This window comes from Hemitrygon akajei, chromosome 20 (assembly GCF_048418815.1).
Source record: "Hemitrygon akajei chromosome 20, sHemAka1.3, whole genome shotgun sequence".
In the NCBI taxonomy this organism is placed as follows: Eukaryota; Metazoa; Chordata; class Chondrichthyes; order Myliobatiformes; family Dasyatidae; genus Hemitrygon; species Hemitrygon akajei.
In genome coordinates, this window is record NC_133143.1 from 48,367,783 (window position 1) to 48,511,961 (window position 144,179).

Sequence of the window (144,179 nt, forward strand, 5' to 3'; positions counted from 1 at the left end):
TAGAAATGGAGTTACTTTTTAAAAATAAGGACTTATCCATTCAATGCAAGATAAGGTGTATTATATTTCTGCTGGAGAGTCTTGCGTCTTTAGAATAACAGGAACAGAATCCTTGAATAGTTTTTAAAAGTAGAGGCAGGTAGATTTTCAATAAGCAAGGAAATGAAATTGAGATGTAGCTAATTATTCTAACATGTACACTGAAAAGGCTTGATTTGCATCCTGTTCAGACAGACCAGTCATTGCACAGAGAATTGAGGTAGTTCAAGTTAAAACAATAACAATTGCAGAATAAAGTGTGATAGCTAAAGAGAAAGTGCAGTGCAGGTAGATAACAAGGTGCAAAGGTACATCAAGATAGTTAACCTTGTAAGGTCAAGACTGTATATTTTTGAACAGGAGCACCATTCAATAGACGTATAACAGTGGCACTTTCAGGCTTTTGTATCTTCTGCTTGATGTAAGAAGAGAGAATGTCCAGGTTGGGTGAGTTCTTAGATTATGCTGGCTACTTTGCTGAGGCAACAAGAAGCTTGCACAGAGTCCATGCAGGGAGGTTTGGCTTCTGAGGCGTGTTGAGTAACGTCCACAAGTCTCAGCAGTTGCTTGCAGTCACAGGCAGAGCAGAATGTAGATCTGCACAAACCATTCTCAAATTCAACTTTATAAAATCCACGTCTAACCCACTGATGATGGCGCGATAAACAACCCAGAGTTAGAATTATAACAAAGGAGCTAGGCTAAAAAGCCGTCAACTGGACTGCTGTACTTAATTCTGGATTTCCCACTCTCACTTAACCACATTATCGCATACAAAACCTCTAGGCAGTTAACTTGTTCTCTTCATGGGGTCAGCCTAACCTTCATACATTCTCTACTTTTATTTCAAGTTTCTTGCATCTGCAAGATTTTGAACTGCATCAGGAAAGGAAGGCACACAGAGCCACGGGCAAGAGAATGTGATGACAGAGCATCTTTCCGCAGAATGAAGGCACCACATCTGATCTTTGAAGTTCAAAAGAAAAAGATAGCTGAAACATTATCTCAATATGCCTAGGCATAACCACATTATGAATTTCCTCTAATGTAAAATGCACCTTCCTTTGCATAGCAAAGGAAGGTAGAACTCTTCTGAGAGATTGCTTACAAAATCCCGTGGCTGCTGTCACCAGTGGCCATTAAAAGCAGTGTTCCTGCAGGATCACAGGAGCCGACAGGTAGTTTTTAAGTTTCCAGACATTTGTCAGCATGAGCTTCTGGATAAGTGACAGCACATGCATTTCAAAGCATTATGGCCTCATAAACCAACAAAGAAGACAAAAACTGCTTTGGATTTGCAATGCAGAATTGTTAGCAGTCAGAAGAAATGCAAGCAGATCATCAGGAGTAGAATGGAGGAACATTGCAATTCTGCATACTTACTCTGCATTTATAAATGGTATAATTAAGAACCAAGGATCAACTTATTTGCCATATAATATTAAGTGTAGTTAGGTATTTGCTGTGGCGTGTTGGCACAATATACAATTTAAAAAAAACATTCTGTGATTACAAAGAATAAAGAATTACTTAAAAAATAAAGTTAGAGTTTAAAGTGTGGATATGGAATAAAATGTGCCTAAGTACATAAATAGCAGCATTTACAATGTAAACAGCATTATAAAATGTGTTTAAAATGCCTGTAGAGCAGTGCAATGATTAAGGTAGGTACAGGGGGTGAGGTGGTGTCTTATTAGAATGGTTGATCAGAATAACACAATGAGTTAAAATTTACCTTACCACATTAGTTTTCTATTCTGAGCCCTCACTTACAGTGCACAGAATGAATACAATGCATATCAATTTTGCCGTCAGTATTTTTTTCATTTCTTTTCAATCACCTAATAGTTTGCAAACATGAAAGACGTGAGAACATTTGCTATGAAGGGGAAATGCAGGCAGAAAATGCTGATAACAGTTGGTCTGTGGGGAGAACATAGACTTGTTTCAGGTTGGTGATAGTCCTCTTGAACATTATTTGCACCTGATGTATGCTACTAAAAGCTGGTGATTTATAGGGAGCATAATGACTGCAGCTTCTCCTATATTGTTTTTTTTTTCTCCCCAGAAGAAACTTTTTGGATGATTAAGATGCTTTTTGGCACATTGTTTGAAAGCATGACATCAGTTTCTACATGTATTCTGATAATACAAATATCACACTACTATCTCATTCTGATTCTTCTATTATGTCTAAGTTATCAGATTCCTTGTCTGTCATTCTGCATTGGATGGCTGGGAATTTCCTTCAAATACGTGTCAGTAAGAATTAGGAAATTGGTTTCTGTCACCATCATAAATTCTGTTTCCCGATCCCTGAATCTGTTCTCTCTCCCTGGCAACCATCTGATGTTTCACAGTGGTGTCATTTTTGAACCTGAGAGGTTTTGGCGACATAATTATTTTATTACAGAGAACATCTATTCCTAGCACTTCAAATCATCTAAGCCCTACTCGTGCTCAGCCTATCTGCGGTCAAAACTGCTTTGTTAACTAGATTTGACCATTCCAATTTAATCTTGTATGGCTTCACTTATTCTAGCCATCATTAACAAGACATTAAAACTCTGCTGTCCTCTGCTAATTCACACCAGTGTTCACTCAGCAGTTGCCTGCATTTGACTGACCTGGACTGGCTCCTAGCTGAACAGCTTTGTTCAATAATGTTCCTTAGAATATTGTCATACTAATGTGGTCAATATACAGAACTGTTGAAAGGTCTTACGCACATATTTATAGCTAGGCTGCCTAAGACTTCTGCACAGTGCTGTATTTGTCAATGCAGAGTGGAGAGTAAGTTTGCAAATCTGGTAGGAGCAAAGGATGCTGGGAATGGCAAAGATGTAGTGCCACAGGAGGAGTGTGGGACAGGTGGCAAAGAAGGAGTGCCAAGGGTGGGGGTGGAGTGGCATGAGTGCAGACTCACCCATGGTCACTTGATTCCAAACACGTGGTTTATTGGTGATGCACTATCAATTACTCCAAAAGACTGGAAGTAGAGTAAATACTGAAAGGCTTTTATTAACAGTAAAATGGATCCACGTCCATGCTGTATGTCTGTCCTGGACAGTGGGAGGAGCAGTGACACAATCGCCTTTATTCAGGGGTCTGTGGGAGGAGCCACAGGAGCAGTCAGCAGAGGGGCGTGTCCAGGCACGTCCAGACAGATAACCCAGTTACAACCTATATACATGGTTTACCACATTCACCCCTCCTTTTTAAAAAAGAGAGTCCCGCGGGGTGAAGTGACTGACAATATTTAAAACAAGTATATTTACAGGTCAAGTCTATCAGGTGGTTGAGTCCGTCACTGTGATCTATGGTGATTGCACCAGCGACGGTGGTTGTGCTGGCTCTGTCGTGGTTACTAGAAATGACCAGGAGACGCAGACAATTCTTCGAGAAGTTTAAACCTTTATTTGCAAACAAAGGCTGAGGCAATCAATGAACTTGTCACCGAAAGCCCACCGAGCTCCGGTGTACAGCATTCTTTATTGTAATTTTTATCTCAGTTACATTTCGGTTTCATCGCCATACCCAATCAATTTTTAGTTGCATATCATCTATACATTAACTAATCAAATGCTCTTGCCTAGCTCTCGGTGCGCCACCAGTATTTCTCTCGAGTTCGCATTGGGGCCCCATTCCTGGCCAAGGTTATTTTTTCAGACAACCTCCCTCACATTACATTTCCTGCTCGTACCATCCTGTCCGCCACCGTTATCTCTTACTAAACAAAGGCTGAGTATAATACATGGAGTACGTTTCAGCTAATTAGTGCTGCTAGCTAAACAGGTGTTCTTTAACTGCCACAGTACGTAGCTAAGAGAATACAAGGTATCTAGTAAAACAATACATAGCAAAAGGTGTCTAGTAAAGTAATATTCAGTACATAGGAGTGATTGCATAGTGTAGTAAATAGCTAGTACATAGTGGTTATATTTCAGGTATATATAGTGATTATGTCAGGTATATTTCTCAATAGCTCCAGCCTGACTTGAGATGCCAGCACATTAGGTGTCAGTAATCCCTCGTGTGTGCGTCGCGCCCGGAATGGGAGTGTCGTGAGGTGTCTGTGTAGGGCTTGGAGTGCTCGGTGTCTCGTGGATATATATATCGGTGGGTATGGGGTTAATAGTCACCGTGGAGTGTTCAGGGTAGGGGCCAAGTGCTACTGCAGGTGCCAGGTCACGGACGGAGACCGTGTCCTCCCGCCCATCAGGTAAAACCACGTAGGCATGCTGGGGGTTCGCATGAAGTAGGTGAACCCTCTCGACAATTGGGGAGTATTTACTGCTCCTCGCATGTTTCCGGAGCTGCACTGGCCCCAGGGACTTCAGCCAAGTTGGTAGGGTGGTCCCGGTGGTCGACTTCCTGGGAAAAGGGTCGCTCATGAGGGGTGGCATTGGTGAACGTGCATAACAGACAGCGGATGGAGTGGAGTGCCTCGGGGAGGACCTCCTGCCAGCGAGACACCGGCAGTCCCTTTGACCTAAGGGCTAAGAGTGTGGCTTTCCACACCGTGGCATTCTCCTTCTCCACCTGTCCATTCCACCGGGGATTATTGCTCGTGGTCCAACTAGTTGCAATACCCCTAGCCAGCAGGTATTGGCGCAGCTCGTCACTCATAAACGAGGACCCTCTATCACTGTGGATATAGCATGGGTATCCAAACAGAGTGAAGAGCTTTTGCAGGGCTTTCATAACGGACATGGCAGTGGTGTCAGAGCAGGGGATGGTGAAGGGAACCGTGAGTACTTGTCGATTACATTAAGAAAGTACACATTGCGGTCAGTGGAGGGAAAGCTGCACTTAAAGTCGACACTCAGTTGCTCAAAGGGGCGGGTGGCCTTGATTAGTTGTGCCTTTTCAGGTCGGTAGAAGTGCGGTTTGCACTCTACGCAGACTTGACAGTCCCTGGTTATCATCCTGATCTCCTCAAGGGAGTAAGGCAGGTTCCAGGCTTTCACAAAGTGGAAAAGCCGGGTGAACCTAGGGTGGCAAAGTTCTGTGTGTAGGGCATATAGCCAGTCAATCTGCGCGCTGGCACACGTTCCCCGGGATAGGGCATTGGAGGGCTCATTGAGCTTCCAGGCCTGTACATAATGTCATAGTTGTAGGTGGAAAGTTCGATTCTCCACCTCAAAATTTTATCATTTTTGATTTTGTCCCACTGTTGGTTGCTAAACATGAATGTGACTGAGTGCTGATCAGTCAGCAGTGTGAACCTTTTGCCGGTGAGATAGTGCCTCCGGTGCCTAATAGCTTCCACTATGGCCTGGGCTTCTTTCTCCACTGTGGAGTGCCGAGTTTCAGGGCCTTGAAGGGTACGAGAGAAGAATGCTACAGGTCTTCCCACCTGGTTGCGGGTAGCAGCCAGCGCGAAGTTAGAGGCGTCACTCTCTACTTGAAAGGGAATAGCCTCGTCCACCGCATGCATCGTTGCTTTGGCAATGTCCCCTTTAATGTGGCTGAAGGCCGCTCGGGCCTCGGCTGTGACGGGAAATGTGGTGGACTTGACCAGGGGATGGGCGTTATCTGCGTAGTTAGGGACCCATTGGGTGTAATAAGAAAAGAAGCCCAGGCACCGTTTGAGGGCTCTGAGGGTGGTGGGAAGAGGGAGTTCCAACAGGGGCGCATTCGGTCGGGGTCAGGGCCAATGACTCTGTTCTCCACGACATACCCAAGGATAACAAGTCGGATGGTTCTGAACACACACTTGTCCTTGTTATAGGTAAGACTGAAAGCTTTGGCCGCTTGGAAAAATTTTCGGAGGTTGTTGTCGTGATCCTGCCAGTCATGACCGCAGATGGTGATGTTATCCAGATATGGGAACGTGGCCTTCAGTTGGCACTGGTCCACCAGTGTTTCCCTCTGGAAGACAGATACACTATTTGTGACACCGAAGGGGACGCGCAGGAAGTGATAAAGCCTGCCGTCCGTCTCGAAGGCAGTGTAGGGGCGGTCCTCCTGGCAGATGGGGAGCTGATGGTAAGTGGATTTCAGGTCTATGGTCGAGTACACCTTGTACTGAGCTATCTGATTGACCATATCCGCGATGTGGGGTAAAGGGTACGCGTCAAGCTGCGTGAACCTATTGATGGTCTGGCTATAGTCCACGACCATCCTATTTTTCTCCCCGTTCTGAACAATGACCACCTGGGCCCTCCAAGGACTTGTGCTTGCCTCAATGATCCCCTCCCTGAGCAGCCGCTGCACCTCTGACTGAATGAAGGCCCTGTCCCCCAAGCTGTACCTCCTGTTTTTAGTTGCCACAGGTTTACAGTCGGGGGTCAGGTTGGCGAACAGCGGTGGGGGAGGGATCTTGAGGATGGAGAGGCCATGAGTGGTGTCCATAGCGCGGCTGTTGGCATGGTGTTGGGTGGGATGTGCGGGTCGGTGTGTGTGTGTGGTCAGTAGCAGGGAATGTGATGTATTCCTACAGAACTGAGGATTTCCAACAGTGATTGGTGGGAGGGGCCCGTCATACTCCATTGTCACACTTTTCAGGTGGCTTTGGAAGTCGAGCCCCAATAGCACACAGTTGAGGCATGACCAGTAATGTAAAGTCCCGATATTCTGTGCCCTGCACCACTAGCGTCGCTACACAATCCCCGCTGGATGTCTGTTATATGCGACTCGGAAGCCATGGTGACTCTCTGGCTTACTGGCCGTGTCATGAGTCCGCAATGCTGCACCGTGTCCAGGTGGATAATATTCTCCATGCTGCCTGTGTCAAACAGGCAGCTTGTCCTGCGCCCCTCCACCAGGATGTCCATCACTGACCTTGTGAGCTGGTAAGGAGCGTTTTGGTCGAGGGTCACAGAAGCCAGAGTTGAATCGCTGTTTTGGTCCGGCACGGTAGGGTGCCTGGTTAGTACCCATGGGTCGTAGGCGGTGCAAGGTGGCGCCGACCAAGATGGCCGACCCCATGTCTTGTATATGGTGGCGGCGTGCAGGGAAGATGGCGACGGCCAAGATGGTGACCCCCATGTTTCGGACGTGGTGCTGCTCGATCCTGCTCACAGTTTGGACTTACAGGCCTTGGCAAAGTGGCCCTCCTTTTTGCAGCTGGAGCAGGTAGCTTCTCAGGCTGGGCAGCGTTTCCGTGGGTGCTTCTCGAGCCACAGAAGTAACACTTCGCGAACTCACAACTGGCAGCAGCTCGTGGTCGATTCGCTGGCAGGTTGCGGGGTCTGCAGCGTCCACGAGGTCGTCGGGAGTTCGCGTGCCTGGAGAGCGTCAGAGTTGTGCAGAGCAGCCTCCAGCATATCGGCAGCTCAATCGCCGAACATAATGTAAGATCGGCATGTTTCAGCAACCGCTGGCGCACATACATTGACCTGGTCCCCGTGACGAAGGCATCTCTTACTAGGAGCTCCGCATGCTGTTTGGCCGTCAGCCCCCTGCAATCACAGACCCGCATGAGTGTCTGTAGGGCCTGGACAAACTCAGCACTTGACTCTCCGGGCCGCTGCTGCTGTATCACCAAGCAATGTCGTGCACAGACGGTGTTTACCGGCCACAGGTATTGTCTTCTGCGGGCGCTCATTGCGCCGTTGTAGCTCGGCTGGTCTCTAATCATTGAGTAGACCTGTGGACTGACCCTGGAGAGGAGAACTCTGCACTTTGCGGCGGACTCAGTCACTTCAATCTCCTCCAGTTATGATTCGAAGCAGGCTAGCCAGAGTTCGAAAGCGTTTCTGGCCTCAGGTGTTTGCGGGTCGAGGTCTAACTTGTCGGGTCTCAGGACGTGTTCCATGCCTTAAAATTTCTGTTAATAAAATTGATGCTCTATCAATTACTCCAAAAGACTGGAAGTAGAGTAAATACTGAAAGGCTTTTATTAACAGTAAAATGGATCCACGTCCATGCTGTATGTCTGTTCTGGACAGTGGGAGGAGCAGTGACACAATCACCGTTATTCAGGGGTCTGTGGGAGGAGCCACAGGAGCAGTCAGCAGAGGGGCGTGTCCAGGCACGTCCAGACAGATAACCCAGTTACAACCTATATACATGGTTTACTACAATTGGTCATTGAAGAATGTCTCTCTGGTGCTTCCTGCTTACCCCCCCCCCACCCTTCTCCTTTCCCATTCTCAGTCCACAATAGAGATCCATATCAGGATCAGGTTCATCAGCACTCACATATGTCATGAAATTTGTTTCTTTTGCAGCAGCAGTAGTACAGTGCATTACATAAACTTACTGCAGTACTCTGCAAAAGTCTCAGATACCCTAGCTATATATATATATGTGCCTGAGACTTTTTTTATTATAACATTCCTGGAGCATCCTTTTTTAAAATTCCATTGATATATGGCTTCTAATTGCAATATAATTAAGGATAATAATACTTTGTGAAGGTAAAAATGCAACAGGCAGGATGGGACTGGATCTGCTGACCCTCACCTCTATACCCAGCAGCACTCACACAAGGGCCACAGAATAACAGCCTCAAGGGTAACATGATCAGAAGCCGCAATACTATGGAGATTTCTGTCACTGTAAAATGATTGGCATGTCTCCCAGCATATAGTATGGAAAAGCAAATGACAACTATTTGCATATGCAGTACTTGAAGCTAAGAACCGAAGGCCTTCATTACTTACCCAGGGCCTAATCTTCGAAGTTAATGCTCTGTGTCATTCTTTGACGAGAGGAGGTTGTGTAATCAGATTGACCTCTGTGTTATTGCAACCACAGGCTCCATGTACTAGGTGAATTGTCTTTGGAACAGAGAGGCTTTTCTCAATCCTTAATTATCCTGGCCTAGTCTATGATGTGGCCTTTGCAGTAGGCCTGGCTTTTGCTCTGACTGTCTACCGTGAGTCAAATATTAAATTTCTTCAGACACGTCGAACTCATGCACAGATATTCACTTTCTGTCAATCACCTAAAGAAACAGCATCACTTAAGTTAAAATCTTCCTTCAATTCCTAATTATTAGAAGATCAGACTCACAATTTATGCAACCTTATTGCAGTGAAGATTGAATTATTCAGTGACTACTTCAGAATTTAACTTTAAAGAGAAATCAGAGAAAATTGCTCAGATTTCTAATCAAATGAAAAATGAAGCTTTGAAATTACTTGTTTGTACAGTACACTGTGGGTGCAATCCATCATGATTCAGGCAATAGCTCTCCACATAATTGAACAGTAATATTGGATGCTCAGCTTTTACACTTTGGCTACAAATGATTGATTCTATGCTAAATAAAAAAACAAACCAATCATAACCCAGCTATCTCTAACAAGGAAAGAGGAAAAACGTACACAAAGTGCATGGATATATGATGTTACTTCATTCATAAACCTGATCTTCTTTTCTCTACTGACAAGTTGTTCCAGCCATTCTGATGATGGAGTTAGAATGAATCACTAGGACCAGAATGATTAACTTTAAATTAGTTTCATGAGATTATAATGGTTTCTGCTTAAAATGCACTGTTGTAGTATACTGTAGGTGCATTAAATGACAATAAGGACAAAATCAGTGGAATTACAGCAACAGGGAGTAAAGAAACAAGGCTAAAGAGAAACCTTTCCTTCCAAAGCTTTGTTAAAAAAAACAGTAAATCATAGAGATCAGGCTCAATTTTGAACATGAAGATGCACAATTCTTTTATCGACTGACTCGCTCTATTTCTAAAGAGGTGTAACCGGGTGACTATCGAATGCTATTCAGTATCGTTAAAAGTGTACTTAGGCATTCATCCAGGCAACGCTAGAATTGGTGTCTGTGCCTTTAAGTGGAGATGGTGATGTCATTACGCACACGCGGGATAGTGGGGAGACCATCTTGTTTTCTGCTGCTGAAGCCGTTGGAGCGTTGGAATCAAGTTCCCCCAGAGGTGTTAGGCATGGTGAGGAAAGGTGAGCATTAATTTACAATATCCATGTGAATTTGTTTATGCTTGTTTAGGCAAATTGGGAATATCGGTAACTTGAAATGTTTTACATGTGGATGCTTTAGATTTTCACGAGTAAAGAACTCGACACTGGATAGCGTGGCTTGTGCAAAGTTCCTCACCGGCCAAGCAGGTCAGTCTTCCTGTAATTTAACTACCAGGCAATACCTTGTAAAAGTTGTGCCAAAGTGTACCTTTTGTCTAACTGTATTGTATCATGACTGATTGTGCATGTAACCGCGTAACGTGAATGTTTAGTCTCCGTTCGAGGGTTCAGCATGTGTGTACTAAAAGTAGAAGACATTTTAGATGAGATGTATTTGCTTACATTTTTCGCTGCTATGTATAAGATACAGGGTTGGGGGGATTCTAATGTTGTTTGTATTGTGTTCTTTAAGAATTGCCACTACTGTATTAGTTCTGTATTTGTTCTGTATTAATACTGTATTAGTTTTGTGCGATTTTCTTTGTATTTTTATACTGCGTATGCAATTGGTCGATACACAAGTGTGTGGACCAAAGGTTAAATGGAAATTGTAAAGGCGGGACCTGATTGTAAAGTCGTTTGTTTTGTTTTAAGACCCTCTTCTGGCACTTAAACATCTAAAACAGATAAAGGAATTAAAACCCAAAAAAGTAGTTGTTGTCCTGAGTGTGTACTTTTCCCCGGGCTACAACAGAGGTTTCAGTTCTCTTTGTAGTCATTTTGCAACCATGAATTTACCCTGACTGCCAGTCTGTCAAATAATTATCAAAATACTAAACTGGTACAAGATGGCACTGGTGACACATGACAAAGTTTGTGAGCAACTCACCAAACTATTAACTATTCTACTAAATATATTCCTAAACTATGATGACTGCAAACTACAACCTGTAATTTTCCTTTGGGCCCTCTGAACGATCCAGCATTTTTGCGGTCAGAAAACTGCACTCTTGAGGAAGCATGCACGGCCACGACTAGGGCAGTCGTCGGCCTGATTAAATCACTTGGGCCCTGTACCAAGGGCGAGAGATGAACCAATATTTAGCCAACTTAAGTGCCAAGACAGATTAAAAGATAGTTGTGACTGGTGTGCTCCTGAAGTGACTTCACTCACCTCAAAGCTGAACGGAGTCCTGCAGCCATTGTGGTGGCCCTTCACTCTCCTCATCACTGACCTGGCTCTGTGACTGTGGACACACTTTTAGGGACTCTGCGGTTCATAATCCGAGTGTTACATGTTTGTTCTTTTTTATTTGCACGTGGGATGTTGTCGATCTTTGTTTTGTGGGGATTTTTGTGGATTTTATTCTGTTGCTTTCTTTTGAGGCTGCCTGCAAGAAGATGAATCTCAAGATTGTATATGGTATACAGGCTTTGATAATATTTATTTTGAGCTTCAAAATTTGAAACTTGGTATCAAGTTGTAAGTTTTACTATTGTCACGTCTAATAATGCAAGATAATAGGTACCTTGCAGCATAGAATATTCCAGAACACTCCTCAAAGATATTTTATTTAAACATTGCAATGCTTGCCACGTAGTCCTCCATGTTATCTTTAACCATAAAGAGTTTAGAAGCTGGAATTGAGCTGCATGCAGTTCTATGTTTAGATCTAGCTCAACAAATAGTACTGATGGCTTGAGTCTAAACATCATAACTCAACCACAGGGCTGCAAAAGTCTACACTGATACTTCAGCCGAACTCCTAGGGACTATCTCTTGGATCTCTTAGAGATGTTAAATTGATGTTCTTTGTTATCCTTCAAGTAGATACAAAAAAAACTAAAACATTACTTCAAGAGGAGATGTGTACTGTTTATCCCTCAGTCAGCTTTGCTGTGACAATTTATGTATTTTTATCAGATGGAACTTGTTAGCAAATTGGCTGCTACCTTACCATTGTCACAATAAACAAAGTAGTGTTTTGGCTGTTAATTGTTTTGAAACATTCTGAAATGGTAAAAGGTGGTGAATAAATAAAACTTTTATTGAATTTGGAAGAAATTTACAGATAGTCCCACATTCTAAATAGCTGAGCAATTTTGCACTTTACAGTAAACGTTGTCAAAAGAATATCTATTAAAGTAAAGATTTCAATCAATCGATGAGATTTTGTTCCTCTTTGCTAATATGCTTTTGATTTTATCCTATTGTCTAATATCCAATTTTACAGCAGGGGATGCACATTGACAAAAATATGCTTTCCATATTAACAAAACGAGTATTGTCAGCTTCAATGGTTTTGATTCTTCAGTATAAATTTCAGTCATTAAAAACTGCAGATGATTTATAGAGTCATTTCAACAGGAAGGACAAAGGAAGTCATTTTATTTTACTGTTCAGTTGTGTGACTGATGAATGTCTTTGAGAACATACTAACTTTGTGAGATGCTATTCAATGTTATCCAAAATGCAATCACATTGATAGCATACCCAATAATTCTCCAAGCTGTCCAACAAATCTTACCATAGAAGAAAATGGAGATAATTAAATTTATCGGACTCAGTGCATGAACGAGTTATAGGCATAAACCCAAAAAAAAATTATGGACTAAGTAATCCAGAATTGAATTTATGGGGGGTTTTTTCAGAAAGTGGTACAATAGATTTTTGTAGGATAAGTTCATTGAGAAGATATTGGTACATATGATCTTTGCAAAATGCTTTTACAGTGCCAGCAACCCAGGATCAATTACAGTGGTACTAGAAGGTTTGTGAACCCTGTAGTATTTTCTCTACCTCTGCATAAATATGACCTTAAATGTGATCAGATCTTCATGTAAGTCCTAAAGCTAGATAAATAACACAAAACATTATACTTGTTCATTTATTTATTGAGAAAAATGATCTAATATTACATGTACTTGTTGGAAAAAAGTATAAGAACCTTTGCTTTCAGTAACTGGTTTGACCCTCTTGTATAGCAATAACTTCAACAAATATTTCCGCTAACTGTTGATCAGTCCTGCACATTGGCTTGGTGGAATTTTAGGCCATTCCTCCTTCACAAAACTGCTTCAGATCTGTGATGCTGGTGGGCTTCCTTGCATGAACTGTTTGCTTCATAACATAGGTCCTTCCATAACATTTCCATTGGATTAAGGTCAAGAGTTTGACTTTGTCATTCTAAAACACAAATTTTCTTCTTTTTAAACCATTCTGTTGTTGGTTTACTCTTGCCTTTCAGATCATTATTTTGTTGCATTATTCAACTTTTATTAAGCTTCAGGTGATGGACCACTACCCTGACATTCTCTTGTAAAATACCTTGATACATTTTTAAATTCATTGTTCCCTCGACAATTGCAATCTACCCAAGCCCTGAGGCAGAAAAGCAGTCCTAAACCATGATGCACCTTCCACCATGCTTCACAGATGGTATGAGGTTTTGGTGTTGGTGTGCAGTGCCCTTTTTCCTCCAAACATAGAAAAATATATTACTGCCAAAATGTTAAACTTTTGTCTCATATTTCCACAGAACATAGTCCCAGAAGTGTTGTAGAACATCCAGGTGGTCTTTTGCAAACTTGTGATGTGCAGTATTTTTTTTATGGAGAGCAGTGGTTTCCTCTATGGTGTCCTTACATGAACACTATTTTTGTTCAGTATTTTTCTTATAATGGACACATGAAGAGAGATCTTATCAGGTTCTAGAGAATTTTTTGCAGGTCTTTTGCTGTTACTCTTGTGTGCTTTTTCACCTCCTTCGTCTCCAATCTCAGCTCATTGATTGGAACATCTGACTCCATGTAGATTTTGTCGAAGACAATGCCCCAGAGGTTCACTTTTTCAAACAAATGCATGTAATATTGGATCGGTTTTTTCAATAAATAAATGAGCAAGTATAATGTTTTTTTTTGTGTTATTTAATTGGGTTTTCTTTATCTTGTTTTAGGACACATGAAGATCTGATCATGTTTTAGGTCATATTTATACAAAAATAGAGAAAATTCTGCAGGGTTCATAAACTTTCTAGCACGACTGTGTACCCTATTTGTACGTTCTCCCCATGACTGCATGGGCTACCACCAGGTAATCTGGATTCCTCCCACATTCCAAAGATGAAGGTAGGTTAATTAGTCAAATAGGTGTAACTGGTTAGTGTGTACTAATTGGTCCAGAGGGCCCATTACCAAAATGTATCTCTAAATAAATACATAACTGGTTCATATTGACCCCTTTCAGTTCTTTGTTTTTTTTTTCATGTTCTCCCCACTCTTTCTTGTTGCCGATCGGCAGGCTGCTGAGGTTGGGGGGCTTAGGTGATCTGTTAGTTTTTGTGCAAGCAAAGAGTTAGGGGTTTGGGGTTTGCAAAGTTCACTTTCTTTTTCTTTTCATACTGGGGGAGTTGATGCCATTCTTTCAGCTACTTCTATAGTTTTCTGTATTTTATGGCAACCTGGAGAAGATAAATCTTTGAGTTGTATTCTGCATACATACTTTGATAATAAAGTGAACCTTTGAAATAAATAATTAAGAAACTTTGTTGGATTAAAGAGGAATAAATCATTTTTGCTGCTTGGCAACAGAGAGCTTTGATTGAAATTTATCAACAAAACAATTCTCAGTGAGCAAATGTTGAGAATTTGTTTTTACCTAGCGTATTGTGATGATCTTGAAATCACACACTGAAAAGGGAAGCAGGTTCAACTTTGATTTTCCAAAGTTATTTACCTCAAAAGGGCTTGCTGATGCAAGAAGGGAATGTGAATGATTGAATAGTTTTCTTAAGAGCCGGTGCTGACAATTGGGTCTCATTGGTCTCATTCTGTACTGTGAGAAATGATTCCATATCCCACTCGTTAATGCCTTCACTTGGTTTATTGCAATGTTCTGCCACCTTAAATCACAGCTCAGTCTCACCTATGAGCAATAATGCAAGAAAATTAATTAATCAAAGACCCATAGCAAAGGACAAAAATCTCACACTGAACAAGTTTCTAATTTTGTGAAATAGGGCTTGTTTCTCTTATTAATCAACCTGCCAACAGCACTAAAAACTCCACACCCTTATTTCCAAATTGCAGTTGTGATTAAGAATGTCATGATATCAATTTCCTAGAGGATGACTATCACAGCACTAGAAAGCAGAGTTTACCAGTATACCATGGGGCTGTTAAAATCTCATTTAAGCAAAACCACCTGTGCTTATGAGAGAACAGGAGCAACAAAGTATGCTTGATGACACTCATTATTCTTATCTTTAGTTAATGCAACAACAGCATGGGGCTAATAAATCAACTTTGTAATCATCTGGCTTAACTACACCTGGAGTCTGACTTTAGTATTTTATGAAGTTCTGGTTTACTGCTGATTCCAAGACAGCTGAAAAAAAAAACAAATCAATAAATCTACAACAGACAATTATTTGCAATGATCACAATTCTGATAAATCTCATTGGTATCAAAACCAGAGGTCATCAAAATAATTATATGGCAACATCATAATCTCTGTAATTGTAGTTAACTGGAGCAGAACCATTCTTCTGAGCCATTTAACGAGCGCCTCAGGTTTGCTGTGTGGTGTATAACATTTTTATAGTTTTGATCTTATACATTGGCCTGAATTTTAAAATGTTATCATGAGGTATGCAATGTACCCCAAAGAGGCTAAATTCAGTGTATAAGGAGTTACTTTATTATCTTGCTCAATGTTAGGATGACACCATTAGGATTTATGGAAAACAGCAAATATTGATTTCAACCACAACCTGTCTTCAGACATGAATGTGGATTGTAGATTTAGTTTAAGATGTAGCTCAGAACAGTGGTGTTCTTGGAGCTGCGGAATGGGGTTGATGACAAACCAAGAAACACCCCATTAACCTGAGATGTCTGCATATGCATGAATCTAGCTCAGAGACAGTAGTGGTTAACATTCATTTTGGGTGTCTGGGATGTTAGTGTGAAGATCTAGGTTAAAATATATATAATTCAAAGGAAGCTTTGTGCATACATTGTAATTATAGAATTGTCCTGTTACCTTTGATATTTTGCATACAATATGCCAAAGACTTCTACATCACTAGCTTCAGTGTCTCTTTGCTGACCTCGATCATAACCACAGCAGCCAACAAGCACTTTGATAGTGCAGTTGTTACTCCAAAAAAAAGATGTGGATTTTCAGATACCCACATTCTCCAATCATCAAGTGGAAGACCACCCAAACATCCTCGATCTATCCAGCATGGCTGATGGGGCCATGGAGACAAATGCAAAACGCAACATCATGCAGAGGTCAATTATTAACCAAGTCTGAAATGTGGAAATCATTAACTAACCTTGTGAGGAACAAACTTACCAATTAAAGAGGTAAACCATATATATTATATGGTTATATATGGTTAAGTCAATAGCCAAGGAAAATGCAGGAGTAAGGAGGCTCAACAACAGCTTCTATCCTTCAATTTCCAGGCTCTTTGTTGCTAAAGGAATGGACTCTTGAATTTATAATCTGTCTCATTGTTACCTTTGCATTTTATTTGTCTACCTCCACTGAACTTTCTCTGTAAAACTACTCTCAGTGACCACTTTATAAGGTACACCTGCTCTTCAATGCAAATTTCTAATCAGTATGAAAAGCAAAAAAGAAAAATCCAGTGAATAGCATATCTGTGAGTGAAAACACGTTGTTAATGAGAGAGAACAGAGGAAAATGTCCAGACTGGTTCAAGTTGTCAGCAACTCAAATAATCATGCTTACAACACTGGTGTGCAGTAACGCATCAATGAATGCATAACATGTCGAACCTTGCAGTGGAGGTACCTAATAAAGTGGCCACCGAGTGAATATTCTGCATTCCGTGTATCCTTTAACCTGCCCTAATGTACTTACGAATGGATCGCACTCAAACATAAGCTTTTCACTTTTTCTTTCTGCATGTGATAATAGTAAACCAATACTAATTTTTGGATAAGAGAAAACATTCAAACAGAAGTAGAAAAACAAAACAACAGTGAAACATAAGCAGAAAAAAAAATCAATCCCAGACACCATCTGAAAGGAGAAATAATTATGCATTCTAAAAGGGGACATCAATAATGAAGCTATTGAGAAAATATCAGCTAAAGGAAGACAGGAATCATTGAATTGGATAGTCTGCTTCCCATCTATAGTCACTGGCCACAGTACCCACCTGCCTGATTACTTCTTTGCCAGAAAAAGGGGTCACCCTTGCTGACTCTCAACTCCTGGAAGTGTATTGATAAGACTGCAGTACTGAGTCACCCTCAAATGGCAGAATGTATTGAGTCTACTCCTTGAACACCACTGAAAGACTTGGATAAAGGGCAGTATTTGGAGCTGATTCTCACCTAGTTGTCAAAGGTTTGAGACTTTTAAATAAGTTTCTGAAATTCAAGGACATTTAAAATATAACAAAACGGCCATTCATTTTACGAAATTAAACCTTAATTTAGTTTAAATAAAAATAAATTTAGCTAACACTAATCACTATAAAATAATTAAAAGTACTGGGCTAAAGAAAATATTTTTAAAATATTCTGTCCTTCCCCTTTGCCTTTTAATTCCATGTGAAGTCCAGCAATCTGAACTATTGTTTCCTGTCTCAATACCTGTGTTTAAATCGGTTTGTAAATTTGCAACTTCCATGTTTAATACCACAAGTATGGCCTAAATATTTAGCTTAATTTATTGACGTACAGCATGGAGTAGGCCTTTCTGGCCCTTCGAGCCGTGCTACACAGCAAGCCATGACATAACTCTAGTCTAATCACAGGACCATTTACAATGACCAATGGCCTACCAACTGATACCCCTTTGGACTGTGGGTGGAAATCGCAGCACCCAGAGGAAACCCACGCAGCCATGGGGAGAATGTACAACATCCTTACAGACAGCGGCGGGAATTGAACCTGAGTCACTGGCACAGTAAAGCATTGTGCTCAACACTACGCTACCATGCTCCCCCAATATATCCTGCCAACATATACAACATGCCAGAGGTTTTGAATTTGCTAACATTTACCATTTAATTCTGGACCAACAATAACTGCTTAGGTTATTGTGAGTATTCCGACCTTGCCGAGCATTAATTATTCTGACTAACACAGATGTTTCTTTGTCACAGAAGAATGCAGCTTTTCAAATTCTGCTAACTTGTTCTTCTTTGCCAGATTTTACAGAGAAAGGAATTCTACGAATGCAGAAATAAATAAAGGAACTTTACAACTGGCATGACAATGCAATAAATTTCTATACAATCAGCTTTGAACTGATCTAACTAAATTGATTCTCCATGTTACCAATAGTTTTTTTTATTGAAGACTCAATTCATTTGTCCTGCTTTCAAGTTACTAAATAATTGCTGCAATTTAGCTCTGAAAGAAATAAATTTTGTTTTTGCCCCAATAACAAGGAGTTCTCTTTGTACCAGGTTTCCAATGAGACTTAAGATGCACCTTTGCAGCACTCAGGCAGAACCAAGGCAAAGATCAGTACTTTGTTTTAATCCCTCTCACTTACAGCAGTGGAGCTGCCTGTGAAACTGAAAACCACACAGTGTAATTGAAGTAAGTGTGTCCTGCCAGATAGTGGATTTGACCCTCAGGTGTCACTGATACAACAGAATCTACCCCATCGAAACAAAACCAATTCAGAAAGAGCTTTTTATTTTAAATGTAAGAAGTCGACTGGGAATTGGTAGGGGTCTGGAACCTTGCCAAACTTTAACAGCTGAGTAGTCTAAATAACTGTTTCCAAGGTGACAGGAAAAATTCAGTACTCCATTTTCAAGCAAAAATGTCAGATTGAATGTCTATTGTTGGTGTGAGCTAAACTACTTTTTTTCCACTTTTCTCATACATGGGAGAAAGATATGATTAAATCTTTTATTTCTTTTCAGTACAGCTTACCCTCACAATAAAATTGGAAGTATATTTGTTCTCCATTTTAACCTGATTTCATGCTTGTTTTGTCTAATGAGGTGCTGAGTGCATCTTATTGATAGGATGGGTCTATCTTTATGGACCATACCAATTCTGAATTAAAACAAGATAAACCAGTCAGTAAAACAAAGTTTTCCTCAATATTAGAAAAACAAAAGTGCTTGCCATTGACTTCCAGAAGTGGGGCGAGATACCTGGTGCTATTCGTATCAATAGCACAGAGGCTGAAAATGAGAAACATAGAAAACCTACAACATAATACAGGCTTTTCGGCCCACAAAGCTGTGCGGAACACGTCCTTACCTTAGAAATTACCCAGGGTTACACTTAGCCCTCTGTTTTTCTGAGCTCCATGTACCTGTCCAGGATTCTCTTAAAAGACCCTATTGTATCTGCCTCTACCACTGTCGCCGGCAGCCTATTCCATGCACTCACCACTCTCTGTGTAAAAAAATTTACCCCTGACATCTCCTCTCTACCTACTTCCAAGCAACTTAAAACTGTGCTCTCTTGTGCTAGCCATTCCAGCCCTGAGAAAAAACTTTGACTATTCACATGATCAATGTCTCTCATCATCTTATACATCTCTATCAGGTCACCTCTCATCCTCCGTCGCTCCAAGAAAAAAAGGCCGAGTTCACTAAACCTATTCTCATGAGGCATGCTCCCCAGTCCAGGCACATCCTTGTAAATCTCCTCTACACCCTTTCTATGGCTTCCACATCCTTCCTGTAATGAGGCGACCAGAACTGAGCACAGTACTCCAAGTGGGGTCTGACCACGGTCCTATATAGCTGCAGCATTACCTCTTGACTCCTAAATTCAATCCCACGATTGATGAAGGCCAATGCACCGTATGCTTTCTTAACCACAGAGTCAACCTGTGTAGCAGATTTGAGTGTCCTATAGACTCAGACCCCAAGATCCCTCTGATCCTCTAAACTGCCAAGAGTACTGTGCTCAGTTCTGAAATTGGGGAGATGTCAGGGGTAAGTATTTTACTCAGAGAGTGGTGAGTGTGTGGAATGGGCAGCCGGCGGCGGTGGTGGAGACGGAAACGATAGGGTCTTTTAATAGACTCCTGGATGGCTACATGGAGCTTAGAAAAATAGAGGGCTATGGGTAAAGCCTGGGTAGTTCTAAGGTAGGGACATGTTCGGCACAGCTTTGTGGGCTGAAGGGCCTGTATTCTGCTGTAGGTTTTCTATGTTCTATGTTTCTAAAGCATAATATGTGGCCATACAGTGCCTATAAAAAGTATTCAGCCCCATCCCCCCTTAGAAGTTTTCATCTTTTATTGTTTTACAACATTCAATCACAGTGGATTTAATTTGGCATTTTTGACACTGATCAACAAAACATACTCTTCCGTGTCAAAGTAAAAACAAATGTCTACAAATTGGTCTAAATTTATTACAATTATTAAACACAAAGTAATTGATTGCATAATTACTCACCATAATCGTCAGTATTTAGTAGATGCGCCTTTGGCAGCAAGTACAGCCTTGGGTCTGTATGGATAGGTCTCTATCAGCTTTGCACATCTGGACACTGCAATTCTCCCCCATCCTTCTTTACAAAACTGGTGAAGCTCTGTCAGATTGCATGAGAATTGTGAGTGAACAGTCCTTTTCAAGTCCAGCCACAAATTTTCAGCTTTACTGAAGTCTGGACTCTGACTTGGCTTCTCCAGGACATTAACTTTGTTGTTTTTAAGCCAATCCTGTGTAGCTTTTGCTTTGTGCTTAGGGTCATTGTCCTGCTGGAAAACAAATCTTCTCCCAAGTCGCAGTTCCCTTGCAGACTGTATCAGGTTTTCCTCCAGGATTTCCCTGTATTTTGCTGCATTCATTTTACCCTCTACCTTCACAATCCTTCCAGGGTCTGCTGCAGTGAAGCATCCCCACAGCATGATGCAGCCTCCACCATCATTCATAATAGGCATGTTGTGTTTAGATGATGTGCAATGTTTAACTTACACCAGGCATAGTGTTTAGTCTGATGGCCAAACTATTCTGTTTTGGTTTCATTAGACCATAGAACCCTCTTCTGATTAACTTCAGAGTCTCCCACATGCCCTCTGGCAAACTCTCGCCAAGATTTCATATGAGCTTTTTCAAAAGTGGCTTTTTTGTAATTACTTTTGATTACTTTGTAAAGACTTGTTTTTACTTTGACACAAGTCTTTTTCTGTTGATCGGTGTCAAAAAAGCCAAATTAAATTCACTGTGATTCAATGCTGTAAAACAATAAAACATGAAAACTTCCAAGGGGGTGTGAATACTTTTCATACACACTGTATCACAGTTTGGTATGGCAACTACTCAGCTCAAGGTATCAAGATATTGCAGAAAGTTGTGAACATAGCCAAGTGATAGAGTTATATCCTCAGTGCTCTACCATTCACTCTGTAAGACCTACTCTGGTTTTTTCTACTGAAGTGCAACACCTTGCACTTGTCTGCATTAAATTCCATCTACATTTTTCAGGCCATTCTTCCAGCTGATCCAGAGCCTTCTGCAAGCCACAGCAGCCTTCCTCACTGTCTACTAAACCCCCAATCCTGGTGCCATCAGCAGATTTGCTGATCCAGTTAACAAGTTTATCACCCAAATCAATGACGTAGATGGCAAACAGCAGTAGTCCAGTGGCACAGCACTAGTCACAGGCCTCCAGTCAGCGAAGTAACAATCTACTGCCACAATCTGGCTTCCCCCACAAAGCCAATTTACTACCTCATCTTGAATGCCAAGCGACTGAACCATCTTGACCAACCTCCCATGCAGAATCTTGTCAAATGCCTTGCAAAAGTCCATGTAGACAACATCCACTGTCTTGCCTTTATCTACTTCCCTGGTAATTTCCTTGAAAATCTCTGTAAGAATGGTTGAGACATAACCTACTATGCATAAAGCAATGCTGACTATCCTTGATCAATCTATCCAAATAATTATATGTCCGGTCCGTTAGAATACCTTCCAATAGCTTTCCCACAACTGATGCCAGACTCACTGGCTTATGATTTCCTGGTTTATGTTTAGAGCCTTTTTTGAACAGCAGAACTACATTGGCTTTCCTCCAATTATTTTGTACCTTTCCTGGAAGGACCTCAGCAATTTCTGCACTTACCTCCAATTGAGTCTGAGGGAACACCTTGATGGGCCCTGGAGATTTGCCTCAGGACATCAAACACCTCCTCCTCTGTAATCTGTACCAGGTGCATCAAATTGATGCTGCTTTGTCTCAGTCCTATAAACTCTGTGTTCTTCTCCTGAGTAAATGCAGATCCAAAGGAAATGCATTTATGATCTCCCCAATCTGTTTTAGCTTCACACATGGATTACCATACTAATCTTCCAGAAGACCAATTTTGCCCCTTGCAATCCTTTTGCTCTTAACATATCTGTAGAATCCCTTTGGATTCTCCTTCACCTTGTCTGCAAGAGCAACTTTATGCCTTCTTTTACCCTCCTTATTTATTTCTTAACTGTTCTCTTGCATTTCTTATACACTACAAAACATCTCATTTGTTCCTACCTGCCTATACCTGTTATGCACCCCCTGTTTTCTCTTAATCAGGGCCTCGATATCTCTTGAAAACCAAGTTTCCCTACATCTGTTGTCTTTACCTTTTTTTCCTGTCAGGCTATCATGAAAACCAGCCTCTCCTCCATTGACTGCCTACATTTCCTGCTGCTTCAGGAAAGTTGCCAGCATAATCAAAGGCAAACGCGAGGAAATCTGCAGATGCTGGAAATTCAAGCAACACACACAAAATGCTGATGGAACGCAGCAGGTCAGGCAGCATCTATAGGGAGAAGAGCTGTCAACGTTTCGGGCCGGGTCTCGGCCCGAACCTTCGACAGCGCTTCTCACTATAGATGCTACCTGACCTGCTGCATTCCACCAGCATTTTGTGTGTGTTTCTGTAACACAGTCAAAGGGGCCTTTCTACTTCTCCCTTCTCCCCTGGGGCAGTAGATACAAAAAGTTGAAAATATGTGCCACCAGACTTGAGGACAGCTTTGATCCTGCAGTTATAAGGTTTTTCAATCACATGATAAAGATGAACTCTTGATCTCTCAATCTACCTAGTCATGGCCCTTGCAATTTATTTGTCCACTTGCACTGCACTTTCTGTTTCTCTTTAATTACATTATTTATTATGTATCTGCTTTTCACTTCATTTTATATCAATGTACTTATGTTTGGACCTATCTTAGTAGATGGTGTGCAAAACAAAGCTTCTCTCTGCATTTTGGAATATGTGATAATAATAAAACAACACACTCAAGATGTTGGAAGAACTCAGCAGATCAGGCAGCATCTATGGAAATGAACATTTTGAGCCGAGACCCTTCTTCTGGACTGAAATGGAAGGGGGAAGATTGCAGAAGGGTCTGCATGAGTATCAATTTTTCTGTTAAGTAAAATATAACTTTCCCTCCTGCTCCCCTCTTCTCTTTCCCACTCTGGCCTTTTACCTCTTCTCACTTGGTTATCACCTCCCCCTGGGTCTCCTCTTCCTTCCATTTCTCCCTTGGTCTACTCTCCTCTCCTATACGATTCCTTCCTCCACAGCCTTTTATTTTACCCATTACCTGGCTTCAGCTATCACCTACAAGAGAAAATCTGCAGATGCTGCTTTGAAAATAGGTTTGTTATTACCATAAGATTCAGATTCAGTTTATTGTCATTTAGAAACCACAAATGCAATGTAGTTAAAAAATGAGATAACATTCTCCAGAATGATATCACAAAAAAGCACACGACAAAACAGACCACACAAGAAAAACCACATAACGTTTGGTAATCCCCAATCCAGAGTCCGGAGAGGCTGCTACATATCAATATCGCGCTGCCATCTTAGCACGTTCCCCAGAAAGGAACTCCAAACCCATCAGACAAAACAAGACTACCCAGGCACACCAAGTCAAGAGACCAGCACTACCACCCAACAAATCAAAAACCTACACAAAACCACATAGTTATAGTTAACGTTCAGTTGCAACAGCACAGACAATACCATAATTGATAAAAGACTGACAAAAACCACATAATTTAACATATAGTTCCAACATAAACATGAGAAATTCTTCAGATGCTGGGATTACAAAACAATACATACAAAATGCTGGAGAAACTCATCAGGTCAGGCAACATCTATAGAAAAGAGTAAACTGTCAGTGTTTCAGGCTGAGATTGACTGTTTACTCTTTTCCATATTTGTTTCCTTGCCTGCTAAGTTCCTCCAGCATTTTGTGTCTCCTGCTTCAACAATCACCTTCCAGCTGTCCTCTTTTTCCTCCACCCACTTTCTTATTCTGGCATCTTCCCCCTTCCTTTCCAGTACTGAAGAAGGGTCTCAGTTCAAAACATTGACTGTTTACACATCTCTGTAGATGCTGCCTGAACTGCTGAGTTTCTCCAGCATTTTGCGTGTGTTGCTTTGTAATCCCAGCATCTGAAGAATTTCTCATGTTTATGGTAATAATAAACCTATCTTCAAAGCAGACTTTCTATATTGTCATCAGCAAATAAGAAATAACAAGAAATTGGAGCTGAAGCAGTTCTCTTGACCCTGAGAGTACATTTAACCATTAAAATTATCCCTATTTTTACCCAAATTTCCTACCCATTGTCCATATAGAAACATAGAGAAAAGGAGCTGGATTAGGCACAGCCTGCTCCAACATTCAGCATGATCATTCATGATCATTTTCTTCATCGCCCTGTTTCCTGCTTTGTTTTCAAATTCCTTGATTCCTTTTGCATTAAGATACACATCTAATCCTTCTTGGGTATATTAAATGCTGGGCCTGCACTGTCTTGAAAGAAAATTCCATAGGTTGACCACTTTCTAAGTGAAAATATTTCTCCAGGTATTGTTTCAAAATGGCATATTGTGTATCCTGAGGCTGTCATTCCTGGTTTTGGAATGCCCAGCCACTAGAAATCTCCCCAAATGTGGTATTTTGCCATAATTTCAGATCTGTATTTCCTTACGATTGCATTTCCTCACAAAACACATTTATGAAGATAGAGCAAGAATATGGCCCACTCACCCACTGGCCGCTTTCCACAGGCCGCTCCGCTTGAGGTAACCCTCTATTTATTTGTTTGAGCTTTTCAAACTGCTTGGTCACCTGACCTCGATTGCCCAATCAGCTGCTTTCTGCTGAGTCTGAGCCATTCAAATCTTGATTGTCTAATCAACGGCTTTCTGCTGAGCTATTCAAATTTTGATTGACTTGATTGCACAGTCCAACTGCCAAAACTGCCAGAATCTCTCGAGTCAAAGCCTCAAATCTCCACTCCTTCACTGGCCCACTCACTCACTGGCCGCTTTCCACAGAATAAACCAGGGAAGGTAGTGCACCCGTGGCTGACAAGGGAAATTAGGGATAGTATCAAGTCCAAAGAAGAAACATATAAATTAGCAAAAAAAAGCAGCACACCTGAGGACTGGGAGAAATTCAGAGACCAGCAGTGGAGAACAAAGGGCTTAATTAGGAAAGGGAAAAAAGATTATGAGAGAAAGCTGGCAGGGAACATAAAAACTGACTGTAAAAGCTTTTTTAGATACGTGAAAAGAAAAAGATTGGTCAAGACAAATGTAGGTCCTTTACAGTCAGAAACAGGTGAATTGATCATAGAGATCAATTGAATAACTACTTTGGTTCTGTCCTCACATTTATCCACATTAAATTGCATCTGCCATGAATTTGCCCACTCACCTAACCTATCCAAGTCACCCTGCATCCTCTTAGCATCCTCCTCACAGCTAACACCGCCGCCCAGCTTTGTGTCATCCGCAAACTTGGAGATGCTCGTCTAAATCATTAATATATATTGTAAACAACTAGGGTCCCAGCACTGAGCCTTGCGGTACCCCACTAGTCACTGCCTACCATTCTGAAAAGGTCCCGTTTACTCCCACTCTTTGCTTCCTGTCTGCCAACCAATTCTCTATCCACATCAATACCATACCCCCAATACCGTGTGCTTTAAGTTTGCACACTAATCTCCTGTGTGGGACCTTGTCAAAAGCCTTTTGAAAATCTAAATATACCACATCCACTGGTTCTCCCCTATCCACTCTACTAGTTACATCTTCAAAAAATTCTATAAGATTCGTCAGACATGATTTTCCTTTCACAAATCCATGCTGACTTTGTCCGATGATTTCACCTCTTTCCAAATGTGGATTTTGGCTGCAAGAACAGGAAAACAGATTATTATCTGAACGGTGGCCGATTAGGAAAAGGGGAGATGCAACAAGACCTGGGTGTCATTGTACACCAGTCATTGAAAGTGGGCATGCAGGTACAGCAGGCGGTGAATAAGGCAAATGGTATGTTGACATTCATAGCAAAAGGATTTGGGTACAGGCGCAGGGAGGTTCTACTGCAGTTGTACAAGGCCTTGGTGAGACTGCACCTAGAATATTGTGTGCAGTTTTGGTCCCCTAATCTGAGGAAAGACATTCTTGCCATAGAGGGAGTACAGAGAAGTTTCACCAGATTGATTCCTGGGATGGCAGGACTTTCATATGAAGAAAGACTGGATCGACTAGGCTTATACTCACTGGAATTTAGAAGATTGAGGGGGGGATCTTATTGAAACGTATAAATTCTAAAGAGATTGGACAGGCTAGATGCAGGAAGATTGTTTCTGATGTTGGGGAAGTCCAGAATGAGGGGTCACAGTTTAAGGATAAAGGGGAAGCCTTTTAGTACCGAGATGAGGAAAAACTTCTTCACACAGAGAGTGCTGAATCTGTGGAATTCTCTGCTACAGGAAACAGTTGAGGCCAGTTCATTGGCTATATTTAAGAGGAAGTTAGATATGGCCCTTGTGGCTAAAGGGATCAGGGGGTATGGAGAGAAAGCAGGTACAGGGTTCTGAGTTGGATGATCAGCCATGATCATACTGAATGGCGGTGCAGGCTCGAAGGGCCGAATGGCCTACTCCTGCACCTATTTTCTATGTTTCTATGAGCAGTGAATGTAGGATATATGGATTTCAGTAAGGCATTTGATAAGGTTCCCCAAGCAATTCACATTCAATAAGTATTGAGGCATGGGATACAAGGAGACCTTGCTTTATGAATCCTGAATTGGCTTGCCCACACAAGGAAAAGAGTAGTTTTGGATGGTTTGTATTCTGCATGGAGGACAGTGACCAGCGGTATTCTGCAGGGATCTGTCCTGGGACCCCTTGTCTTTGTGTTTTTTATAAATGATCTGGCAGCAGAAGTAGAAAGATGGGTTAGTAAGTTTGCTAATGGCTGACACAGAAGTTGGGGATGTTGTGGATCGTCTGGAGGGTTGTCAGAGGTTAGAGTGTGACATCGATTGGATACAGAACAGGGCTAAGAAGTGGCAGATGGAGTTCAACCCAGATAAGTGTGAAATGGTTCATTTCAGTAGGTCAAATTCAAAGACAGAATGTAATATTACTGGGAAGACTCTTGGCAGTGTGGAGGATCAGCAAGACTTGGGATCTGTGTCAATAGGACACTCAAAGTTGCTGCACAGATTGACAGTGTTGTTAAGAAGGCATATGGCTGTTGGCCTTCATCATCCATGGGATTGAGTTCAAGGGCATGGAGGTAATATTACAGCTATATAAGACCTTAGTTAGACCCCACTTGGATACTGTGTTCAGTTATGGCAACCTCACTACAGGAAAAATACGGATACTATGGAGAGAGTGCAAAAGAAATTTACAAGTTTGTTGCCTGGATTGGAGAGCATGCCTTATGAGAGTAAGTTGAGTGAACTCGGCCTTTTCTCCTTGGAGCAAAGAGGATGAGAGATGACCTGATAGAGATGTATAAGATGATGAGAGGTATTGACCATGTGGATAGCCAGAGGATTTTTTTCCAGGGCTGAAATAGCTGACACAAGAAGGTATTGTTTTAAGGTGCTTGGAAGCAAGTACAAGGGGGATATCAGAGGTAAGTTTTTTACGCAAAAAGTAGTGGGTGGTTGGAAAGCACTGCCAGTGACGGTGGTAGAGGTGGATATATTAGGGTCTTTTAAGAGACTCTTAGTTAGGTACATGGAGCTCAGTAAAATAGATGGCTATTCAGTAGGGACGTTCTAGGTAGTTTCTACAGTAGGTTACATAGTTGGCACAACATTGTGGGCCAAAGAACCTGTAATATGCTGTAGATTTCTATGTCTCTATGTTTCTATGATGTAAAAGAAGGTAATTTCTTCCATGGAGTTTATCAATCCCATATATGCCCATTAATCCCTGTGTGGTACAGAAACTGAAGTCAGTGAACAGGCAGTCAATACAAAGGAAAGTTAAAACTGGCCCACACTTCATAATCACCAGTCTTCCTGCTATCAAAGGCATATATACAGAGAAATACACAAAAAGGCAAGCAATATCATGAAGGATCCCACCCACCTTGCAAATTGACTGTTTGTTCCACTCCCATTATGGAAGAGGCTACGCAACATCCATAGCAAAACCACCCGACTCTAAAACAGTTACTTTCCCCAAGCCTCCACCCAGTTATCCACCCAGCACCACTACTCTGTCATTTCCTGTCAGAGTCACCTTATGTTCAGTACCTCGCGTCACTTTATGTGCATACAATAACTCAATGTATATAAGCTAATCTTGTGTATTAAAATATTTTGTGTTTTGTAATTCTGTTCTTTAAGCTTATTGGTCTTTTTTATGAAGCATCGGATATCAGATCTAGAATAACAATCGTTTTCTTCTCCTTTACACCTGTGTACTGATGGATGAAAACAAACAATCTTGAATCTTGAATTAATTCCTGCTGCCATGATTCTCCTACAACTGTCCTACACTAAAATCAATTTACAGGGACAAATCAACAAAGCACCCATCACCCATTTGGTGGTGGGGGGGGGGGGGGGTGGGTGAGGAAGAATGAGAAGAAACCAGAGCATCCACAGGAAACCCGTGAGTTGCCTGGAGAACATGCGGGTTCCACAGAACCTGTGGTAAAACTTTAACATGGCTACTGGAGCTATGAGACAAGTGTTAAACCTGGAGCCACCTAAAAATCTCTGAGGATTGATAGAATTTAAATTCCACTGCTGCTACGGTGTTTTGGACTTGGATGTCTGGGTTTTTCATCCAGGTCTATAGGTTGCTATCCCAGTGATTTAACTACATACCACTACTATTCCCTTTAGTTTTCAATTACTGTAGCTATCAGTGTCAGACTTAAATATACTCAAAAACTGACAATCTGGAGCCTGGTGAACAGGCATATAGCAAAACTTCTAGCAAGAAGACCAATTGAAGAGTGAGCATGAGAGTACCTGAAATAAAGTTTGATTTTTCCACAGATAATCAGGCTGCTCACCGTGTGATGAAGGGCTGTTTGAGAGCCCTGACTCCCTTTTGCCAAAACCATGGTTGCAACATTTTTAACAAGCATTCTGAACCTAAGGATGTAATCAGATTTACAACTCAACCTGCTTACTTCCTACATATACACAAATGTGAAAAACTGAGCAGTGAATCGTAGACTCAAAACATGGACCTTTAGTTTGCTTCCACAAATGCTGTTAGACTTGTTGAGTTTGTTCTTATTTTTTAGCTCACGCATGACAAGTTGCTTTTTGATTTCAACCATTTGACTGGCTGGTTTTGCCTTTCATTAAATAGATAGGTAGATACTTTATTGATCTTAAAGGAAATTACAGTGCCATAGTAGCATTACAAGTGTACAGATATACAATATTAGAAGAGAAGTAGGAAGAATAAATAAAAAGTAAGTTACCTTAAACAGTCTGACAGGAGGGGTTATCACTTCTCCAGCTAAAGGTTGACACTTATAGACCTTATGGCTTGAATGTAAAAATTACATTGTTATAGAGCCATTCAAGCTGAAGGATTGATCATGGAGAGCCACAAGTATCTGAGATATGAAAATGAAGCTGATTTTCATCATGCTGCTATCTGGGTAATTATAGGTGCATCATCTGATTGTTTAGTCATCATACTTTATCCAAATTTGTTGGCAGTTGCTTAATTTGGTTATGTTCTGTTTTCGATCTTTGCCTACCCTTGGTTTATTTCAAGAAATATCCTGAACTTCCAGTGCTCTATTTTCTATTTGTCTGAATGGTAAAGAATAATCCTGAAGGTACCTAAATGCTCAGCATTTAGAAACATCTGAATTACCTGTTAACCATCAAAATTTTAATCAAATGAAGATAACAACTGGCTAGTTAGCTGACTATATTTGTTTACTTATTGTCTATCAAACATATATAAAATGGAACTGTGTTGAAAAACAATTTGCTAAGGCTGAGAATGTAACTTCTTCAGTTTATCTCAAAATTCTACTGGCTTTTGTCTCAGAACAATGCAGACAAACATAATAGGAGTGAAAGGGCCTTTTGGACAATGGACATATTTAACACAACAGTGACTCTAACTCAGCTGGTTATTGATTTGAACGCATTTCTAAATGTGCTCAACAATGGAAAATTCTTACCAATATTTTCATTGGGAGATTTGTGATGAGCAAGTGTAAGGTGCAAGATTTTCTTTTCAAATAGAAACATCAAGCACTATCTAAAGACTAAAGTTAAGAATATAGTGTCACACCATTCATGATTTTTTGACAGTGTCCCTTAGGCACATGTGCATAAGGAGTTTATTTCTCTTTTATGAAAGATAATGCTCTGCAATAGATTCCTTTCTTTACCATTTTATTGCAGGACATATTAAATAAATGAAATATGTCTCCATTAAAATGGAGGATAGAGGAGACTAACACGTTGGATATTCATACAATCGCAATCATATTGTCCTTCTGGCATTGAAATCTCAGCCAAATCAAATCAACTGTTTAAATTCATTCATGGGATCAACGTATTTCTGATTAGATCGGGTTTTATTCCTCATCTTATTTGGACCTGAGAGGGCAGGGAAAACTGTTTCCTTGAACTATGTATTCTACCTGCTCTTCCTTCAAATACCTTTGTGTTTTCATGTACAGCCCAGTTTAGGATTTGTGCATTTGCCTGATCAGAAATACTATTCTTTGTACTCAAATTCGCTCCATTCAGATTACTACTTTTGATAAATGCAGCCCAAATCCATCTAAGTGTCCTAAATGATTTATGTTAATCCAAATGTTTTAGTCTGGAGGAGAACAACCTTATTGTGTGGAGGGCCAGATTTACACTTGCAAGGACTACAAACAGTGACATATTTATTTTAACTGATCTTAACCAAATATTCACAAACAAGAGAAAATCTGCAGATGCTGGAAATCCAAGTAACACACACAAAGTGCTGGATGAACTCAGCTGGCCAAGCAGCATCTATGGAAAACAGTCGGTGTTTCAGGTTGAGATTATTCATAAGGACCAAATACTGTCTTCTAGTCATGTTTAATGATACAAATACCTTTGTTCCTATATCCCCAACCTCTCACTATACAGCCCCTCGTTGCTCCAGTCACCTCTGCAATGGTCATTCACTACTTGCCATTTGTTCCTCCATCCACTGACCCCACTGCCTTATTTACCGGTACTTAGTTATGACAGCATGAAGGAAGCCTATTTAGCCTTATACTGGGTCCTTGCTGCCTTCTGACAGAATGATCCGATTCGTTCCATTGCTTTAATTTTATTTTCCACAAGCCCTGAAACCTACTCCGTCTCACACATCCACATACTTGCCTTTTATTCACATATCATCAATGAAGGGTGAATGAAATTGGCAGTTTAACTTGTCAGCATGTCTTTGTGATGTAGGAGGAAAAGGGATTCTCTGATGGAAATATATGCAATCACTGGGAGAAGGTGCAGTCTCCACAGAGAGAGCACTCAAAGCCAGGGTCAAACTTAGGTTCCTGAGGCTGTGATGCTGCAGCTCTAACCCACTGAGTCTATACTACTTGATGAACTACCCCATTCCACGCTGTATTTTCCATGTATTCTACTCTGACCTAGCGTAAGACATGCTGATTTACCTTCATCTGCAGCTGAACCAGAGTGAGATGAGGAACTGCTGCATACTTGTTCTTGCTCTAATTGCTCCAATTTGCTAAACTAATAGCCACCAGAAATAGGTACCTGAGTATCATGTCAGATTTAGACATGGATCTAAATTCACGTGCTAAAGATCAACTGAGGCTGGAGGTGTTCCATGGATCCATGGGACCTTGGCCTCAGACTCATTCCAGTTCTTGGCACTGGACCCCTCACAGAATGAAGGCAAAGATGACAAACTAAGCGGGGCAGATTCCACACGATGGGCCAGATGCTGCAAAATGTGTGAAACTCTCTGGTTTTCTCAGCTGCGTAAGTTGAGGGAAGACAACCTTCAGCCTTGCCAAGCGTGTGAGATCGAGGCACGAGCCCATCACCAGACTTCCTATTTGTGTGGATGCTGTGTAATTCGCACCCCATTGAAAATTAATGCCACAAAATAGACTGTAGACTGCATATGATTAAAGGAATTATATTTATGAATCTTACAGGGTTAGTAAGGAATAACAAATAGAAAAGGACTCATTCTTATTAAACAGTCAAATGTGTACAAGTTGGAGCTCATCTTGAACTTCTCTGTCGGTCATGCATTGGGCCCTCAGTCAATGGGAAAGCACACAAATGTCGCTCGTAATCCATCTCAAACAAACAGGTCTCCCACTGGATTGTATGCTATGACTGGTTCTCCCCAGCATCTTCTCTCTTCATCTCCTCTCAAACAGAAACCCAAGACCGTCCTTATTGTCCTTCACCAAGAAAACCTCCCGCTAATTGGATGGCATGCAATCCTCATCATCCCTTATCTTCAGCAATAACCCAAACAGGCTTAAAGTAAAACAGCAGCTCTTATAGAGCTGCTAAACAGAATACCTACAGCATAGCAGTGAAGATGTGAACCAGGGCATTACATGTACATTTCAAAGTGATGGTCTAAATTGAGTTACCGCAGCTGATGCAGGTCAAATAAATCTCAGAAAAAAGTAATATATTATATAACAAAAAAAAAACTGAATTATGAAAGACCTATTTCTACAAAAGGTTATTGACCTGGATCATTGACTTTGCTTCCCTCCCACACAGGTAGTCTGACCTACCACATATTTCTAGTATTATCTGTTATTAAGTCAGTAAATTCTAACATAGTATTGACACCACTGAGTCTAGGGCATCTTGAGTTACAGATTTCAGCATATCTTTCACTCTTTTCTCTATTGCCACCATTCTGTCTGGAGCACTACCATCTCGGCTTGGTGTGGTATAAAGAATTCCCATTCATTTCAATATGAAATTTCTACTGGGATATTAAGGGAAGAAAAAGTTTTCATTTCTATTATTTCCCTCCAGGTCATGGCCCATTTTAAATTAGAATTTCACCAGCCCTGCATTTTCACAAGATCTATGATCTGGTAGCCCCTGCCCAATAGCACTCTGGGACCACCTTCGCTTACAGTAGTTCAAGAAAGCAATTTGAAGACAATTAAGGGTGAGCAATAAAGGTTGACCTAGTTGGTGATGCCCGCATCCTCAGAATATTATTAAAACCATTGAAGTTATGAATTATTTGTATCATTTCATGATGCTTTAATGGAAACATGAAAAACATAGTGTTTTAATGATTTTTTTCTTAAATTATTTAAGTCTTTTTCATTGTTTTTAAAATGTCTCCTGGCAGGTTGTTGTGGTCCTGATATTTCAGCAACATGCTATCTGAGTCCCACTCACATCTGATGTTCACCCACGTCTTGCTGAAAATCTCCCTGTCAGCAACATTTGCTTGGTGATTTGTGAGTCCTATTTTCAGACTTCCATAAGTAGCTGCTCTGGACTTGCATATTTCCACACAACATAGATGTTGGCCATTTAACCCATGGAGTCTATACTAACTAATGAACTATCCCATTCCACCATGCCGAGATTAAAACACTCTAGCTCTTTTAGAGCTTTGGACATTCCTGTTCATTGATAACCCATGTTTTGGGTGCTGAGAATTGAGTATTTAAGTAACACTGCAATAGGTTCAGTTGCTCAATCATAAGCCTACTAGTGACTTAGTCTTGCATTTGTTCTGTGCTCGGTTTCTCGATCCTGTTTGAGACCGTGTCTCAATCCCAGCCTCAGTGACGCCAGCATTTGGGTCCAAGTCATCCTCGTCAAGGACTCTCATCGCAGTATGATTGAACCCACATGGACTCTGTGAGGTATCAGAGTCTATCGTCTGCTGTGATCAGCTACAACGAAGATATTTCCAGATACCTTCAGATTCACGAACTCCAGGTAGCCATTGGTCAACTTTTGCAAGGAGGAAGCCACATTCACTTGGGAGAACCAGTTGGTCCCACTCCAGAACCAGTACATCTCCCAACGCTGGAGAGAGTTGACAGTAACCCAGTTCTTACTGCTGTTTCCTCATTCAGTGCTTGTTAGTATTTGTAGTTCAGCCAGCTTTTCCAGTTTTCTTCAGAGCACGGAAAAGTGGCATTCATTATCTCTTTCCTGACCAGAAAAGCCCTGGATTGGGCCATCGCGCATTGGAAACATAGGTCTCAGTCGTGCGCAAAATTGGGAGAGTTCATGGCCGCTATAAGGACAGTGTTCTATCACCCTGCTGGAGGCCAGCCAAGCTTCAGACAGGGAAGATTCTTGAAGACATGATTCAGACATGTTGAATCATGACATGTTGAAGATTCAACAGGGGGTGTGGAATAGTTCAGCAGCCAACTATGCGATCGAATTTCAGACCTTGGCCCAGGAGAGTGGTTAGAACAGGGAGACCTTGGCCACATTATATCACCACATACTCTGAGATGAACTAAAGGATTCCCTCACCTTGAGAGAGCCAGCAGAGAACTTAAGGCTTCTTATCGACAGTCCATCCATCTCAGTAATCATCTGGCAGAGTGAAAGGTAGACAACTTCAGGAGATCAGAGAGAGCTAGTCCAAGCCCAGTCCCTACGTATTGCAGTTCCTCTCCCCTAACCTAGGCCATTGCCAACCCATTGCCTGCTCAAGATCCATTCGAACTCATGCAGTTTGGTTGCACTAGGTTCTCCTCTGATCGGAGAGGTCTCGGCATCAGAGTCAAGGTTGCTGCTTTTACTGTGGGAAAACAGGTTACCTGCCAGCTAAATGTCTGAAGCTGCAGCCACATGGGGAACTGCTAAGACCGTAGGGAGGATTGTGATGATAGCAGCCGCTTCGCCTAATCTCATGGATTCTGGTTTCGTGCTGAAGGTGGAGTTCATGTGGGGTATGAGCTTGAGGCAGGTGAAGGCTTTTGTGGAGTCAGGGGCAGCGGGTAATTTTCTGGATTTAGAAACTGCCCATCAGTTCGACATACTGCTGCAAGAGTTGAGCCAGTCTTGAAGCCTATTGCCGAGGATGCAGAAACTCTTTGTAGCCCCTTGCTGCCATTGCCCGCAGATACAGATGGAGAGCTGGACTCTGATTTGGCCTCTATTCCCACAGATGAACGTTGTTAGCTCAGAGAGAAGAGACTGAAGCCCAACGAATTATCCTGGCATGAAGAAGTCTCTGGAGTCGTCCTCCAAGGAAGGTCCAGAGGAAAGAGCAACATCCAAACTGGTTGAAATCCTTTTTGTTGGTGAGGACTTAGAGGTCTTCAGCCTCAACTCTTCCACCGCATCAACGCTATGACTGCGACATAGATCTGCTGCCCGGTACTTGTGCTCCGTAGGTCATGTCTATGTCCTCTCATGCCCAGAGAGAAGCACCAAGGAGGAGTATATGAAGGAAGCTCTTGCTACCCCGCACTTTACCCACCAACTGAAGCAGAGGCTGTTTTTGCAGAGTTTAAACAGCAGTTTACTGCAGCTCCTATTTTTATTTTGATTTCTCCTGACCTTGACCTTCCCTTCATTGTGGAGGTGGATGTCTCAAACATCAGAGGTGGTGCCCTGTTGTCTCAATGATCACCTCTCTGCATTCTTCTTCAGGTGTCTAACCCCGTCAGAGAGGAACTATGATATTGGGCATCAGGAGATTCTCACAGTTAAGTTATCTTTGGAGGAATGGTGTCACTGGTTGGAGGGGCCCAAGAACTCTTTTATCATTTGAACTGACCATAAGAACCTGGCCTATATTCAGGAGGCCAAGAGGCTGAATTCCAGGCAGGTCAGATGGTTTTTATTTTTTAACCAGTTTAATTTCATCCTGACCTATCAATCTGCATCTAAGAATCAGAAGCCAGATGCCCTGTCCCACCAGTTTGACAAACCGGAATAAGAGGAGCAGCCTACCATCACTTTGCCTCTTGCAAGGCTGGTAGTGCCAAGTCTTTGGGGTATCAATACTCTAGCTGACAAGGCCCAAGCGCAAGGGGAAATTCCTGAGAATGGTCCTCCCAGTTGGCTGTTTATCCCAAGTTCTGTCTAGTCCCAGGTACTGCAATGGGGACATTTGTCAAGAATGAACATACACCCAAGGATTTCCAGGACCCTCTAGTACATCAAGAGGAGGTATTGGTGGCCCGGAATAGCAAAAGAAGTTTGGCAGTACATGCAAGAATGCGAGATGTGCACCTGGAACAGAGAGCCCGCTATGCAACCATAAGATGTAGGTACAGAATTGGGCCATTTGGCCCATCGAGTCTGCTCCACCATTCAATCATGGCTGATCCTTTTTTTTTCTCCTCCTCAACCTCAGTTCCTGGCCTCAAGGGATTCTGTACCCACTACCCGTTCCGAAAAGACCTTGGGCACACGTCTCCATGGACTTCTTCACGGGTGTCCCGCCATCCAAGTAGAAGACAGTCATCATGGTTTTTATTAATTGTTTTTCAAAAGCCTACAAGTTCATCTCCTTGGAGAAGCTACCTTCCATGGCATAGATGGCCAAGATTGTCCTGGAACAGATCTTCAGGGTCTATGGATTCCCAGTGGAAATTGTCTTGGATCATAGTTCATAATTCGCATCACATTTATGGAAGGTTTTCTGTAAACTGATAGGGGCAACAGCAAGTCTTTCCTTTGGGTTTCACCCACTGTCCAATGGTCTAATGGACCAAACAAGATTCGGAATGTACCCTGAGATGCCTGGCCTCAGAAAGTCCTGATGAGTGGTGTGACCATTTGATGTGGACAGAGAACCCCCACAACTTCTTACAGCACTCGATGCTTGGGATGTCACCATTTGCGTGACAGTTTGGTTATCCTCCGGCTCTCTTTTGGGAACAAGAAACGGAGCTTGTGGTCCCTGTGGCAGAAGATCTTGTCCAACACTGCAAGGAGAAATGGATGAGGGCAAGAAAGATTCTGTTGGCCTCTAACCCAAAAGTAGTGACCAAGGCAAACCGAAGGAGAAGTTTGCATCTCATGTTACAGCCTAGGCAACAGGTCTGGCTGTCCACTCACAATTTGCCTCTCTAAGTAGAATCTAAAAAGTTGGCACCCAACTTCATTGCTCCCTTTAAGATCCTGAAGAAAGCTGTGTTATGTACCCGATAACTGGGTTAACAAACCAGCAGAAATGGAATGATACGTTGGAGTCTGGTGGTACTGTAACTAAAGGTGTTTATTAGTAAACTAAGCAATACTGTATCAAAACTGCAAATATACATATAAAACAGGTTAGCAATGATAAATACAGAAGTGTAGGAGTAAGAATCAAAAACCAAGCTCTATCAAAGTCTAGGGGTAAATGAATTGTCATAGGAGAATATAGAGTTCAGTTCGTGTTGAGGTAGTTGTTGTTGTGTTGCAATGTTGGAGAGAGAGAGAGAAAGCGAGCGAGAGATGAGCAGCTGGAGCAGGCAAACCTTCCGTTGTCTTCTTGTTCCATTGTACCGTTGGAGTCACTGGTTATGACCCTTCCGTTCCAGGCTAGACCATTCTTCAGTTCTGGACTCGTCACCCAGGCAAGGGCGGACACACACACAAGTCCCCACCAGTCTGCCTTCATCTACCATGCTCCAGACCGATTCTCCTGAACCGATCCTCCAGGCCCCCACCTTCCTGTGGGTGCACAACACTCTTTCAGTGTCCACTGGTGTGTCTCAGGGTGTCTCCCCAGATCTGTCTTTTATCCGCACTGACGGGGTATCAGCCATCCATCAACTCAAGATGTCCATGTCCATCATACTAGTCCACTCCCTGCTGTTTCAGCAAAACTGTTAACGAGCAAACAAGTGTCCTTGCAGCAAAAGATTGTTTACCTTTTCCATCAGTGAAGAAGCCATAATACTAAATCATCCGACCCGCTCACTCTCTTTTATCTGTAGCAGGTGCCTCTCCCTCTGTTCTTCATCTCTCTCTCTCATTAGCAGCATAGTTCCTGGGGGGGGGGGGGGGGGGGGAACAGCTCTGGACCCCATTTCCATCTGGTTTGATCAGCACACATAACAGCTGTAAGACTTTAAAGATCAATCTCACCTTTCATATCTTTAAATTAAAACCTGTCTGTATCAGCCCCTTTGCCCCAACTCCATCAGCCCCACCACCACCCAAGTTTATCGAGTGGGAGCAAATCTTCACAGTGAAAAGACATTTGGACTTGCTTACTGTTGAAGTGTTCGGCAATACCTTGTGGAGTAGAAGAGATTCAAACTGGTGGAAAGATGCAGGGTGCCAGAAAGAGTCAACCTGGAACCAATTCTCATCCACAATTACCATCACGGCCTCTCTGATCAACCATAACTCTCAGGAGTCGGCTGGAGGGGAGTGGGGTCCTGTTACAAGATGCTCCCAAACACTTCTGAGTTTGAAACGCTCTAACTCTCTCAGGATCTTAATCAGAATCAGTATCAGCTTTGTTATCACCAGCATGTGTCGTGAAATTTGTTAACTTAGCAGCAGCAGTTCAATACAATACATAATATAGAAGAAGAAAAAACAAAATAATAATAAGAAGAATAATAAATAATATATATTCAGCAGATAACAAATCATGCAAAAAACAGAAATATTATATATTAAGAAAGTGATGTAGTGTTCAAGGGTTCAATGTCCATTTAGGAATCGGAAGGCAGAGGGGAAGAAGCTGTTCCTGAATCACTGACTGTGTGTATTCAGGCTTCTGTATCTCCTACCTGATGGTAACAGTGAGAAAAGGGCATGCCCTAGATGCTAGAGGTCCTTAATAATGGATGCTGCCTTTTGGAGACACCGCTCCCTAAAGACGTCCTGGGTACTTTGTAGGATAGTACCCAAGATAGAACCAACTAAATTTACAACCAGCTTCTTTACAACCAGCTAAATTTGCAGCTTCTTTCAGTCCTGTGCAGTAGTCCCCCCCCCCATACCAGACAGTGATGCAGCCCGTCAGAATGCTCTCCACATACATCTATAGAAGCTTTTGAGTGTATTTGCTGACTTACCACATCTCTTCAGAACCCTTATGAAGTATAGCACTGTCTTTATAACTGCATCGATATGTTGGGACCATATTAGATCCTCAGAGATCTTGACACCAAGGAACTTGAAACTGCTCACTCTCTCCACTTCTGATCACTCTATGAGGATTGGTATGTGTTCCTTCGTCTTACCCTTCCTGAAGTCCACAATCAGCTCTTTTGTCTTACTGGCATTGAGTTCCTGATTTTTGCTGTGACACCACTCCACAAGTTGGCGTATCTTACTCCTGTACGCTCCCTCGTCACCATCTGAGATTCTATCAACATTGGTTGCATCAACAGCAAATTTGTCGATGGTATTTGAGCTATGCCTAGCCATGCAATCATGAGTATATAGAAAGTAGAGCAGTGGGCTAAGCACACACCCCTAAGGTGCACCAGTGTTGATGGTCAGTGAGGAGGAGATGTTGTCACCAATCTGCACAGATTATGGTCTTCCAGTTAGGAAGTTGAGGATCCAATTGCAGAGGTAGGTACAGAGACTGAGGTTCTGTAACTTCTCAATCAGGATTGTGGGAATGATGGTATTAAATGTTGAGTTATGGTCGATGAACAGCATCCTGACATAGGTGTTTGTGTTGTCCAGGTGGTCTAATGCCGTGTGAAGAGGAATTGAGATTGCATTTGCCATTGAGCTACGTATTGTGGCTATAGGCAAATTGCAATGGGTCCAGGTCCTTGCTGAGGAAAGAGTTCAGTGCAGTCATGACCAACCTCTCTAAGTATTTCATCATTGTAGATGTGAGTGCTACCTGACGATAGTCATTAAGGCAGCTCACACTATTCTCCTTAGGCACTGGAATAATTGTCGCCTTTTTGAAACAAGTGGGAACTTCCATCACTGGAGTATCGATAGCCAGCACAGCCTCTTTAAGGATGTAGGATGTTCCTGTTGATTGATAAACATGGTTTGGGTGCCAAGAATTGAGTATTTAAGGAACACCCAAACATAGGTTCAGTGCTCAATTGTAGGCCTACCAGTGATTTTGCTTAGCATTTGTTTTGTTCTCAGTTTCTCAATCCCAATCGAGACTGTGTCTCGATCCCAGCCTTGGAGCCTCCAACATTTGGGTCCAAGTCATCCTCGTCAAGGACTCTTGTCACAATTTTCCACATACCTTACTTTTGACCCAGCATGAGACAAGCTGATTTACCTTTGTCTTCAGCTGAACCAGTAAGAAATGAGGAACTACTGGTTTTACTTGTTTTTGCAGAAACTTGGATCCAGGACACCATCCCATTCACCATCAATTTTCTGGCCAAGCCACTCTAGGACTTGTACTAATATTGTTATTGTGACTGTATGTGCTATTGTGCAGATGCATATATGCTGTGTTGTATGTGGAAGTATGTACTGTATTTTACAAGGTGGCCCCAGAACTGTTTTGCTTAGCTGTATACATGTGTATAGTTATATGACAAATGAACCTGAACTTCAACTATCCACATTCCAATAAGCTCCTTGCAGATTCAACCACTCACCTGCACACTAAGTGGTTTGTATGTAAATGCCAGATAACTTTCTAATCTGCATCTCATTGGGATTCAGAAGGCAAACATAGTGCCTGAAGGTAACCCATGCAGACACAGGAAGTAGAAGAAATGGAGGGTTATGTGCTTTGTAGGAGGGATGGGTTAGGTTGATTGTAGAGTAGGTTTAGATTGGTCTGCACAGCACAGTGGGTTAAAGGGTCCATGCTGTGCTGAGCTGTTCTATGTTGTTCTAACATGTAAACTCCACACAGACAACACCAGAGATCTTCTAATAAAGTGAAGATGATTAGCTAATCGTAGAAATATTAATTAAGAGATAGAGACTGACCATAACACCAGAGCTCATTTTCCTGCTTGTGAAGGGAATTGCTTGTATCCAACTGAAAGAGCATACAGGCTTAAAAGATGTCCAAAAGTACAGAGGCACGTTAGTCTCAAATTTTATCTCCAAATCCTTTGAGTGGGACTTGAACACATAATCACCAGGTTTAAAGGTGCGTGTGAAATGTCCTCTGAGCCAAAGGTGTAACAAATAAAAAGTACCAGTGCTTCAGACGAGCTCCAGCTGAAGAGATCCCAGTAATCCTTTGATGCACTTACAATGCAATAAGGCAGAAAATAGAAGCCTTGCTTTTGAAAGAAAACACAGAGAACAATTGCAGTTCATTTATGAGGAATATCTAAAATCACGGGAGAACATTTTGGAATCCTCAGGCTATTATCCCGTGTCTATACAGGGATGAATTCACTACAATTTATTGTGGAATATATGGCAACTCTATCAATGTTTACAGAATCTAATCACAAGGGATGGGGAGAGGAGTTTTTGGATTCCAATGTTCACCAGCTTTTCCTTCTTCTGGTTTCAAAAGCTGTCATCCTGAAGTTAACAAAGAGCCAGTAAATACTTGAGCCACAAGAGAATGTAGATGCTGGAGTATGGAGCAAAATAAAGTCAAGCTGTTAGAGGAACACAATGGGTCAGGCAACAACTGAGGAGGCCGAGGAATAAACAATCTTCTGAGGGAACTCAGCAAGTTGAGCAGCATCTCAGGCCCGAAAGGAATTGTCAACATTTTAGGTCAGCAAATGTTTTTCTTGTTATGTCATCAGGACTGCTACCTTTACAAAACTTTAGAGAAGCAGGACCCAACACCTTTGGTAACAGTTGGAGATAATGGATAAGGCGTATTTTTTCAGGCTTTGGGCAATCAGAGACCGTTTCGCAGCAATATATAAAGGCAAAAAAACTTGCAATGCCCCAAAATCTAATGAATTCCTGTAGCTGATACAGCAAAGTAAAACTTCCTGTTTTTGTTCCTTCAATTGTTTTAATAACAGCATTGTCTATTATAAATGTTTCTGGTGATATCAGTCTCATTGGTACAGCTGGGAATTTTATTACTTGGATGACTAGTGCTTATCGTAAAGGGCTAGAGTCACATACTAGCTAGGCTGTATAAGGATGGCAGGTCTTCCTCCCTTAAATTAGTGAATAAGATACCATTTTGAGGCATTATAATACAATCAATGCTTTGTCCACACTACCTAAAAATTAAGAGTCCTTTGAAATGAATTATTTTCCTTCTGTTGCATTGGTGGAACTTGAGTATCAACCAGCCGGGTATAAGGATTCAGCACTTTAAGTTGTCGACAAAACCCAGTTTAATTTTATTGTCATTGACACAAGTACATTTTTGCACTGATGCATTAAAAAGCTTGCAGCAACATCAGAGGCGTGAAGCATATATAAGCAGCATTCACAAAAAAATGGAAAAATTAAACATAAATTATACAAGAGAATTACAAGAAAAATACCACAATTAGACCAAAAATAATTAATGTTGGTGAAAAATGATCAGAGTGGTCATAGTGTTGCTAAACTGTTATGATTCGGGGTGTGCCTGTTGGTCCAAGAACCAAATGTTTGATAGGAGGTTGCTACTCTTGCAGTTTCAGACTCTTATCTTCTGCCCAATGGTAGCTGCAAATAGATGGTAGGGCTCAGATTGTGGATACTTTTTGGTGTTGGTTGTTACCTTCTTGAAGCAGTGGCTCCTGTAGATACCACCAATGCAGAGGAGGGATATGCTCATGATGTGTAGGGCTGAGTTCACTACTCCCTGCGGCTTCTTATATTCTTGCACATTCGAATTATTGTACTGGACCATGGTGCAAACAGTCAAGATATCTTCACCAATATGTCTGCAGAAGTTTGTGGTGATAAGCCGAATCTTCTTAACCTCTTAAGAAAATAAATGTAGTTGCATGTTTTCCCTAAGATTTCATCTAGATATGTTCTGGGCCTAGGTCAGGTCATCCGCTATGATGACACAGAGGAATTTAAAGCTGTTGGCTCTCTCTGCCTCCAATCCCCCAATGCAGGTTCTTGCATGTCCCTCCTCATTTCCCTTCCTGCAGTCAATAATCAGCTCCAAATTATTGCTGATGTTAAGCGAGAGGTTGTTGTTATAACACCACTCAACTAGGTGACCTATATCACTCCGGTAAGCTCACTCATTGACACCTGTGATTTGTCCAACAATGGTAATGGCTTCAGTGCATTTGAAGATAGCATTGAAACTGTGATTAGCCTTGTGTATATAGAAAGTAAGGCAGGGTCTCAGCATACAGGTTTAGAGTATAACTGTTTTGAAGATCAGCAAGGAGGAGATGTTGTTACCAGTCCTCACTGATTGAGGTCTGTGCTGAAGAAGTTGAGAGCTTCAGAAGGAGACATGGAGGCATAGAGGCCCAGGCCCTGAAACTTGATGATAAGGATGATAAATTTAAATGGGATGGTTATGTTGAGTGCCAAGCTGTAGTCAATGAACGGCAACCATTGACCATATAAAAAAGGAAAAGGTCATAGAAGATCATATATATTGCAGTTTGAACATTGCAGATTTTATCTTGCCTTTATAAGATTCAAAAAGCACACCACTTGTATAATAAAGAAGAACTCTTGACCTTACAATCGAAGTTGTTATGGCATTTGCACCTTATTGTTTGCTTGTACTACACTGTCGACTCCCAGTAGACATGAACATGTAGCTATATTCTGCTCTAACTCCTTCTCCAAGTTTGCAGATGATGCCACTGTCGTGAGCTGCATCTCAAATAATGATGAGTCAGAGTACAGGAAGGATTTAGAGAGCTTACTGTCATGAGATTATGACAACACTCTCTCCATCAATGACAACAAAAAAGCTAGGCATTGATTTCAGGAAAGGGACAGGTGTACCTGTTCCTGTCTACATCAATGGAGCTGACTGATAGTGTTGAGAGCTTCAAGTTCCTAAGTGTGAACATTCCCAACAGCCCGTGCTGGTCCAGCCACACTGGTGTCACAGCTGAGAAAGCTCTCTAATGCCTCTGTATCCCCAGGAGGCTGAAGAAATATGGCCTTTTCCCATTGGCAGGGAACCAGTTTTTATTGATGCACCATAGAAAGCATTCTGTCAGGATGCATGATGGCTTGGTATGGCAATTGCTCTGCATGTGACCACAAAAAAAATTGCAGAGAGTTGCGGGCACATTCCCGCACATCACAGGGATCAGTCTCCTTCTAAGAACTCTGTCTATAGTTCTCACTGTCTTAGTCAAGCAGCCAGCATGATCAAAGTCCCTACACACCACAGACTCCCTTGTTCCATCAGGCAGAAGGTATAAAAGCCTGAAAGTCCATTCCAAGGGCAGCATCTATCCCACTGTTATCAGTCTTCTATATCAATCTATTGTATGATAAGATAGACTCTTGGTCTCACAATCTACCTTATTATTGTCTTGCACTTAATCATTTACATGCACTGCACTTCTGAGTAAATTATGCACATTATTCTACATTGTTATTGTTTTACCTTATTCCAGCTCAGCGCACTGTGTAAATGATTTGATCTGTACAAACAGTACGCAAGACAAGCTTTCACTGTATCTTAGTGCATGTGACACTAATAAACCAGCTACTGATTATATACTCTAATTCTGAGAATTACAGTGCATATTGGGAGCATTGTAAGAACACTGAGGGATTCTGTTTTATGGTATTCCAATGTGTTCTTGTTCTGTGAATGACATAGCACAATAGTTCCGAACATAATCAATATTTCATAAATTGTATAGAACCTGTAATTATATTCATAATGTACCTTGGTTGCACATGGGAACTCTATAACAATGTATGTGGGCTTGTTATCCATTCACACACTCTAATAGATGAAAATACAAGCAATGATTTGTAATGCATCATTTATTATTCTTGGTGTGGGCCTATTTCCATAAATAATAATGGAAAATGCATTCCAGTATTGAAGATAATGTGTTTTTCTTCTGTGTTCCTGCATAAGCAGTCTTCTCTAATTACATTTTCCAGGAAATGCTTCAGGCTATAAGCTTTGGTGTTGGAATTAAACTCAGTGAATAATAAGGTATGAATGCTCAATACATTTGTTTGAAATTTATTTTTCTGTTATAATAATAGAGCTGATAACATAAACTTCTCTGAATTGAAAATAAGAGCAGCTTCCCTTTCAGGGTATCAGCTGTCATTTGAAGTACTCCTTTGTATTTCTTTACACATTGTAAAACATTAATATAGTCCCATGCAATAGTAAGTTGGGTTCTATTTCTTGATACATAATGGAAGCTCATGTTGAAAAGACGCATAGCAGAAGAGGAATTCTTTGAGGAATCATTGAATTTTGCAGCACTGAAAGTTGACATTCTGCCTGTTATGCTTCTGCCAGCTCTGTGGAAGAGTACTTTGATTAGGTCTGTGACAACCATGGATTCAGCAGTGCAGCAGATGCAGCAATTGCACTCATGAGTATGCACGTGTCAGTTACTGATTATTTCATTATGATAGTATTTAACTCCATTCGTTCCATTGCAGTGCTTGTCGAGATTTGGACACAGCACAGCAACGTTTCACTACCTGCTTACATTCAGCCTTGCCTGAGAAATTGGACTTGAGTCAACTGACTCTGAAGACTATTGAAATTCCTTTTATATTTAGTTATTCCTTTCAGCTGCAGTGTAGGCTTTGTTTTCAATTTGAGTTTTCGTTAACGACCCTGTTTAGCCCAGTGTTTATTGTTTTCTTTTCCCTCTAACTCTGTTCGCATTGAAGTCTGTGAACTATTGACCGACTTGAGTGTCTCTCACTCCATACTTGGGTCATATCCAAACCAAGTGACGAGGTCTCCTGAATAAAAGCTGTTGTGGATGCCTTGTTGGAGATGGGTTACTTGGTAGCCACACTCTCAGGCAATCGCTGGTCATAGAGTAGAGAAAGGAAAATAAAGAAGATTGGCACTACTATATCCAACAGCCTGGCAGAGCGTTATTCCCTTCAGTTCATTTCTCACACTGTATATGAGAAGTTATTCCAGAGGTATGGCCACTCAGCTGTGGACCAAATGGAGAGAGTATTTATCTCTTAGTTACAGCTAAAAATACAGATTCTTGTTTTGTTTTTCTATGGAAATATGCTGTGTAAATTAGCAGTGGCCTAATTCTGCTCCTGCAATGATTTCGGAAATCTTTTACACCATGAATAGTAGTACATCAATTAAAACTCAGTCTTTTCCTTTTAAAAAACATAGATTTTTAACTGCTCGAGATGTTACATAGGAAACTTTCTCAATGTATGGTACAAATCTTCAGCTATCAAAGGTATCGCAAAAGAATTAAAAGTCATCCCAAAACGCAGCAATAGTGATTCTCTTTATCCATTCTAGTAGTGGAAGAATGGGGCCCTTCCACTCTATGGCATTGAGGAGAAGAGAATCCATTTCATGAGTCTGAATTTGCACATGGCAGGATTGTGCTTTTCTACCCATGTACAGACCTGTATCTTTTCTGCATTTGCTGCCTCCGATGATCATTTTCAAGTATGTTATCTGCCCTGATAACTCCACAATGGATGGCCCCAAGCAAGTGGGGGAGGGTTGGGCTTGGGGCTTGCAATCCCATCCCATAAAAACCCAGTGCTACAGACACACCAACAGAAGTCCAAAGAGCTCATTCCTGGGAGAGGAAGGTTCTTCCCTAGACTGGCACAGGACAGAGGATTTTAGCAAGCTGCTATTGGCCATTTATGCCCTAGTAGGGTTGATGGACTGAAGGAAGTAAATGCCCTGAAAATTTCCTGATACTGTGGAAGCTCCAAAGAACCAATGAACTTCATAAATTGCTGGGGACACTAAGTCGGACACAAAGAGTAATCCAAAAAAGCCTTTTCTGGAAGCCTGCAATAAAGATCTAATGCTGGAGATATTTAACAGTTCAGGCAGAGAAAGTGAGCAAATATGCTCTATGAGGGCTGGCATTGAAAACCCTGCATTTGAATGGGGGAGTACTATGAGCTCTCTACCAACTATTCTAGGAGCCAAACACTCCATTTTGCTTACACTTTCTATAGGTTTCAATAGGTATATTTAATGTCATAGAAATGTATACAATATACACCCTGAAATTCTTTTCCTTCATAAACATCTACGAAAACATAGGAGTGCCCCATAGAATGAATGACAGTTAAATGTTAGAACCCCAAGGTGTGGCCCCCAGCTCCCCCCTCCCACGCACAAGCAGCAGCAAAGTGACAACACCGCCTCCGCCACCAACAAAAAGGCATCTGCACCCCCCACTGAGCACTCAAGCACGCAGCAAAGCATCAATAAAGACACAGACTTGCAGTACCCCAAGGACTACTTGTTTACCCGGTATTCAACATACCACAGGTTCTCTCTCTCTCCCTACTAAGGGAAAAAAGAGGTGTCCCTGTTTCACAGTGAGAGGGCAGACTTAACAAAACAACTCACCGATTTATGGTGTTAAAACTTCAGTATATTGCTCCTCATATGGTCTCCACTAAACTGGAGAAAACAAGAGCAAACACGAGGAAATCTGCAGATGCTGCAAATTCAAACAACACACACAAAGTGCTGGTGGAACACAGCAGGCCAGGCAGCATCTATAAGGAGAAGCACTGTCGATGTTTTGGGCGAGACCCTTCGTCAGGACTAACTGAAAGGGTCTTGGCCCGAAACATCGACAGTGCTTCTCCTTATAGATGCTGCCTGGCCTGCTGTGTTCCACTAGCATTTTGTGTGTGTTGGAGAAAACAAGTGTGCTTTTTTTGTGACCTATGTTTATTTCAAGAGAGTTACCCTGAGCTTCCAGATATGCCTGTAAATTTAATTCTCTGTCCCATACTGTGTTTGGCCTCTTTCTGACCTACACCTCATCTGCTGTTTGAGCACATTACAGCCTTCAGGGCTAAATACCAAATTCAGTCATTTCAACTAACCAAACATTCATTCTGATGCAAGGATACCAACAGAGGCATTAACATCGCTGTGCTCTCCCCATAACACATTGGAGCAGAATTAGGCCACTTGGATCATTAAGCCTGCTTCGCCATTCCATCAGGGCTGATTTATTACCCCTCTCAGCCTTATTCTTCTGCCTTCTCCCCATAACCTTTGACTAATCAAGAACCTATCAGCCTCCACTTTAATTATACTCAATGACTCGGCCTCTACAGCCGTCCATGGCAATGAATTCCACAGATTAACCACACTCTGGCTAAAGAAGTTCCTCCTCATCTGTTTTTAAAGGTTGTCCCTCTATTTTCTGAGCCTTATCCCTCTGATCTTAAACTTACCCACTTTTGGAAACATTCTCTCCTTATCCACTCTATCTAGGCCTTTCAATATTCAATAAGTTTCAATGGGATCCCCTCTCATTCTTCTAAACTCCATGAATACAGGCCCAGAGATATTAAATGCTCCTCACACATTAACCCTTTCATTCCTGGAATCATTCACGTGAACTGCTTCTGGACCCTCTCCAATGCCAACACATCTTTTCCTAGATAACGGGCCCAAAGTTACTCACAAATCTGACCAATGGCTTATGAAGCTTCAGCATCACATCCTTGCTCTTATATTCTAGTCCACTTGGAATGAATGTTAGCAATGCATTTGCCGTCCTTACCACCTCCTCAATGTGCAAGTTATCCGTTAGGAAATCCTGCAGAAGGACTTCCAAGTCCCTTTGTAGCTCTGATTTATGAATTTTCTCCCCATTTATAAAATAGTCTATCCCCTTAGTCCTTCTACCAAAGGGGATAACTACACTCATTTAAGAACTGTTACATTGTTATATTGATAGATATTAGATTGTTAGTTCATGCTTGTTATTTATTGCTATTTATTTATAGCTTCATTTGCACAGTTTGTTCACAGTTTACAGATACGGTTATGTAGATTTGCTAAGTATACCCACAGAAAAAGAATCTTAAGCTTGTATGTAGTGACATGTATGTACTCTGATAATAAATTTTACTTTGAACTTTAAACAAAGTACACTTCCCTACACGGTATTCCATCTGCCACTTGTTTTCCTATTCTCCCAATCTAAGTCCTTTTGCAGATTTCCTCCTTCCTCAACACTGCCAGCCCCTCCACTTGTCTTTGTATTGTTTGCAACTCTGGCCACAAAGCCGTCAATTTCATCACGAAAATCATTGACATATAGCATGAGAAGGAGCAGTGCCGATACCAACCTCTGCAAAACACCACTGGTCATTGGCAGCCAACCAGAATAGACCCCTTTATTCCCACTTCTTGGCCTCCTGCCAGTCAGCCAATTTACTATCCATGCTAGTACCTTTCTTGTTTTTTATCTTGTTAAACAGCCTCATGTGTGGCATAGGCCTTCAGAAAATCCAAGTAAGCTTTTGGCTGTACTGCCTTTCATTTCCTCGAAGAATTCCAACAGATTTGTCGGGCAAGATTTCTCCTGGAGGAGACCGTGCTGACTTTGGCCTGTTTTATCATGTGCAGCCAAGGACCCCAAACCCTCATCCTTAAAAATGGACTCCAACACCTACCCAACTGCTAAAGTCAGGCTAGCTGGCACGTAATTCCCTTTCTTCTGCCTCTCCTTCTTAAAGAGTGGAGTGACCATTCCAGAATTTAGTGCAATCTTCAGATAAGCAGCATTCACAAGACCAAAAAAATAAATTAAACATATATTATGTAGTTTTTTATAACAAATGATACAATCACAAATGAAATGTAAATTATATACAATATTTTTATAAGAAAGAATGCAATTAGAACTAAAACAAAACAATATAGTCAAACAAGTTGTCTTGTGTTTCTATGATATTTGCCAGGGATGCCGAGATTTACAATGTTTTGCTTCTTTAGCATTCACATTTTCGGCATTGTTTTTGGTTCCTTTTCTTTCTCTCCCTTCATCTCTTTCTATTTACACGCCGCCAAATAGATCTTCAATGACTCCCAATTTTTATCATCCTCGCCCAGTCAGCACCATTTGTGATATTGCAAACACTTTCAAATACCAACGCACCCCCTCCCATCAGCACCATTCCTGTCTCCTCTCCATTCCTCCCCTTTCCTGCAATATTATGAGAACCACAGTACTTGGAAACTAATGAACAAACTGGGGGAGGTAACTCCTTCATCTTCATCAGGATTGAAATGGTGGGGCGGCAGAGAGTGCTGCTGTCTGAGAACTCCTGTGATCAGGTTTTGATCCTCGCCTTGGGTGCTATCTCAGTGCAGTTTCTATGTTCTCTCCACGACTGGGTGGTTTCATTGCTCATTCCAAAAATGTGTGGTGGGTTAGTGGCTGCTGGAAATCACCACTTAATAAAGGTTAATGGCAAAAGTATAATGAAAAGGGAGTTGCTGGTTGTGCATGAAGCAAAGATGGGGAGATACGAGGGAAAAGTATGATATTGCTGGGATTTCTCTCTAGTGAACTGACACAGGCTGAATGATTTCTTCTGTACCATTATGAGCATCTTAAGACCTCTTTCAATGGTACTCATATTCAGATAATTCTTCTACTACCATGAAAAGGATGATGGGATCATCAAGATTATTACCTTTCAGGATAATTTCTTGATGCAAATCTTTGTCTTTTCAAAAATTTAATCAGCAAAATATTTTATTCCTCTTAGGGCCAGATTATTTTTCTTGCTGTAAACACAAACTTGGAGAATTCATTCATTGATGGATTGCGGAAGGTGCTTAGCTAAATGCAGAGATTCTCCAATAGTCAAATAGATGCACATTTATCATATTCTGTTGTTTCTGTCTCCTGAGGAAGTTAGTTTGATTATTTCAACAGCTACCCAGATAAATCACTCAAATGCAGGCCACCAGCAAAGCTTGTTGTGGTCATCATTAAGAATAACGAACTAAATAGTCATTTTACTTTGTAACATTGTGTTGCACAACAAGAGAATTGTTCCAATTATAGGTCAAGAGGCTGAGCGTAAGATGAATGAATCTGTACACTGAAGTTAATTTGACTGTTGCTGGGTCTTTGTTTGTGTTGTCTCAAAAGCGACAAATTGACAAGTAAACTAACAAACTGCATTAATTCTTCTCAGTTATACAATTCTGTAAAGGAAAATTCTGTATTTCAAATGAGACCAAAGTATGGTCCTGTGGTTCTCTGAAATGGAACAAAGGGGTCCACTGTCTTTCAATGAAGAAGAACTGGAGAGTTCCTTCAATTGACCTGGCCAATATTTTCCTCATTGAATAACATTTGGTTAGCACAATATTGAGGATTTAGTGACCTTGCTGTGTTCAAATTGGCTGTTGTATTTCTTACTCTCATATATTGGCTATGAGCTAAAAATCATTTCATTAATTTGTGAATTTGTAACAGAACATACCCTGCAGGTGTCAGACAGCACTGGAAAGAATGTAAACTGGGAGTAGTTCACTTCAGAGCTGAGGGTTTGATAAAGCAGGTCACCTTAGTCACCAAAATCGATGCTATTGATGTGTTTTTTCTTTGTTTTATTTTGTTATAACTTGCATATGTTACCAAAGATTGAAGAACACGCTGTGCAACGACTGCAGTGTCAGTATAGCATGAAGGCAAAGAAGCAACTGAAAATCTGAAACCACTTGACTACTGTTCAACCATGAGATCAAAGTGAAATGCCTCATATTTTATTGAATTTCTTGTTGCACTCAACTTCAGAGCATGCAATATTCAAGAGAACCAAATCAAAATTTTTGTCACTGTCTGACAGAAGAGGGTGGAACTATTGTTCAGAAAATATACAGTATATTTAATAACTGTGACAAGTTTTGAGGAGTAAAATTGTTTCCAGAGCATTAACTTGATTTGTATGATCAAAATATATTGTAAGATATTTAGGAATACATGAATCCACTGATCGTACAGTGGGAGAAGCGTCTAGGGACGCTCATGAGAGGAAGCCTGCCAGATATGAGGAACTGGTCAGCCACTGTTGGAGGCAAGGTGCATGCCCATTGAAGTGGACTGACGGGCCTTCTCTGGACAGTCTCTTTACAAGCCCTCAGCACTTGGGTATCGCTGGTACAAGGATGCAGACGGCCAAAGGTAACATCACTAAGGCAGAAGAGAAAGCCTCAAGATGGTTCTGGACAAAAAGACAAAGTCCACGGGAATCTGCAGTACATGCTACCTGAACCTGTCATAGCTTGATCAGCCACGCCTGGGCACGTGTGTCTGAGGTTGAAAGACCCAAAACAGCCGATGACCCCCGGATACATCATTGATAGCCCATGTAGTTCCGTTGTTTAAAAAAGGCTCAAAAAGTAAGCTGGGAAATTATAGGCCGGTGAGTTTGACTGTAGTGTTCTCGCTCGGGTGTAAGAGAACGCCGAACTAAACACCGAGGTAAACCGTTGTCAATGAAAACAGAATCACAGTAAGATTAACCGTTTACTGTTCACTCTTCCACATTAACGTATGGTGAAAACTGTTGATAAAACAATACAAGATTTGTACAGTATTTGTTTCCTTCTAGATATCACATTTACATCGTAAATACTTGCAAAAGTAAAACGACAACAACTACATTACATTAAAGTGCAGCATACAGTCAGGATCTACTTACACCATTGACTGCTTTAAATACACTTCAACACAACTATCCGCAACTCTTTAACTAACGAAAACATAAACCTTATTGACCGTCGTTACTTTTAACAGAATCAGCGTTAACATTTTAATTCAACATATCGATTATCTCGTGAACTTACAGCGTTGCTTCACTGTGTTTCTAATGCGTAGAAGACAACTTTTCTTGCGCTGGACTCGCACTTGTGAGCCCTCACCTTCCCGTTTCTCCAAACCGGTATTTTCCCACAAGACGCAGCGAAACCAGATGTAACGTCATCGCATGCCGCGATATATCACAGACAACGAATTTACTTAAACAATCCTAACTTTAACTAGAAAATGCTAACAAACGAATTACTAAGCAAAGATATTATAAACTAAACACATGCCATAAAGGCAACACACTCCCCGCTTGACCTTCGTAAGGTCACAATGAACATAATACAAAACTTCAGTCTCTAAATCAGTCCTTAGGTAGAAGTAGAATGACTTCTGTAACTGGCATGTGGTAAATTTTCACATCACCTTGGTCGGTAGTTTTCAACTCAACCTTCCTGACATGTCCATCCCGACTAGGGAATGTGGCAGTGATTCTGGCCATTGGCCAGCAGTTGCGGGCGATTTGCTTGTCCCTGAGCAGGACTAAATTTCCAACTTGAAGATTCCTGCAGGGTTCTGTCCACTTTTGTCTGGGTTGCAACAAGGGTAGATATTCCTGTCTCCAACGAGACCAGAACCGATTTGCCAGAGCCTGGACCTGTCTCCATTGCTTTGTGTACAAATCCTTATCAGAGAAGTCCCCTGGTGGAGGGGGAGTTCCTGCCTTCTGCGTAAGGAGCATTGATGGCGAGGGTATGAAGGGGTTTTTCAGGTCAGAAGACACAGGTAGGAGTGGTCGTGCATTTATAATGGCTGTGACCTCTGCCATTAGTGTGCACAGTACCTCGTGGGTCAATCGGGTGCATTGCTGCATCTCAGGCTTCCTTTTCAGGGTTTTTTGCAAGGGCGTGAACTGCTTGACTGCCTGCTCTTTGTTGTTTGGCAAGCACTGGCGTGGTTCTCGGAAAGGTAGTGGGGCGACCCAATTATTTGCTTCATCTCTGAAGACCTTGGTGTCCATTATTTCTAAGAAAATGACGTCTTGAGCAGACGGAGCAAGTTTATTATCATGCTCAGTTTGCGCGAAGACTGACTGACCCAGTGTCTTGTCGGTTACTTTACATTTGTTAAAGCCTTGTCGTGCTTCCTTGATACGCATGAAACTTGTGCAGGGTTGAAAAATTGAATGGCGGCCACTCTCTAGCACATTGGTCTTCAGTGTGTTAACTGTTGGTTTGTGTACGTTGCCGAGACACACCTCTCCTATCACCACCCAGCCCAGATCCAGGCGTTGCGCAAAGGGGGCGTCGTGTGGTTCATTGACCTGCTGCCTAACCTTGTGCACCTGGAGAACATCTCTCCCTAATAGCAGGAGTATTTCTGCTTTTGGATCCAGTTCTGGGATGTGTTTGGTGATGTGGTGGAGATGTGGCTGGTGTAGCACCACACTTGGCGTCGGGATCTCAGTGCAGTTATTCAAGATTTCATTGCACTCTAAGAGTGGAGGGAGACAGATGACGACTTTACCATCCAGGGACTTGATCTGGAAGCCTTCTGCCTTCCTTCCATAAGTTTCCATGTTGCCTGAGCAAGTTCTAAGGTAGTATGGGAACTGCTCACTCTCAATGTTGAACAAGTTAAAGAACTCTGGACTGACTAGTGAGCGATTGGTCTGATCATCCAGAATTACATAGGCTTTGATGGCCTTGTCTTTGGCTCCCTTAGGGTACACCTTAGTGAGGCAGATCTTTGAACAAGAACGGCTTGACTGAGCTTGACCGCAAACTTCTGTACAGCTCAAGCTGACAACAGTTGTCCTGGAGTGAGCTTCTCCCTCCCCGCCGTCCTGTTGTGGGGGTGAAGGAGCGTTGTCGGTTTGCGGTAACGGGCCGGGATGCATGGCCCCATCGTGATTAGTGCCATTACATTCCGGACACTTCACGGCAATCGTACACTCTCTAGCAAAGTGAGAGGTCGAGGAACAGCATTTAAAACATATTCTTTTCTCCTTCAGAAGGGCCTTCCTCACTTCAAGAGGTTTTTCCCTAAACGTTCTGCATTTCTTGAGAGGGTGGGGTTTGTTATGCAATGGACAATTCTTGCTAGGGTCGTTGTTACCAGGAAAGTGGATGAAGGGAAGGCAGTGGATGTTGTATACATGAACTTCAGTAAGGCCTTTGATAAGGTCCTGCATGGGAGGTTAGTTAGAAAGATTCAGTCGCTAGGTATACATAGAGAGGTAATAAATTGGATTAGACATTGGCTCAATGGAAGAAGCCAGAGAGTGATAGTGGAGGATTGCTACTCTGAGTGTAGGCCTGTGACTAGTGGTGTGCCACAGGGATCAGTGCTGGGTCCATTGTTATTTGTCATCTATATCAATGATCTGGATGATAATGTGGCAAATTGGATCAGCAAATTTGCTGATGATACAAAGATTGGAGGTGTAGTGGACAGTGAGGAAGGTTTTCAAAGCTTGCAGAGGGATTTGGACCAGTTGGAGGAATGGGCAGAAAAATGGCAGATGGAGTTTAATGCGGACAAGTGTGAGGTATTGCACTTCGGAAGGTCAAACCAAGGTAGAACATACAAGGTAAATGGTAGGACACTGAGGAGTGCAGTAGAACAGAGGGATCTAGGAGAACAGATACATAATTCCCTAAAAGTGGCGTCACAAGTAGATAGGGTTGTAAAGAGAGCTTTTGGTACATTGGCCTTTATAAATCGAAGTATTGAGTATAAGAGTTGGAATGTAATTGTGAGGTTGTATAAGACATCGGTGAGACCGAATTTGGAGTATTGTGTGCAATTTTGGTCACCTAATTACAGGAAGGATATTAATAAGGTTGAAAGAGTGCAGAGAAGGTTTACAAGGGTGTTGCCGGGACTTGAGAAACTGAGTTACAGAGAAAGGTTGAATAGGTTAGGACTTTATTCCCTGGAGCATAGAAGAATGAGGGGTGATTTGATAGAAGTGTATAAAATTGTGATGGGTATAGAGAGAGTGAATGTAAGCAGGCTTTTTCCACTGAGGCCAGGGGAGAAAAAAAACAGAGGTCATGGGTTAAGGGTGAAGGGGGAAAAGCTTAAAGGGAACATTGGGGGGGCTTCTTCACGCAGAGAGTGGTGGGAATGTGGAATGACCTGCCAGATGAAGTGGTGAATGCAGGCTCACTTTTGACATTTATGAAAAACTTGGACAGGTATATGGATGAGAGGGGTTTGGAGGGATATGGCCCAGGTGCAGGTCAGTGGGACTAGGCAGAAAAATAGTTCGGCACAGCCAAGAAGGGCCAAAAGGCCTGTTTCTGTGTTGTAATGTTCTATGGTTCTATAATGATGTATTTAGAGCTTCATGACATGCATTCCTCAAAAAAGATGTCAGCTATGTTACAGTATTAATAACTTTGTGGGCATGAGTTCAAAGCCCAGCAGCACAGCTAGTTGGATATACTCAAATGGACTATGGTTTACTGTATGAAAAGAAACTTAGTACTAAATCAGCTGATTTAAATGTGACTCTAGTCACACTTCAACATGGTTAACTCTCTCTCTCTCTCTCTTCCACTCACTCACTCACTCACTCACTCACTCACTCACACACACACACACACACATCAGTTTGAGTGCCATTTTCCTGATGGCATCTCACTCGGCAACCCTCTCACCTACCTCAAATATAAATTCACGCACGCTTGCATTCCTTAGCAGAAGTTGAAAAAAATAAAGGAATTGAATCTGCGCCTGCTGAAGTGAATGTATAATTGATGAGAAAGATAGCATCAGAATGTCAAATCCCTATTGTGCCTTTCTAAGTGTTGGTGGCTGAAAGCAACTGCAAAGGGTAAATATAGTTTCAAGCCTATCCTTTTGACACATATTCATTCTATTTAATGATGATTTAGTGAAATAAATCTAGTGAGGACCCAGGTGGACTGACAGGCAAAGACATAAGTATGCTTTTGTTCTTTTACAGAACATGATCTAATTGTGTTTGTTACTGAATCCCTGAGAAACTAAGCCTTTTGTTATATAATGTAGACTATTCCAGCATTTTCTTTTTTCCTTTTTTCATTCACTTTGTTTCTATGATAAACCTTTAGGTCGAGACAACACTGAAGATTCTGTTCTTGCCTAAGAGGCCCACTTTCACAGAGGGGTTGCCCTGTGAATATAAACACAGCGCTCACTGCTGAGGGCAAATATAACAGAACAAATACCAAACCTGCATTCATCCCAGTCTCTGCAAACCACCTGAGACAGTGAATCAAGGCTGACTGTCATGCCTCATTCGGAATTCACATTCGGAAAAACTTATTCCTAACATTTGTTGTGCGCGTGTGTTTGAGAGAGAGAGAGAGAGAGAAACAGAGCTTATATATCCATCATAGACAGTCATTGTAGGTAGCAAGATATCGGAATATGATGTGGCTGATGTGACCTATGTCTGCTTTGTATGGGCTGGTTGGAAGAGAGAGAAGAAAGTATTAATTGTTATCACCATGTTTAATGATTAACTTCCATTTGTATATTGGTCAATCAATAATGTAAGGAATCCCAATCATGTAAGGAATTTCCAAGAAGCAGTAAATAACATGTGCTCTTGAATAATTACTAAGGCTAAAATAATTTGCTGTGCATGTTGAGCAATGCATTGAAAAAGTGAGATGAAATAAAATACTGAACCAGCCCAAGCTTAAGACCATAAGGCCATAAGACATAGGAGCAGAATTAGACCATTATCCATCGACTCTGCCACTCCTTTGCCTATTCTCCTAATCTATCTAGGTCCCTCTGCAGCCTCTCTACTTCCTCAAAACTATCTAACATGTAACATAAAAAGTAGCAGTCCTGTGGAACACCATTAGTCACTGGCAGCCAATGACTGCAGAGTAAATTCAAAAAGAGGTAAGAGACTATTCAGAGAATGCATTTACACAGGCCCTTCAATGGGGAAAAAAAACTTCTGTGGACTTAGGTAAAACACTGTTAAATGTGATTAACTCAAAATTCTTCTAAAAGATTTCAGCGATCATTGGCTAAGATAAAAACTATATTAGATTTCTACTTTTAATTCTTAATATAGAAATGTTGCAGCTTTCAATTCCATTTCTACGTTGAAAAGAGCCTCTCTTTTCAAAATAATTACTAGCATTGATATACTGAGAGACCTAGATAATTAATGGAGGTCAAGTTTTGTTTTTCGAAACTGATCATTTAAAAAAATGCTGCCTAACCTGCTGAGTTCCTCCAGCATTTTGTGTGTGTTGCTTTGGTTCTCCCACATCTGCAGAATCTCTCGTGTTTATTATTTTAAAAGACCAGTGTATGAATTTGTTGAACAATGGTACAACAGGATTGGGAAATTTTTTGAAGAAAGTGGAGGCCAAGTAAAGATGAAGCAAAATAGGAAAACTGGATCATGTGCATGCAACTTTAAATTCCTCGGTGTTATTATCTCAGAGGATCCAGCATGTAAGTGCCATTACAAAGAAGGCACAACAGTGCCTCAACTTTCCTAAACGTTTGCAAATATTTGATATGTCATCTAAAACTTTGATAAATATATATCAATGAGAGGAGGATATAGACAGATTGCATCACAGCCTAGTATGGAAACACCAAAGCCCTTGAACAGAAAAAGTTATGGATACAGCCCAGTCTACCATTGAGCGCATCTACATGGAGCACTGTTGCAGGAAAGCAGCATCCATCACCAAGGACACTCACCATCTGGGCTATGCTCCCTTCTTGCTGCTGCCATCAGGAAAGAGGTACAGGAACCTCAGGATCCACACCACCAGGTTCAGGAACAGTTACTACTCCTCAGGCTCTTGAAGCAGAGGGGATAACATTAAGGACTAACTTTCAAGGGTTCATTTCTAATGTTTTCAATATTTATTGCTTAGTTATTTATTATGATGTTTTATTGTTTTATTTACAGTTTGTTGTCTTTCACACATTGGCTGTTTGTCTGTCTTGTGTGTGGTATTTCATTTCATTCTATTGTGTTTCTTTGTACAGTATTTACTGTGACTGCCCACAAGAAAATGTATCTCAGGTTAGTATATGGTGACACATGTGTACTTAGATAATAAAATTACTTTGGACTTTGAACTTTGAAAGCTATTATTGGCTAAGCTTAATATATGGGCTGAGCATAGTCATCTGATGGTGGTGTAAAAGATGATAGCGCAGAAGCTAAGTTAGTACAGGGCATGGGAAAGGATATGGGATTTAGCAAAAGTGCACACCAAGCCATAAGACAAGAAAGTTAGGTGCAAAGTTACATTTACAAAAAACAGAATAAATGGCTCAAGGGTAAGATTTATTTTAGCAGATGTGTTTCTTTAGATTTGAAGGATGATAAGGGATAGATGATGATACTTATATGGGACCAAGTAAGGTAAATTGTGTGGTAAAAAATAAAAAATGGCATGGGTTTCAGCTGAAGAGTTGGAACATGTGAATAAGAGTGCCTTGCAAGCTGATCATTCAATGAAATGTGGCTGATAAATGGCTTAGTGGATGAGATGACTGATGATGTATGCTTTCAAGATGTGAGTGAAACTGTGGTGCGTGTGGTGGTAGAAACAAATCTCTGATTTATTAGTTTTGTTGCGATGCTTCACAAATATTTTGAATATTAACTTTGTATCACTCTTATATTGATTGTGAACCCAAAAATGACAATAAGTTAGAATTCAATTGGGGCAGTTGATATACATACAGATTCCTGTTTTCCCATATTTGAACTAAAGAGATCTTTTTTATCAGCACTGCATCTTCTTGGAGTTGGTAAAGGACTCTACAATACTTCTGCAACAGGGGAATCTTCATTTCTTCTTCAGCACTACCTTGTGATGAGGACAACATGTGTTCTGTGAGTGCTGAAGCAAATAGTGAAGCAAATGTGGGAAGCATTGACTCATTTTCCCATTAACATGCTCAACGCGTTTTCTCCACTTAGAACCAATCATAGACAATTATTCCCAGGGGTCAATGGAGATGTCACATTTCTTAAGGAAATGTTGAGTACATCCTTGATTTTGTTTTCCTCTGGTAATTCCTTTCACTGGATGAAGTTATACTGCTGCCTCAAAGCCACAAATTTCATAACATATATGTCATAATAAACCTGACTCTGATTCTAAATGAAATGTCCATTTCAGAAGTTTGATTTTGGACATATGAATGACATTACCTACCCAATGAGCAAGCCTTCTGTAATTAAGATCTTAATGTTGTTAATGTTGGCCTGGGAGAGGACACTGATATTGTTTCATTTATCCTTCCTATGACTTGTACATTTGTAAGAAGGTGACATTTGTTTCTTGAGGTGCCTTTTGTAGGTAGGTGTGCACCTGTGAGTTTTGCTCCAGGGTTATTGTGTCAATCTTTAAACAAGAAACAACAGCACAAAATATTGATGAACAAAGGGACCTTTAAGTATGCCACATGGTCATTGAAGGTGGCAAAGGAGGTAGAAAGCATGGTTAAGAAGGTATGTGGGATGTTGGCTTTCATCAGTTGGGGAATCAATCATTTTCCAGCTTTATAAGTCTTGCTCAGACATCAGCTGGAATGCTTCATACAGATCAAGCCACCATGCTATACAAAAGATAAGGCAGTGCTGAGACAGTGCAGTGGAGATTCAACAGGATGTCACCTGGTCTGGAACAGTTCAGTTGCAGGAGAGACTGAAGAAGCAAGAACTATTCTTCCTGGAGCTGAAGGAGGTTAAGAGAAGACATGAGTGAAATACAGTATATGAAATTATGAAAGGTTATAGACAGGATAGACTGCAGGATTTGGATGGCAGAGAGGAGAAATGTCTCTACCAAAGAAGGTGTAAGGCACTCCTTCCCTCCGCTAACCTGCAGTTCACTTTTGGACAAGATGTTGCACCTGCTTAGCCCCCCGATCATGATCACATGAAGCCACAGGAGCGGGTGGTGGATGGTTATATCAGCAACTGGTGCATATCACAAGTCCTGGCTATGCGACCACTGACACCTGAAGAGTATTGATAATGTCTGGAGCACCTTGTCTTGTAAATACACTGTCCAAAAGAAGGCAAGGCTAACCACCTCTGTAGAAAAATATGCCAAGAATAATCATGGTCATGAGACCATAGTTACATATGACACGACATACAACAAACGAGGCTGCAAAATAACTTACCCCATATCAAGGTAAATGAAATAAGGGGACATTATGGGGGAAGAGGTGGACCTCATTCATGTAGAGAGAGATAAATTTCTGGTAGTGCTGTTTGAGAGAATTGTAGGAGTTGGGTCACTCACATAAGAGATTTTGCAAATGCTGCAAATTTTGAGCAGAACACACAAAATTCTAGAGGAATTTAGCAGAACAGGCAGCATCTATAAAGGGAAATAAGTACTTGATTTTTTTAGGCTGAGACTCTAAACATTAGCAGTCTTGTTGAAGGGTCTCATCATGAAATGTCAACTGTTCATTTCTCTCCCTAGATTCTGCCTGACCTGGAGAGTTCCACCAGTACTTTGTGGAGTGCTGCTAAATTTGAGTTGCTGACAGATTTTAAGTATCTAGAAGAACCTCTTAATTGTCTGGACATAGAAGACACTGTCACAGTGCTGGGAAATAGGATTAATGCAGAGGAGTGTCCACTGCTCAGCATGGCGGAGATGAGCCAAATGATCTGTTTCCACACTGTACCATACAAAGATTCTTCATATGCTAAATAGCAAAAGTTGGAAATATTGGATAGCTAGCCTTTCTCACAATCTGAGGATCATATTGAAACTTTACTGACTTACTGTGAGTGACAGACAATAAAATTTTTGATAGGTGGAGGAGATTCCAACAATAAGCCTTTTCTCAAAAATGGCGAGACTCAGATGTGAGTATTAAAGTCAATGCTGAAGTATTTGCAACCATGTTCAGCCACCACTGCTGAATAAATTTGGGCTGAACATCACTGAAAATAAGCTCCAGCTAATTCCATTCACTCTTATGTGATGTCAAGAAACAGTTGAGAGTACTGGATAAAACATTCAGGATCTCACCTGCCAGGACATGCCTATTTCTCATTTTGTCCATCAGGGATGAGGTACAGAAGCCTGAATACCCATACTCAATGTTTTAAGAATGGCTTCTTCAACTCCCTCATCAGATTTCTGAATGGTCCATGAACCCACGAGCACACCTACCTCACTATTCTCCTTTTGCACAATTTAGTTAGTTTCTTATTGTAATGCAAAGTTTTTATATATGCTTTGCATTGTACTGTTATTACAACACATTTAATGATAAATACCAGTGATAATAAACCTGATCCTGATTCTCATTTTAAGATCCAAGATGTAGCACTGAAGACCTGCAATCCAGCACTAACAACACTTTAGGTCAAGCTGCTTTCACACAGTTATAACTTTGGCATCTACCTTTCAAGGGGGATAAGTGATCAGCTATGTCCTATTAACAAAAGCAGGACAAATCCGATTTGGCTAATGAACACCCTACCAGTCAACCATCCGCAAAACAAACTGAAGCTGTCTTTGACAGTGCTATTAAGCATCACTTTATTTGTCTAGAACTGAAGGCCATTTTGTGTTTTGCCAGACTTCCAGACCTTATTAAAATTATGGTCCAAAAGTGGACTAGAAAAACTGAATTTCAAAGGTAAAGTGGGAGTGACTATATTTGATTTCATGGTTCTATTGGTCTATGCGTGGCATCAAGAAATCCCGGTAAGACAGAAGTCAATGAGGATCAATAGGAAAAGACTCCAGATGATATTTCATACAAAGGAAGATAGTTATGGTTACAAATCAACAATTACACATACCTAGGAATTAAAAATAAGTAGAGGTCACATGGTCCTCAAACGTTTTCCACTGCTTAATACCATTGCTGATCTAATTGCAACGTGGAATCTTCACACCTCATCAGCCTTTCATACATCTCCTTAACATGATTCCACCCAATTCTGCCTTAAAAAGATAACATAGGCCCAGGACATAAGTGCAAGGACTGCTACGGTCTTTCTCCAATTACCAATATTTCAAAACTGCTGGGTCTAAATCCTGGAACTGCCTACCCAACAGCATTCCCAATATCTACTAGGAGGATCACTGCAGTTCAAGAAGGTGGCCATTGACTAAAGTGCAATTAGAGACAGGCAATAAATACTGGCCTTGCCTACATCTTGGAAAATGTATAAATAAAACAAGTCTCCTCATTTGACCTTTTAACATAAACAGCCACCCGGATGGATTTTTGCAGGGATTGAATGATGAATCAAATAGAATGAAGAAACAAAACCCTTTTTCACTTCACTAACACCAGTTAGAAGGTTCACCAACATTTACCATCTCAATCATGAAAAACTCATGCTGGTCTGCTTACATGCATGAGTGTTTTTATACCCAATGTAAAAAGAAAATCTTCTTTCAATATAAAAAGATTAACAGCTTTAATAAGTGAATGCCATGTTCTGTAATAATTACTAATTATGAACTCGATTTATCCGTTTAAGTTTGTAATTTTCCCCCTCACTGCAAAGGTATGTCTACTTTACCACAGTACTACATTTAAAAATGATGGTTGTATTTTGGAGCTGCAATTCACTGAATAGCTTTCAAAATTAATGGACAGAAGCAACACAAGAGATCCTTGTGAGAGCCTTTATATTTCCTTTGCTCAGCTGGTAGTTAATATGAAGGGATATTAACAATGATTCAACTGAAGAAGGCCATTTTAGAAGTTGTTAATATGATACCTCCAATTATTTCTGGTTTCTCACAAGAGCACTATAGAGGCTACACTTCAAAGTGAAGATGGTGATTTCACACCTATTCTTCAAATTAAGCAGTGTGATTCAACATTACAGCATTCCATTTAGTACATGGTTATGTACAGACCTCATTTATCATACTGGAAAAAAATAGTCATGATATAAGAGCAAGTTATTTGAACGCAAGATGTCACAATATGCCATGTCATAAAAGGCAAATGAAAAAGTGGATATTTACTGGTAACATGTTTCACAGAATCAGAAAACTAGAGAATGCAACAAAGGCCGTGTAACAAGCTGAGGTGAGTCAGCGGAGACAGCAGGCATAAAATGGAGTGGAGAATGATAAACAGTCTGAAATGACTTTAAACCAGATTTAAAAGGTAGGCAGGGGTGGAAAAATAGAAATTGAAAGAGTGGAAGGAATAACCTGAAAATACAAAGAAATTCCCAGTGAATGAGAGCACTGAATACCAATGCAGCTCCAGAGGTGTGAAAAGAAACAAGAGAATAAAATTTAACAGAAGAAAATGAATTCAAAGGATTAGTAGCATTTCAACACAGCTTGGAGAAACAGGTTGTGTGGGAAACCTGTTGTAGATTATATTCTATAGTCGTAGACCAGTTTCTACTTAATATGAGCTCACAAAGCACAAGGTAATAGGCTTTATCTTCTGTTAGTATAGGTTAAAAGCTGAGATATATTTTACAAGCCTCCTCTACTGTCCATGTCTATTCAAGGCCTCCTCTTCTGCCATGATGAAGTTGGGGGAGCAACACCTTATAACATTGATTTCTCTGCATTTTTTGGTAATTTCTTTCCTTCCTTCCTCTTTTTTTTCATTCCCCATTCTAGTAACCCTCTCACTTCTTCTCTTCTCATCACTTCTCTCTGGTGGTGCCCCTCATCTTTCTCTTTCTCCCCTGTTCCACTGTCCTCTCCTATTAGATTCATTATTCAACCATTTACCTCTCCCACCTATCCCTCCCAGTTTCTCACTTAACTTCCCCCTGCCCCACTCACTTGGCTTCACCAATTACCCACCATCTTGTACTCCTTCCCTTACCCCCACCTTCTTATTCTGGCCTCTGCCCCCTTCCCCTCCAGTCCTGGTGAAGAGTTTTAACCTCAATCCCTCCATAGATGGTACCTGATGAGTTGAGCTCCCCCAGCATTTTGTGTCTTTTGCTTAAAATATATTTTTGATTAATTCTTGAGTAAGAAACTTGGAGCTTCTTCAACTGACTTCTTTTTGCCTAACTCCCTGAATCTTAATGACAGTGCGCTATTCACAAGATCATTATCTTCCTGACTGCATTTCTTTAAACAAATCCACAATCTCAACACTGGGAATCATAAGACATCTGTTTTTTTTAAAAACAAAAAAGAGGGAACAAAAGCAAAATATTTAAAATGTTGAAATTGTATTTATTTTACTTCTTTTTTCCTGGCAATGATGAACCATATAATTTGTAAATTTGATAAATGTATTTTATCAAATACAGCTGTCTATGTTAGCATTATGCAAAAACAGTGATTAAGTTACTGGACTATTATCGAAAGACTTGAACTATTAATCTGAAGACCTGAGTTTAATTCCCACAGAGCAGTTGAGAAATTTAAATTCATGTAATTAATTCAATCTGCATTGAAAAGCTCATGTCAGTAATGGCGACCATGAAAATATTACATTGTTGTAGAAATATTCTCTATCGTTTTCCTCGGTGGAAAGAAGCCTGCTATTCCTATCAGACTGATAGATGTAGAACTACCCAGACCAACCATGATGGCTGACTTCTAACTTCCCCCAAGTGCTTCAGGAGTGACTCAATACACCAGGATATGCACTAAAAGCCGGCCTTTCCAAGGACATTCTCATTCCATGAAAGAGCAAAATTAAAAACAAAAGTTTAGAGGCATCAAACCTGAGAAGAAAAAATGAAGCGGTATTTACTTGAGATATGTTAACAAATGGTGCCTAATGCTTTGATAAATGGTCCACAAGCTAAGATGTTAATCCACAGATGCAGATTAACTTGCAGAGAACATATAGGATTTTCTATTGTCACTTCAGATTTCCAGCATCTGCAGTTTTTTATTCTTGTTCTATGTTTCTCTGAGATTTGTTTCACCAGGCTTGCTGGATATTGTCCTTGTGGGTTGTTCTGAAGCTTTGCTGAAGGAAAGCCAAGAATTCACAGCAGAGTTGAAGAGCTTGTTAATATGTAACTGGTGCCAAAAGTTGAGGTTTGCCAAGCATACAGGTGCACATGTTCAAAAAGTCAATGTTATAAGCAAATACTTAGTGGTGATCTTCTGACTGCAGCTCAACTAAATTGGAGAGTGGTTTGCAGAAGTGAGTTAGTACTTATGCTGGAAAAGTTGCATTAGGTTTGATATAAGGCAAAAAAAATTTAATTGATTTCAATGAGCATCACTAAAATTTTGGTATATTCAGATTTTTAAAATTTTTTTGTTTATTCAAATATTTGAGCACTTTTAAGCACTTTGTGTTTTGCCGTATATATTTTTTTAATGGATTTTAGTTTTATGGTGGAGGATGATTGGCAAGAAATCCAAAGAAAAAGAAGGAACACAAGGATTGCTTTTTAATCTGAAGCTTGTCTGCTAAAATGACAGTGGAAGCACTTAACACTGATTCTGAGCCAGATAAATACTTAGATGTTAAACAATCTCTGAACAACTAGGTAAGACTCAGTGTATGGATAGAACAGAGTTGCTCTTACAAAAAACCCAGCATTGATTCATTGAGTTTAATGAATTTCTTCCACCATGAATCCTTGATTCTATGGTCTATGGTAATTATAGATAGTCAGTCCAGTGAATTACCGGAACCTCTTCATTCTTGCTCATCATCTGTATAGTAAATACATCGCTGAAGCAGGAGTGTATAGTAGTAACAAAGAAAAACTAAATCATGTTAAAATTATTTTAAAAACTTTTTCTGTGGGTAAAGCACAATTCAACATTGCCTGCACAAGGATTATACGACAGTAAGAAACACAAACACATGAAGGTGCTGGACAGATTTCAATATTACAATAATCACTGTAGTTCAGAATTATTTAATCAGCATGTGGTAAGTTGGAACAACCTAGGAGTTGTATGGTGATGTACTGTTTCCTTGCTCCTTTTCTCAAAGTACTCCTTGTCATGTTCTTTCGGAACTTGGTGAGTTATGTTATGACATGCCTTTTAGCTACTTACAACCCTACATTTCATCCTTCTGAATAAACCTGCACGGCCTCTGTGCTCAGTGCTTGATGCTTTAATTGTTGCACTGCCCTGAGTTTGTGCTAGGTGGCACTACTCCTCCTGCACCAAGACTAAATGAAATGAATTAATAGAAGTGTAAGATTCTGCTTTATAATTTTTTTTTCAAATGAATGGATTTTTTAAAAATAGTAAATCTGTAATTTAGAACATAATTTAACTCCATCTCTCTTGATCTAGTTTTACTGCAATAAACCGTAGAGAACGGATTCACGCATTTGTCCTTGGTCAATGGTGCAAAATTTGCACCCCAGTGATTTTTTTTCTGTCAATCACGGAGGAAAAATTAATCAGAAGATTTATTTGATCAAGGCAAGCATCCAGAGGAGAATGCTGATGGAAAAAAATTCTCGACACTTAGAAGGCACTGTGTTTCACACAGTTAGAAACAAAGACACTGAATGATATTGATACAATCGCTTATGGTTAGCATTTGGACCAACAGAACATCTTGCCCTTAAGTTTGAGTCGGAGTGAATTTTTATGATACCTGATATTACATATTTGTGACTATACTACTGACCTCATCCCCAACAAACCATGACCTATCCAATTATCAGATTTAGCTCATTTGACTACTGTTCACAAATAGTATATCTTGCTGTAGCTCATTTACCTATTATCAGAATCAGTTTTACTATCACTGACTTATATGATGTGAAATTTGTCATTTTGTGGCAGCATAGCACTTAATTATCATTCTTCATTATCAATTACCTCAGACCTCAAGACTTCAGAATGGATTATCATCCCCACATTGATGGGTATTGTAACTGTTTCATTGTGCCTCCCTTACTTTTCATTATGTGCCAGCATTTTAAAAATGTTTACAGCATGTCAGAACTTCTTATAAACAGTGTAGTCAAAGCTGCCTGATGATCATGGGTCAGATAATGAAATATGAAAGTAGTGGCTGCTATTAAGGTATAAGGTAGTAGTAGGATGTATCAGGAAAGAAATGACAACTGGACAAAACTGAGTTGCAAATTTGTATCAGATCCATCAAAATGTCTGAAACTATTCTGAATAGCTGTTACTGGGTTGGGAATGACAAATGCAAAATATCTGTACAACAGGAACAATTGCAGTCCATTTGATGTCAAACCAGAATAGGCAGAGGTTCATTTCTTCTAAGTACATAGTGCTGGAAATTGTCCCAGGAACTCTATTCTTCCTTTATACAACAGGGTGATCAACAAAGGATGAGCTCTGGAAAGCAGTAAAAGGACTGTTATTCAAAACAATAACTCCTGGACTTACTGGTAGATAGGCAAATCAGCGTCTGACTTTCACTGACCTTTTTAAGGCTTCTATTGATGACCTTAGGTTATTGTTTAACTGAGCAACATCCTCACAAACTTGTCTATTAAAATGAGGTGGAAGATAAATAAAATGCATGCAGCAAAACAGAAGAATGTCCTGTTCAGTGCTGAGTGCTGCCTGCTCCTGATATAGTTGAAGAAAATATGAAATACTGAATAGCAATTTCCCATGGATGCTTTAGGCGGTAACGAGCCTCCAAGATGATCATGATGTGGTCTTAAGCTGAAAGACTGGTTGAGGCTACAGTAATGCAAACTGTAGCCTTTATGAAGGAGTCATGCTGGGACAGCCACCCAGAGAATTGCATAACAGCTGGTTGCCACTTAAATTACCTGCAAGATCTCATTGAGAAACTGCACCACTTTTGTGGTAGCTAGTACTTGAACTAATGTCCTCTCTGAACAGCAGCCAGCCAGTTGAGAATGAACGAGTTATTACACAGGGTTTGAATACCACATAAAAAAATCATGTGCTTTTTTTTTTCAGAATTGACAGTAATAATTGCACTGCAGAAGCAGTTGTGCATTATTCCACTTCCCAAATTTGGTTCCATTAAAACGAAAAGAGTTAATTTTCAAAATCAGCATACAGAAAACAGCTCCACTATATGCCATTAGCAACTCAGGACAAATTATTTCCTCTGGACATTTAGCCATTCTCATGCAAATTGAGTTTAAAGAGTGCTTCTGAAACACAGTAAATGACATGTTGGGACACACTGTCAAGAATTCTCTATCAATATTAATTCTGGAAATTGTTATGGTTTGTAACTTCCAAATATTAAATTAAATCAAAGGAAGACAGGGGAGCCTGGAAATGTGTGTCTAACTTTGTTTACTTTAAGCAAGGTGCGTGTGTATCATGCAGTGGCATGACGACATATGCAATTGACGTATTTAAACATATAACACTTATTGAATTATTTAAACAAACAAGAATGCTTAATCAAACTATATATATATAATATTTCTCAAATATTACTGAATTATTAAATATACAACAGAAATTTTCTCAGTAAAGTTCAGTCATTAGCATTTTGTTGTGGTACATGTCACACTGCATAATGAGGGTATAAGTACGAGGTTGGATGGTGCTGTCTGTCTTTATCTCTATATTATCCCTAATATTATAAACCCCTGAGATATCTGGGCTCCTCTGATTCTGTCAAAGTTTCAACTGTTCATTTTATTGTCAAAGTATGCATGTACAATACAGCTCTGATACTTGTCTTCCTCAGATAGCCATGAAATACAGAAAAAAAAACATGGGTGTTATTGAAAGAAAAGACATCAACTCCACCCCCCCCCCACCCCTGGCAAGAAACAGAAGAAAAAGACAAAACTCGCAAACCCCAAATCCCCAATCCCACCCTCGCAAATAAACAGTAACAATATCATCAAATCTGCAAGCTCCTCCCTCTGAAAAACAAGCAGGGACAATAACATCAAACCCTCCAATCCCCTCTCTCGCAGAAAAGAAATCTAAATAATTTTCAAATGTAATAACTAAACTATTGGCAGCTATGAGTTCAGATGGTCGGGTTTTCCTCTGGGGTATTTAAGGCAGTGGGGAGACCAGAGCGATGGTTAAAAAAATAATGAGAGGAAAATATGTCAAACATGAGAAGGCATACTTTTAAGGTGCCATGGGGAAAAGTTAAAGGGAATTTTCGGAGCAAGTGTTTTCCACAGAGTGTGATGAATGCCTGGAATGGCCAGAAATAGAAACATATTCAATAGTGGCATGCAAGATGATTTTAGATTTTAAAAATACATGAATATATAGGACACTGAGGTATATATATTCACTAGTCGCAATCTTCAGGTTTTGGAACCAGTTACATATTAACAAGCTCTTCATCTCTATTGTGAATACATGACTTTTCTTCTGAAAGACTTCAGAACCATTCCCAAGGACATTATCCAGTTTCTTTATGAAACAAGTCTCAAAGAAACATTGAGAAAGAATTAAAACCGCAGATGTTGGAACTCCATGACCTGGCCCTCAGTATTCCCTTGTGCAATTGGATCCCGGATTTCCTCACTCGTAGACGCCAGTCAGTTCTGATTGGCAAAAACATCTCCTTCAATAACCTCCATCTGCACAGGAGTACCACAGGGATGATTAGCCCCCCGTTCTTCCTGCTTTATACCTATGATTGTGTTGCTAAGTACAGCTGCAAGATTGTATAAAAGTTTGCTGAGGATACCACTGTTGTGGGCTGTGCCAAAGTGGGTGATGAATTTGCATATAGGCCAGAGATTGATAACTTGGCTGTTGTTGTTTAATAACAACAACCTCTCATTCAATGTGATGCACCATCAATAACTCACTCTGAGACGTAAGAAGCGAGATATCGGCTTTTATTGACTGGAAGAATGAACAACACTACATCCTGGAGAATGAGGCCGGGCTCAGGCCTCAATCGCCTTTATACAGGGGTCTGTGGGAGGAGCCACAGGAGCAGTCAGCAGGGGTCTGTGGGAGGAGCCACAGGAGCAGTCCAGACAGGTATATGTAGTTCACCACACAATGTCAATAAGACCAAGGAACTAACTGTAGACTTCAGGAGAGGGAAACTAGAGGTCCATGAGCAGGTACTCTTCAGAGAATCCAAGGTGGAGAGGGACAGTAACTTTAAATTCCTGGGTGTCCCTATCTCAGAGGACCCATCCTGGATCCATCATATAATGATTATTGTGAAGAAAGTATGACAGTGCCTCTACTTCCTTAGGCGTCTGCAAAGGTTCAGCATCCTTGGCAAACTTCGATGGAAGTGTGCTGGAAAGTGTGCTGACTGGCTGCATTATAACCTGGTATGGGAATACCAATGCCTTTAAGCAGAAAATGCTACAAACGTAATGGATTCGGCCCAGAACATCATGGATAAAGCCCTCCCACCCATTAAGCATATCAATATGAAACATTGTCATAGACAAGCAGCAACAATCATCAAAGATCCTCACCACCTAGGCGATGCTCTTTTCTTGTTGCTGCCATCAGGTAGGAAGTACAGGTGCCTCAGGACTCACACCACCAAGTTCAGGAACAGTTATTACCCCTCAACCATCAGGCTGTAACAAAAGAGAACATCTGCACTCATTTAAGGACTCTGTAATATTTTTATTTCATGCTCGTTATCTTTGCAATTTATTTGTAACTGCATTCGCACAGTTTGTTTACAGTTAACAGTTCCAGATGTTTACAGTTTACAGTTACTGTTCTATAGATTTGCTAAGTATGCCCACATTAAAAGAATTTCAGGGTTGTATGTGATGACAAATATCCAATAACAAATTTTACTTTAAACTTTGAAATCTGAAGTAACAACAGAAAATTCTTTATATACTCTCCAGTCAGGTTGCATCTGTGACTGAACATTTTAGACTTTTGACTATTTTTCAAAGCATCAGGTATGGACTGACCTGCCAGTTTTTCTGTATCTCAAATACATACTGCTTCATTTGTTCTCATAGGTCTGATTCACTCTAAACTTGTGTATATGTATATGTACATGTATATATACATACACAAATATACACATATATGCTTTTTATTTTACATATACATATTACATATTATATACATATACATATTATATATCAGGCAAGTTCGGACTTTAATGCATATTCTGGTGTGGTGAGTCACTCCTGAAGAACTCAGGAACTCGGGGAAGTTAGAGGCTAACCATTGTGGTTGTTCACTAAATACACTCAGTGGCCACTTTATTAGATATGCCTGGACACCTGCTTGTAAGTGCATAATATCGAATCAGCCAATCAAGTGACAGCAACTCAATGCATAGTCAAGAGGTTCAAGTGTGGCTCAAACCAAACATCAGAATAGAGGACGAAATATTATCTAAGTGACTGGCTGTGAATGATAGTAAGTGGCAGAAAAGGTGGTTTGAGTATCTCAGAAACTGCTGATCTCCTGGGATTTTCACACACAACAGGCTCTAGAGTTTACAGAAAAGGGTGCAAAGAAGCCGAAAAAAAACATCCAATGAGTGGGAGTTCTGTGAGGGAAAGACGCCTTTTTAATGAGAGAGGTCAGAGGAGAATGTCCAGACTGGTTCAAGCTGATTGGAAGGCAACAATAACTCAAAAAACCTTTTGTTACCTCAGTGGTGTGCAGAAGAGCATCTTTGAATACACACCATGTCGAACCTTGAAATGGATGGGCAACAGAAGTAGAAGGCTACAAACATACACTCAATGGCCACTTTATTAGGTAACTCCTAATTATTCAATCATGGAAAGGCAGAGGGGATTAGTTTAATTTGGCATAATGCTCAGCAGGAACATAAAAGACTGAAGGGCCTGTTCTTGTGTTGTACTGTTCTATGTTCTCTCCTAAAATGTTCCTGTTTCCCCACTCCTCTTTCTTCTATAACATTATCCATGTGGCATACCTTGAGCCAGTTTTGTGATTTTTAGCTCAAAGATCTCCTTGTGTGGCTTGGTGCCAGATTTTGCGAAAAGTCTTAAATTAGTTGTGCTGTGTTAAAGCAATAATGAAAATAAAGTTCTTTTTTCCTGCTTTGTTTGGTCAAAATGAGTACCAAGAATTCTCATAAAATGTTTCATATGTGATTAGTTCTGGAATGCCAAGTCTCCCTTTTGCAATTAAAGCCACAACCGATTTGCGTCAATAACACAATTTATTATCAGAGAATTTACTATGAGTCTGGTATCAAACTAACTCCTAAAAACCTCTTCTTAAGAGTCCATCTTGCTGAAACTTTCTTCAAACATTTGCTGCAAACATGTGGTAAGCTCTTCTTAATGAGTGACATTCCGAGAACACTATACAGCTGTGGTTTATGTTCAGCTCTGCATTTGTTATCTAAGTAAGTACAGGCCAAAAAGAAAAAGTGCTTATAATTACTGAAATTGATGAATCACCTTATCATTAAATGGAGACAACTTTATGTTGAGCATGGATCCTGTTCACTGTTTTATTAGCAAGAATAATCTACAAAAATGGGATTTTGTATTATTTTTCTCTTTATTTAATAGAACACAAGTATTTATCTCTTGATCCAGAACTAACTATTGTGTGTCAAGTGTATGTAATAAAAAGACAAAAAAGGAGAACCGGCACACTTAACTCTAAACATTAATCTGTTAATGGATGGAATCATGCATGGAAAATATCATTGGGTTATTGATGCAAATGTTGAGAATATAAAAATTGGCCATTTCCCTTGGTGGAATTGCAAGACGCACCTGTGAGTTGTGAAATTTCCAGATCTTGCTGGTCATTAATGGTGATCTGACAGCAGCATCATAGAAATGGTACTTTGTCCTCCGTCCCCTTTCTAATTATGAACGATTCATACATTAATTGTCTATTTAATCTACCATTGAAATTGAAGGTTAAAATAAACATTTTCATTACATTGAATAATAATTAATGCAAGTCAATGAAGCTTTCTGGACCTCATTAAATGGACAATTCCAAACACGTTATTTCTGTCAGTGGTATAGTAGATTATGACCAAGTATTTTCAGAGAACTTAGGGGAGAATTTCACTAATATTTGTGTGTAATGCCCTGCCTAAGAATTTTACTGCTATGCTCTAGGTATTTCATTTTAGTAATTCTGTAGGAGCAGTCTGTTCTGCTTTTAGAATGTTTGGGTTTGAGCTAATGATAAGAGGCTATGTTGTTCAACTTAGAAATGTTGTGTCAGCCAATCAGGATGATGGAATTGTGAGAAGGTTCTAGAGAATGCTGGGCAGAGAGGATTTTGTGATGGTCTCTGGTGTGGGTCAAGGTCCTTTTGGCAGGACCTGGGAGAAACCGGTTGTTCCACAAAACTAATACTCAGTAAGAATAACCGTGATGGGTGGATGCTGCAACTATTTGGTTTTGCTTGAACAAATGAACCCAGTCTCGGTAGTTCCTCCGAGACTCACTTTACAGTTAATACAGAGAAGAAGAGAAAGAGTTGCGAGTAATGCTTTATATTGTACACTACCTACACCACTAATAGGTAGGGCTAACTTAAGCAACCCCTAGTAGTCTACAACGCCGAGTATACTTAGCAACGTCTGCATGGTCCCTGAAGCAGGTGATCGACCGTGGACTGGCTAGGGTGGAGGTCCTTGGCGCAGGTTCAGCTGCTCGGTTCGAAGGTGGGACCCAGGCGAGTGGTCTGCCCAAGAAAAAACTTTCCCACCTTTAACGCACTATCACCACTTCCCAGTCCAGCTGGAAGGGGCTAGGCATCCAATCCGATGCTTACGTGACCCGAATTTGGGCCAATTCAAGTCCTGGCCACGTACTAAGCCAACATACACCCTCCATACCTGCAAATACCACGGTCGGGTGATCTGTAACAACCGGCCTTTGCCCCCCCAGAGACAATGCATCCTATTAATCTTACAACCAAACAATGTAAAAAAACATTCTTTAGAGACAATGTGATTAATTATTTTTACACAAATCAACCCTTTTAGCTTGCTCTCAGGCATGTGATTCGGTAGATCAGAGTCACATATTGTTCTCCCCTTACCTAGTATCAAGGGTCAATCTGCCCCACAACATAACAGACCCACAAATTCCTAATTGTTAACCATTTACCTGCAATACCAATTTTCATACCCACACACCTACCCATACACCATACTTATACACCAGTAGAGAAGATGGCTGAGGATGTCATCCTTGTTCCACAAGGTGTTTTGTGTAGATGAATGGTTTCAAGGAGGAAGGACTCCCGTGGGGAAGACCATTTTTTTTAGGTGGATTTTGTGCGACATTTGCAACGTGGTGTGTGCTTTCACGCAGACCATAGATCAAGCGCGCGAGTTAAAGACAACTTCAAGAAGAGCTCCAACTATGTGCACATTTGGACTAGGTTAACTGTAATGGGCCCTTTTCATTTTTTTCCTTTTCTTTTTCCTACCAATTGCATGATAAAGCTGGAATTTGTAAATATACTTTCCTTATAATTGTATGCACTGTACGATCTGTTATTTACACAGATTGGAGTTTGGATGCTTGAGACATTCCAACTTCCGAGTTTTGGTGGGACCCAAGGCATACTGACTCTCGATGTACAGAGTTTGAGAAAGGTGCATTTCTCACCGCTGAGTCCAGTGGCTGTTAACAAGGAGCTCATGAGTCCCATCTCTAGAGATGCCTGGTAATAAGGGGTTATATTTGGAAGAGCTAAATGCCTGTGTGAATACTGAATAGAGTCACAAAGTAGTCTCAGAAGCTTGGAAGCAGGCCATTTGGCCCAACTTATCCATGCTGACCAGTGAGCATTAATACCATTTATCAATATTTGATCCAAGGTCTACTAGGCCTTATCCGAACATTCTTAAATATTTTCAGCAAACCAGTATCAACCACTCCCTCAGGCACTCACAGCTCTCCAGATGAAGAAGGTCCCCCACATAAGCCCTCAAAACTTTCCTCAGGGTAAGGAAAGTCTCTTTTGCTCTAATCTAATTCTACACTTAGAGGTCTGAGGTATTCAAACCACTCTGTCTGGCACCAACAATCATTCCACAGTCAAAGTCCCTCAGATCACATTTCTTCCCCAGTATGATATTGGGTCTGAACAACAACTGAAACTCATGACCATGTCTGCATGCTTTTATGCTTGAGTTGTGCCACATGTTTGGCTGATAATATATTTACGTTAATCAGCTGTTGTATAGGCATACCTAATAAAGTAGTGACTGACTGTATGTCTTCTAAATTTATCTACTTTTGGTATGGGGTTATGTTTCCTCAGGTATACTCTAACTATACCCTTGATAATTTTTGAAATTTTTAATCATGTCTTCTTTTATCCTGCTCTGTTCTGGGAAGGAGAGAGCAGCCTTCCCCAGTCTCTTCTCATAACTTAGCTTCTCCTAATGAGTGTGCTCTGTAACATCTCCAACACTGTCACATGCTTCCTATAGCATGGTGACTTGAATGGCATGTGAATTCCCTGTGTGACACCTTCAAGGAAAAATGAAATTGTACTCCAAGACCCTTCGTTTCCTCAATATTCACAACAACCTGCCATTTAGAATCAGAATCAGAATCAGGTTTATTATCACCAGCCTTTGCCGTGAAATTTGTTACCTTAGCAGCAGCAATTCAATGCAATACATAATATAGAAGGGAAAATAATAGTAATCAATTAATTAATCAATCAATCAATCAATCAATAAATAGCAGTATATGTATATAGAATAGATTAAAAATTGTGCAGAAGAACAGAAATAATATATATTTAAAAAGTGAGGTAATGTCCAAGGGTTCAATGTCCATTTAGGAATTGGATCGCAGAGGGGAAGAAGCTGTTCCTGAATTGCTAAATGGGTGCCCTCAGGCTTCTGTACCTCATACCTGATGGTAACAGTGAGAAAAGGGCATGCCCTGGGGGCTGGAGGTCCTTAATAATGGACGCTGCCTTTCTGAGACACCGCTCCCTGAAGGTAGCCTGGGTACTTTGTAGGCTAGTACCCAAGATGGAGCTGACTAGATTTACAACATTCTGCAGCTTCTTTCGGTCCTGTACAGTAGCCCCTCCATTCCAGACAGTGATGCAGCCTGTCAGAATGCTCTCCATGGTATATCTGTACAAGCTTTTGAGTGTATTTGTTGACAAACCAAATCTCTTCAAACTCCTAATGAAGTATAGTCGCTGTCTTGCCTTCTTTATAACTGCATCGATATGTTTGGAACAAGTTAGATCCTCAGAGATCTTGATACCCAGGAGCTTGAAACTACATACTCTCTCCACTTCTGATCCCTCTATGAGGATTAGTATGTGTTCCTTCATCTTACCCTTCCTGAAGTCCACAATCAGCTCTTTTCTCTTACTATTGTTGAGTGCCAGCTTGTTGCTGCAATGCTACTTCATTAGTTGGCATATCTCGCTCTTATATGCCCTCTTATCACCATCTGAGATTCTACCAACGATAGAATCTCCAGGCTTTAAATGTTTCAGAAAAGACAGGGAGGGAGGCAAAAGAGGTGAGGGCAAGACACTGTTGATCAGGTATAGTGTCACGGCTGCTGAAAAGAAAGAAGTCATGGAGGGATTGTCTACGGAGTCTTTATGGGTGGAAGTTAGGAACAGGAAGGGGTCAATAACTCTACTGGGTGTTTTTTTATAGACCACCTAATAGTAACAGGGACATAGAGGAGCAGATAAAGAGACAGATTCTGCAAAGGTGCAATAACAGGATTGTTATGGTGGAGATATTAATTTCACAAATTTTGATTGGTGTGTCCTTAGAGTGAGGGAATTAGATGGGGTGGAGTTTGTTAGGTGTATTCAGGAAGACTTCTTTACACAGTATGTAGATAAGCCTACAAGAGGAGAGGCTGTACTTGATCTGGTATTGGGAAGTGAACCTGGTTAGGTGTCAGGTCTCTCAGTAGGAGAGCATTTTGGAGATAATGATCACAATTCTATCTCCTTTACCATAGCATTGGAGAGGGAGAGGAACAGACAAGTTAAAGAAACGTTTAATTGGAATAAGGGGAAATATGAGGCTATCAGGCAGGAACTTGGAAGCTAAAATTGGAAACAGATGTTCTCAGGGAAACGTACAGAAGAAATATGGCAAATGTTCAGAGGATATTTGCATGGGATTCTGCATAGGTATGTCCCAATGAGACAGGGAAAGGATGGTAAGGTACAGGAACCGTGGTGTACAAAGGCTATTGTAAATCTAGTCAAGAAGAAAAGAAGACCTTACGAAAGGTTCAAAAAACTAGGTAATGATAGAGATCTAGAAGATTATAAGGCTAGCAGGAAGAAGCTTAAGAATGAAATTGGGAGAGCCAAAGGGGCCATCAAAAGGCCTTGGTGTACAGGATTAAGGAAAACGCCAAGGCATTTAACAAGTATATTAAAAGCAAGAGGATAAGACATGAGAGAATAAGACCAATCAAGTGTGACAGTGGAAAGTGTGTATGAAACCGGAGAAGATAGCAGAGGTACTTAATGAATACTTTGCTTCAGTATTCACTACAGAAAAGGATCTTGGTGATTGTAAGGATGATTTGCAGCGGACTGAAAAGCTTGAGTACGTAGATATTAAGGAAGAGGATGTGCTGGAGCTTTTGGAAAGCATCAAGTTGGATAAGTACCTGGACTGGACGGGGTGTACTCCAGGCCATTGTGGGAAGCATGGGAGGAGATTGCTGAGCCTCTGGCAATGATCTTTGTATCATCAATGAGGACGAGAGAGGTTCTGGAGGATCGGAGGGTTGCAGATGTTGTTCCCTTATTCAAGAAAGGGAGTAGAGATAGTCCAGGAAATTATAGGCCAGTGAGTCTTACGTCAGTGGTTGGTAAGTGGATTCAGAAGATCCTGAGAGGCAGGATTTATGAACATTTGGAGAGGCATAATATGATTAGGAATAGTCAGCATAGCTTTGTCAAAGGCAGGTCATGCCTTATGAGCCTGATTGAATTTTTTGAGGTTGTGACTAAACATATTGATGAAGGTAGGTCTGTAGATTCAGTGTATATGAATTTCAGCAAGGCATTTGATAAGGTACCTCATGCAAGGCTTATTGAGAAAGTAAGGAGGCATGGGATCCAAGGGGATATTGCTTGAGGATCCAGAACTGGCTTGCCCACAGAAGGCAACAGTGGTTGTAGACGGGTCATATTCTGCATGGAGGTCGGTGACCAGTGGTGTGCCTCAGGAATCTGTCTAGGACCCCTACTCTTCATGATTTTTATAAATGATCTGGATGATGAAGTGGAGGGATGGGTTAGTAATTTTGCAGATGACACAAAAGTTGTGGGTATTGTGGATAGTGTAGAGGTTACCACGGGACATTGATAGGATGCAAAACTGGGCTGAGAAGTGGCAGATTGAGTTCAACCCAGATAAGTGTGAGGTGGTTCTTTTTGATAGGTCAAATATGATGGCAGAATACAGCATTCATACTAAGACTCTTGGCAGTGTGGAGGATCTGAGGGATCTTGGGGTTCAAGTCCATAGGGCACTCAAAGCAGCTGCGCAGGTTGATTCTGTGGTTAAAAAGAAGTATGGTGTATTGGCTTTCACCAGTCATGGGATTGATGTTAAGAGCTAAGAGGAAATGTTGCAGCTATATAGGACCCTGGTCAGACCCCACTTGGAGTATTGTGTTCAATTCTGATCGCCTAACTACAGGAAGGATGTGGAAGCCATAGAAAGTGTGCAGAGGAGATTTACAAAGATGTTACCTGGATTGGGGAGCATGCCTTATGAGAATAGGTTAATCGGTCCTTGGAGTGACCTGATAGAGGTGTACAAGATAATGAGAGGCATTGATCATGTGGATAGTCAGAGGCTTTTTCCAAAGTTTGAAATGGCTAGCACGAGAAGGCATAGTTTAAAGGTGCTTGGAAGTAGGTACAGAGCAGATGTCAGGGGTACATTCTTTATGCAGAGAGTGGTGAGTGTGTGGAATGGGCTGCGGTGGTGGAGGCGGAAACAATAGAGTCTTTTAAGAAGCTCCTAGACAGGTAAAAGGAGCTTAGAAAAACAGAAGGCTATGCGTAAGCCTAGGTAGTTCTAAGGTACGGACATGTTCGGCACAGCTTTGTGGGCTGAATGGCATGTATTTTGCTGTAAGTTTTCTATGTTTCTGTGCTTCTCTAGCAATGGTTGTATCATCAGCAAATTTATAGAAGGTATTTGAGCTATGCCTAGCTACACAGTCATGCACATATAGAGATAGAGCAGTGGGCTAAGAACACACTCCTGAGGTGCACCAGTGTTGATCGTCAGCAAGGAGATGTTATCACCAATCACCAATGGTTAGGAAGTCAAGGATACAATTGCAGAGGAAGGTACAGAGGCTCGGGTTCTGTATCTTCTCAGTCAGGATCGTGGGAATGATGGTATTAACTGCTGAGCTAAAGTCGATGAACAGCATCCTGACAGAGGTGTTTGTGTTGTTCATGTGGTCTGAAGCCGTGTTAAGAGCTAGTGAGATTGCATCTGCCATTAATCTATTGTGGCAATGGGCAATTTACTGAGCAGGGAGTTCAGTCTAGTCATGGCCAACCTCTCAAAGCATTTCATCACTGTAGATGTCAGTGCTACCGGGTGATAGTCATTAAGGCAGCTCATGTTATTCTTCTTAGTCACTGCTATAACTGTTGCCTTTTTGAAGCAAGTGGTAACTTCCGCCCATAGCAGTGAGAGGTTGAAAATGTCTTTGCCATTTGGTTGGCACAGGTTTTCAGAGCCTTACCAGGTACTCCATTGTGAGACCTTCAGCCTTGTGAGGGTTCACTCTCTTTAAAGACAGCCTAACATGGGCCTCTGCCTTGTCTTTGCTTCATCTCTACTCGCAGATTGCATCATCTCACATTTGCCAATGATACTGAGCCTTTGCACATGTGGTTTCAATTGCGCTTAACAGACATTTAGCCAGGCATGTGAACAGGCAGGGAATGGAGGAATATAAACTTGCAGACTGATGGGATTACTTTAAATTGGCATGATTGACACAATGGTGGCTGTGGGCAACAGAGTCTGTTCCTGCGCTGTACTCTTAGATGTTCTATGTTCTATCTGAAGTCTCCACAAGAGAACAAAACATATTTGATTAGGAAATCTCAGGAGATCTATGCAGGAGGCAATCACATTCAGTTGGGGAACCCTGGAGGTTGCCAAGCAAAGCACAATATTTCAATAATACAAGACATTTAGGAGAGACTAGTGCCAGTTAATGGACTATTATAATTCAGTAAAGGTGTGTAGACAACTCATTTTGATGCAAGGTTCCTCAGTAAGAGAAAAAAAGAAGCATCTTTGAACAATACAGTCAGTGGCCACTTTATTAGTTACACTGTACACCTGCTTGATAGTGCAAATATTTAATCAGCCAATCATAGAAACACAGAAACATAGAAACATAGAAAACCTACAGCACAATACAGGCCCTTTGGCACACAAAGCTGTGCCGAAAGCGTCCTTACCTGACAAATTATTTAGAGTTACCCATAGCCCTCTACTTTTTCTGAGCTCCATATATCTGTCCGGCAGTCTCTTAAAAGACCGTATCATATCCGCCTCCACCAACCATTCTATGCACTCACAACTCTCTGCGTAAAAAACTTACCCCTGACATTTTGTCTGTACCTACTTCCAAGCACCTTAAAACTCTGCCTTCTCATGCTAGCCATTTCAGCCCGGGGGAAAAGCCTCTGACTATCCACACAATCAATACCTCTCATCATCTTATACACCCCTATCAGGTCGCCTCTCATCCTCCGTAGCTCCAAGGAAAAAAGGCCGAGTTCACTCAACATAACTCCCTAATCCAGGCAACATCCTTGTACATCTTCTCTGCACCCTTTCTATAGTTTCCACATCCTTCCTATAGTGAGGCGACGAGAATTGAGCACAGTACTCCAAGTGGGGCCTGACCAGGGTCTTATATAGCTGCTACATTAATCATGTGGCAGCATCTCAATGTGTAAATGCATGCAGACATGGTAGAGGCTCATTTGTTCAGACTTAACATTGGAATGGTGAAGAAATGTGATCTAAGTGACTTTGACTGTGAAAGGTTTGCTCATGCCAGGTGGAGTGTTTTGAGTTTTTCAGAAGCTGCTGATCTCCTGGGATTATAATTCACAATAGTCTCTAGAGTTTCCAGAGAATGATGTGAAAATAAAAAGAAAATATCCAGTGAGTGGCAGTTCTCTGGGTGAAAACACCTTGCGACTGAGAGAGGTCAGTGGAGAATGGACAAGAAAATGACATTAACTCAAATAACCTTGCATAACAACAGTGGTGTGCATCTCTAAATACACAACATATCAAACCATAAAGTGGATAGGCTACTGCAGCAGAATATCTGAAACATACACTAGGTTGTCACTGTATCAGGTAGAGGAAGTACCTAATACAGTGCCACTGTGTGTAAGCAAACCTTATGTACTGTATGCTATCATATGGATTCAACAGTGGCTGGATGGGAGATGCCAGAGAGTAGTGGGGGATAACTATTTGTCAGGTTGGAGGCCGGTGACTAGTGGTGTGCCTCAGGGATCTGTACTGGGTACAATGTTGTTTGTCATATGCATTAATGATCTGGATGATGGGGTGGTAAATTGGATTAGTAAGTATGCAGATGCTACTAAGATAGGTGGTTTTCTGGATAATGAAATAGATTTTCAAAGCTTGCAGAGAGATTTAGGCCAATTAGAAGAGTGGGCTGAAAGATGGCAAATGGAGTTTAATGCTGATAAGTGTGAGGTACTACATTTTGGTAGGAATAATCAAAATAGAACATACATGGTAAATGGTAGGGCATTGAGGAATGCAGTAGAACAGAGTGATCTAGGAATAATGGTGCATATTTCCCTGAAGGTGGAATTTCATGTGGATAGGGTGGTGAAGAAAGATTTTGGTATGCTGGCCTTTATAAATCAGAGCATTGAGTATAGGAGTTGTGATATAATGTTAAAATTGTACAGGGCATTGGTGAGGCCAAATTTGGAGTATTGTGTACAGTTCTGGTCACCGAATTATAGGAAAAATGTCAGCAAATTAGAGAGAATACAGAGGAGATTTACTAGAATGTTACCAGGTTTTCAGCACCTAAATTACAGAGAAAGGTTGAACAAGTTAGGTCTTTATTCTTTGGAGCGTAGAAGGTTGAGGGGGGACTTGATAGAGGTATTTAAAATTATGAGGGGGATAGATAGAGTTGATGTGGATAAGCTTTTTCCATTGAGAGTAGGGGAGATTCAAACAAGAGGACATGAGTTGAGAGTTAAGGGGCAAAAGTTTAGGGGTAACACGAGGGGGAACTTCTTTACTCAGAGAGTGGTAGCTGTGTGGAACGAGCTTCCAGTAGAAGTGGTAGAGGCAGGTTCAATTTAGTCATTTAAAAAAAAATTGGATAGGTATATGGACAGGAAAGAAATGGAAGGTTATGGGCTGAGTGCAGGTAGGTGGGACTAGGTGAGAGTAAGCGTTCAGCACGGACTGGAAGGGCCGAGATGGCCTGCTTCTGTGCTGTAATTGTTATATGGTTATATGATCTCAGAACAAAAGAACAAAATGTGCAAATCTGGTAGGTCATTAGAAGTAAAGGAATCAATAACATGAAGTTTTAATAGTGGGAAATATTAAATCATAGAACCATAGATTGGCTATAGCTCAAAAAAGGCCATTTGGCTCATCTAATCTATACTGGATCCTGCTAGAACAATCCCAAGAGTTCCCTTTTTCCACAGTCTTGCTGTGTTACTGTGTCAAAGGTGATTTTGTTTCCAATGCATAGATAATCTCTGTGCAATAAACGTTTTTCTTTCTCTCATTCACCCCGAATTTTAAGTCAATATTATTAATCTATAGTAAATTTCTTGAACCATCTATTAAAGGGAATCTGTTCCCTCTACCTACCTCATTTTGAAAATCCATTTCCTTATACATAAATTATTAAGGAACTCTGCTAATATGTAATAACAATGTCTTTGGGTCCGATACCCTGATGTATTGCTTTAAAGTCAAGGGGATAGACATATAAGGACATCATACAGCAATAGAACTGGTGATATACAGTACGTGTTGTAGAGCAACAGCGGGTCAAATATTAACAACAGCCTTTGAGGTAAATGGGCTTGAGTCAATTCCAAATCCATGTTCCACATTTGCAGCTCACCACTTTGTTATGGGGGAACACCTGCTTTCAATTAAGTATGATGGAATATGTCATTGCTTCTTTCATGGGAATTGTTTGGTAAAGCAATTAATCACATATAAAATCTCACTGCTTCACTTAATTTGAGGTTCTTTTTCTTCCTTTAAAATACGATGGAAAGTAATGAAAGTGCTGCTGATGGCACCATGCTGCAAACATAAAGGATATATTTATACTGGAAATTTCTGGTTTTCAAAATAAGATCATCTCAGTCTTTCAATAGTTCTCAGTTCCAGTAACACTACATTTTATGAAACAGAAATCAGAGTGCATTGGAAATTAAACATTTGGTAGATTTAAGGTTTGAAAAGAAGTTACTGCCCAATGCACGGTCAATGAAAAACCATGCAGTGTGTGTTCTGAGGTCAAGCTCTAATTATTAGTCCCTTGTATCATGTATGTGTTTATTTACTGAGCTACAGCGTGGAATAGGCCTTTCCAGCACTGAGAGCCGTGTCACCCAGCAACCTTCGATTTAACCCTAGCATAATCATGGCCAACTAACCCAGCAACTGGTACTTCATTGGATTGTGGGAGGAAACCACAGCACCATGAGGAATACCACACAGCACGGGGAGAAAGTACAAACTCCTTATAGGCAGTGCCGGGAATTGAACCCTTGAGGCTGCTACTGTAAAATATTATGCTAACCACATTGTCTACCATGCTGCCCTCACTACTAGTTATTTTAAAAGTCTGTCCTGAGCCTTTAGGCTGATCAGGCTGGTGCCTATGCCGGTTTCTGTGGAGTGAAGTGACTGAGAGTACGAGACTCCCCCCCGCCCCCCCCCCCCCCCGGATAAGACGCTAGTCTATCGTGAGGTTAACCCCCAGCATTTTGCCGGTACCCATTTTCAGCTGGGTGGACTGGAGCAATGTGTGGTTAAGTGTCTTGCTCAAGGACACAACACATTGCCTCGGCTGGGGCTCGAACTCACGACCTTCAGATCACTAGTTGAATGCCTTTACCACTTGGCCACGCACCACACACTACTAGTTATTAGTTAACCATAATGTTGCCACTGCCAAATATCACTGCTCACAAAAAATCTACTTTTTTGTGAGAGATCAAAAGTTATATATCTTAGGGAAGCAAAATCAAATATAACGCATAAAATTATCTTCAAAAGTATTAATCAATTCTAATATGACAAACAAAATATGACTAAATGTAAAAAACAAGAACTACGGTACATACACTCAGTGGCCACCTTATTAGTTGCCTCCTGTATCTAATAAATTGACCACTGAGTATATGTTCATTGCCTTCTGCTGCTGTAGCCCAACCACTTCAACATTTGACATATTGTGTGTTCAGAAATGCTCTTCTGCACACCACTGTTGTAATCCATGGTTATCTGAGTTACTATTGACTTCCTGTCAGCTTGAACCAGTTTGGCCATTCTTCTCTGATCTCTCTCATTAACAAGGTGATTTTGCCCACAGAACTGCCACTCACTGGATGTTTTCTATTGTTTTTCGCACTGTTGTCTGTAAACTCTAGAGACTACTGTGTGTGAATATCTCAGGAGAACAGCGGTTTCTAAAATACAAACCAATCCGTCAGGCAGCAAAAACCATTCCACAGTCAAAGTGATTTAGATCACATTTCTTCCGCATTCTGACATTTAGTCTGAACAACAACTAATCCTCTTGATCATGTCTGTATGCTTTTTTAATACATTGAGTTGCTGCCACATGATTAGCTGATTAGATATTTACATTAATGAGCAGGTGTATAGGCGTACCTAATAAAATAGCCATTGCATGTATGCGACTCAATGTGGTGATTCCAGAAGAGAATACTAGATTACTGTGAGCCAGTGCATCCAAAAGTATGAACGTCAAACATTCCATACCACCTGAGTGTTGGTACTGAAGTGTTGCCTGGTAGTCTTGAGGTGGAATTAGAGTTGTTTGCCAGAAGGGCTTTGCAATATATTAGAGTATTCAGAGCCATCCTTTACAATGATTCCATCTTTCCACTATTTCCACCTATAGCCATTGTGAGGTTCAAATGTCACTATATTTAGATTCAAAGCCAGATCTGCTGTGTTATCTTGTCAAAGGTGCAGTTTGACATTTGGCTTTGTTTTATTTGTTTGAAAGATAAAATAAAATGGTTTCACAAGAACCATTGTGGCTGATGAGGTGATATTAGTGCTGCCACATTTGTGCTACACAGCAAGAAAATATTATAAAATCTTATCTACATCTGCATTTAATGACATTATTACTCATGTAGTCACCCACATCCTGTAAGAAAGCACTTAACTGAGGAATCTAGTCAACTCATCCCTCTATGAGCAGTTATTGATATAATTTTGGCACCAGTAACTTTCCAAATGATTAGAGTATTTATATTTGTAAATTCCTGTGCTTAACAACATTTTCTGGTTGCTTTTTCCATGTGAAATTTTTGGGTGTTTCTGGAACTGACCTTGCTGAAAACTAAAAGTATCACTGGGATCCTCAAGCTGCATGTAAATTAAGAAATCAGCACCACTTTGCTTTCAATATCTACGGAACAGTCAAGCATCTCATTCTATGGTTTACAACCTCAACAGGATTAAGCAACAGATTAACATTCACAGCGAGACCAGATATTTCAAAGGAGAATGTCATTTGAATCACCTTGAGGATTTTATGGAAGAAACAATAATAAGGTTTAGTGTTTCATTTAAGATCGCTTGCCCATTCCTTTGTGCACATTTTAAAGCTAATGAAAAAAAAGGTCATGGTCATTATTGAAATTATCTTGGATTAATCACTCTTGTACTTACTGACCCACAGTGGCCCAAATTGAATTTAAAACTTATTCTTATTTCCAAAGCACCGCAAATCATTCCCTCCCTCTATCACTGTAATTTTCTCAAGCACTACATTTTACCAATGCTCTGTTCCACGCTTTGAAAGATTTCATCCCAATTTCTGTTGTCCTGCTGCCTAGTCTTCGGCCACCCAGGCCCTAGATCCTCCACAAATCTTGTTGAATCCCAAGCTGTAGGGAAAAATTTGAAGACGCTGATCGTCACACATGCTTCGTCCTGGCATTCGGAGACCTTGTCTTTCATTAACCAGTTTTAATTACTCTAGGCTTGTGAAGCAACCTGGAAAAAAAAATTAACACATTAAAAGAGACTGACAAATCCAGGTTGTATGTTTAAATCACCCAGACTGCTTGTGCTGTGTGCTGGGAATGGAGCCAATGATACTTTTATCATATTAAGTACCAAAAGCTAATTGTGCTGTAGATCATTCAGGTTTGGATAGCAGAGATGAATTTCATGCAGCCTATCTTTTTTTTCTTATTCTCTTCTTACAACTGTCATTACAGCATGCAACAAGATCTTTGACTTCTAACTTTCCCTTGTAAGTATTCCAACTTCTCTGACCCGTCCTCATGGGGAAATATCCATATATTTCCAAGCACATTACTATTGGCACTTCAAGCCAGTGCTATTCAGCCTAGTACTCCCAAGCTCACTGTTCTGTATTGTTTGCTTACATTCACAGATGAAAACAGTTTGCTCATCAGCTAATTAAAAAATGTAAATAATGGGCCAAGCTGGTGGTGTAGAGAAATCCCAGTGTCAGGTCTGAGCAGCTGTCACCATCTGCCTAGTTTCAGCAGCCTCTTCTGCTGAGATCCAATATCCCCAATTGCCTCAGAGGCAAATGAAAGTACAATAACCTGTGCTGTGCTTTTGTCAAATCGTTAAACCAAATTGCAATTGGCCCATTATCAGTACTGTACTCCGAAGCCTTGTGTCGCAATGATGATGCATTCCTTCAGCTCTTCTCACAATGGATTCCCAAACATTACATTATTTGCCTTTGATTATAATTTGGGAACATCATTTGGGACTCTGATTTGTTTCTACTGTTGCAAATTATACAATAATGAGAACGGTTACAGTTTTGGAAATATGAACACAATGAATGCAGAAAGATGATTAATGCCTGTAATTTTTCATTGTTTCTGTTGCATGGTGCTGGAAGTTTACTTGAACTGAATAAAATCTCAGATCTGAACAAAACTTGTTCAGATTCAGACTGCCAGCTATACAAGTTGGAGGATGCCAACTCTAGTTCTTGATAATATTGAGCAAGTGTATGATGCTATTGCCTCATCATCTATGATGCAAACAAGTTCAGTTAATAGGTCAGATCAGCCACCATCAAGCACTGGTACATTATGAAAAGCTACTGTGGTCCTGCAAGTGCATATTTACTCCAGGTTTCACAGCTGTCTCATAAAATGGAGCGATTATAAGTGCACAGCTAGGCCATGGGTGGTGGATCCTAGACCTGTGCTACAACCTGCCTCTGATGCTACTCATGCCGCTGTCCAAGGCTGCTTTAAATCCTAACTACTGGAGATATTTTAAAACATTTGAAATGCGCTTTAGATATAAGTAAAAATAAAATTATTAGACCTCAGTTCATCCAAAGCATCCAAAACTCTGGAGTGACAGAACATGCAGACAATGGTAAACTGTGCCTAGTCAACCATCGGCCCATGAGTTCCCCTCATCCAGACCTTCTTCACACTGCATTATTACAGGAAGGCTTGTAATATTGCCATGACCAATCTCCTTTCCCTCCTTTACTTCCTTTAGTTCCAAATACAGCATCTTGAAAACCTGGATAAGCAGAATTAGGAACAGTTTCTTCCCAACTGCTGTCAGTCTTCTGAACCAATCGCCTCTATTTCCCAGCATTGCTGCCACATTCTCGGACTCCTAATTTTACCTAGATTGTTTATTCCATTATTGACACTTGCCCATTTCATTTCTACACTACTTTAGATCGCACTAGTATCTCTGCAGCATCCTGTTGTTTTGTACTTGTCACTGTAGAAATTGTTGTACTTATTGTTACCATGCATAATGATGTGCTGGGTACTTCCTGTTAGCAAGGAATTTCATTGGACTCTGGTATATTTGACAATAGACTAATCCAAATCTGAATCTGGTGATTCAGTTTACCAAATGGCTGTCAGCAGTCAACAGTACTTTGTGTTGTGTGAGAGTTCACAGGCAACACTGCTTATGGCAGGTAGATTACAAGGAAATAGCATGCTGATAAATCATCTCGTGCCTTGCAGCATGAAAGATATCACGTTTATAATGTTCTGAAGCAGGGCTGAAAAGTTTGGAAGCAACATGAGACAATACGCAAAAAAAAATTGTTTCACTAAAAAATGCACCCATGCATTTCAATTGTTAGTTTTGTGTGCGGACTTGTAGTTAAAGAATTTAATTCAAAGCTATTGAGCAAGCAAAACCCGACATTCAAATTTGCATGTGAAATTGTTGTGTAGATGAAAGGAGTGCCTAAATATATCTTTGTTGCAGTCCACAACCTGAGAGCTACAACTAGGTAAACATCAATAAAATGGGTCTGAAAATGTCATCGATTGGTTTCATTGCAAGGGTGACCGCAACTTCAGCAATTTTGGAAAATTAAGTGCTTCGATAGCCAAAAGAGTCACATTTCAACAGCTTGCAGATCTGCAGCTAAGTGAAACAACAAAAGCAATTCCAGTGACTATTCAAAGGAAGAACAGAAAGGAAGATATTTTGAGGTGAACAAAGAACTGCAGATGCTGAAGATCTGAAAAATAAACGGTAGAAGCTTTCAGCACAGAGATGGCACTTCTGGAGATAGAAAATATATAATTAACGTTCCAGAACAATGACCTTTCAGCAGAACTAGAGAAGTTGGAAGTCAAGAATATAGTAAGTTACAGGAATAGTGAGGTGCTGGAGAAGAAAAGGATTAAAGGACTTTTTTTGGTTAGGGTGGGAACAAAAGTTGTCCAGGTTGTCCAAATTGTTTCCATTTAGGTATTGGGAGTAGTTAGAGAGAGAAGAGAGTTTCTAGGCAATTATTGAGTAGATTGAGCAATATGGGTGGAGAAAGAAGACAGAGTTAATGCTGCAGATGAATTTCTTTATATCAGAAGTGGCCACAACCAGGAAAGTTTTGTTTCTAAAATTGTTGAATTGAATGTTCAGGGGAAGACTGCGCAGGAGATTGGGAGACATTGCAGTATCTGGTTGTGCAGTACCTAAGCTGTAAATGTAGTGTTTGCAAATAAACAAACTTTCAAGTCAAAGATTTGGTTAACAACCATTCCATTGACAAATGGACAGGTAACACTTCAGGTTGTTTGATAATGAGCCATCTTGGGCAAATGGAGTTCAGTAAAAGGTACAGAGGGCACGGCTGCCTATTGAAGTAAACAATAAAACCAAGCCAACTCAAATGGCAAAGAACTAGCTGCGACAACTTAAGCTGGATTGGACCGATATTTTAAACATTGATGCATCAAGGTTGTGCCGTGACACATTGTTAGAAGTCAAGAAGATATATTTGTGTTCAAAATGAGTCACACTGGCAGAATAGGTTACAATGCAGACATTAGCTGAAGGAATCTATGTCTCTGCTTCACTCAGACCAAAGGCAAGCCTGTTTGCTGTGAGTTCCAAGCAATCCTTTCTCCTCTGCAGAATCAAACTGAAATGGAATTGGATGGATTACAACTAAGGAATCCTGTCGGGAAGATATTCAGATCTTGCAAATGTGTTAATGTCATTGCTTGTTAATGACAGTGTGACTAAGTATGACCACAAACACCTACTTAGTCATATTGTCAACGATGAGCAAAGAAATTAAGATCTTTACAAGATTTTACAATGCAGAGTCGACAGGATCAAAAATAGTCACAAGTTTGAACTTTCTCCGCCTCGGCACAAACATACGTGGGCAATATTGTCAGCATTTCCTGATCATCATCATTATGTTCGGAAATCTCAGTCCATACACAAAATTAAATTACAGGGTCAAGTCTCTATTCGAGATTTCCCAGTCCATGGCGTGTAACATCTTCCAAGGAGTGGATAAATACTCTATAGCTTAAAGAATCTTCAGATCATCTTGATCACAAAAGAACATCTTCTACCCCTGAAGTTATCTACAGGAGATTAAGTGAGCATAACTTGAAGCTGAAGAAAAGCAAATGCATGATTGTGCAGCAAGATTAGAGGAAGCAAAGATACGGTTAAATGTTAGCATTTGAACTGAAAATGCAAATAGTGCTATAGAATTTAGAGACCTACGTCTTCCCCCTTCCTTTCCTATCCTGAAAAAGTGTCTCGGCCTGAAACTTCAATTGTTTATTAATTTCCAAAAACATTGCCTGACCTGCTGAGTTCCTCCAACATTTTGTGTGTGTTTAATTTTTTTTTCACTTTACTTGGAATTGTACTTCAGGCCAAAAGAACAGTAAAACACATTCATGTAGGACAAAATTGCAATCGCCGCTCCAAAATAAACATAAATTTTATCCTAAAAGTTCATCAGTCAACTCTCTTTAAGATGGTACAGCATGAAATAGAGGATATATTTTTCTCTCTGTTTCTCACAAGAAAAGTAAATATTTTGGCCAGCCTGTGAGAATATTAATGCAAGCATCAAGCCAACAGAAATGATTTTCCTACTTGATCTTGATAGGTCAGGTAGGATCTACAGAGAAAAGTAGACTGCTGATGTTTCAGTTCAAGATCTTTCATCTGTACTAGAAGAAAGGGAACGATAATCGGTAATAAAGAGGTAAAAGAAAGGGGTGGAACAAGAGCTAAGAGCTAGCAAGTTGGATGAGCACATAGTCAAAGAGAAAGGAGAGCAGCAGAGATTACAGACATGGACCAGTGAGAGCGGATCTCACACAGCCATTGAGGGGAAGAGGAACAATTCATTAAGTTAGCCATACCTTGAAGAGACTTTGCAGGGAAGCAGCCAAGTTGAGATACAAGAGACAGCAGATGCAGCTTTATTTCTCTTAATGTTGACACAGCCCCTCTAAAGAATATCCTCCATATCCATCTTAATTGGGGACATTTCGTTATGGAATGTCTGCAGACGTATTTGGTAGCAGTTTAGTGATTTTTTTTTAACTATTATCAGCACAACTATATGATCTTATGAAACCAGAAAAGGCTGGAAACACTTAACTGGTCAAGAGGCATCTGTAGAAAATCCGTCAAAGTTTCTTTATTAGCTCTCTTCTTTTATTTTCAATGCTGCCTAATCAGTGAATACTTCCACCATTTTTTTTTGGTGAAGAGCTTAGAAAAGAAAACCTGCAGATGCTGGAAATCCAAGTGAAACACACAAAATGATGGAGGAACTCAGCAGGCCAGGAAGCAGCTATTAAAAAGAGTACTGTTGACCTTTTGGGCTTCAACAGGGCCCTTCAGTGACTGATGGAAGAACTTGGTGGATGAAGCAGCATCTGTCAGAGTCCTGAAGAAGGGTCTTGGTGTGAAACATCGAATGCTTGTTCATTTTCATTCTGTTGCTTTGGATTTCCAGCATCTGCAGACTTTCTTGTGTTTATGATCTGTGAACGATGCTGCTTCCACAGATGCAGCTTCTACTAAGCATTTTCAGAAGATTCCAGCATCTGCAGTCTCTTGTGTCTCCATTTAAATTATGTTTTGGGTGCCTGTCAGTAAAACTATTTTCATTTTAGTGGTTGCCTATTTATTCTATTTTGCCTGACCCTGCATGGATTCTTTGCAATTTTAACCTCATTTATTTATCCTCTCCAGTCTCTATTGTGGCATTCCCTTCCTTTTGTCTTATCCAGTTCCTTTATATATCCATATTAAAAGTGATCACAGTTATAGTTAATGCAGGGTTTAACAACATTTACAACATGTACAAAATGTCAGGACCATGCCCTGAATTAAATCATGGCCCTTGAACACTGTATCGCATTTTGTCAGTTTTGACTAGTTAAATTGATCATTTATTGTATTCTATCAGTCACAATCAACCTGCATTCATGGACTGGTGATTGGTAATGAATTCACTTCTCACTGTATTGTCATTCATAATTCCTTTGCTCATTTGTTTCTGCATTTTTTTATCCACTTGTGATATTCATCAGAGGTACTGCTGTCTATTTTGAAAAGATCCTTAATTCTTAATACCACTTCTGATTAATTTTTAATCCTTTGAAAAATAAATGATTGTCATTAAGATTACAACTTGTGAAATGTATCTTTGCAAGTAAAAGAGGTGATGTCATAGCTAATGGCCCTTCATTAGTTTTATTTGACAGGACAATCCCTGTAGTACTATGAGGTGAGCTCATGCATATGAATAATGACCATAGGGGTTGAGCAAATTTTATTAGCTGTTTGTAGCAATAAAGCCTAATAATTTAAATGCTGTCAAATAATTAGCACTGAAATAATTATTCAAGACACCCATGGAAATAAAGTCTCTCATGTTCATTAGTACCATTGTTTAAATGTGCTAGGTGTTATTACTGTTAAGTAATCTACAAACTGCCAGTAAATGGTTCCTAGCAACTTTTGTCTATACTGTACACTTTACCTTAAAACTGAGGGCTGCACTACTCTCAATGTTGTCATTTGGATGACCCATTCAAAACTATATCTTGACTGCCCAATCAAGCAGATGTTAGACGTCACATAAAACTTTGAAGGCAAACAGGGTATAGTGACTAGTATTTATCCCCCAGCCAAGATCTTTAAAAACAAACAGATTTGGAGAGAATTTTGCCTTCGGTTGCTGGCACTTTGACAATTTTGAAAGACATTTATGTCTTTAGTTGTTGACTTTGAGGGAAACGTCAAGAGAACAACTTTTCCCCCAATGTTAACAAAACAGAAGAGCTTGTCATTGACTTCAGGAAGCAGGATGGTGCACACACTCATGTTTGCAACATTGGTGCTGAGATGGAGAGGTTGAGAACTTCAGGTTCCTAGGTGTAAACATCACAAACAGCATGTCCTGGTCCAACCATATAGAAAGTGCAGCATCATGTCAACTTCCTCACGGAAGTTGAGGCAATGGTGCTTCTTAGGGAAATTCAACATATCCTTGTTGACCCTCACCAGTTTTTATAGATACAACATAGAAGGTATCCTATCCAGATACATCACAGCTTGGTACGGCAAATGCTCTGCCTAGAACTGCCTGTCTGCCTCATCATGGCCTTGTACCTTATTGTCTGCGTGCACTACAGTTTCTCTGTAACAGTAACACTATATTCTGCATTCTGTTACTGCTTTTCCCTTGTCCTAACTTGATGTACTGCTAAGATGAAACGTTCTGTCTGGATGGCATATAAAACAATGTTTTTCCACTGCGCCTTGGTACATGTGACAACTATAATCCAATTACCAGTTACCGAGTAAGCATGCGTGCATTCATCAGTACCCAGCTGTACTTACATTTGTACATTTAAACAAATGTACTTTCACTGCTCTTTCCAGACATGATTGGTACTTGCGAATGAAGGTGATTTTCTCCTCTGACGGGGTTACATTTGACAGCCAGATCTTCAAATTTCATCTGAGGAGTTAGATGAGGTCAATTTTAAATCCACGAGGGAATAGATTTAGACATCCATGATGTAATTTTAAAGCAACAATGCTGGAATAGATGGTTTGGTGAAGTTTAGGTATGCAAATTGTCAAATTATTAGTTTAGGTTAGAAATTCAGTCTTTTGATACTGGTTCTTGGAATCAACTCTAACTTTTATTGATTAGCTCCAGTTGGACTCAACTCCCTGAAGCTAAATATACACAGGTAAACTCAGGCAAAAAATTGATGTCCCCATATCCATTTTGTGCTCTAGACTAAAGTATATTTTCTATGAAACTTAGTAATCCTACTTTTCCTCCCTGTCTATCTTGTGACTGGATTTAAATTTACCTGTAACCTTGTATTTCATCAACCTGAATATTGGTTAGCGTTCAGCATGGTCTATTGTTTAATTCGTATTATGACAGGTTGGAACCAAAGGTTTTGCAAAGGACATACCAGAGCAGAATGGAGAAGAATCAGCTACCTGAAATACAGGTCGACAACAGTTGAACAATAAGCACAAATCATTTAAAATATAGAGCATATCTGATCTTCAGAGAAAAGAAACAATTTTCTTTGGAAAATGTGAAACTACATTAGTCCATTAATCTCCCCAGTGTAAATGAACCAACCTTTTGTGTCTGATTCAGCACACAGAAAACTGAATAATTATTTGTACAAAGCCTCTCAGCAATACTTTGAAAGCTGTTTACAATGTGAAACTGAGAATGCCAAAGCTGCATCACAACTCAGGAGATTGGTGGAAGCACTGTAAGTCAAAATGGGATAATTATTATCATTTCTAATTATTTAATTCAGTAGAGGTGTAATCTTCTCTTTATTCCACGGTGAAGTATATCCCGAGCCCATCTTACACTTCCCTTCCGTAGAATAATGCAAATAAACTGCCAGAATTGGATGTGCGTCATATCTCCCATCAAGGATTTTGACATTTTGAAAATAGTGTTGGAAAAGGATAAGTATGACTTTCAGAAGCTGGAGAAACAGAGAGCCTGATGAATTTGCCAGTAATCATACTGACAATCAGAACATTACTGATGCTACAAAGGAAACTAAGGAAGTGAATAAAACTGCAACAAGGAGATACAGATAGACTTCATGAGTGGGTAGGGAATGGCAACTGGAAATTAATGTGGTAACATGTGAATTTATTCAATTTGGCATGACAAATAAAAAATGGAACCAGAACCCCAGGAGATTCTGCAGCACACACAAATGGAGAAACCCCGAAGATTAGGAAGCTTCAATATACAGTCAACGTTTTGGGCTGAGATCGTTCATCAGAACCAGAAAGGAAGGGATCAGAAGCCAGAATAAGAAGGTGGGGCAGAGGAACAAGTGCAAGCTAGCAGGTGATAGTTGACACCAGGTGTTATGTAAATGGTGAGAGACTTCAGAGCTCCTTATACAGCGATCTGGAATTTCTTGTGCATTATTGAACAGAAGGCTGATACACAAAACTAATTAAGAAAGCTAACAAGAATTATTCTTCACTGTAAGGGGAATGTACGAAGTAGAGATGTTATGTGTCAATTATGTAGGACATTGGTGACATCATATTTGGAGAAAAATGTGCAGTATTGGCCTCATTAGTTAAAGAAATATGTTAACACATCGGAAGCAGTTTCAGAGGGTTACCAGCTAAAATTAACTAATTCTGTTTCTGAAGGTCACCACAAAAAAGCTGGGAATATGGAACTATAGTTACATTCAAGCCATCTGTGTAATTACTCAATAGTGAGGCAGGCTTGGGGGTGCATTGTGACCTACTCATGCTTCTAATTTATATGTCTAAATCACAAATTTCAAGTGCAGCTCTTTGAGATAGGTGGCTGGCTCCTTGGAACATCACATGTGCTGTAGAGTCAAACTGGAAACTCCCTAGCGGCTTGGACACTTACATGTTGATGAACACACATCTTGCAATGAGTTTCTTTCATGGAATTGACTTTGTTTGGCCCTAGCCACTTAGCTTTCAACTGATTTTGTCATTGTCGCCCCACAGTTTGGCTCACCACACAATGGAGTTCCAATTTCCTAAAAAATAATATTTTTGACACTTTCTCATATGCAAACTATTTCTTTCTTAGCCACTCATATTGTTGCATAAAATATTTGCCACATCCAAGCCACCTTGGTTGTCTACTGTTCGGCCTTTTGTCTTGTTCTTCACTATCTGTGCTTCCTGCTATTGCTATCCAATAGTTCCGCTAAGCTCTGGGTTGTCCCACAGATAGGTATTTATGTACTTTTCTTGGTCTGTCTCTGTTTCACACTGTGGACATTTCAACGAAAATTCTCAAATACACTAATCTCTGATGAATAAGTCTTTTAATAAATTCAAGAAGCAAATAACCATGAAGAGGAAGAAATAATTCACCCAGCTGCTGATTGTGCATAAAGAACCAGTAACAACCAAATGCTTCATTGCTGAGTGGGCTGCAATGTGCACGAGCTGCACCTAACGGATTCTCTAATTTCTCATTTGACACCTTTATGATGTGTGACAATTCTCTACCACCTTAATGATGAAACACAGTAACACTGAATTTGCTGGTTTATCTGCATAAAGAGTATAATTTGGATACATAAGGAACTGTAGATACTTGAATCTAGAACAACAAACAATCTCAGTGGATTGGCCATCATCTGGCGCAGGAAAAGGAATTGCTGATGTTTTGGTTTGAAGCTCTGAGTTATTCCTGAATTTGTCTGTGATGACTGCATTGCGCGGATTTTTTTTTTAAATGAAGAAATTAAGTGTGATTGTGCCATGCACAAACAGTGACAAAAGAACAAGGCTGTTTCTAATGATATATACTTGCATCTTTAATGGGTTAGATTGCTCTGAGGTAAATAAAATAAGCATCTTTGGAGCATATTGCACTATAAATGATGGCAATACTCTTAAGCATTGACAAAGGTAATTATTTTGCTTTGGTTATGGGCATCATCATTTGAGACCTAAATGTGTACATTCATTTCACCCTACTTTAATAAATGATATTTTTGTTTAAGTTGACTTTTTAATTAGCTTCATTGTGAACATAGTGAAATGGTATGCCGGCCTGGAGTGATGAAATATCTCTTGTGCTTATACAATGCTCATTATACCAATGTAATGTGACACTTGGAAGAACAGTTTTCTGTCAAATTGTATACCCAGGTATTTTACAGAGTCATCATTGGCAAGGATAAAATTGTGTGTCAGCTGCTGACGAGCTTTCTTTGACAAGACACTGGGATAAAGCATATGAAATTGATTTGGGATTTATGTTGAGAGTGAGTTGGCTATGATGCTACTGTTGAGAGAGTCAGCACTTCCTCTGCCTTTGAAATTTTTTTTTCTGTTCAGTTAAGATAATATAGAAATATTATGGGCCATGAGCACCTTGGATTGTTCAGTAATGTCAAATAAAAATGTAGATGCTTTAAAAGAATTTTTGAGAGAGGTAACTTTTTAAGAGGATTTAAAGAATACTTACAATTATAAAACACATTTAGTGTGACCTGATGTCCTCTACCAATGATGAATGACTTTTGAGAAGTATTTACTGGAAGAAGAGCAATTAAATTGTACTCACTAGCTCCCACAAGAACCATGTCATAAAATATATTGGACTAAGCCTTTTCTGTCCTTTAAAATCTTTCCACAGAAACAACATTGTATATCTACCTTGTAGGACAGATGAAAGTTAATATCTTATCCAAATAACAACATCCTCTTCCTTTTGCACTGGGGTGAGCATTGGTCATAGTGGAAATTAGTGGAATACCTTCATTCCTCTCTGTAAGCCACGTTTTTGCTTGGGTTCTGTGTTCTGAAATTCGCCCCTCAAAAAAAAAATCACTGCCTCCAACTCTTATTTTGAGGCCTTCCTTAAATGTATCATAAGCTTTCAGTTACCTATCATGGTGTTATTCTATCCAATTTCTTTGATAATGATAATCATAAAAATAAACTGCAGATGTTGGTAGTGTAAAATAAAGACAGAAAATGCAACAAACACTCAGGAGATCATAGATATGGGAAGAGAGACACAACCACTGATTCAAGTTGAAAACCCTTTCTCAGAACTGAGAAAGAGAGAAAAAATAAGTTTGTTAAACTGCACGGGGGGTGGGGGAGGGGATGTCTCTGATAGAGTAAACAGGGATGACCATGGGAATAAGCTGTAAACAATATTATCTGGTTTTTGAATGGAGGGAGCAGTTAGAGTGTGAGAATATTAAAGAGCACAGACAAAAGAAAGTGGAAGTTGAAAAATGGAGATCAGGAAGAAATTTCGAGCAGGTTAGGCTGGCATATTCTCCACTTAAGAGGAAAAGGAAAAAAAACACAGGGGGAAAAATAATTAAGCTGAGTAAATATCACAGATGGACAACTGATACAGATGGGAATCAATACACTATCAAGATCTCCTTTGTAATTTGCTTTTAAATTTCCTGAGGACACTTTATGATGTTGTAGATGCTACATAAATTAAAAATCATTGTTACTTTCCTAATTACATCTGATTGTTGTGTGAATTTCAATCAAATCTAAGAAAAGGAATTAGCTAATAATATGGCAAAGATTTCCCCTGGATACTTTTAGACTTTCAGACATATATAATGCTTTTCAGCAGAGGTTAAAAGAACAACTATGTGACATCACCCATAATATTTGAGCAGTAACACATATTATGAAAACTGCCTCTGTTGTCAACTGCCCACATAAGGATGGCTATAATTCTATGATTATATTTCTATGAAGAGACTGCATAATGTGTAGGCCTCCTTTCATCTCGATAGACCGTGGACTTGCGCCTGGGAAAGTTTCCAGGGCGCAAACCTGGGCAAGGTTTTTTTTTATGGAAGACAGGCAGTTGTCCAAGCTGCAAGTCTCCCCTCTCTACGCCACCGATGTTGTCCAAGGGAAGGACATTAGACTGCATAATGTAGTAATCCGTTAATTCAATGGACCTAAATTCTAAAAACAGAATTTGAACATATTCCACTATATTGTACAGTTTGCATACACAAGGTATGGTGATTATTAACTCCCATGGATTTGAGTCAGATATACAGAATATAAATGGGATTTTTGATCCACCAAGTATACATCAACCATCTCGACTGATCACTTCCACCAATCATCTTCTAGACCTTTATGTCCTTCCCACAACTCCCTCCAGATACCAGCATTAACCTACACACTGGAACATTTAGAGTGCCAGATAGTCAAAAATTTTGGTATATGGAAGGAACGTAGAGCACCCAGGGGAACTCCATGTATTCAGAGGGGGAGGTCATTTGGCCACCAAATTATTTCGAGCTGTGAAGCAACAACTCTACTAGCTGTACCACTGTACTGCATTTTAATTAACATAGTGCTTATATCTAAAGTATGTAAAATTTGTAATGTCATCTATCTACTTTTACATCACATTGTTTTCACACACTAGAAACCTCTCTCAGAGTTAATACCTCAAGGCTGTCAACATTACAGTCATCACTACCATTTTTTGTTTAGTTTCTGAATTCATGCTAAACTATGATTTGATACTGCAGAATGATAAGATCTTCAATATTTCTTCCAACAAATTATGCTGTTGCTTATCTTTGATGCCACTTCAGTATTTCCACTCTCTCACCTTTACATTAGTGGCACCCGTTCTGGTTAAAAATTTCATATGATTGGATATTTGCTCAAGTACCTTCTAAAGATGACTACCTGCTAAGAGAATTGCAAAACATAGAAAGTCATTCAGAATTCTGCCAGAGGTCATCCCAAAATATACAGTATATGATTCTCATACATTTAAAATAAAGCAGATGATGATACATGATGTGAAAGTAACTATTTTCCAATCAGTACAGAATCAAAAGTGCCATTTCTATTTGCAGTCTCATTTGGCAGAAAGAAGCTGATTTTCATTTTGATATTCAGATCTTTTTTTCTCACTTCTTATTACATTTTTATTGTCATCTGACATCAGGTAAATTTCAGAAATCGTACAAAAGGAATGTCACCACAATCATAATAACCTTATAACTAACAGAGCAAATGTATGCGGGAGCATGATTGGAGCACTTGTCTCACATATCATTCCATTTCAACTGATCTATACGACGCCCAGTCTCCAATTCTTTCTCCTCAAATATTTTACTGTTCAAAACTTACATCAGGGATGGTGTCTCATATAAATTTCTACTGGTGATCAAACGCTAATAGATATGCCCTCTTCTTAATACCACAGTTAGGAAGGAGGTACAGGAGCCTGAAGACACACACACTAAGATTCAAGAATAGCTTTTTCCCCTCCACCACTGTATATCTGAATAGTGCATAAATCCATGGACACTAGCTCATTATTCTCTTTTAGCTCCAATGTTTATTTATTTTGTAATTTATCATAATTTTATGTGTTTGCACCATTCAACAGCCACAAAGCAGTAAATTTCACATTACATAAGACAAAGGTAATAAATCAGATTTTGATTCTGATAAGCAGATCAATTGCAAAAGGTAACTTCTTCCCATACTTTAGTCATCAACATTTTATCATCAAGGAATATTGTTGTAAGCTTGTTTAAAGTGTGTTTTATAACCTCATTGTGTCAAACTTTTTATGCTTTATATTAAAGGTGCTTTATAAATGTAACTTGCTGATATTGTGCCATACCTAAAGTAGCAATTTAATTTGGTCTATGTCAAAATCAATTTTTATACATGTACACTTTAATCTAGATTTGAAAAGCCTGATCCTTTCTTTCTCAGAAGCAGGCTCAGGTTTGTTTCGTGCATGGATGGAACACTGCCCAGAAATATCAGTTGCAGTGTTCTTTAACTGAGTACTTTCAAATCACTCCATTTTTAACATCTGAGGTGCTTCAAGCATTTGCAGTCAGCTTGGCACTGCAAGCAAGGTCTAGTGATATTGCAGGATTATATTGTTTACAAGAATGACCATGTCCATATATTTTGTGGTTTCCTTCTTATCTTTGAGCAAACAATTAATTGCATAGAACTGATATGCAAAATGCTTGCTTAATTGATTGTCTATTTATTCTAATAGATTAATAAACTGAATTGCTTTCATAATAATCAATTAAACCAATCGTTTCCATAAATGTCTGAAGCAGTTTATAACCTAAGCATCTTAAGTACTTAATTTGGAAATTATTTGTGATGTTCAAAATTGCTTTCCTGTCCCAGAGTGAGGCTTTATGCACTGTCTGGAATGATTTCCTCACTTCACCCAACCTTAGCAATTTTTCCAATCATACATACTCCATTCCTAAATCCAAGGGTCATGGAGTATTTCCAGACCTCATTATATCACACATAGAAGCTTTACTTCAATCAATATTTGTCTGATATCTAAATTAATCTTTATCGCTTATTCAATCTTCCTTTAAATGCTCTTTAAAATAATGTTTCTCTTTGATTGTGTCTTTTGCTCCCACAGCTTCAAAAAGCTGGATTGACTCTCTTTCTCAGAGTCATTCATTTTCACATCTGAGGAGAAGGCAAACCCTAAAGATGAGCCAGAGAGACTCATAGTGAAACACAAGTTTAATTTCTTGGAATCATACTGTGGATCATGTTCTAAATTGTAGGTATGAATAGAGCAAAGATAATATCTGGTATGTTGCATCTGATAACCCATGCATAATGAAATCTATTTATTTAATGGAATAAAATATATATTGGAGTATAAAAATTATTAAAATGAAGATACTTCGAAGTGGGTAAATTACTGTTATCAATACTAATTACCGGCAGGTGGTTAATTCCATTAGACATTTTGTATACTATAGTGCACAACAGTCATTCACAAAGAGCAAAATAAAAGAGAAAATGATATAAAAACACAAATGGCCAAGTCTTGGAGAGTGGGAGATAGAAAACAATGAATGTTTTATTGGAATGATCCTTCCCCCCCCCCCCCCCCCCACATGAGTATTGAAGCTTCATCTTTGATCCCTTTGAGATATTTAAGATTCTGAGAGTGATTAAAGAGGCTGGTGTTAAGAAACTGTTTCTTTAGAATGGATAATCTTGAGCTAGGGTCAGGACTGATAGTGGCCACAGACTGAGAGAAAGAGGAATTTCTGAAGAGAGAAGGCTATAAATCTATGAAACTCTCTGCAGAGTGTGGTCACTGAGTGATTTCAAGGCTGAGACTGATATATTTTTTGACATTGTCATAATCAGGAAAAGGTGGAATTGAAGCACAGGATTCTCTATGGCCTTACTTTTTGATCAAGATGGCGTCAGCTCCCTCAGTCAACATCTTCCAATTAGCAAACAAAAATATCTTCTTTATGTTTTTTCCACATCTGTTTTTCAACTTAAATGTGTTTCTGTGACTGTTTGAGCCTGAGATTTACAGCTTGGAGATCATTTGAGTTATCAAGCACTTCTCTGTTTCTGAGAAGATTCCAGGAAGCCACTGCATACTTGTACTGCCTCGAGGTAAAGAAACATTGAGATGGGGTGTGAGCCAATGATCGACTCCATTTTGACATTTAAAGTGTCCATTAATTGTTGATTAAATCATTGAGGCAGATTGAGACATCAACGCAAATGCAAACAGTGAGCAAGGGTTCAGTGCTGACTGCCTGCCCTTTTATCACTGCCGGAAAAGTAGTCTGTGAGCAGCCTATTGCTGTGTGCTTACTGTGGCAGGTGGGTGTGCGTCTGCCTTGTGTGGTGTCACTCTCTTTCTGTGAATGTTGGTGATGTCGTAGGATGTTATCATAGTTCTGCGTTTATGGATTGGTCTGTTGTGTTTATAGACTGTGGACTTTTTTCCAGACTTACAGTTTCTATATTCTGTGTTTTTTTTAATCGCCCGTTCCTTTCTGTTTTGTTGTGTGAGGGAGAGTGTTTGGGGGTTGATGCTTTGTTAGTTTTTTTTGGCGGGGTGAGGTCAATGGTCCCATTTCATTTTGTGTGGGTGAAGGGGAATTTTGGAGGACACCATACTTTTTTTGAACGAGGGAGTGTGTTTAATGTTTCTCTCTGAACAACTTCCATGTTCTTTCTTTGTTTCACGGCTATCTGGACAATAAAAAGTTCTTAATCTCAAGATATTCAAAAGCCTTTAACAGGTAATTAACTATTTTTAGAGTGTAATCATTGTAGAAAATATGGCATTTGTGCATTTCAGTTTTATGGATTTAAGTGCACTAAGTTTACAAAAACATATCACATTAATATTTCAATGAAATCATATCATTAGGAATAAGAACCTTATGATAAATTATATGATCATGAAAAGTATCCTTGTGAAATTCACAGATTACAACCTAAAATTTTGAGATGCAGGAAAAAAAATACTCTTAGGAAGTTAATATGGAAAAGAATAAACACAAGATGTGCACAGAGAACTGAACAAATTTACTAAGGACAAATATCACAAGTTGCCAGTTCAGAGTGGGAGACCACTTAAGGGACTTGCTTTGGAAACTGACAGGGCATTGTCCTCTATTGATACGTGTGTATCAATATTTTAATCATACAATGTAACATCTATTTCTAATCAAATAAAGAAAACCATTTCTTTTCTGCCTACAGAGTTCCCTTGTTTATAAATTGCACACCAATGTGAACATCACTGTTGAAAGAAAAGTGTTCTATAGGAATGCACTTGAATTTCAAAAAGTGACTCAGTGGTACATTACAGAAAATTGAAACACATATGGTATTCTAAGAATGCATCCTCTCAATCACATGGAGTACACTGTAATACCAGCACTTTCAATACTGACATTTTTATTGCACATGCAATAGGGATATGTATCCAGGTATTTTTCAAAGGAAGAAATAGAGAGTGCAGATAATCATAATGTATGGTTTTGGCAACTGGAATGATGCTGATGAAAGCAGGAGATTGATAAGAGACCAACTTTGGAAGAGTGTAGAGCTATTGCAAGGTTATACAGTGGAAAATCAGGGTAGGATGTGGTCGTGAACTATTTAGGAAAATTTAATCAGTGTAGCACAGGGTAAACAAATGATGTAAGGATAGCACTGAGGTGGCCAAGTTACTTTTTAATTCCAGTTTAAGAAAGGAATTCATGTAGAGTCTATGGCGTCCTGTTCTATATTCATTATCTTTGCTTATCTGGTGACTCAGGTGCACATTTCTTCTTAAAACTTATGCCCCTTAATTACTTTAATGTTCAGAAATTCAAAAATCTTCCTGCTCAGCAGAATGAAGGATTCTAAAGATTTACAGGTTCTACAAAAAAAAATTCACCTCAGTTTTAAATAGTAAAAATTTCACCTTGAGAATTTAACCTTTTATTGTAGAAGAAAGGCCACTGGCCAAAACAGCTTTGTTTTAGTCAAGTCTTTAGAGACAACAAGGACATGGATGAATGCCCACTGTAAAATATTCTACACATACCTTCCACAAATATATGGAGAAAATTTAGATGCAGCATTCCAGTATTTGAGAAGGTAATCAGAAATATCCCCAAAGTGGCACAACATGTTATTGGGTTACTTGACTATTACTAAAATATATAAATGATTAAATTAACCATTAGTGTATCAGAATTAACTTTAAACATCTTAATTAAGGTTGTTATAGCTGGGGATAAGCTCCGACTGTTTATTAAATGATCTCAGTGGCGTGCAACTCAAATAGCCTCTGACAACCAAATCCAGCTCCTGGCCTTCACGTCTAGCTTAGTTACTAAACCTGGCACCATAAAACCAGTTGCTTCATGCAGATGGGGCTCATCAAACTTGGCTGGCAGCTCATCTAGGAGAAGGAAAACTGTTCTCAACCCGCCATTGTTTTGCAGTCATACTCTCTCATGAGGAAGGCTTCAGGAGTAAACCCCCAGGAAATATCAAGAGCTGAAGCCCCTTAGGCAATCCTATGTTGAGTTCAACTCTGTGATGCCGCTAGTGCCAAACTGTATCAGTCTCTGTTGTTTCTTTGGATTCATCGGCTGCATGGAGAGAGGGAGCTGCTACATGGACAACAGCTTGAGCTCCATATCGTACTGCCCTGACTTCTGTATCATGTAGACAGCTTGAACACAACATCCATGGTCAACTGCAACCAGTGAAGCACCTCAATTTATCAGAATCCAATCAATCAACCAAGACAACATTTCTCCATGCATTAAAACTAATTAAAGGCAATTCAATCAATACAAGTAAGCCAGCCTTTACTTTGAAACTTTTCACTTTAATTGTCATATAACAAAAAAGGAAATAAATTTGTTTTCTCTGTGACTTCATCAGGAAAGGTCAGAGTTTCAAGAAACAATGAAAAAATACTGAGACACGAAGCAAGTTTTATTAGAATCATGACAGTATTCTAAAATACACATGTTATTGAAACACACCATGTGCTTATACCTCTATTAAAGCCATTGTCCATAAACTCAAATCTTGAATTTGGCTTAATGGATAACAAACAACAGCAACAAAAAGAAAACTTGATAGATTCTGCAGTTGCTTGAAATCCAAATCAACACACACAAAATGCTGGAGGAACTTGGCAGGTCAGGCTACATCTATGGAAGTGAATAAACTGTCAACGTTCCAGGCCAAGACACTTATTAAGTAGAAGTGGAAGAGGGAAAACAACAGAATAAAAAGGTAGGTAGAGGGGAAGGAGAATAGCTAAGAGGTGACAGGTAAGTCCACGTGTGTAGGGAAGGTAATGGGTTGGAGAGGAAGGAATCTGATAGGAGAGGAGGGTGGACTATAGAAGAAAGTGAAGAAGGAGAGGACGCAGGTGGAGGTGATAGGCAGGTTACAAGAGGTAAGAGACTGCAGTAAGAAATAGAAGAAGAGGGGAGGGAAAGAGAATTTATTTTTTTACCAGAAGGAGAAATCAGTATTCGTGCTATCAGGTTGGTGGCTAACCAGAGGTGTTGTTATATGAGGTGTTGCTCCTCCACCCTGAGGGTGGCCTCATCATTGTACAAAAGGAGGCCATGGATCATCATGTTGTAACTGGAGCGGGAATTGGAATTAAAATGTTTGGCCCATCGGGAAGTTCCTCTTTTGGTAGGTAGAGCAGAGAGGCTCAACAAGACAGTTCCCCAATTCATTGCTGTCTCCTCATCAGTGCTTGGTTTAAATCCTGAAGATCCAATCGGGACTCCAGAACATTTGCACCTCAAAAAGATCACTTTGAAGAGCACTTCAAAGACATCTATCACAACCTCTGAGCTGTCATCATGGATGGACAATAAACACTGGTCTTTCCAGCAATCTAATAAATGTATGATAAATAATATGTAGAAAAAAGTTCTCCACATCTTTAAGCATTCTGCCTCTTCTGTAATCAATATTCTGCACTTAAGTACAATAAGAGAAACAAAAGGAACCATGCATGCCTTATCTTTTTAAATATTCCTTGATGGAGTTACCTTGGTATTCATGACACCATAAAAGGTCAAACAAAGCTGCTTACTGAAAAGTTAACTAATTTATCCTATATATCTCTATATGATCATTTTTGTGTGCGTCTGAGGAGTTGTTTCTAGGAGTGATATCAGTTGTATTGTATAAAATGACTGTACTTCACTGACAGTCAAGTAGGTTGTGCACTGGCAACAAATTAAAGCGGAATTGTTCCAGAGATTCAAGTAATGATGATGGAGTTTTATATGGAGGTTGGTTGAGTGAGGAAATAATTTATTAATTTGTACTTTATATCAGATCAGCAACAATATCAAAGTCTCTAACCTTCGGTCCTTGAGGTCATGTCAGTGAGTTCTATTTTTGACATCATCCGCATTTCTTTATCAATAACTGTAGTCCCTTAACTGACCATTACAATTCCTGCATGCTGACAGTCTGACTCTCTTCATAAAGTAATGCAATAATGCGTTTGTAATTCTACTACAAATTTGTAGGTGTGGATGACGTTGTTCCTCATCCTTTCAGATTTTAAAGAATATAAATTAAGTTTATGTAGCTTGACAAACTTTAAGCCTTAGCAAGTGCCTTAACCTGATTGGCAAGATTACTTCATTGTGGCTGTGGGACCAGTAGGCAAGTTCAAGTATTGGATTGAACAGTTCATGAATAATTAGGGTAACAGCAGTCTGATGATGTGTTGGGGTCAGCCCATAGGTGTTGCCATGCTTCTGGCTCCAAAATAGCATACACGCAACTTAGTACCCTGAGTTTTTTTGGAATTTGGGAGGAAACTAGAGCAACTGGAGGAAACCCACACAGTAATGGGGAGAACATACAAGTTCCTTACAGACAGTGGCGGAATTGAATACACATCACTGGCACTGTTAACTATTATGCTAACCACTATGCTACCATGCAACCCTAAAAAAAAACCTTAAGGAATATTTGAAAATAAAACATAGTTACCTGACTGACTTGTATGCTTGGTTCCTCATCCCTCAACCTCCTGTAGCTTTATTTGTTGATTGAAGTTATTGGATTTTACATTCATCCAAAACTTTGACGGATCCTCTTTGTTATTGTCTTCGATAGCTTCAGGTTAATCGCAAAACTTCCTGTGTGCTGCTCTGGAGTGTCTCATTCCCATCACTCTGCTACTTGTTTGTCTACATTAGCTATCAATTAAATAATTAAACGTTAGAAGTTCTCATCTTGGTTTCAGATTTTTCTATGGTCACACCTTTCCCTCTATCTGCCATTAACCCTGGTCTATAACTCTTCAGGATAAATGTGTGATTCTATTTCAGATCTGTTTATCTGTCAATTTGATTATTCTACCATTCCAGAATTTCAGAAACTTCCATCTCCACCACTCTTTCTTCCTTTAATATGCCCTTTATGAACTATAGTCATTGTCCCTGATCTGTTAGCTCTGTAACAGATTTCATTTTACAATTTCTGTGTTGTTCTTGCTGTACTAAAGGCTTTCTACAACAGGATTTTTATGGTATTTGACAAGTAGGTAAAGTACCATGCACATTGTATTCTATATTGTAAAAATTGTATTTAAAATCATTTACTTACCCCGATAACTTCTGAGTATAGGACTCTAAAGACACATGAATCTAAGTTGTGCCCCTGCGGTGATGAAGCCAACTGAAGCTTATAATACTGGGCAAGTTCATTACCATCTGTGCCTTGAAACTGCCAATGGATCATATCAAAGGATGGATATAAGCCTTCTTTCCTTGCTTTGTCATGATGAATGTCTCAGTTATAATGGGCCTCTGAGAATGATTGTGTGTAAGTAGGGCACAACAGATGAGGTATAATGACGCAAACATTCACAGAAGTTAAAATAGATTTACAATCTATAGCCAATTAAGTTTGAGTTAATGTTGACATCAGCTAACGGAAAGTAAAAATATATTCTCTGGAATTTATATAATGAAAGGATGCTTTAATCAATGTTTATAAGACATTAAAAAGGATTGAAAAAGACTTTTGCTGTTTGGATGACTAGTGGATATAGACTCAAAACCAGAGCCAAGCCTTCCAAGGGTGAAATTAGAAAAAAAACTCATTTGAATAATTAATTGTGCAGTATTACATGAGATATATGGTACAGAAACTTGGCCTAACCAGACTACGCTGGCACATGTGCCTCCTTCCATCGTTCCTCATCTAAATCTGTCAGTGTAACCTTCCATTCCCTCCTCCCTCCTGTTTTTGTTCCAACTTTCTCTTAAGTGTAGTTATACTAGTCCTCTCAAACTGTTTTTTTTTGCTGCTATATGTGTCCAGCATTTTTATTTGCTTATGAATAATATCCAGTGGCTTGGATTTATCTCTCTCCTGACCACAGCAGGGTTGAATTCCTGTTCAGGGAATCCATGGCTTTCCATTATGGACACAATCAGTAATATGGCCTCTGGCTGCATAGTTCTGTCATATCTAATTTGCCAAGGTACATGTAATTAGCCGTACAGCTATTTCTCCATAGAAGCTAGCATGCCAACAAAAAGTTGAAAATAATAGTAAATGAACCAAACTTGAGAAAGGCAGAGTCAGCAATGAAGGCTTGTGTTCTGGGTCACTTAATTTTAGCACTATTCAGAAATTATATGGAGGACAATCATTCCTGTAGACTCGTAAAATTTGCTGATGACACTAATTTATGTGGGCAGTTAACTAGAGTAAGAGAGATTTATGACATTGAAAGACATAATTAAATGGATCAGTTAAGGAATGTCAGTTGGAATTTAATACGGATAAATCTATGATTATGTACAGGACATGTGAAACATGCAAAATTAATGTCCTTTGAAAAAAATTGAAGAAATAGGCACACTTTGCAAATTGATATGGTCACTGTGTTATGCCGCTCTTAGCTACACTTTGGACAGAGAGGGATTTTGCAGTTTAGGGAAGTATGAGGCGATGGGTCATAAATTGGAAATGGGCAAAAATCAGATCAATTTATAGCAACAGAAGTATAATATGATCTATAATTTTACTCATGAGATGAAACCATAAGTAATTTAAAGTTTCAACCTTGTTGAAACATCTGACTAGTCTCATCGGGGATGATATAAATTCCATTGATTTTGTTTTACCAGAAAGTACACAATCATCTCAGTTTTCTTAAAGTACACAATCATCTCAGTTTTCTTAAAGTACACAATCCTAGTCTATGCAGTATTGCTGTTTAGATATTGACCACTGACTTGAGAATGTGACTTAAGTTAATTGATATTTTTCTATTTAATCATAGGACAAGTATAGATTAGGACTGTATTCACTGAAGCCCACGAGAATGAGGGGAGATCTTATAGAGTTGTACAAAATTGTGAGGGGTATAGATAGTGTGAATGCTTGCAGGCTATTCCCTTTCAGGTTGGGTGAGACTAAGGCTATAGTTCATAGGTTTTGGGTGAAAGGTGAAATATTTAAAGGGAATCTGTTGGGGATTTTCTTCACTCAGTTGCTAGTGTGAGTGTGGAACGAGCTGCCAGTGGAAGTGGTACAGGTGGGTTCAATTAGGACACTCCAGCACAGAAACATGCCCTTCAGCTTACCTGGTCCATGCCAAACTTTTAATCTTCCTATTTCCTCTGACATACCCTCCAAACCCTTCCCATCCATACATCTTTCCAAATTTCTCTTAAATGTTAAAGTTGAACCTGCATTCACCATTTCAGTTGGCAGCTCAATGGACACTTTCACCACCCTTTGAATGAAAAAAAATGTTCCACATGTCCCCTTAAACTTTGTCCTTTCACCCTTACCTCTTAAACTTTTTCCTTTCACCTTTACCTCTAGTTCTAGCCTCACCCAACCTAGTGGAAAAAGCCTGCTTGCATTTACCCTATCTTTACCCTCAAAATTTAAAAAAACACCTCTATCAAATCTTCTGTCATTCTTCGGTGCTCTAGGGAATAAAGTCCTAACCTACTCAACCTTTTCCTTTAACATAGGTTATCGAGTCTTGCAACCTCCTTGTAAATTTCTTCTGCATTCTTTCAATCTTATTGACATCTTTCCTGTAGGTAGGGGGCAAAACTGTACACAATACTGCAAATTAGCTCTCACTAACATCTTATACAAATTCAACAAAGCATCCCAAGTCCTGTACACAGTACTTTGATTTATGAAGGCCAATGTACCAAAATTTTTATTTACCTCTTATCTACCTGTGATGTCACTTTCAAGGAAATATGTGTTAATATCCCCAGATACATCTATTCTACTATTCTCCTCAGTACCCTACCACTCACCATGTAAGTCCTACCCTGGTTTATCCTCCCAAAGTGCAACATTTCACACTTGGCTGCATTAAATACCATCTGCCATTTTTCAGCCCATTTTTCCATCTGATCCAGATCCCACTGCAAGCTTTGATAGTCTTCTTCACTGAGCACTATACCCTCAATTTTGGTGTCACACACAAATTTGCTGATCCATTTTACTACATGATCATTTAGATCACTGATATAGATGACAAATAACAAAGGACCCAGCACCATTCCCTACAGCACTCCACTAGTCACAGGCCTCCAGTCAGAGAGGAAACTATCTACTACCACTCTCTGTCTTCTCCATGAAGCAAATGCTGAATCCAAATTACTACCTTATCTTGAGTGCCAACTGACTGAAACTTCTTGACCAACATCCAATGCATGACTTTATCAAAGATATTGCTAAAGTCCACATAGACAACATGCATTGTCTTATTTTCATCAGCTTTCCTTGTAACTTCCTTGAAAATCTCTATAAGATTGATTAGACATGACTTACCACACACAAAGCCATGTTGACTGTGCTTTATCAGTCCCTGTGTATCCAAATACTTGTATATCTTGTCCCTTAAAATACCTTCAAATAACTTACCCACCACTGATCTCAGGCTCACTGGCCCATAATTTCTCAACTTATTCTTAGATACTTTCTTAAACAACAGAACAACATTAGCTATCGTCCAATTTTCTGGCAGCTCACCTGCTGCTGAAAGAGCCCATTGTGACATTTAAGAGTTGCTTGGATAGGTAAATGATGAGAGAGGTATGGAGAGTTATGGTCCAAGTGCAGGTAAGTGGAATGAGACCGAAGACCAAGCTGGCATGGACTAGAAAGGCCAAAGGGCCTGTTTGTGGGTCACAGTGTTCAATGCCTCTATGTCTCTGGCAAAACAAACATTTATTACCTGTTGCTGTTTTCCCTTGAGAAAAAGGTACTGAATTCCAATCTTGCAAGTCTTCTGGGTAAGGATTTCCTGGATTCAGATACAATGATGCTGAGAAAATGGAAATATAATATATTACCGAAATAGGACAGGGAGCATCTGAAGTAAATATTTGCAGATGATAGTTCCCTCAGAATCATTCTGCATGCTAACTGTTTGTGGGTTTATACATTCGGTAGCCACTTTATTAGGTATGCCTGTATTCCTGTTCGCTAATGCAAACATCTAATCCGCCAGTCATGTGGCAGCATCTCAATGCATAAAAGCATGCATACATGGTCAAAAGATTTAGTTATCATTCAGACATGTGGAAGAAATGTGATCTAAGTGACTTTAACTGTGGAATAACTTGTGGTGCCAGATGTGGTGGTTTGAGTATCTCAAAATTTGCTGGACCTCTGGGATTTTCATGTATAACAGTTTATAGAGTTTACAAAGGTGGTAAAAGCAAGAAAAACATCCAGTGAGCCATAATTCTGTGGGCAAAAGTGCCTTGTTAGTGAGAGAGATCAGCGGAGAATGGCCAGACTGGTTTAAGCTGACAGGTGGGTGACAGTACTCAAACAACCGCACATTAAATCAATGATGTGCAGAAGAGCATCTTTGAATGTAAAATATTTTAAACCTTTAGGTGGGTGTCTTCTCTATATTTCCATAATTTCTAGAAGGATCTCCAGGATCCTGAAGAAATAGCATATTAATAGGATGCACAAACACATAAGGAAGCTCAAATCACAACTAATATGGGTCAACCATGACCTGAGGCTCAGAATGGCTGGCATTTACAGGATTCAGCCAGATGGGATACACAAAGGAAACGGGCATCAAGAAGCTCAGGAGTTTATCCTTTTAGGTTACCTGGAGAAATCGGCAGTAGCAGAACATGGCATTTGCAATGGCCATAGGAATGACTTCGATGGCACAAAACTACTGTGCTGAACCAATGGCTTTTGAGACTGCCTGGTGAAAGATGCCATTGAAATAAAACTGGAGGAAAAGAATTTTAACAAAAACAAAGGTCTCACTCTAAGTAAAAACTGGATTTTGATTGTAAACAAGGTGGAAGCGAGGCAACATTATTGGGTGAGGACTAACTAATTAGGAGGCATGGATGATGGGGGTACAAGTACCACTGGACTAGACATGCCTTGGCATCATCCCTGATGAAGATGGCAGAGATTGTCATTGAAACGTCAGTTAAAATCGATACCCGCTGGAAGCCAGAGACTTTATTCACCATATACGCCAGGAAGGCACTAGATCCCTTTTGACAATTTATTTCTTCTCAAAGATGCTACCAGCTCTTCCAGCAGACTGCTTGCACATCTTGCATATCCAAAGATTCTACCTTCTTTTTCCCCTTTAAAAGGGTGAGTTCCAAAGTTTCAAAGCTCAGAAATATCCATCTCATCCTCATTCCTATCCTCTTCCCTCACCCAACTTTGATAGAAATGTCCACAGCCACTGACAGCACAGAGAGGTAGCTAGATAGAGGAGACACATGAGCATCTAACCTGCAGCAAATACGGTGGCACCATTGTGAGAAGTAACCCATGTGACTGCTAGCAATGCCATATGGGGAGGCATACAGCTGAACCTTGCTGGGTATTAGACTACATCTTGGTCATCACTGGAAAGCAAGCAAAACAAGGGAACATGAAGGAACTATGAAAAGCACAGAGATCATTTGGTTACAGGAACAGCAGGTGTGGATGAAGGGGCTGTTGAGGACAGAGAGTGTTTTTTTTACACATCAGTCTGAAGAGAAGGTGGTCACTAGATGATGGTGAGGCCTAGAGATTTGCAGATACACTTATTGAAGCATTGTTGGCTGATGTTGGTGCAGCAGAAATAGATCCGAGCTTTGATGGGAGGGTGTGTTGAGCTTTAAGAGGGTAACTTTAACTCTTTAGACAACATTTTCAGCAGATGCTGCTGCATGACTGTCAAGAGCTACATGGAGTGCAGAAATTTTTCTGTGACATCTCAAGAGTGGCCAAAGCAAATACTCTGATTTTGATGTTATTTTAAAAATATTTTAGACAGATTTTGGGCATAACTGGCAAGGCTAGAATTAATTGATGAGCCTGTGTTGTTTCTGATCATGCCAGGGTATTTTCTGAAGTCATCTGGGCATCAACCACACTGTTCTGTGTCTGGAGAACTTTAGAGAACCTGGTGGGTTTTGAATCAATACCATCCAAGAGGACAACAACCTTATCATAGGGTTTGGAGGCTTGTGTGCCTCAATCACTCTGAGAGCTATATTCACTGAAATCAGGGCTTTATGCTTTGGCTCTTGCTAGGGTTACCCATGACAACAGGTCAAAGGCTAGAGGCCAGACTAAGAGAGGTCCATCAGTCCTCCAGAAACAGAGCTTCAGCTTAGGGCTAACAACCTTAACTGGTTAAAGAAAACTGATAAGAAACAGCAATGAAGAATCCTTCTACAGATATATCTGTGTGCGACTCTCAGGACAGACAGAGATGGAGGTTCTTCATTGCTGCCCTAAACACCAGTGGTGAGCAGTAAGTATCTAGTAATTTCATTTGCCAAGAACAATTTAAATAAAAACAAATTAAATATATACCAAGGGGGACTTGAATTTATGTTTTTCTAAATGGTTACTGCAGATCTCTGGAGTATTAGCCTTCTACTATTGTTGAGGCAGTCTATCTCCTCCCTGACCCTCAGCTGAGATCGGAGACAGTGACCTGCATGAAGGAGAAACTCTGCCAACATTCAAATGAATCTATACCCACAAGTGTTTTTCCACTTTCCTTGTTCACGAAGCGTGACACGTTTCCTTTAGCCTTCTACGCTGCCAATTTATGTTCACAAATGTGATGCATGTGCCGTTGTGGAGAAGTGAGATTGTGGAGTCACACGTACACCTTTAAAACCGTTATCTCTTCCCACACTGGAAAAATAGACATTAGCCAAAGAACTGCACACAGATAAAAATAGGGGTAGAAGTCCATATCAGTAGAAAATTCTAACAACTAATAAGTAGAAAGGCAGTGTGAAATGGATGCAATGTGCTACCCTACAGTTATCAAAAACATGGCAAAGAATCATTATAACTGATGTCAGCCTTGTTTGCTTTCTACAAGTATTCTGAAGTACATTCACTTGGTCACTATTAGTGACATGCAATATGCCTTCAGCCTGATTTGTCCAAGCTAACTGAGAAGGCTATTTATTCCGATCCTATTTTTCTGCATATGGGTCATTTCCTCCTGTTCCTCTCCTTTTCATATACTTGTTCAAATGCTTATGAACTGTTGTGATTTTGTCTGCTTCTACCACTTCCTCATGCCACTTAATCCATTGACCCATCTCCCTCTGTGAGAAAGTTGTCCCCTGGATCTCCTTTAAGTATTGCCCTGCTCACCTATATCTATGCCCCCCAAATCCTCAGACTCCCCTACCTGACTCTCTCTATGCCCCTTATAATTTTAGAAGCATATGTCACCTGTAGCCTCCTGTAAGAACAATCCCAGACCATGAAGTCAACATAATCAGAATCAGAATGAAATTTATTTTCACTGACATATGTCATAAAATTTGTTGTGTGGCAGCAGTAGAGTGTAATAATAAAATTATATTATAAAATACAATAAGAAGTATATATTTTAAAAAATAAATTAGTGCAAAAGGAAAGCAAAAACGGTGAGGTAGTGTTCATGAAATGGTTCATTGTCTGTAAAGAAATCTGATGGCTGAGGGGAAGAAACTGTTTCTAAAATGTTGCTAGTGGGCCCTTAGGTTTCTATACCACCACCTTGATGGTAGAGTAATGAGAAGACAGCATACTGTAGATGGTGAAGGTCCTTAATGATGGATGCTACCTTCTTGAGGCACCATCTTTTGAAGGTATACTCACTGGTACATCGGTAGCTGAGCGAAGGGCGCTGAGTAGGCTACGGTCAATTATGGATAACTCTGAACATCCTCTACATAGCACCATCCAGAGGCAGAGAAGCAGTTTCAGCGACAGGTTACTATCGATGCAATGCTCCTCAGACAGGATGAAGAGGTCAATACTCACCAATGCCATTAGGCTTTACAATTCTACCGCCAGGACTTAAGAACTTTTTAAAGCTATTATTAATGCTTTTTGAGATGGTGATTTAGATGCATATCATATTTTTTTTTACTGAGTTAAGTATTGTATGTAATTAGTTTTGCTACAACAAGTGTATGGGACATTGGAAAAAAGTTGAATTTCCCCATGGGGATGAATAAAGTATCTATCTATCTATCTATCTATCTATCTATCTATCTATCTATCTATCTATCTATCTATCTATCTATCTATCTATCTATCTATCACTGGTGGGGAGATGTGTGCTCTTGATGGAACTGGGTTTATACAACCCTTTTGATCCTGTATCTTGGGGCTTCCATACCAGGTGGTGATGCAACCAGTCAGAACATTCTCCCCCATACATCTGTAGAAATTTGTTAGAGTTGTTGGTGACACACTGTTTCCTCAAACTCCTCATAAAGACACTGATATGCATCCTTCACCTTCCATAACCCACAGACTCAATTTCAAGGACTCTTTACAAATCATGTTCTCAACATTACTTGTCTTTTGCATATTAGTGGTCTGTCAGTCTTTGTTTATGTATCGTTTTTTTGTAAAATTCTATAGTATTTCTTCTTGTTCCTGTGAATGCCTGCAAAAAATCAATTCCAATGTAATATAACACAACCTGTATGTACTTGGATAATAAATTTACTTTGAACTTTAATTGCATCAACATGTTGGGCTAGGGAGAGACGCTGGCATCCAAGAACTTCAGCATGCTCACCCTAGCAAAATACTTATGGTCAATTGGGCAAAAGTGATTCCTGACTTTTTATTTGGTTTTGGGACTACCAACAAAGACAATGGAATGATACCACCAATGTTGCCTCTCCAAAATACTCCAAATCAATTGGAAGGATAAACAAACCAATATCATCATTCTTTCCCAGGCCCACATCTCAAACATTACAGTGCTAAATATATTCTGTCAACATCTAGAGATTCTGATCTCCCAAAAGAAATCTTCTGTTCTGAAGTCTGATATGGTGCAAGTTGGACAGACGGAATGATTCAGCAATCAAGAAGTACTTGAAATGGCACTGAAGCCCACGTGCCTGAAGTGCACACAACCTCTGTGTAAAGAATAGGAGCAATGCACCACCTCTCAAACTACTCACCCTCCAATTCCACCAGCACTTCCTCTCCCACCTTGGGTAATATTCTGAGTATCTGATATTTGCCTTATTATTCGCTTTAGCACCCCTCAAATCAGAGTGGAAGCAAGTAATCCTAAAGCCTGAGAGACTGATGAGGAAGAAAGTGAGCACATGGTCCTAGATACTGAATTGCAAACACCCTTGAATGTTATTCTCATATCTGGAGGCAAAATTGTCTTATTGAAGTGACACTGATATCGGATGCCACTTTTTCTAGTTAAATATAACAAGGTCAATGGAGGACCAGGAATCCCTAAAATAATCAGTATTCCTTATCTGCAGATGCCATCACAATCATGATTACCCTGTCTGACTAAAGAACAGATAATGGAGCAGGTTGCAAAGATGACTCCCACTTCATTTTTGGCCATTTGTAATACAGTCCAAAGTAAATTTCACACTGACTATATTAAATGTAGGGGAAGCAGAGAGAGGAAGCAACTGTTGTGCTTGTAAGATTATCACTGGGTGTGATTCAAGATCAGAGAAAGCATGATGGATTATGCTACATGATCAGTTCAAGGACTTTGCATTGCCCCATTGAGAACTTCAAGCAATGTCCTATTATCTGCATAGCAGTCACAAAAGTATATTTACTGGCTTCTTTGGGTAGTGCTGACATTAATTAACCTTTATTTTCTAGGTTACTGGAAAGGAATCAAGATAAATATCAAAAAGTGAATTCATTAAAAAAGTTAGTTTTCTTCAACATACATTAACTTTTTTTCTAACTGTCCATTATACTGTGATATAATTCTCATTAAATTTTTATAGATGTAAACAGCAAGGGCATGTCTAATATGTTATTGGTTGTACTATATGTTAAGAAAGATATGGGGTGAAATTCTGAGTCTGAAAATAACCAATGTAAATAGTCAGTAAATAATGATTTAATGCAACAATTTTGAAAGATACAAAAAGCCTTGATGCAATTGTTTGCAGGTCACATTATTGTGGATATTCCTATTGTGAAGTCAAATACATTTGATAGTACATCGTTCTAAATTGATTTACCTTGTATCCATCACCTGCAACCAACATCGCAACAAAAGAAAACATTTGCTAACTGACTAGGTGTTAATAATAAACACGAGATTCTGAAGATGCTGGAAATCTTGAGCAGCACACAAAATGCTGAAGGGACTCTGCACTCCAGGCAGCGCCTATTGAGGGGAATGAACAGCCAACGTTTGGGTTGAGACCTTTCATCAGGACTGGAAAGGAACGGGGCAGAAACAAGAATAAGTTGAGGGAGGGTGGTGATGGAGGAAGGAGAGGAAGTACAAAGCGATAGATGAGGGGGAAGGAGGATGAACTAAGAGGCTGAGAGGGGATAGGTGGAAGAGGTAAAGGGCTGAAGAAAAAGTAATCTTAGACAATGAAGCAGCACACTCAAAATGCCAGAGGAATTCAGCAGGCCAGGCAGCATCTATGGAAAAGAGTACAGTTGATGCTCTTGGCCTGAAATGTCAGCTGTACTCTTTTTCCATCGATGCTTCCTGGCCTGCTGAGTTCCTCCGACATTTTGTGTGTGTTGCTTAGATTTCCAGCATCTGCAGATTTTCTCTTGTTTGTAATCTGACATGCTGGGTCAGTGGACCACGGAAGAATGGGGAGGATAAGGGGAAACAGAATGTGGTGATCGATAGATGAGGGTAACGAGAATGGGGAATGGAAAACAAGAGAATGAGGGAAGGGGGAGAAATGAGAAGATGTTGAAAAAATCAATGTCCATGCCATTAGGTTAGAGTCTACCCACAGGTTTCTCTCCTTCAATATGAGTTTGACTTTATCTTGGCAGCAGAGGAGCCCATTGACAGACATATCAGAATGGGAATGGGAGTTGAATTGAAATCGGTAGCCATAGGGAGATTCTGCCTTTAGCAGCAAACAGAGCAAAGGCGCTCAACAAACTAGTCCCAGATCTGCGTTGTAATCTCACCAATGTAGAGGAGGCAGCACTGGGAGCATAGGATACAATAGATGACCCTGACAGACTTGCTGGTAAAGTGTTGCCTCACATGGAAGGACGTTTTGGGGTCCTAAACAGGGAGGAAGTGTAGGGTCATCTGTAGCACCTGTCACACTTGCAGGGTTAAGTACCAGGTGGAAGATCAGTGGGGAAGGACGAGTGGACAAGGGAGGCATGTAGAAAATTATCCCTACAGAAAGTGGGCAGTTGGAGGGGGGAAGCTGTAGTGGGAGAAATGTGCTTTGTGATAGGATCACATTGTAGATGGTGGAAGTTACAAAGAATGATGTGCTAGTAAAGAAAAGTGGTAGATAATGATAAGCAGAACCCTCTCACTGTTATGGCAGATGGAGAAGAGGTTGAGGGCAAATATGCAGGAAAGGTGTTAATAATCTTTGTGCAGGCACCATGTCAAGTCAAAAAATGAAATGACTTTCTCCAAAATGGTTTCACTTTCAGATCCTGCAAAAGTAGTTTAACATTCCTTAGTTCTAAAACAGAACCGTGACTGATCATGCTGTTAATTGTGAGGTCTAATATGCCAAGATTAATCTGGGGACAAGGTAAAGTCAAGTAATACATGTGACGCTCGAGTACTAAAATATTCTTGTCAGGCAAACACATTTAACTTCATTGTAACAATCAGATTATTCTACACAGGCTAAATAACATCCCGCCCAAACATACAATTAGCTTGCATTGCACTTCCTTTCAAATCTGGTTATCAAGGCAAAGACATTTCAATCAGATAATGATTTTAATTCCATACAGGCAGACAAATATTTTACATCGTGCTTTGTAATTTGCTGAATTCTATTTAAGATATGTCTTACATGGTACTTAGTGGATGATTAAATGTTCAAAATCACAGCTGTAGAAATTGAATCTCATTGTACATGCCTTTTTTATGTAACATGCAATAGAATATTAGCGTAACCTTTTACTGCATTGTGCATGATGCATCTTTCAATCACGTAACTCAGTGTTTATTATGCTCATGGTTAATCCCTTGATGTTCACAGTGACTAACCAGGCCACCCTTCCTTGACTGCAGCTATCTTCGTAGTATTCCCCCTTACAATATCTCCTGGCATATAACCAGGTCATCTTTTCTGTCCACGGTAGTATAGTATTCTGAAATGTCTTATTTTTAAGATAAAACCTTTTCTTTGAGTAATACTAGGGTACTAACTTTAATCTTACCTTGGCCTTATCAACCAGGCTGCAGCCCTTTCCATTCTCCTGCCTGATAACATTTGAATATGTTTTTAAAAAATTATCAAAAACTCAATATTGAATTACATTTCCTGTGGTCTCAATTTCAATATTTACAATGGGATTACACTTCACACTAATGGAATGTAAGTAAGAACCCATTTACAATAGAATTGCATATTCAGAATGGAGTCCACATTAGATGAGGGAAAAAAGATATTCTTAACTTCAAATACTAAGCTAACTTCATATCAACATTAAATGCTCTTTAAATTAGGAACAATACCCCCACTAAGGTGTGCACGTGTGAGCATGTGCACGCGCACACACACACACATTTTTTTGCTACTAGCACACTAAGGAGTTTAAACTTTGCACAACAGGTTCTCACACTCTACTTCATTGGCAAGTTAAGTATATTTCACAATCGTATACAACCACATTTCTTTTTCCAGTTTTTGATGCAGACAGTGTTGACAACATGGAGTTTGCGATGATTTGTCTGCAGATTTTAGAACTGGCTCATTTATACTGTTTTTATTGAAGAAATTATTGATTCACTATGTTGAATTCCAAAGAAACAAAGAGCATGAAGTGCAAAAGACATGCTAGTTCATTTAAAGTGGAATGGCTTATTATCCTTAGTAAATCTTTAGGTTTACTTCCACTTAAATATCCAGTGTGTCTATGTTGTTGTCGCTAGGCAAAAAATTACACAGCTGAAGATTTTTGCACGCCTGGTCATTACAAATTAGAGGGAACATTGAGGAAGTATTTTGGCACTACAGTTGTTGTCCTTATAGTTTATAACTCAACAGCTTTTGATGATTTGAAAGCTATTGTGCACATAAAGTTAGAGCTCATCTTGAAGTTGTCCATTTTACTTGTGCGCTGGACCCACATTCTGTTTGAAAGCACATACTGCATCCCGAGCTTTGCTCGAAATTCACCTTGAACAAACAGGTTCTCCCACGGTAATATTGTCCCTTCCTCCTTGGAGGCATTCATCTGCAATGGGTGCACTCCTTCCCACAGCATTCCGAGCTACCTTCCCTCTTCTCCTCTCCACAGCTCCTTCTAAAAAGACCACAAAACCCAAATCTCTCCACCCAGCTCTCTCTAGACCTTTCCCTCAATTCCACCATCCTGATTAGCTGACATAACATTCTTAAGTTGAACATCATAGCCCCTTATCTTCAGCCAAAACCAGAATATTCCATGAGCTCTTATCTCCCACTGCTGTTATTGACTGAACTATATAAATGTAAAAATTGTGTATAATTTCTGTCTCTTGTGAATGCTGTTTTTATGATGCTAGGAACCACTGATGCTGCTGCAAGCAAGTCAGCATTAGCATCATATATTCAGATTCAGATTCAGTTTATTGTCATTTAGAAACCACAAATGCAATGCAGTTAAAAAATGAGACAACGTTCCTCCAGAATGATATCACAAAAGCACATGACTAAACAGACTACTCTAAAAAATCCACATAACGTTTGGCAATCCCCAATCCAGAGTCCGGAGAGGCTGCTGCGTATTAATATCACACTACTGTCTTAGCGCGTTCCCCGGAAAGGAGCTCCAAATCCACCAGACAAACAAGACCAAAAACTAAAGCTACAAGACCTGCACAAAACCAGATAGTTACAACATATAGTTACAACAGTGCAAACAATAGCATAATTGATAAAAAAAAAACAGACCATGGGCACAGTAAAAATAGTCTAAAGATGTTAAAGGACTATAAGTTCAAAAGAAATCACCACACAGTTTCCACAAGTCCCCAGGATCCCGACAGACTCGCCATCCCACGCCAGCAGCAGAAGGGAATACCCCCGCTATGGACTTCCACGGTGCCGCCCGACTCAGCCTTGCAGACACAGCACACAACGAAAGCTCTGTCGAACCCAGCCTCGCTGACGCAGCACACACCGAAAGCGACCTGACTGCGCCGGACTCTGAGTCCGCCGAACTTCCGAGCCGGCGACCATCCCCTCCAGCACAGCTTCTCCGAGCACCATCCTCTGCCGAGCGTATTAAGATGGCCCCGCCAACGGCCATCAGCAACGCGACCCCAAGGACTGGGGGCCTGTTCTTCCCAGCAGAGTCCCGGACCTCACAGCAGCAGCAGCAACGAAGAAGGTCTTCCTGGAGATTCCCCGATGTTCCTCCGTGCTCCCACATCCATTTTCAATTGATTATGATTGCGCACGGCACCCACTTCACAAATAACAGATAATCAGCTCCGGAGTGGCCGCTGCAAGCCGCGGCGCACCGCCATAGATGTGAAGTAAAGGATGTAGAGGAAGTGTGTCCAACTGCAGCTTCTGGCAGACCGCATTGAGCATCTGGAGCTGCGATTGGATTCATACTGGAGCATCCGCGATGCTGAGAAAGTCGTGAATAGCACGTTCAGTGAGTTGGCCACACTGCAGGTAAAGGCTATACAGGCAGAAAGGGAAGGGGTGGCCACTAGACAGCATAGCAATAGGTAGGTAGTGCAGGAGTCCCCTGTGGTCATCTCCCTCCTAAACAGATATACTGTTTTGGATACTGTTGGGGGAGATGTCTCATCAGGGGAGGGCAGCAGCAGCCGAGTTCATTGCACCATGGGTGGCTCTGCAGCACAGGAGGGAAGGAAAAGGAGTGGGAGAGCTATAGTGATAGGGTATTCGATTGCAAGGGGAATAGATAGGCGTTTCTGCGGCCGCAAACGAGACTCCAGGATGGTATGTTGCCTCCCTGGTGCAAGGGTCAAGGATGTCTCTGAGCGGCTGCAGGACATTCTGGAATGGGAAGGTGAACAGCCAGTGGTCGTGGTGCACATAGGTACCAATGATATAGGTAAAAAAACGGGATGAGATCCTACAAGGTGAATTTAGGGAGCTAGGAGATAAACTAAAAAGTAGGATCACAAAGGTAATAATCTCTGGATTACTACCAGTGCCACGTGGTAGTCAGAGTAGAAATAGGAGGATACTTCAGTTGAATACGTGGCTTGAAAAATGGTGCAAGGGGGAGGGATTCAAATTTCTGGGTTATTGGAACCAGTTCTAGGGGAGGTGGGGCCGGTATAAACAGGACGGTCTGCACTTGGGCTGGACTGGAACCAATGTCCTAGGGGGAGCGTTTGCTACTGCTGTTCAGGAGGCTTTAAACTAATGTGGCAGGGGGATGGGAACAAGTGCAGAGAGACAGAGGGGTGTAAAATGAGGGTAGAAGCAAAAAGTAGTAAGGTGAAAAGTAAAAGTGGCAGGCAGGCAAATCCAGGGCAAAAAGCAAAAAGAGCCACTTTTCAACATAATTGTATAAGGGCTAAGAGTGTTGTAAAAACAAGCCTGAAGGCTTTGTGTGTTAATGCAAGAAGCATTCGCAATAAGGTGGATGAATTGAATGAGCAGATAGTTATTAATGAATATGATATAGTTGGGAACACAGAGACATGGCTCCAGGGTGACCAAGGATGGGAGCTCAACATCCAGGGATAATCAATATTCAGGAGGGATAGACAGGAACGAAAAGGAGGTGGGGTAGCATTGCTGGTTAGAGAGGAGATTAACGCAATAGAAAGGAAGGACATTAGCCTGGAGGATGTGGAATCGATATGGGTAGAGCTGCATAACACTAAGGGGCAGAAAACGCTGGTGAGAGTTGTGTACAGGCCACCTAACAGTAGTAGTGAGGTTGGGGATGGCATTAAACAGGAAATTAGAAATGCGTGCAATAAAGGAACAGTAGTTATAATGGGTGACTTCAATCTACATATAGATTGGGTGAACCAAATTGGTAAGGGTGCTGAGGAAGAGGATTTCTTGGAATGTATGCGGGATGGTTTTCTGAACCAACATGTCGAGGAACCAACTAGAGAGCAGGCCATTCTAGATTGGGTATTGAGCAATGAGGAAGGGTTAGTTAGCAATGTTGTCGTGCAAGGCCCCTTGGGTAAGAGTGACCATAATATGGTGGAATTCTTCATTAAGATGGAGAGTGACATAGTTAATTCAGAAACAAAGGTTCTGAACTTAAAGAAGGGTAACTTTGAAGGTATGAGATGTGAATTAGCTAAGATAGACTGGCAAATGATACTTAAAGGGTTGACAGTGGATATGCAATGGAAAGCATTTAAAGATCGCATGGATGAACTACAACAATTGTTCATCCCAGTTTGGCAAAAGAATAAACCAGGGAAGGTAGTGCACCCGTGGCTAACAAGGGAAATTAGGGACAGTATCAAGTCCAAAGAAGGAACATATAAATTAGCAAAAAAAAGTGGTACACCAGAGGACTGGGAGAAATTCAGAGACCAGCAGAGGAGGATAAAGGGCTTAATTAGGAAAGGGAAAAAAGATTATGAGAGAAAGCTGGCAGGGAACATAAAAACTGACTGTAAAAGCTTTTATAGATACGTGAAAAGAAAAAGATTGGTCAAGACAAATGTAGGTCCTTTACAGTCAGAAACAGGTGAATTGATCATAGGGAACAAAGACATGGCAGACCAATTGAATAACTACTTTGGTTCTGTCTTCACTAAGGAGGACATAAATAATCTTCCGGAAATAGTAAGGGACCGAGGGTCTAGTGAGATGGAGGAGCTGAGGGAAATACATGTTAGTAGGGAAGTGGTGTTAGGTAAATTGAAGGGATTAAAGGCAGATAAATCCCCAGGGCCAGATGGTCTGCATCCCAGAGTGCTTAAGGAAGTAGCCCAAGAAATAGTGGATGCATTAGTGATAATTTTTCAAAACTCCTTAGATTCTGGATTAGTTCCTGAGGATTGGAGGGTGGCTAATGTAACCCCACTTTTTAAAAAAGGAGGGAGAGAGAAACTGGGGAATTATAGACCAGTTAGTCTGACATCGGTGGTGGGGAAAATGCTAGAGTCGGTTATCAAAGATGTGATAACAGCACATTTGGAAAGAGGTGAAATCATCGGACAAAGTCAGCATGGATTTGTGAAAGGAAAATCACGTCTGACGAATCTTATAGAATTTTTTGAAGATGTAACTAGTAGAGTGGATAGGGGAGAGCCAGCGGATGTGGTATATTTAGATTTTCAAAAGGCTTTTGACAAGGTCCCACACAGGAGATTAGTGTGCAAACTTAAAGCACACAGTATTGGGGGTATGGTATTGATGTGGATAGAGAATTGGTTGGCAGACAGGAAGCAAAGAGTGGGAGTAAACGGGACCTTTTCAGAATGGCAGGCAGTGACTAGTGAGGTACCGCAAGGCTCAGTGCTGGGACCCCAGTTGTTTACAATATATATTAATGATTTAGATGAGGGAATTAAATGCAGCATCTCCAAGGTTGCGGATGACACAAAGCTGGGCGGCGGTGTTAGCTGTGAGGAGGATGCTAAGAGGATGCAGGGTGACTTGGATAGGTTAGGTGAGTGGGCAAATTCATGGCAGATGCAATTTAATGTGGATAAATGTGAGGTTATCCACTTTGGTTGCAAGAACAGGAAAACAGACTATTATCTGAACGGTGGCCGATTAGGAAAAGGGGAGATGCAACAAGACCTGGGTGTCATTGTACACCAGTCATTGAAGGTGGGCATGCAGGTACAGCAAGCGGTGAAAAAGGCAAATGGTATGTTGGCATTCATAGCAAAAGGATTTGAGTACAGGAGCAGGGAGGTTCTACTGCAGTTGTACAAGGCCTTGGTGAGACCGCACCTAGAATATTGTGTGCAGTTTTGGTCCCATAATCTGAGGAAAGACACTCTTGCCATAGAGTGAGTACAGAGAAGGTTCACCAGATTGATTCCTGGGATGGCAGGACTTTCATATGAAGAAAGACTGGATCGACTAGGCTTATACTCACTGGAATTTAGAAGATTGAGGGGGGATCTTATTGAAACGTATAAAATTCTAAAGGGATTGGACAAGCTAGATGCAGGAAGATTGTTTCCGATGTTGGGGAAGTCCAGAACGAGGGGTCACAGTTTAAGGATAAAGGGGAAGCCTTTTAGGACCGAGATGAGGAAACATTTCTTCACACAGAGAGTGGTGAATCTGTGGAATTCTCTGCCACAGGAAACGGTTGAGGCCGGTTCATTGGCTATATTTAAGAGGAAGTTAGATATGGCCCTTGTGGCTAAAGGGATCAGGGGGTATGGAGAGAAAGCAGGTACAGGGTTCTGAGTTGGATGATCAGCCATGATCATACTGAATGGTGGTGCAGGCTCGAAGGGCCGAATGGCCTACTCCTGCACCTACTTTCTATGTTTCTATATTTCTAAACTATATGGTGGATTCCAGTTAATTGAGCCATCAGTATATAGGGACAGCTACTTATTTGGGACAACTCTGAAGGAGCAAAAACTAATCAGGAAAATAGTTAGGATTCCCTTTGTTTATTTGGGATAGTCTGCTACTTAACTGAGACAGGAGACCACTGCCAAACAGTTTCTAACCAACATCTCTTATGTGTACTTGTGTAGCCAGTAGACACTACAGCTACACAACAGCTTGCTTTCAAATAGTGTCAGTTGCATATGTTTGCATTCAAAAAGTAGTGATTTTTGTCAGTAGTTGATGAGAAATAAGCAGTAAGACAATTCAGAACTGTCTTGCTCACTACAGTTTCAAGCATTCTGGCTTGGAGATGCCTAAAATCAATAAAATGATTTCACTACTTCAATAAGTTAGGAACTATGAGGAATTTGAGGTTATCAACAATCACCTTGAATGTCACGTTTGGTCCCCACTGGACACTCTGCTCTCACCTGTTTGCATGTGACAGTGGTCAAATCCCAGTACACCACTTCAACAGCTGGGCTAAACCAAGTGAGGGTTGCCAGCAGATAAGGACAAGCCTGTCCCAGCATGTGAATTCAGTTCTGATGGACTAGGTGGATGAGATCTACAGTGAGATTTAACTGCCAAGATGGTACTTCTGAGAGTGAAAGGCATGAGGAGGCACAGAGGAAGTTACTGTCATCCACTGCAGCCAAGGAAGGTGCCAGTTGGGAGAACCACGTGTATTACTGGACCTGGACTTCTGAGGTCAAGAGAGTGTAACCACCCCAGTGCAATGTTTTTCCACTTTAAAACTCTCTTCCACAGGTTTCCTGTCATTGTTGGATATGATGGACAACCACCAGTAGTATTGATAGTGTTCTAATTTGTTTTGAATTTTATTTAAATACATAATTTGTTACTCAGTTAAATGGCAGCTTGTATTTTTTATAGCTTTTTAACTATTTCCATGAAACATTGGCTAATTGTGGAAGCAGCTTAGTTGGGCCAAATTGTACTGGTCCTATGTTTCCCAATTAACTGAAATCCACTCTGTTTAATTAATTAATTAGTTGAGATACTGTGCAGAATAGGCCATTCCAACCCTTCACCCAGCAAACCCCCGATTTTATCCAAGCCTAATCATGGGACAATTTACAGTGACCAATTATCCTACCAACTGGTATGTCTTTGGATTGTGGAACAAAACTGGAGCACCAGGTGGAACCCCACATGGTCACGGGGAGAAGGTACAGACTCCTTACAGGCAGGAGTGGGAATTGAACCTAGGTCACCTGGATTGTAAAGCATTGTGCTAACCACTATGCTACACTGATGCCTGATATGGAATATTTTTTGAGCTGTTATACAGATGCCCTGTTTTCCCAGCTCCCTAGCAACATATTGAAGAAGAGCAGCAAAGTCCTACCCAGTCGTCTTGCCAAAATTCAGTCCTCAGCCAACAACAATTACAAATAACAAAAACACCTATTCAATATTTCTTGCAAAATTACCATTGTGTTTCTCAGTACAACTGTCACTATAATTCACAAGCTCTTCATTGGTTGCAAACTGCTTTGGGAAATGAAAGGCACTGCAGATTGTGTGAAAAGCAATGAATGAAGACCAATCTCCAGGCTGTGGACTGGTTAAGCAGCTAAACTAGTAGCCAGTGTTCTGGATACTGATCAAGGAATGTGAGTTCATATCCCATCATGGCAAGAAGGGATAAAAGTCAAATAATTAAGCATATCTGTAATTTAAAATACTAATAACCATGAAACCACTATTGTCATAAACCCCTATATGATCTGATGACATCCAGCAAAGAAGGAATGTATTGCTCTTACAAGCAACCATATGGTATCAGTTTCAGTGGCTATAAAACTGTGAGATAGTTGTAAAAACCTAATTGTTTCAATCAGATGCTTTGGAGAAAAAAACCTTTCATCCTTACCAGTTTATGGCAGATCCACAGTTAGATAGCTGAATCTTATTTGCCCTCTATGAAAGCATTTAAGGGATAACAATTACATTGGTGGTGGGGCTTTGTTGAAGATGAAAGTTGTAGAGAATGATATGCTGGATGGAGAGACTTTTGGGGTGGTAGGTAAGGACAAGAGGAATTACCCTACCACAAAACACATCATTACTTCACCCCTACTCTCTGCTTTACACTGAATCACTCCCTTTGTGATTCCCTTGTCCATTTCTTCTCTTCACTAATCTTCCTCCTGGTACTTATCCCTGCAAGCAGAAGTGCTGCACCTGCCCAGTCATCACTACCCTCACCTCCATTCAGGGGCCCAAATAGTTCTTTCAGATGAAGCATCACTCCAGCTGCGAATCTGTTGGAGATTGTCTGGTCCATCTGATGTTTCTGAGGAGGCTCCTTTTACACTGATAAGACTCGATGTAGACTGGGGGACCATTTTATCGAGCATCTTCACTCCATCTGCAAAAAGGTTTGATTTCCCGGTGATTAACCATTTTAATTCCCATCTCCTATCTCAGTCCAACATGTTGGTCTATTGTCTCCTCTACTGCCACAATGCGCATGAACATCTATTTCTCCAACATCCAGTGATACTGTCTCCTTCCCTCTTCTTCAATTCCTTACTCTGCCAGCCCCCCTGCAGTTCTCTTCTCCTCACCTGCCTATCACTTGCTCTTGATGCTCGTCCATCCCAATCTTCTCTCCTCTCTGATCAGATTCCTTCTTTTATGGCCCTTTGCCTTTTCCATCACCTCCCCCGCTCCTTATTTCACCCCTCCCTCCCCTACCCACCTGGCTTCACCTAGCTTATACTCATTCCCACCCCCCACCACCACCACCTGATTATTTTGCCTTCCTCCCCCTTCCTTTCCATTCTTGATGAAGGAACTCAGCCCAAAACTGTTTATTTCATTTTCATAGAAGCTGCTTGACTTGCTGAGCTCCTCCAGTTTTTTTTTATGTTGCTCAGATTTCTCGTATCTGCAGAATTGCAAGTGTTTATGATATGCAGAATCTGAGTTTTGACGTCGCTCTTTGGTAGTGTTTGTAAAGATTTGCTTTCCAATTTATCTGTTAATTGGTGAGAAAAATTAGGCTCTTTTGCACCTTCAAGGCATTCTGTGGGCTCATCAATGTGGAGGCAGTGTTATGTTCTTGGATTTATGCTGGCTATGTTTTTCATATTCAATGCCTCAGATCAACAGAATGAGCAAGGATTTGCTCTCCATGAGCTCTACTTTCAGCTGCCAGGACTTCAGGCATCTGTAGAGCACCCACAGACTGAACAGAACGTCCTGCTGTGGCATTTCATCTGCATTTGTTTTGACATTTTCCTTCATATGTTTTCTTGCTCCATTTTAAGATGGTGATGTTATACAACCAGATCAATATTTATTTTATTACCAAATACAGTTAAAAGTTATTCCCAGTCCAAACTCGGGCTCTTCATGATTCTGAGATCATTCAAATTCAGATGTTTGTGAGCGAATGTAGCAAAAGTCAGGACCATGTATTTAGTCTTTCAGTGTAAACACTCCTTCAGGGAACACAAAATAAGTAAAGAATAAGAACATTAGAAATGGGAATAGAACAAGGCTGTTGTTGCACCATTCAGTAATCAAACCTGTCCTGTCGTGCAGTATCCTCCCTGCGTAAGCTTGCCCAGGCATGCCTGAAAAGATAGAAAACATTTCAGCTTACACTGTGGGCAACCTTTTATTTGACTTGAATGATGTATTAAAATAACAAACATAGGCAATTTCAAACAAGTGATGCGTGATAAGGAAATTTCATGACGATTTTCGAGATCAGCAGCCCAAAATCCATAACACCCAAATGTATTCAGGAAGCAAAATCTTCATTGTTTAGTGTAATCTGACCTGATGTTGGATTTAGATCCACATTTCCAAATAACTCTTGACTTTCTGAAAAAAAACATTTCAACTTCAAAAGCTCTCCAAATTTAACATGTCCAATTCTCATGATCCTCTGAGAGAAGCAATTCTTCCCCGTCTCTTAATGGCTCAATTGACAACAAGACACTTTTCACATTGTTTTCCAATAAATTCAGCATTGCTGTGTTAATGCCCAAACAACAAGGACACATTTTATTCTGCTTAACAACTTTACTTTCAACATATCTGTTCAACATCTGAGGACTGCCACCTTTACATCCCACAATTCCCGCTCCTCCTCCTGCATGTCTCTGCAGTACGGAGAGTGGCCATGCATACCAAATACTTACATAGTCTCAATGAACAGAACTGAACAGCTGCTCAATGGTTTTGGAAATAAAAGTCATGAATTGGATTCCAAATGGCCATCTAAGATTAATTCTTTTCAGTGTTGAGTTTGCTTTACAAATAGAAATGGGGTTTGATTAGATAGATGCTGAGGAGATGCTTACTCATATTTTCAAATTGAATTCCATGAGCAAAGGTTAAAACTATTCAATCCTTTACATTTGCCACTCCATCATCCTAGAAATTAATCTTGTGAACTGTCTTATGTAGCTTCATTGATGTGTTAGATTAGAGGATTTGATCCCTACTTAAAAATCCAGGCGAGAATGGTACAGGATCTCCTGGTGTGATTGAAAGATATGTGTACACTTCTACTTAATCCACTTTACAGTAAGTTCAAACAAGAAGTTTAGATATTTAATCAGAGCAAAATAGTGGGTCAGAATCCACTGTGAATTACAGAGCCTATAAAAAGTATTCATGCCCTTAGAAGTTGTCATGTTTTATTATTTTACAACATTGATTCACAGTGGATTTAATTTGGCTTCTTTGACACTGATCAACAGAAAAGACTCTTTCGTATCAAAGTAAAAACAGATCTCTACAAAGTGATCTAAATTAATTACAAATATAAAACAAAGTCATTGACTGTATAAGTGTTCATCCCCTTCAATATGACACACCAAATCATCACTGGTTTTAGAAGTCACATAATTAATTAAATAGAGATCTGTGTTTGGAGACCTGTGTGCAGTCAAGCTGTTCCAATTGGTTGCTGTAAAAGTACACCGGTATCTGAAAGGTCCTGCTGTTGGTGAGTCAGTATCCTGGCAAAAACAACACCATGAAGACAAAAGAACACTCCAAGCACATCCGTGGAAAGGTTATTGAAAAACACAAGTCAGGAAATGGATACAAGAAAATTTCCAAGTCACTGAATATCCCGTGGAGTACGGTGAAGTCAATCATCAAGAAATGGAAAGAATATGGCACAGCTGTAAATCTGCCTAGAGCAGGCTGTCCTCAAAAATTGAGTGACCATGCAAGAAGGGAACTAGTGTGGGAGGTCACCAAGAGATCTAGGGGAACAGTGCAAGAGACCACTGAGAGACCTATGACAACTCTGGAGGAGTTACAAGCTTCAGTGGCTGAGTTGGGAGAGACTGAGAGGACATGGGTTAAGGGTGAAGGGGGAAAAGTTTAAAGGGAACATGGGGGGGGCTTCGTGGTGGGAGTGTGGAATGAGCTGTCAGATGAAGTGGTAAATTCAGCCTCACTTCTAACATTTAAGAAAAACTTGGACAGGTACATGGATGAAAGGTGTATGGAGGGATATGGTCCAAGTGCTGGTCTGTGGGACTAGGCAGAAAAATGGTTCGGTTCAGCTAAGAAGGGCCAAAAGGCCTGTTTCTGTGCTGTAATGTTCTATGGTTCTAATTGTTGCCCTGGTGATTCACCAGTCACAGCTTTATGGGAGAGTGACAAAGAGAAGGCCACTGTTGGAAAAAAAGTTCCTTTGAAATCTCAGCTAAAGTTTACTAGAAGGCATGTGTGAGACTCTGAAGTCAGCTGGAAGTGGGTTCTATGGTCTGATGAAACCAAAATTGAGATTTTTGTCCATCAGACTAAATGCTATGTTTGGCATAAGTGAAACAGCACACATCATCAAAAACACACCATCCTTTCTGTGAAGCATGGTGATGGCTGCATCATGCTGTGGGGATGCTTCACTGCAGCAGGTCCTGGAAGGCTGTAAAGTAGAAGGTAAAATGAATGCAGTAAAACACAGGGATATACTGGACAAAAACCTGATGCAGTCTGCAAGAGAACTACGACTTGAGAGAAGATTTGTTTTCCAGTAAGACAATGACCCCAAGCATAAAACCAAAGCTACACAGGAATGGCTTAAAAACAACAAAGTTAATGTCCTAGAGTGGCCAAGTCGGAGTCCAGACCTCAATCCAATTGAGAATTTGTGATTGGACTTGAAAAGGGCTGTTCACTTACGATCCCCATGCAATCTGACAGAGCTTGAGCAGTTTTGTAAAGGAGAATAGGAAAAAATTGCAGTGTCCAGATGTGCAAAGCTGATAGAAACCTATCCACGCAGACTCAAGGCTGTAATTTCTGCCAATGGCGCATCTACTAAATACTGACTTGAAGGGGATGAGTAATTATGCAATCATTTATTTTATGTTTAATAATTGGAATAAATTTAGACCAATTTGTAGAAATTTGTTTTCACTTTGACATGAGAGTATTTTTTGTTGATCAATGTCAAAAAAGCCAAATTAAATTCATTGTGATTCAATGTTGTAAAACAATAAAACGTGAAAACTTCCAAGGAGAGGGGTGAATATTTTTATAGGCACTGTATCTGTATCAATTTGCATGAAATTTATTCTCATTGAAACAAAAGTTCAACTAAAAGTAAATATATATATTTCTGATGTAAAGAATAAAATATTACAAAAGGTCTTTTGAAAATATACAAGGGATCCAAGAGTATATAGTCTGACTGATGTCCTTGAGGATGTGAGACAACTGAAAATTACTTTTCTTGAGACTATGCATTATTAAAAGGAATGATAAAAGCACAACATAATTACAATACTGCTTTTTTGCTTAATGATTTAGATCCAGATCTTTTTATCACATGTTCATCGGAACAGGGTGAAATCTGTCATTTGCGCTAACAACCAACACATTTAATGATGTGTTGGGGGCAGCCCGCAAGTGTTGCCACATGTGCTAGTTAATCAGATTGTGGAGACCAGAAAGCCTTAAAGTAGCAGTAAATTTGCATGTAGAGTGTTTTAAAATGAAACTAAAGTTCTTTCAATTTGTGTTTCCTTCTCCATTACGGAACAAACAGAAAGGCTTTAGTGAAGCGTAAAGATTCAGAGATGAAATCTAAAAAAAAACACAAAAGAAAACCAAAGCAAACAATATAATTTTCTTCATCATTTTCATTAGCAACCAGGTTTTATTTTCAGATGCTCTTGCAACCAATAAATATCAAAAAGCTGTAATTATGTTCAGTGTTTCTACGGTATCGAGTGAGCTCAATCCTGGTCAGTGCTAATTTGTGTGACATGATCATAGCATTCTGTGTGTTGTAAGACATGTGAAAGGACAAAAGGAAAAATAAAGGTGGTTGGTTATGGCAAAGTAGAATATGGGAGAGGGCAAATCAGCAGCCTCATACATCAAGGCAAGGAGAGAAAAGTGCATAAGGCTCTATGTTCTGTTAGAAATACATTCACCTATTCTGCCTCTGCAAAGAATCAGATTCACCAATGACACACAGATGAAATGCATGGTTGACTGAAAAATGGTAACGTATCTAGGAGCAGCTGGCTTCTTGTGAAATTTTATTCCTGCAAAGAGTAAGTGATTTCAGCAGAGGACATGAGGAAATAAATTAAAAATGATAGCATGAATTTGGAATTCAGATATAAAATATCAAAAATAACACCGTATCTAGCTGTGGAAGGAGACAGATTTTGGCATAGATATTAAACTTAATTGGTGATTGATAATACATCCTAATTTTCAAGTTGGGTAACTTCTGCTATATGTGAATTTCTTAGTGAAATAGATATCAGAGAAATATAGCTGATTAGACACATTTCATCTGTTCTATTCTGGTTTAAATCCAAACCATATCCAGGGCAAGAATGTACAGAATTAAATAGCTGTACACGTTTGAGATCTCTGATTGTCATAGCATTATATTGTGTTGTCTTTCTTTCTAATAGTTTTGCTTTAGAACACAGAGGAAATCAATACAAAATATGTATTAACAATGTATAATTTGTTTATTCACAAACATGAGAAAATCTGCCGTTGCTGGAAATCAACACACGCAAAGTGCTGGAGGAACTCAGCAGGCCAGGCAGTACCTATGGAAAAGAGTAAACAGTTGACGATTCAGGGCCTGATGAAGGGTCTCAGCACAAAACATCAACTATTCACTCTTTTCCACAGATCTGCCAGGTATCCGAGTTCATCCAGCATTTGGTCTGTGTTAATTTGTTTATTAACAGAATAGGGAAGGCAAATTTGACATTGACCTTCATAAAAAGGGTTCTAGATTTCAAGGATAATGTAGTCTTGCTGAAGTTGTTCCGGGCATTGTTAAGACTGCACCTGGAATACTGCATATCACTTTGGTCTGATTATCTCAGGAATCACAAGGATCAGTGCACTGTAAGTTTGTTGGTGTTGAAGGGCATTCTACAAGGGGTGATTGATAAGTTCATGGCCTAAGGTAGAAGGAGTCAGTTTTAGAAAACCTAGCACATTCATTTTTCAACATAGTCCCCTCCTACATTTACACACTTAGTCCAGCGGTTGTGGAGCATGCAGATCCCTTCCTTTTAGAAGTTGGCATCTTGGACCACCAGAAGTGGTCCACAGCAGGGGTGATTGATAAGTTTGTGGCCTAAGGTAGAAGGAAATGAGTTATACAGCTCTCGTTAAATGCATGTGCAGTTCAACTCTTTGAGTGATTATGCAGAAAGTTTGAAGTTAATAACTCATCTCCTTCTACTGGATCAAGACCCGGAATGCGGGCTCCGGATCGGACCATAACAGGTATTTTTAATACCAAGTTGCCAACATTAATATCCCGAGGGCTACCACTGACCAGAAACTCAGTTAACCCAGCCATCTAAAAACTAATGCAGGTCAGACACTGGTGATGTTGTGCCAAGTTATTCATCTCTTGACACTGTAGAAACTTTCCATAATCCACAAAGTACAAGTTGTGAATGTGATGGAATTCTCTCCACTTGCCAGGGTCTTAATACCAATTAAGACAAGGCAACCCATTTGATTGACAACCATCCAGCACATTGACTATTAATTCCCTCCACCATAATATAGAATAAAAATAATATAGCATAAAAATAGTAGAAAATAACTATACAATATAGCATTAAGTAATAAGAGCCACTTTGATGTCACAATGAAATACAATGACTGAAGCAAAAAACATCCTGCAGATGCTTGAAGGCTGAAACAAAAGCAAACAATGCCAGTGTTCTGAAGGAGGGTCACAGGTCTGAAACACCGCCTCATTTTTTCACTCAGATGCTGTCTGATTTGCTGAGGGTTTCCAACACTCTCATAAACTTTTTAATTCTTATCTCTGATTCTTACATAATTAACTTCATCTAGGCGTTTTATGGTGTCCGTAGCAGATGAATCCAAAAGGGTCAATGGTACAGCCACCTTGGTGGCATGCGGAGGAACCAGAGTGCTGGTCAATGGATGGCATCACCAGACTAGTTAGTTGTCACTGCGGGGCAGCTTCCTTATCCGCTAAGTCTGTTACACTCCTGTGTACCACTTAGCATCAGATTTGGAAGCCCAGAGAGACTGTATAGTGGGGCAGGGCACCGTCTGTCTTATTACTGTGCAAGGCATGTTGGAGTAGAGTTTCTGAATGGTGTGGAAAGCCCTGTGGCAGCCGGCTTCGTGCCTGCAGAGACTAAACTCTCAACACAGTCAACATTGAAATCAATGGACAGCCGAAGAAGAATTAACTTTACACTTGGGTTGAGTTGTTCTCCGATCTTGGCAATCCATTTGAAAACATTTCATCACTATACCAGGAGATATCATCAGCGCACTGTTCACTTGTGGTGTGTCCTTCGAATGCTAGGCTTTTATATACTTATCAATCAGTTGATTGGTCATCAGTAAGGAAACTCAATTGTGACATAGGGAGGGGGGTCTCATTGTTGATTGGTTATGTGGAAAACTCTGTTCATTGTCTGGAGTTTTGCCGCATTAACTTATAAATAGATTCAAGTTCCACATGTCAACTTACGGAATTGTTTGAGGAATATCTCAGAAATTACACCCCAATTGCTCCAAGACCATAGAATTTTGGTTTGGCATAAACCAACAGCAACATTGAGTTAAGTACTCTGCAGACCTAAAGAACAAAACACACTATTGGGCAAGACCTATGTGGTTCATGAAATGATACACAGCGATTGCAGAAAATGTTATATTGGCCAAACTTGGAAGAAACTATACACAAGAATCTATGAATATCAACTGGCTCTTTAGCAGCATGACCAACTCTCCCTAGTTTACCCATGAAGATTGAGAGGGGGACAAATTCAACTGGGCATCAGTGAAAGTCTTGGCACAAGCGAGCATGTGGCATGCAATAGAAGTCCGAGAAGCATGGTTTTCAACAAATAATCTATAAACAGACACGTAGACCTCATTCCTATTTATAAGCCAAGGTGGGCAAAATTAAGACAATGCACAGAGTTCACCACACAACTAATCAGTGATGAGGCCCCTCCCAATGTTACAATTGAGTTTCCATATGATAACCAATCACTGATTGATCCCCTGTATATTGGTGAGATTGACGTAGATTGGAAGACTGTTTCACCAAGCACCTATGATATATCTGCCAGAAGAAGTAGGATCTCCCAGTGGCCACCCATTATAATTCCGCATCCCATTCCCATTCCAATATGTCAATCCATGGCCTCCTCTACTGTCACATTGAGGCCACACTCAGGTTGGAGGATAACAACTTGTAGTCCATCCAGGTAGCCTCCAACCTGATGGCATGAATGTTGATATCTTGAACTTCTGGTAATGGCCCCTCTCCCTTTCCTTCAACATTGTCCATCCCCTTTTCCCTCTTGCACTTATTTCCTTGCCCGCCCATTATCTCCCTCTGGTGCTCCTCCCCACTATTCTTTCCTCCATGGCCTTCTGTTCTCTCATATCGGACTCCCCCTTCTCCAGCCCTGTATCTCTTTCACCAATCAACTTCCAAGCTCTTTACTGCATCCCTCCCCCTCCTGGTTTCATCTATCACGTTGTGTTTCTCTCTCCCCTTCCCCACCTTTGAAATTAACTCCTCATCTCATCTTTTTCTCCAGTCCTGCTGAAGGGTCTTGGCCTGAAACATTGATATTGTACTTTTTTCCATAGATACTGCCTGGCCTGCTGAGTTCCTTCAGCATTTTTATGTGTTGATTGGATTTCAGGCAGATTTTCTCTTGATAATAATATTTACATAATTGCTTAACTAATTTAAATGTTTTATTGAATTTGCAATAGCCCAAATTCAAAGTTCTTTGCAAATGAGAAATAAAATGCAGATTAACCATCTTTTTAAAAAAGTAGCAGTCGATCTAATCAACTGGTATTTTAAGATTTCTAGCACAGAACTCCTCAAGCCTTTTTCCATTCTAACAAATCATGTTAAAATACATCCATTATACATTCCAATTTCACTAATTCAACACTGCTTTCTAGCAACCTATCTGCTAATCTTAGCTGGTATTCTAGATCAACAAATGGTTTTGTTCAAAACTCCACTGAAATTTCTCCAAGTGCATATTTGAATCCGACAATGCAGAACCAAAAAATGCTTGTATACAGTGTAAATATGATGAGCCAAATGTCCTCCTTCCACATTGTAAAATATAGATGGATGAAGGCTTTATTTTAGATCTACAAAAACCTAATAATTTATACGTAATACAACTAGTTGGATTCACTGAAGTGTTCAATCCCTTTTCAAATAAGCTGTCTACCTTCTGATCTTCATTATGAATCTTAATTAACCCACTTTAAAAAACAAATCAGTTCCTAATGTAATATTCAATGAGTATTAAAACAGTGAAGCATTAAATATTATTTGCTGTTCCTGTTGCTTTATTGGATGCATTGTTAGTCTTTAAGGTATATAACTCGGCAATTGTGGACCACATGTAATATAATACACAGAGCAGTAACATTAGTTTCATGTTTGCTCTATTGCAAGTTGCTATATATCTCCGAACTAAATCAATTATTTAAAATAGATTTTAGTTGTTTAATTAATCCTATTTGGAAACCCTCAAACCAAATTAAAGTTTTAAAACAGGATTAAATGAACTTCATAAATCTTTACATATCTCATTAGCTTGAGATAAAAGACTTTATAAATGACATTTTTCACTACTTTTTTTTAATCAGCATTTTCTTCATCACTTGTATCATGGGTATAAGTTGCCCTTCAAGATGTTGTACACTAGCAATATTTTTTGCTAAACCAAGATAATTAAGATGAGCAAGGTTTCAACAGAAAGAGATTGCAGACCTGCCTAACATATAACCAACTGGCACTCATGCAATCTAATCCTGCGTATGCCACTCACTAGATTGAAAATACAAACTAGATTTAAATTCATTTTCCCCTCCTGAACACAACCAGGTAATTTAAAGATATAGTCAGAATTTTTGTCATAATTTAAATTGATCAAAATTTATCAACATGCTATGTTTTAACTTTTAACCCATAGGCAAATTTGGAGAAAAGGGTAAAATGCAGGAACAAAGAGAGCTTGGAAAGTAGATAGAAAATGATAAAGGCTACAGGTTTGGGTGTTGAATCAATTGTTAGTCTGTGAGAGTCTTCAGCAATGACTCCAGACCCTAAGAAGTTTCATGCTATCATTGATCATTGGCAAAGAAACTGCCTCCTGATTACCTCCTATGCCATAAGACCATAAGATATAGGAGCAGAATTAAGATATTTGGCTCATTGAGCCTGCCATTCTATCAAGGATGATATATTATCTGTCTCAGCCTTCACCCTGTAACCTTTGACACCCTGACTAATCAAGAAACAGTCAACCTCTGCTTTAAATATACCCAATGACTTGGCCTCCACAGTCATCTATGGCAATGAATTCCACTGATTCATCACTCCCTGAAATTCTTTGCCATCTCTGTTATAAACAGACATCCTTCTGTTCTGAGACTGTCTGGTCTTGGACCCCCTCACTATAGGAAACATCCTTTCCACGTCCACTCTATCTAGGCCTTACAATATTTGACAAGTTTCAATAAGAACCCTAACCTCAGTCAAGGATACAGATGACCTTCATATTGGACAGTAGTGGTACAGAATATACTCTGAAAGCAGGACTTTATTATCCATGGTGGTAGTGCCTGAGTTGGTTGAGTCTCAAAGGATACTATTGCCAGACCGAGTGAGTGAACTAATGTGTAGCTGATAAACATATTTGACTGCATCCTCACCACCTATCCTGTGCTATGTCCATCTGTTCCTGTCAATACTGGCAGAAGTCCTTGTGGAGGTATTGTCTCATCTTCGGTGGGGGATATCCTCCATTATCTTCCATAGCACTGCTCTTGTCCTTGATGAGGTAGGCTGAGAACAGTTCTGGCAACACTACCTGGGCATTCATGAGGTATTGTGGACGATCATCAGCAGGAGAAGTACAGTATAGCAATAAGTAACCTTAGGAGATGGAACAGTTCCTCACTCAGCAGATAAATCCTGGTTAAGTACGAAATGCAACAGAACAGACTGAGACTACATGTACCTAAAAGTGTAGTCAGCCAGCTGAAACATATAATAAACTGAGCTCAGAGATTCCAAAACCAATGACTCAGATTGAAGCTCTGTGGTCTGTGAAATTTAGGGACAATAAAACTAACTAAAACAAGGCGGGTGCTCTATAATATCCATATTTGCAATGATTTCAGGAGCCAGTATTTGATTGCTAAAAATAAAGCTGAAGCATTTGCAACTCTGTTGAGGTGGATGTTCCAAGTGTCGAGGATTCATATCATTTTCCTCCAGAAATCCCTAACATCATATCAGATCATCTCCCCATAATGTGCTTCAGTCTGCATAATGTCAAGAAGAGTCTGAATGCACTCGATACAGTAACGGCCATAGGAGTAGAGCATTGAGGACCATAATTAGGTCAGTGCAAGCTTTTCCTTTGCAATTGCAGCAATGGCATCTCTATTTGATAATGCGTAAAATTGCCCGGAGTTGCTGCGTTCTGAAATAGGATGACAAATCAAGTTTGACCAACTACTGTCCAATTGGTCTACTCTCAAGCATCAGCAAAATGGAAAAATGCATCTTGAACGTTGCTATCAAAAGGCACCTACTCTCCAAAACCAAGCTCACTGATGCTCATGTTCTTTAACTCACTGTGGGATTGAGGCACTGAAATTACTGGGAATAAATGAAGGGAAAAAAGGGAGTTGAATGTCAACCATCCTAGCCAGAACACAGCCTGCAAGATTTCCTCAGAACAGTTACCAGAACTCAACCAACTTCAGCTGTTTTATCAATGATATTTCTTCATCATCAGGTCAGAATTGGAGAGATTCATTGCTCAATGTTCAATTCTGTTTGTAACTCCTCAACATATAGAGTGTTCTGCCTACCTACAGCAAGGTTCAGGTGATTGTAAGTGGTAATTGGCGTCAGAACCAATGACTTCCTCCAATGAGAGAATCCAATTGGATTCTATGATATTGTCTTTGTCAGATTTCCCACTGTCAACTCCCTGGTGGTCACTATTGGCCAAAAGTTCAATTTGGCCAGCCACGTAAATAATGTGAGTATAAGGGCAGGATAAAAAGATGGATATTCCATTGCAGTGCATTATTTTTGAAGTTGAGTTACCATTATAATGTAGGAAGTGAAACAGCTGAATTGCAGTATGTACAGCAAGCTCCAATGAACTGGAAAGTTACATTAGCTGGAAAATTTGTTTCTCCCATGTTGACGAAGTATCACAAGTGGTCTGGCCACTTGTGATACTGCACTGCCCTTCAAAATAGCATTATGCTTTAACATCTACCTGAGTAGGTTGTCTTTGCTTGGATTTATGTTTTATCTTGCTTGTACTGCACTCCCTTAATACTGCACTAGAGTATCAACTTAAGAATGGGGCTCATCTCTGGAATGAGACTTGAGCCACAACATCTCTATTCCATAGGAAAGTTTGAGTGCGACAGGAACAGAGCTGGAAGCTGGCGATCCTGATGAGATACGGTGCGTTATACTCAGTGCAAAGCCTGGAAATTTTCTGATTAGATCTGAACATTAGAATCAGTGAGACAGCAGCTCCTCATTCCAAGAACAGAAATTACTGCTGACACTGAGCAAGTAAGATTCTATCCAGGAGAGGAAACAGGACTGAGTTCAGGTATATCCATACATTGCTTAAGTCTGTTGTGTTAAGCATCAGGTGATCTACACAGCCCCATGGTTGCACGGCAATGAGCTCAGGTATCCCTACGTAGGCCTGAACTCCGGTGCCCATGCAAACAATGTATTTAACTGTATGTTTTGATATACATGTAATAAATAAACAAATCAGACTCTGACTCTGAATATGAGGTAGTCTTTGGCTGCAAAAGACAATGATCTGATGTTTCTGCAAGGATCCTGATTAAGCAGGTTATCAAAAGTCTAAGGCCACATGCAACTCTACGGGTAGCTCAGTAGTGTAGCGGTTAACATAGTGATTTACAGAGCCACCGATCAGGGTCCAATTCACGCCGCTGTCTGGAAGGAATTTGCACATTCTTCTCATAACTGCGTGTGTTTACTCCAGGTGCTCTGGTTTCCTCCTCCATTCCAAAAACTTTACCGAGTTGAGGTCATGCTATGTTGATGTAGGAAGTATGGCGGCACTCGCAGAATATCTTCAGACTGCTTTGGTTGTTGAAGCAAACAATTCATTTTGCTAAGTACATGTGACAAATAAAGCTAATCTTTAAATCATAAGCTTGAGCTGGCTTTACTTGCATAGAATTGACGTCAGGTAACCTGCCACTTCGTTATCTGTTCCGTGTAACACTTGACTCATCCTCTTCCAAAAACTTTTGCAAAACTGCCTTAAATACATCCAATGAATCAGCCCTCTGCGAGGAGAAACTTCCCCTTGTTAGGGTCTTAAGTAGGCAACCTTTATTTGAAAACAACCCCTAGTTCATGATTCCCAGTGTGCAGAGAAATATTTTCACAGCATCTAACACATTGATAAGAAGTAGTGGAATGGATAGAGTTGAAGACAGGAAAGAGATATTACAGGAGATTATCTGGCAACATTGCAAAAGGGAAGGGGAGTCACACCATCTTTGTTGAACACTGAAGCCGAGGCTTTGGAAATGGTTGGTGAGATCAACCGTGTCAGCAGATCTGGACAGCAGTAAGTGATAAAGAAGAAAATGGGTGCCTTAATTGCGATCACAAGGAAGTCACTTGTGACTTTGAAAAGGGCCACATCAGTACTGTGACAGGAATATAAATCTGGTTGGAGAAACAATTCAGGTTTTGATTAGAAACATTTATTTAACCATTAGCGAAACTCCCTTTGTTCCACACATTGCAACCCCCATCTTCTTTAAACCCCTAATTTGTTTTGTCTCTTTCTCAGTTCTGATCAAGTATTCCAGGCTAAAAATGTTTACTGTTTCTCTTTCCACAGACAATGCCTGACCTACTGAGTACTTTACAACATTTTGTGTTTTTATTCCAGATCTGCTGCATCTGCAGATTTCATTTATTTTCATTTTGAGTATCTATCTTATCTAACACTACGCTAATTTTGCCAAAGTGAAGCACCATTTATTATTAATGAATAGTGAAATGTCATATTCATTCTACACTTCCCTTTCTCATCAGTTGTTTATCCAACATTTTCTTAAATATTTGTTGGGTATTTGGAAGGATGTTTAACATTTTGCTACAATGGAAATTAATATATGTGTTTCATAAACGTGAAGTGATAAAGAGCAGCTCTAGGGGAAACCGTACAAACCTTAAATAATTGTTCTGGGAATTAGCAGCAGATTTATTTGTAATAATGTCACCATAGCTTCCCACTGGAAAAATATCTTAATGCATTCATGGAAGAAAGTACATTATTATATCTTGGAAGAGGATATTAGTAAAATCAGTATCATTGTTACAGATTTAAGTTAAGAAAAGAGTTGAACATGTTTCAATTACTCAACAATGTTTGCTTGCTAAGGTGTATTTTTTGAAGTGACATTTTGCAACAGGTTTGTATTGTGCACTGTTATAAACCTAGTTCTACAAATGATTATTTTACAATGTAACGTGGATTTTGCGAAGCTTAATTCCGTCGCATTCATTCCTTCGGGCTGCAAGGTTTTGGAAATACTGATGAATCCGTTCATTTCCTCACAAGGCACTAATGGGTCTGTTTAAGACTTCTGATTTATGCCTGAACTAGAACAGCATTATTTCTCATTGATGCATGGATATGATTAGAATGTGATTTCATTAGATAAAACGCTTATCATTCACTACCTAATGAGGCATCAGTACCTGACTGTGTCTTATCTGTATATATTTAGCAGGACATTTTGAATATGGAGCTATGTGTTCAGAATATTTATTGATACATTTACCTTACATTTAAATGGAAAATCTATGGCATTGTGAAATAATCACTGGGAAAACAAGAATGTAGAGTCTTGTTAACACAAGGAATTTTAAT